This window comes from Miniopterus natalensis, chromosome X (assembly GCF_054644295.1).
Source record: "Miniopterus natalensis isolate mMinNat1 chromosome X, mMinNat1.hap1, whole genome shotgun sequence".
Taxonomy (NCBI): Eukaryota; Metazoa; Chordata; class Mammalia; order Chiroptera; family Miniopteridae; genus Miniopterus; species Miniopterus natalensis.
Window position 1 is genome coordinate 57,182,242 of NC_142103.1, and position 125,860 is coordinate 57,308,101.

A 125,860-nucleotide genomic window follows, 5' to 3' on the forward strand; every position below is an offset into this window, starting at 1 on the left:
ACTATGTAAGTTGCCATTCAGCCATTCATTGTCCCCTGTCCATTGCTGCTTTTGTGGGAAGCTGAGGAAATATGTCAGAGGCTGGAAGTCCTGGTGTTTCTGCATGAACAGGGATGGGGGCTCTACTTTGGGATATTACCAGCTCCTCAAAGCACTACTAGGAGGCAGGGTCAAGAAACCCATAGTCCTCTCTCTCTTCCCTTTACCAGGGTGATAGAGGGTGGAATTAGAACAGATGGCCCACCTCTGCCGTGGCCACATGAGCTCTTAGAAATCAATGTCCTTTCTTTGCCTTCCAATCCATCCGAAGGCCAACTCTTGGCTAGAGACAAGTGCTGACAGGTGCCAGACCTCCAAACAGGTCCTTCTTCCAGGCACATGGCAAGACTACACTTCCCGTCCCCAACGAAGTTAGGAGTGGCCGTGTGGCTTGCCTTGGCCAATGAAGCTTTAGGAGATAATGTGCAATTCATCTCGTTTTCATCCTACTGCTTCAGTGACCATGAGAGCATGAGCCAAGATAAGGCCACCAGCAGCCTGGGTCCTTGAGTGACTACTGTGAGCCAAGCTCTCGCTGACCATGTTGAACGGTCACTAATGTGAGTGGAAAATAAAGTTCTGTTTGGTTAACCCTCTGGAGCTGGGGGATTTTTTCATTATCACAGTATAGCCTTGTTTAGCCTACACTTACAAACTTGGGTCTTATCCGGAGCTCTCTCTCCTAATCAACCTCTTTATTCATGTGGCCACAAGCGGTGGAGCCTGAGCTTCCTCACTTCAGGCATGACCTTGCATAACTTGGACTCTGGCCCCAGCCTCATGCCCTTTGCCTCACTTGACTCCAACTGACCTCTGCTTTCCCATGGTCTACTCTGGGACACTGTATCAGTGAGGATGCTTTTGGCTGCTAGTAAAACAAGTAAGTGATAAGAATTTGTATTCTGTCACTTCATAAATCCAGAGTGGTCCCACAGCTTATTCAGGAGCACAAAGACTGCATCAAGGACCCCAGACTTTTTCTATCCTTCAAGTTTGCTAAGCATGTTCACATTTATTCTCAGGTTTGTCACATCATAGCTATAAGATGGCTGCTTCATACAACCGTGTTCAAAGACAAGAAGCTGAGGGGGTGGAGGGGACACTTCTCACCAAGTTCTCTTTTAAAGCAGGAAACCCTTTCCCTGAAGCCATCCAGCCAATTTCTGCTTATGCATCATGATCCAGAACTCAGCTATTGTACATGGCTACTCCTACCTGCAAAGGAAGCTGGAAAAGTGAGTACCTGATGTTTCCAAGCTCTGTTGTGGGAGAAAGGCTCTTCCAGTGGGAAAGAAGAGGGGGAGCATGGATGTTAGGCAGACAACCAACAGTCTTCCAGAACCACCATCTGGATATCCTGCTCCTTCCCACACCAAAAGTGATCCCTTGATTCACTCTGAGTTGTGGGTTTGCTTCTTCTGCTCCTTCCCACACTGCCAGTGAGATGACCACCTGGGGTATGGCACACTTGAAACACAAAATGGAGTGTGACTTGTAGCTTAAACACCAGTTGAAGGTTGAATGGAAGTCCTTAGAGAATTTTGATTCCTCTAACTTTTGTGATTGTTGGAGGGCCTGGCATTCCTTTGAGGCAGACAAGAAAGATAGGGTTACTTTTAGGAGGTTTCCCACACACTTAGATGCAAAAGAGTTTTCAAAAGTGTCATGCAAAGCTTTGGTGAAGTACTTGCTTCTTACATGCAGGGATGGAAGAAGTGAGGGTCATACCTCTTGTAAGAAACTTGCTTCTCAGACTTAGCTTGGACAGAAAATTCCAGGTAGGAACTTGCTTCCCTCTTTCTCCCTCCAGCTCCTCCTGAGGGCTGTAGTAGTAATGTTCAAGAATAAACATGTCCTATTGGAGACCAGGGTGTCAGGAAGCCTTAGGAGGCAGGATACAAGCGAGGAGAGGAGAGAGACCCCAATATCTTCCTTTTGGTCAGAAACAGGGATAAATGTCACCCAATCAGAGGAGCTCAGCCCTCTGGCTCCGGGGGCTTGTGCAAGATAAAGAGCAAGCTTTCTCCATGAGGGTCTTTGCTAGTGGGTCCAGTCCAAGCTCCCAAGGGCATGAATGGCCAGTTCGCAGGATAGCTAGGGCTATTGGAAGTGGAAGGGTGGAGAGCAGGGCAACTGTTTCTTTGGAGGCCACCTAGCCCAGCAAATGAGTAGGATTTGTGTCAAGCCAGCATTTGAATCCTGACCCTGCCACTGATTTGCTGTGTGATCCTTTCTGAACCTCATTTTCCTCTCCTGCAAAATAATAATCCCTGTTATAGCAGCATTATTAACAATAGCCAAAAGGTGGAAGCAACCCCCAATGTCCATTGAGGGATAAATAGATAAAGTGTAGTATAGGTATACAACGGAATATTATTCAGCCTTAAAAAGGAAGGAAATCCTATCACATGAAGAACTTTGAAGACATTATACTATTGAAGTAAACCAGTCACAAAAAGACAAATATTGTATGATTCCACTTATATGAGGTCCCTGAAGTAATAAAATGCATAGAAACAGAGAGTAGAATGGTGGTTTCCAAGGGTTGGGGGTGGGGTGGGAGTTAGTGTAGAATGGGTACAGAGGTTCAGTTGAGGAAGATGAACAAAGTTCTGGAGGTGGATGGTGGTGATGGTTGCACAAACTTGCGAATATACTTAATGCCACTGAACTGTACAGGTAAAAATGGTTAAGATGTGAAACTTTATGTGCATTTTGCCAGTTTTAAAAATTGTATGCCAGCTACCAGAGTAAAAGCACTTAGATTAAAATACTAAGTGTCTAAATTAAATAACTCAAAACAAAGGCTCTGACCCCGTGTTGACATACGGTTCTTACTCCACCTTATATTTGTGGGGGAGAAGGCTGAGAGTCAGACATAAAATGTAACAAACAGTGTTTCTTCCTGATATTTATAATTATTCTAAATAATCTAGCACTTTAAAGTTTACAAAAAGCAGCTTCAAAGACATATCCCATTTTATCTTTTCAGTATACAAAGAAAGTTGTTTCTTTCTGAAATTATTTGGGATTTTGAGGTTAATGTGATGTTCTATATGTGAAAACTACATTGCCTATCATAAACATGTACTTATGATTCCTTGTCCCAAAAAAATGGTTAAAATGGTAAGTTTATGTTAGGTATATTTGCCACAATTTTTAAAATGAAAAAACAAAACAAACAAACAAAACCCCAATAATGCCTGCCTGATTTATCTCCCCAGGGAGCTTGGGGGCTTCAGGAGACATGGGTAAGAAAGCCTTAGAAAAGACCCCATAGAGAAAGGAAGGAGGATTCCTTTTTGAAAGGTCCAACCTCAAAAAGGTTTAGTCCACCCTTTGTGAAGTCTCGAAAGAGTTAGCTTGAACCTCACATGTACATTTAATACTTTGGCACCAAAAGCATTGGCTCATCCTAAAGGCCAACTTCTCTGACTTCTCTGTCCATCAGAGAGTCAACAGGGCTGCCAAGACACCCCTCCCTCTGGCCACATTCTGGCCTTAGCAGTCATGGCAGGGTTGCTCCATCTTGCTGGGCCAGAAGAAAGTAGATGCCACTGACCAGTGGGTCAAGATCAAGGACTTTTCCCTTTTTTATTCAATAAACAACACCTTCTCCTTCTTCCTGACAACTCTTGGAAGCTCTCTGCTGGTTCCCTATGTTCCCCTAGCCCTGGCCCTATAGTCTTCGTCTGGGGCCTGAGGCTTTTGAACATCAGTGGCTCCAGAGATGCTTTCTGCTTTCTCTCTGCACCTCACACTTGCTGCATCCCCCCACCCCACCCCCGTAGGTAGCCAGAGTTGCTGACATTTCCACATTTGTTATTATCTCACTGAGATGGTCAAGAAGGTTAATTATTAATGTCAACATTACGAACTTTGTTACTACTCTGAAAGATAATGCTCATTAACAGCTGTATTTTGAAATTCTCACTGCTTCAACACTATTGTCTAGTGATTTTCCACTCTTGCTATGCATTACAATTACCTGGAGAGCTCTTGAAAACCATCCATATCCAGACACCCTCTGTGGCCTAATTAAATGAGAAGCATAGCACAGTCGTTACTCTCCATCAGACGTAATTACCTCTCCATGTCTTTGCACCAGTGGAGCCCAGTCCTTGACACACAAAAAGAATCAGCAGGAGAGTTTAGTCAATATTCATCCCGTCCTTCCCATCCTGAGGTGGGCTTGACAACTGTAGTACCTTTAAAATTTTCAAGAAGTTGTTTCTCCACCCTCATTCTTTCTAAAAGCTCATTTTTCTCAAATCATCATTTTTCAAAGTATGCCATGATAGTAGGGGTTGTATGGAAAATAAGGTAGTTAGTGACTGTGGTTGGCTGATAATGGCTCCCAGAGATCTATCCAGTCCTAAACCCTAGAGCCTGTAAATATTATCTTATTTGGAATATGGTCTTCACAAATATGATTAACTTAAAGATTTTGAGATGAGGAGACTATCCTGGATTATCTGGGGTGGGGGGGAGGGCTAAATGCCATCACAAGTGTCCTTATGAGAGAGAGGCGGAGGGAGAGTGGACACACAAAAGCAGGGCAGGGGGGTCATATGAAACTGGAGGCAGAAATTGGAGTGATATGGTCACAAGCAAGGCATGTCAGCCATCAATCACCAAAAGCTGGGAGAAGCAAAGAATGGATTCCCCTAAAGTTCTGGGGGGAGTGTGACCCAGCCAACACATTGATTTTGGACTTTGGGCCTTCAGAACTGTGAAAGAACAAATTTCTGTTGTTTAAACCACGCAGTATAGTAATTTGTTATGGCAGCCTTAGGAAGCTGACACAGTGACCAAATGAGTTTGGTAACTGTTATCTTTACAGCAGAACTTCCCAAAACCTTTTCTATGCTGACAGACATTGTTTCCCAAGCATAGGCCCTGGACAATTGCTCTCCAGACCCATCTGGTGCTAGGTCATATGCTAGTCAGAAGCTATGACCCAAATTCACAGCATTGAAAGTTGTATGCATACAAAACCTTTATGTATGAGAGTTACATATATATATGCCATGTATCTACTCCTTCAGAACCTACTACCAATTCCTTTATGAACTCATTCAGTAAATATTTATGAACACCTACTATGTATCAGAAATTATTCAAGGCATTGGGTATACAGTGATTTAAAAAACCAAAATCAGCCCAGCCAGGCATGGCTCAGGGGTTGAGCATCGACCTAGGATCCAGGCGATCGGGGTTTGATTCCTGGTCAGGGCACATGCCCGGGTTGTGGGCTGCAGCCGATCAATGACTCTCTCATCATTGATGTTTCTATCCCACTCTCTCCCCCGCCTTTCCTCTCTCTGAAGTCAATAAAGATATATTTTTTTAAAAAATAAAATAAAATAAAAAAATAAAAAACCAAAATCATATATCTTGTGAAAAGTATACTCTAACGGCGTATTCAATAAACAAATAAGCAAATAAAAAGCAGTTGATAAAGAATGCTCTGAAGAATATAAAACAAGCTGAAGGGATAGAAATGGATGGGCAGGGGTGGCTACGTTAAAGTGAGTGTCAGAGAAGGTCAAGCATTGCACCAGGTGATTTACCTAAATTAATCTCATGTAATCCTTCCAACAACAATTTCATTCTTATCATGAGGTAGGTATTACCTCCACTTGGCAGATGAGGAAACTGAGGCTCAGAGAATCAAAGTAATTTGCCCAAATTATACAGCTACTAAGTGGCTAACATAGGAATGAAACCCAGGCCTGTCAGTCACCAAACAAAGCCCATTTACTACAGCATGCTACACTGTTCCTGTACTCAGTTGGACTCCCATTGAGATCCTCCAGAGCCTGCCTTGGCCTTTCTATACTTGTTCAATGATTCCCAGTGGAATGAATGGTTCTGAGGGTAAGAAGGTTAGAGGCAGGAGATCATATGGCAAAAGATGCTTCTAGGCAGAAACTTGCCCTGCAGAATTACTTCAACCTATTTCTATGTTGGGAAGGTAGGCATAGGGTACTGAAACTTCCTGCTTCCTTCTCTGGGGCTTCTCACATCTCCTTTCTGTCCTGCCCCATCACCTGAGACCCTCAGAGCAGAGCCAGTCAGTGTTCAGCTAAAGGGACTTTTTTTTGTCTTCATAGCCCAGAGCTGCACCTCTGAATCCTGAAGGGTGTATAGGACTCAGAATAGCCAAGCAGTGGAAACTTGGGGTATGCTTGCAACAGCATGTGGCCCAATTTGGCTGGAATCAAAAATGTGCAAAACAGAGTGGAGAATCAGGCTAGGCAGGAAGCTGGGGCCAGACCTTGGAAGGTTTTGAAGGCAGGCCAGGAAAACAGCCTCCATCCTCTGGGCTGGTATTTGCCAAAATGTGTCCTGCAAACAACTCATATTTTGGAATAATAATAACAGTAACAGGAAGGCAGGTTGTGTGAAAAAGGCTCTTTGTCAATAAATTGGAGTTGAAAGAAGCTAAACAGATCCCTTTTATGCCAGACTTCCCAGACCTGACATGAGGGCAGAGGGAAACCCAAGAGGCCACAGTGGATGCCATCCTCAGATTGAAGATAGATGGAGACACACTAGAGGCAGAGTGGGCTGGGGGTAGCCCATCAGTGCTTTGAATTCCATCTCTAAATCACCTTCTCTCTCCCCTCCCTGCTATCCCAACCACCCCCATTTCAGCTAACCCTGCCCCTCCTTCTAACTTGTCTCCGTGCACCTACCTGGCCCCAAACTATCTGCCTTCTTCCAGCTCCTTCCTTCCATCCACCTCAACCATCCCATCCTGTGCCTCTCCATATACAAGCATTTCTCTAGATACACTACAAGTTGCATTAATTTATAAATACTTTGGATAGTTATATGAAAGATCACTATTCACTAGCAAATACACACACACACACACACACACACACACACACACACAAATTCATCCAAGTTTCACAGAGGGTTTGTCCTAAACCATCCTCCAAAAACTCTAGAATCTTTAAAAATATAATTTGGGTTTGTTGTTTTTTTAGGTACAGGCAGGCTCAGCTTTGAGCTTTACTACACTGTTGGTTTCCATGGTAACTATCCCTAGTTCCTGACTCCAGTCCTTCCCAACTGTGGAATGCCTAAAGAGCTCCCTTGTTGCAGGAAGGGGCCCTGCCCCTGCACTCGCTTTGTCCAGGCGTGGGGATTTGCATAATGAGCAGCACACCCAAGCGGGGGCAGCTTCAGGCTCCTTTGTGCCTCTTAAATTCACATGATGGCCTTTTCAAATCAAGACAGTAGAGCAGGGTGGTTAAGAGTGTGGACTTTAAACCAGACTGCTTGGTTTGAACCAGACTCTGTCACGTATTAACTGTTTAACTGTGGGCAAGTTACTTAACCTATTTGAGTCTGTCTCCTCATCTTTAAAGTAGGAATAAAAATAGAACCTATCTCAAAGACTTGTTAGGAGGATATGTATATGTAAAAGTGCTTCAAACAGCACCTGGCACATAGTGAGTGCTATGTAAACTTTACAGATTAAGATTATAATTGTTGTTGCCCATTCGTCAGATCATCAACAGACATTTTGGCTGAGTCAGCAATCAATGTGGTATTCTATGAATGAGAAACTTGTGGGTATCACAGGGGAAAGCATGTTTTTAGTTCAGAGTCTCCTCAAGCTCTTATTAAGTCCAGCTTCTAGACCCAGTCCCTTTTGCACCTGCATGCAGAGTGCATAGCCCACCCAGCTGAGCTTGGTCCCACCCCATTAGCCCTGATGACTTGTGCACAGGACTCAAACTGGCATTCAGGCCCCACAGCCAAAGGCGGCAGTGTTTTGACCAATTCTGCGACTCAGATAGGGCCCAGACTTAGGCTCTCCAGTTGAGGTGTGCTACCTCAGGGCAAGTGAAGCTGCCCCATGGGTGTGCCCAGTCTTGGGAGGGCCTCAGCAGCCACAGTGAGGAGGGTAGCTAACCATATAGAGCACTGACCACATGCCAGGCACTGTTCTAAGCGCCTTTACTTATACAGTGGATTGACTCTTTTCATCCCGAAAGAGAGAACAAAGCACAGAGTGATGACATCACCTGTGCACGATCACACAGCTAGTGACATTTCAGAGTCAGGAATGCTATCTGGACAGCCTGATACAGAGTCCACGTGCTTCTCTGCTCTGCCTCACTGCTTCTCATGCGTGGGCCAGCTCAGCTCTGGCCAGAGAAGCAACTGTGCCTGCACCTGTACAATTGACTTAATGCCTAGTTGGGGAAATGTGGATTCAACATGAACAGGAGGTAAGGCTTGGCCATCGCAGCCCAGCTCAGGACACATGGACAAAGCCCCCAAGGCCAACACCACATGATGGTAGGATTTTAGGAAATTCCTTTGGCTGGCTAAGAAATTTTCAAAGAGGCCAGAGAGTCCAGGAAGGTAGACTGGAGTCAGGCCCATCACCAAGGGGCCTCATGCAGAGTCCCAGGAAGGCAGCTTAAAGCACAACTGGGTACCTCCTAAGGTAAGGACCCATAGAGGGACACTTTGCAGCACATTTTTCTCAGTGGAATACCTTTGGGATGGGCACTGTGGTTTCCAGGGTATGCCTTTTCTTTTTCATGGGAACCCAGCAGCAGCCAAAGACCCCAGTGCAGATTGCCTGCCCCTCAGGGAGAGCGACCTCCTGGCAGGGGCCTCCCCTGCTCTGCAGGCCCACTTCTGCCTGGAAAAAAGAACTCCAGGAGCTTAGCTGGTGACACCCTCTGAAGGACACAAGCCCCAATCCCTTCTCTTAAGCCAGTCTAGGCCAAGGATGGGGTCTCCCTGAGAGACTTGGGCACAGCCTATATTATCTCAGAAGTCCTGGCAGCGCCTTTCTTCCAGGTTCAAAGTTTGCAGGGAGAGTCAGAAGGAATTCAAGGCTGAGAGGTTGGAGGTAGCTAGAGAGTGGGAAAAGGAAATCAGCCCAGGAGTCCAGAAGCAAAGTGAGTCCACTGGGAGGAGAGGTGGGGACTGAACTGTCCCCAGAGACCACAGACAGGGACCATTTATTCCCAGGCAGCCTTAACCCCAGCTTCTTCTCGCAAGGTCTCTGAGCTGGTCCTGGGAATAACATCTGACAACAAGCCTATTGTGCATGAGAGATATTCTTTCAGTAACTTTTATTTTGATATAATTTCAAATTTGCAGGAAAGTTGCAAAAATAGTACAAAGAACTCCATTATACCCTTCCCCATATCACAAACTATTAGCATGTTTCCCCATTTGCTTTATCCTTTCTACACTCTCTCACTGCAGGTTTTCCAAGTCACATGAAAGTAAGTTGTCAATGTGATAGCCCTTTACCCCTAAATACCTCAGTGTGTATTTCCTACTAAGAAACACATTACCTTACGTTGTCAAAATTAGCAAAGTAGCCTGGCCGGTGTTGCTTAGTGGTTGAGTGTCAACCCATGATCCAGGAGATCGAGGTTCAGTTTCTTGGGTCAGGGCACATGCCTGGGTTTCGGGCTCAATCCCCAGTAGGGGGCATGCAGGAGGCAGCCAATTGATGATTCTCTCTCATCATTGATGTTTCTCTCTCTCTCTCTCTCTCTCTCTCTCTCTCTCTCTCTCTCTCTTTCTCTCTTTCTGAAATCAATAAAAACATATTTTTTTTAAATTTTTTAATTAGTAAAGTAGCATAGATATAAGGTTTTTATCTAATCCTCAGGCTATATTCAAATTTAATCAATTGTCCCAGGTTTTTTTAAAAGATTTTTTATTGATTTTTAGAGCGGGGAAGAGAGAAGGAGAGAGAGAAACATTGACATGAGAACAAAACATCATTCAGCTGCCTCCTGCATGCCTCCCCCACCAGGGATCAACCCAGGCATGTGCCCTGACCAGGAATTGAACCAGTAACCGGTGCATGGGATGGACACACAACCAACTGAGCCACACAAGCCAGGGCTGTCCCAGTTTTTTAGCCTAATTTTAATTTCCTTTTTGATGGCTTTTTAATCACACAGCTAATACATAAATATAGTTTCCATGTAAAACATTACAGATAAGGGCAAAGTAGTCCTCTTTGAACACTATGCTCCATCCTGGTCCCTCTAACCTTAACAGGCATTACAGTGTACTGGGAAGAACATGAGATCTCTGCCACTTGCTGGCTGGGTGGCTTCTACCGAATTCCTTAAACCTTCTGTGTTTCTGTCATCTATAAAACAGGAATGAATGATAATAGTAACAAGTCATAGCCACTACATAGTTGTGGGTATTAAATGAATTCATCCCAGTAAAGCTCTTAGAATAGTGCCCAGCATGTAGTTATCAGTAAACGTCAGCTATTATCCTGTTTGGCTTCACTCTGTGGGGCAACCCAAGGGAATGCAAGAAGCAAACGTTGGGCCTGACAATGACTTCATTTTAGCTGAGCAGTACAGGGGGACAGCCTCCACCTGATCACTGTGGGAGCAACTGGAACTCAAGAATCCATCAAGGTCAGGCTTCCATAATCAGATTTTTGTGCACTGGCAATGTTGCCACCTGCAACTCTGGAGAGTCTGGACAAGCCTGAGCCAAGGTGGACTCTCAGGTACAGGATGGAATGGGAACAGATGTGTGCCCACCCCAGAGGTGGGGGAATTCCCCAGCCAGGCCTTCAGGAACCAGCGTGCAATGAGCTGGAGACTGCTGGGAGCATTACAGACTCTCCTGGGGGCATTGCAAAAGGGTTCTGGCGCTTGGCAGAATTTTGCTTGGTCCTCCAGGACCCTCGTTCTAGAGATTCTGACATTTTTTTCTCCCTGGTAAGCAGGGAAGAGCAGGGATAGAAGGAAGGGAATGCAGTGAGGTTTACCAAAGCTCTCCCTATGGCACAATGCTGGGTGAGCACCTGCCCTCACACAAGATGCCTAGTTGGGTCCTGTGGTGAGTCAGGCATGGCTCCTAAAAGAACCAGTCTTTGGGCCACAGTATTTTTGCAAGGAATGAGGCAGGTGTCTCCAACCCCAACAGTCAATATAGCACATTAGAAAGCAGCCTAGATAGGAATCTTCCCAGAAATCCTACTGGCTGACTAGCCTGGGAAAAGTCATTTCACCACTCTGAATCTCTATCTCCATTTTACAAAATGGATACAGTAACCTTTGCCTCCCCAGGTGGCTGGAGAGTTTAAAAGATACCATGTGTACGAAAGTTAAGGTTTGCTCAATGGAAGCTATTTTTTATTTAACAGTTTCCAGGCCCTTCTGAGGACAGAATGACAAGAAGGTCATAGTGCTTGGTGGCAGGGCTTGGGTCTTGAACTACTCTCCAATCCCCTCTACCCTCCTGCTCTCACATGTACCTTCTTTTCCAACAAGACTAGCTGCCCCTGCGATGACAAGCTGTTCCTTGCTTCCTTGCCTTGGCACCTGCTGGTCCCACAGCCTGAATTGCCTTGTCTCCCTTTGCCACCTAACAACATCTTCTTTCTCTGGTACCAAAAAGAATGAGTGCTTCATAGCTTGGGAACTCACCCTCATGGGCCTGGACTGGCTGGGCCCACCCCATGGCCCCAGCACTTAGAAAGGGCTTGTCTCCCAGTAGGGCTCAGAGCGGCAAGAAGAGGGGCAGAGGAGGGGGTGGTCCCCAGTCCCAGGGCCTTCCGTGACTTAAGCTCTCCTTCTCTTGGGAAATTCAGGGCAGGCAGAAGGAAGCTCAGAGTTCCATCACAGTCTGGGACAGACCCACCCTCCTTCTAGGGACTATGACTCTTGTTGATTTCATGAAAGAAAGGCTCTGCCTCAGCCTAGGCCACTGCCTGAGCCCCACGGAAGCTTAGGCCTCACTGAGCCTGCTTCTCTGACAGCCTGGAACTGATGGCTGAGTCCAAGTGTTTTTGGAGCAGGCTCCAAGAGGCATTCTGAGGTGCTACAAGAGAGGCTGTGAGGCAGCAGACACTGAGAGGGAGGAGGAGGAAATGGCCCCCTTCCCTGGCTGTTCTGGCAGACAGCTGTGGAGGCCCTCTTTCCTGTGAGGGACGGGGCCCAGGGCTCAGACCTCCTAGCCTCCCATCTCCCCAAACCACAGCCCAAAGGTGTGAACAAAAGAAAAAAAACAGGGGGAGGGGTTGCAGAGAAGAGACAGGTGCACATTTCACACCTTGACCACAGGTGGGGCCCGGAGCAGCTTCACTCTGACTAACTTCCTCCTCAAGCTTCCAGGCTGGCCGCTCCAGAGAAGAGAAGCAGGCAGCACCTCTACAGAACTCAGAGCGCAAGCCCCCAACTAGGGGTGTCTCCCCAAGGTCTGGGTCTGCCTTTGGCCTGGTCTGAGTGCTGCTTGGGACAGGAGAGGACCAAATTAGAGGGCCAGACAAGGGCTTGGCTCAGCACTGTGACACAGGCACCTTCCAAGGCACCTAGACTGTGAAAGACCACAGAAGCCCACCACACACCTGCCGTTTTGAGGCACGGGAGGGGAGGAAACTGCTGCTCACTGGGCACCTACCCTGTGCCAGACATGTTCCACCTGTATCACTTGCAGTCCACAGAGCAAGCCAATCACACACGTACTATCTCTTTCCCTTTTTTTTAGATGAGGAAACTGAGGCAAAGAGGTGAAATGATTTGCCTGAGATTACACAGCTGGGAAGCCAGAGCATTAGGCCAGGACTGGCCAAACACTCCCACCTAAGGGGCTGGGCAGCCTTTCTGGTGAAGTCACCCTCAGGTCAAACCCATGCCTGCCCGCCCCACAGAGTAGCACACTCCCTCCCAGGGATCCCCAACATGAAGGCTCCCAGTAACTCTAGGTCTATAGCCACTAGCCCTCCCACTCAGCATTCTCAACTGTGCACCTACGAAGTGCTGAGCCTTGTGCCAGGGGCCTTACTGCCTTGGTTATCTCAGTTTATCTTATAACAACCCTGCTGAGACCAGCTCAAAACAGTTATGTCATTTGTCCAAGGTCCCACAGCTCGAACAGGGTGGAGTCAGGGCTGGAGCCAGACAAGTTCAACCATCATGGCCACCCAAGGAACTGGGAGAGCAGCCCTCAGCACTCCCCAGGTTGGCCTATCAAGATGCGACATTGAAACTCAGAAAAGAAAGTTCTCTGCACCTTTGCAAAGTTCTTGCCTGATGTGCTCTGTTTCTCCTTCCCAGCAGTCTGGGAAGGTGGGGATCATTGTCCCCATGTGACAAATGTGGAGACTGGGGCACAGGAAGAAGACCAGTGGTCCCTAGACTGAAATTCCACATGGACCAGTAACATTCCAACATATATTTGGAGGACCCACAGTGGGTTGTCAACTTCTACCAACAGGAGATACTTCCAAAGCCATCAGTTATTTCCACCATAATCTCATAAAGAAAAAAATCATTTTAATACCAAAAAGGTGACGAAGGACAAACTTGAAGAATAGAAGACCTTCCATTAAGTTGAACAAATAGAGCATTTTGTTGGCCTCATTTCTCTCATGTGTAGAAGCCCAGTGAACGGAAACTTCCTGTACCAGCATCAGGAAACTATGATCCTAGCTCCCACCTCTCCTCCTCACCTTACAGGCAGTCATTTGCCAAGTCCATCCTAACTTCCGTGGCTTCTGGAATCCTCCCAATCCCCTCCACTTACATTGCTCCTGACCTCTTCCAGGCCCTCAGTTCCTTCTGGCCTGGATCCTGCAAGTGACAAGCTGCTTGGAGCAAGAATAGTCAAGTCTTCTGTCCACAGAAGGCAGGAAAAGGTCTTGGGGCTTCACAAGTGTGCATCTTGTCAATAACTGTGAACTGAATCCCAGGTCCTGGCTCTTGTGAAACGTTCTGCCTGAAAACTGGATCCTAAGACCATGGGCTAGCACTGACTCTGTCTCTCCTTTTCACCTGGGGGGAGAGAGAGAAAGAGGAAACTGCTTGGGAAAGGCAAGTTAAGGGCCACCTTTCCCCACTGTTCATGAGAACAGGGTGATAGGGAGGGGAGAGGAAGGCAGGGGAGAGCTGGGGGCAAAGTGGGGAGCAGAACCCCACACAGTGGGCAGCCAAAAAGGGACTGATTGATTCCACAAATGCTGTTTACAGCTTTTCCTTAAAATCGGGAGGTCCCCAGGCGCTCTTCCCCAACTCTATTTCCCTTCTTCTTGCCCCAGGAGCAACTGCTCTCATGAATTTGTGATATCTCCAGTCCCTCTTAAACTTTTAGAACAAATAGCTGTATCCAAAACAATACGGTATCTTTTTTTGTGTGTGGTTTTTAGAATTTACGTAAGTGATGGCAAACCATGCACACATTCTGTAACTTGCCTCTTCTACCACGTGGTCATTGGCTTTTCCAGATGCATCCATGTTAAAATATAGAGCTTTAGTTCACTTGCTTTTAACTGCATGAATACATCGTAGTTTCTCTATTTTTAAAAAAACAAAAAACTGAAGGCGGTGTGATTAGTGGTAAAAAGAAAGTCAGAGAGCCATAGGTCCAGTCTTAGCACCCACCCTTACTTGCTGTGTCTGCTGAAGACCTTTCTCCTTTCTGGATTAGTCATAAGGATAACCCCCACCTGAAGAGGGAGTTGTGTGGTTGGAATGAGGCAGTGACAGGGAAAGCACCTAAAGCAACATCTGGCACATAGCAAGTTCATACTAGTAATTCCCTTTCCTTGCCCCTGTTGATTAGCACGAACGTGCAATAGTAAAGGATTAGATTTAATGTAATGGATTTCTTTTAAGTATTTTGATTTTTTTAAAGAGGGTTAATCTTCTTTTATAGGCTCAAAACATTTAGCAATCCAGTCTACAATCAGGCAAAAATTGACTTCAACCCAGGCAAATGAGCACATGTTCTCATTTATTTGAACATTGACTACACCAGTGCAAGAGAAGCAGTTCTTTCCCTGGCAGCAGGCAGGGCTGTCCTGCACTTCCCACCTGCTCTGCTTCTCCTTTAGTCCTCTCCCCTCTGAGGACCTGCTTCTGCCCTTTCCTAGGACTCAGCCTTTCTGGCCCCAGGCTTGTGGTCAGCTCCTCCAGAGCAGCTTCCCTGGTCAGAAGAATGGTGTTGGGTCTAGGGAGTTCTGGTGTAGATAACCCCATGGAAGAGGAGGCGGTCGAGAACTGCATGAAACCCTCACTTCCTCTGTGTAGCACAGGCTTCCAACCACAAGCACCAAAGCAGAGGAGCAGGCAGCACGCGCCAAGCAGTCTGAGTACCAGCCAAGCCATGCTCCCTGAGGTAAGTGCTGCTGCCCAGCCAGGCCAGACTACTCTCAGTATGGAGAGCCCAGGACACTAGGGGACCAGCAGGGCTGGCCCATGAGCCAGTACCACCAGAGGGTTGGGTGAGTAGGTAGACAATGCAGGGGTTGTGTAGAAGGGGCACTGGATGGGGAATTCAGAACCCACCTTGGCCACTGACTTGTGAGAATGACCACTGGCGAGTCACGTTCTCTCTCTGGCTGATGCCTCATCTGTAAAATGCAGGAGGTAGAGGCTCGCTCCTGAGAGCCAGCGAGGCTCCCTTCAGCTCTGACTTGGAACTTTGACTCTTCTGTCTTGGACTGAATTGGCACTGGGGAGGCCTGCAACTCTGGGGTGGTTTGTAGGACAAGGGGGGAATGACTATGTCTGCTAAAGCTCGGTAGAGGAGCCCCTAGTGGGTGGCAGTCCTTGGTGTAAGGGCAGAAAAGAATGGCAAAAAGCATGCATATGGGGGCACAGTGATTTGTAGAGGGGCCCCATGGGAAGCAGGAAGTTGGGATCCCCAGACAAGGCTGAGGAGTGAAGAGGAGGGCCAGTGACTGGGAGAGGGTAGGGTGGGGTGGTGCCTGGGGAGGAAGGTGGTAGAATTAGGCGTGGCCGGGATACTGAGAACAGCAAGCCTTAAAGGAAGAGAAAGGAGAGAGAGGAGAGGCGCAAGGAGGGTTCTTGCCCTGGAGGAAAGCTTTCCGCCAGCCCACAACCCCTGGGCTAAAGGAATGGCCCCAAAAGGTGAGTGAGAATCAGCCTTTCAAAAGGAAAGTTACATTCCAGCGCCAAGGCTGGGCAGATGCAGTTCAGGAGGTGTGGCCTTGGAAGAAAGGTGGGGACAATTACAGGGTGTGGTCCAGGCCTCAAGGCCTGCCTTACAGTGGGGCTGCTCTGAGAGAGGCTCCTCAGACCAAATCTCGGAAGGAGTCTGTTTACAGGGTCTGTTCCTTCCTCCCCTCCCTCCCTCCACAGATCAGTGACTACCTAGAGCTCCTAGGCTCTGATTCTGCCTATCTCCTGGAAAACTATAACTCTTCCTTTGACTATGGAGGAGAAAATGAGAGCGACTTCTGCTATGACTCCCCACCCTGCCCACAAGACGTCAGCCTGAACTTTGACCGGGCCTTCATGCCAGCCCTCTATGGCCTCCTCTTTGTGCTGGGACTACTGGGCAATGGTGCTGTGGCAGCTGTGCTGCTCAGCCAGCGGGCAGCCCTGAATAGCACCGACACCTTCCTGCTCCACCTGGCCATAGCTGATGCCCTGCTGGTGCTAACCCTCCCCCTCTGGGCAGTAGACGCTGCAGTCCAGTGGGTTTTTGGCTCTGGTCTCTGCAAAGTGGCAGGTGCCCTCTTCAACATCAACTTTTATGCAGGGGCCCTCCTGCTGGCCTGCATCAGCTTTGATCGATACCTGAGCATAGTGCATGCCACCCAGCTCTACCGCCGGGGGCCCCCAGCCCGTGTGACCCTCACTTGCGTAGTTGTCTGGGGGCTCTGTCTACTCTTTGCCCTCCCTGACTTCATTTTCCTGTCAGCCCACCAAGATGCACGCCTCAATGCCACCCACTGCCAGTACAAGTTCCCACAGTTGGGCCGCACAGCTCTGCGCCTACTGCAGCTGGTGGCTGGTTTCCTGCTGCCCCTGATGGTCATGGCCTACTGCTATGCTCGCATCCTAGCTGTGCTGCTGGTCTCCAGGGGCCAGCGGCGGCTGCGAGCCATGCGACTGGTGGTGGTGGTAGTGGTGGCCTTTGCCCTCTGCTGGACCCCCTACCACCTGGTGGTGATGGTGGACACCCTCATGGACATGGGGGCTTTGGCCCGCAACTGTAGCCGAGAAAGCCATGTGGACGTGGCCAAGTCCGTCACCTCAGGCTTGGGCTATATGCACTGCTGCCTCAACCCGCTGCTCTATGCCTTCGTAGGGGTCAAGTTCCGAGAGCGGATGTGGACGCTACTTCTGCGACTGGGCTGCCCCGGCCAAAGTGGGCACCAGCTGCAGCTTCTGTCTTCCCGCAGGGATTCGTCCTGGTCTGAGACGACAGAGGCCTCCTACTCAGGCTTGTGAGGCTGGGCTGAGGACAGCCCTTTTGCCATGCAGCCTGACTCCCCCCACATTCCAGGCTCCTCCCTCCCTCTCTCCTGGGATGGCTCCCCAGATGTACACTCCTGGGATTTCCTGGCAGCCCCAGCACCACCATGTCTCCCACGGAACCACCCTCCTGGCTCTGGGGACTTTGCCATTGCTGCACCTTAGTTGCCAAACCCCATTCTGCCGATTCAGAGTTGGCTGCCTTCAGGCCCTTCTTCCCTTGGCTGTCCGGAGCCCCACTACACTCTTAATTCAGTAACTAGACCTTGGCCTTCCCCATCTACGAAGAGCATGAGGCAAACAGCATGGTGGAAGATGTCCCCCTGGGGCTTTAGCCCAGGCCTCCAGCCCAGCAGTGATTAGTTATGGTCCCCAACACCTCTGTATTTGCTCACTTTTATGTCTAAAATTCTGCTTAAAACCTTTCAATAAACAAGATAATGAGGACCAAGGTGTGGCAGTGGTGCATCATTCCAGCCAGCCCCACCCAGGCTCCAGGATGCACTTCCTGCTTCTCCTCGCCTGTCCGTGGGACTGAGCTAACTAATGCTGCCTGTTCATGTTTATGTCTGGCCTCCTCTCTGCCCTCCTGGGCACTCATGTCACTTGCAGGGAAGCACCTAGGTACATGGGTGCAGGATAACCAGTCAACTGGCTGGTTGGACATTGTATAGGTATACTTTGGAGAAGGGGCCGTCAGACATAAATAAGATGTAGTCTCTGTACTCCAGAAGCTTAGGCCAGCAGGGAAGATGTGGTGAGAGGTAACAATACCAAGCAGTCTAGGCCACGAGGCAAACGTGGCACACACAGTGAACCTGGGGCTCAGAGCACTATGGCTAGAGCCATTTGGGACGGCTTCCTGAAGACAGAAATGAGCAGACCCTAAAAGGCAAGTAGTATTTCCCAGGGCAAAGAGAAAGACAGTCTTTCCAGAAAGGGAGGGTAGAAGCAAAGATGAGAAGGCTGAAAATGGCAATGCTTAGTGGAGGAATTCTAACCGGTCCCAACTGGCTAGAGTTAAGGATTCAGGTAGGAGACAGGTTGAAAATAAGACTGAAAGTTAGTTTGGGGTCAGGTGATGGTATTCTAGAGACCAGTGAGAAGGCTGTCATGGTTAGTCAGGTGATACAGGCTTTTCATAATGAAATGGCAGTGGGATGGAAAACAAGGAACGAGATCAGATGATTAGCCAAGTCATTAGCACAAAGATCATCTAGAGGCAATGGGTGGGCTCTGAGGAGCTTTGTCCCATGGACATTGCTAGGGTGGAAGTGAGTGGAAGAAATGACCAGGGCTCCCCCAAAAGACAGGTGACAGGGTTACTGAGTTAAGGGAGAGGCCCGGACCCTCCCTTTGTAGGGGCAGAATCACTGCATTGTCAGCTCCCCCTAAGTCACCAGTGTGTCACGATCCAGTTTTATAGGCCAGCAGTGCCTTTAATGAGACCACAGATACAGCTGGAGGTGCAACTGGAGAGGAGGGATCCAAGGATACAGCTGGGGAAGCTCATGCCATGCTGTGTACACACCCAATCACATCTAAACTGGTGGCTAGGCTTCCATTTGTGGCCACTGAAAAAACACTAAGCACCTGCCAAATGAAGGAAGGATGGAAGGAGGGAAGATGACAGAACACATGCAGCTTCTAAACAACAGTAAGGCCAGACTAGTAAAGACGTGTGTGGCAGGCTGAATAATGAGTTCCCAGAAATGGCCATACGCTAATCCCCAGAATTTGGGAATATGTTACCTTATGTGGCACAGGTTGTTAATCAGTTGACCTTAAAATAAGCTTTGGTATTATCCAGGTGGGCCTACTATCATCAGAGGGGTCCCTGAAAGTGAAAGAGGGAGGCAAAAGGGGAGAGAGTCAGAAAAGCAGACGTTGCTGGCTTTGAAGATGGAGGAAGGGGCCACGCAGCCCAGACTGCAGCAGCCTTTAGAAGCTGGGAAAGGCAAGGAAATGGGTTCCCCCTGGGGCCTCCAGAAAGGACTGCAGGCCTGCCCACACCTGGATTGCAGCTGAGTGAGGTCTGTGCCACGCTTCCAACCTACAGAGTTGTAAGATACTTGTCACTAAGCTTGTGGTAACTTGTTATAGCAGCAATCGGGAATGAATACAACATTGGCTCTATCTACATCCCAGTTAGCTCCCAGAGGTGGGGAGGCTGCTGGCATACTTCTGAGCAATCACAACAATCAGAAAAATCCAGAACAGAGAATGCTCTCTCCGGGACATCCAGGAGAGCTTCAGATGTCTGGGGGGCCTGGACAAAGACCTGAGGGCTTGTTCGGCTCTCAGCACAGGTTGTCAATGAACAGACTGCTAACAAGTGAATTGCCAAAAACATTTTATTTTTTTATTTTATGAGCAATTACATTGGCTCAGCTAGCAAGAGACACTAAATTCATGAAACATGTTTTTTATTTCTAGGTAGGCGTTACAGGTTACATCTGCCAGCAGCCCTCATTTTGAAATACTGGCTTTAAAACGTGTTCCCTTTCCAGCACTACTCACATCCTCTCCACTAGCCACTCTTGAAACTGTATTTTGCTTTTGCATTTCCTTCTACACGTCACAACTCTGGAGTGTAAGACACAAGGTGGGCCCAAAGGGCTTCGGGGCACTGTAAAGGGCACAACATGCTGGACAATAGAACCCTTGGTTAAAGAACAATCATCAACAGTATAAAAAGGATTTAAATTCTAATATTCATAACTTCATAGAAACAAAGATATTTTTCTAAAACTTCTTCACCAGTAGATGACTCAGCTCACACAGCTACCCTCTCAGATAACCTTAATGGTTTTGCTTTTGTTTACAGATAAAATAATCCTTGCTGAGTGTTCTCATCACATCCCCGTGGGTTATGCCTGCAGTCTGCTGCCTAACTAATCCGTAATACTGCTTCACATACTTGGCAAAGGGTCCCACATGGGGCTTTATGGGGGACCCATCTTTCCGAGTTAATGGCAGCAGAACCAGAGGTCCCTTGCATTCGGCACAGACAAAGCGCTCGATGTTCAACGATCTGGTGTAGCGGCCAACCCTAAGGAGGAAAGGCATACCACACAATGAAGTCACTGTAACTCGGCCTCTTCTCTGTGCTGGCCTTGGGCCCAAAGCCAGGTCTTCTGGGGGTTCTCAGAGAGTGGGGCACCAAGCAGCGGCAGTGGTCAGGCCGGCTCAAAGTAGGGGAGATTGGAGAAAAGAGGACATGGAAAGGAGATGTTTTACTCCTCAAATCAGATAGCCATGTACTTACTAATTTAGTCACTAAAGAGCCACTTGGAGGCCATAGTAAAAACATAATTGGAAAAAGTCTGAGAAGGGTCTTACCTGGTTTTGCACCGAGAACACTCATAATAAATCTTGTAGTTAATCTTGTAGTTGTGGCAACGGGTGACCAAGGGCAGCTCTGGGTGCACCACATTACATTTTCTGGCATAATATCTCCATGCATCACCATGAGAATCACGGATGCCATCAAGCAGCCAGGAGGCTGCGTGGCATAGTTCATGGATCAAAGTATCCCGGATTCGGTCTTGGAAGAGGAATAAAAAGAAACCATGGGCACTTAAACCGAGTCTCTTCCAGTCACTACCCAATCAGCCCCACCACACAGAAAGCCATCTTATATAAGCATGTGCTGATGGGCGTGAGTGTGATCTTCCCCGGATTCTGAAAGTGAAATTTCTACCCACTTCAACCCAATGTGGCAAATGGCAGAGCCTTGAGTGAGTCTTTTCAGAGCAGCTTCAGCCTGCTCATCTTTTTGTGGGACTCTGCCAGAAATACATCTGGCCAAGACCTGGTTCCCGCCCTCTAGGAACATAAGTGGACAGAGTGGGGAGCAATCACCAAGACCTTACGATGAGGTCAGGAGAAGCACCATGGAGAAACTGCTATCTGAGCAGGGCCCTTAACAATTGACTGGATTTGCAAAATTATAAAAGCCATTCTAGGTGTGAAAAATGTACCAAAGGTTGAGGCTAGGAAAGTGTGTGGTCCATTCTGAAAGCCAGTGGGAAGCCAGCCTTGCTGGAGCACAGGCTAGTGGTGGAGCAGGGGGAGCCAAGCCTGGCAGAGAGGCACAGGGGCAGACTATGACAGTCTTGAAAGCTGGGCTCTGGTACTGGCAAGCCCCAGGTTTCTTGGCAGGAAAGCAATGCAGTGGTGTGCAGGAGACTGAATGCAGCAGGAAGAAGAGTGAGGTGACAAGGGCCCATACCTGGGCAGAGGCAAAGATGGAGAAGAAATGATAGGAGAGTCATTATGAAGATTTGGTGATTGGCTAGATATCGGGAACCTTGAACCTCAGTTACTGGGAGAATGAAGATGCTGCTGCTGGCAATAGGAAGCTGCAGAGAGAAAGTTAGGCCTACTGGAAAGATGGACATGTAGGACTCTCAGGGATAGTGAGACATCCAATAATAATGTCCTCTAAGCAACACACTGTAGGCTTGTGCAGGGCTGACACAGGCTGCCAGAGAATACCAGCACCTAAGAGTAACTTAACAGGCACCGTGTCAGAAGAAAAGAGCCCACTGGGAAAGCTGCCATGCTCCTGCCATCACCTGCAGAGTCGCAGACTTTCAGAGAAATCTCAATCTTAGTGTAACGCTGCTTTGGGTAATGAAATAGGCCAGAGCTACACAAGCCAGCAGTTCTCAGCATTTTATTATTCCAGCGGATATCCAGTCTCTCTGGCATCTGAGAAAGCAAGGAGACAGTGAATCACAAAGCAGTTCTAAACATACCAGAAAATATTAACTCTAGAGTTTTTGCAAATCAAAACATTCTAGGGAGAATAAAAGGCAAGTTGAAGCTCAGGAAAAGGTGATTAGCAGGCCATCAGGATGCAAGGGAGGGAGATTGCTGAGACCCTGGCAGTGCAGGGTCTGTGCTCCCACGCATGGAGACCAAGTCAGGGGCAGCCACAAGAGAAGGACAAATGAGCTGAGGTAGACATGACCTGTGTGTGAGAGGAGTGAGACACAATTGAAAATGCAACTCAAAACTTAAGGTTCTGCTAATCAGTCATCTGATGTGACATCAGGAAGGGCATCAAAAAATGGGGAACCTTTAGAATGACAGAACTTTCCCTGCAGACAATAAGGTCTGAAAAACCTAATGGACAATGGGTCTCTCTGCCCCGAGATTCTCTCCAATTTAGTCAGTACTCCTGCTTCTGACAGATTCGTTTCTTTCAGCAACCACTTCATATCACATCCCTGTGCAGTGATGCCTACTGATTTCAATTTAGGCCCCCCAACCTGATTCCCAAGGCCCTCCTTTATCTAGTGCTATGCTATCAAAAAAAAGCTACCATGTATTGCTGACTATGCCATAAGTCCTGCTCTAGGCACTTCAGGTGTATTAACTTACCTAAAAGCCAGACAATAATTCCATGAAGTAGGAGGTACAGTACTATGATTGCCCCCATTTTACAGATAAGGAAACAGAGGCAAAGAGGGCTCAAGTAACATGCCCAAGGTCACCTTATTCTACATTAACCTCCTCTTCCAGATAGTCAAGCCTCAACACATGCTCTCACCCATCACTGATTTTTTTTCTCCACTTAGCATCCTTCAAGAACCAGAACAAGTCTCACTTCCTCCAGGCAATCCTATTTCCTGACCACTCAGGTCTCAGTGATTTCTCCCTCTCCTGGTCTCCTGTGGTAGTAACAGTCTGGACTGTATATTATAACCCACAAACATTCTCTGTTTCTTTCACATAAGCATGTCTCATCTCCCCATCTAAGCTGGTACTTCTCAAGGACAGAAAATACACTATTAGCACATCTGCACACCTCACAGCACCCAAGAGTGCTGGGCACACAGCAGGTATACTCAATCAGTGCTTCTTCACTGATTTTACCTTGTTCTCAAAGACAGTGTTGTTAATCAGGGTGTACAATTTCTGAACCAGTTCATCCTTATTTTTCTTGAAATTCCTTCCAGAATACTGCTTTAACTTTTCAACATCACGCAAGAAACATCCAGGTATATTGCAATCAATGTTCCTGCAAAAACAATTCAACTGAGTCTTGTGTAGCTAAACAAATAAATAGAAGAAATGCATCTATACAGGTCAAGAGAGACTTGGAAAACTTGCTGGCCCTTCTCTTTCCAGCTCCTTATATGAGGACATTTCCCGAGGTTCTATTCATAGCCTTTTTCTCTTCTTGCATATACTCAACAGGAGTGATCCCACACCTATATCTTCTCAATCTCAATCTCTCTCCTGAGAGTCTCAATCTCTCTCCTGAAATCTAGTTCTGAGTTGACAATTAATTGTCCAATGCAAATATCCAACTGACTGACATGAGCATGTCTCCAGCTCAATGTGTTTAACTACCCAACTTCTGTTATAACAAGCTAAAAACCTCAAAGACATTTCTTGATTCATTTCTCCCTTACCCTATATTCAGTTAGGCACAAAGACAGACCGCTATCTCCTTCCCACCCTTTTCCATCCTTTCCACCTTACTGTCACCACCCTAGATCAAGTCCCTGTTCTCCCCTTTATGCATGGATATTATAGCATCCCTGTGTTCCTTGCCTCCAGGCTCTTTTTCTTAATGTAACTCACAAATATACCTCCAAAATAATTTTCCTATGCCATATTTCAATTATGCCCCACTGACTTCTTCGCCCAGGTCAAGCTAGTCCTGACTTCTATTTCTTTCTTTCTTGTTTTTTTAATCCTCACCAGATGATATTTTTTCCATTGCTTTTCAGAGAGAGTGGGGGGGGGGGGGACATCGATCAGCTGCCTCTTGCATGCCCCCTACCAGGGATCAAGCCTGCAACCTAGGCATATGCCCTGATCAGGAATCCAACTGGCAACCTTTTGGTGCATGAGATGGCGCTCAACTGAGCCACACCAGCCAGGGCTCCTGACTTCTAACTGCGATTCTCACTCTGGCCAAAGTGAGCAACTTAAGCATTCCCTGGATAGAAGCTGTGATTTCCCACAGTTCATTCATGCCTCAGTACAGCCTATTTGCCCAGGCCTAGAATGACCACATCTCCACTGAGAACAGCCTCCCGTGTAGCGCTTTATAATTTGCCAAGAACTTCCTTTTGCATTATCATAGCTAATCCTCACAACCACCCTCCAAAGAAACTATTACCAGTCTTGTGATCTCCACTTTGCAGAAAAGGAAACTGAAGCTCAAAGGTTGCGGCTTACCCAAAGTTCACAGAGACACTGAATCTTCTGACCCGAGTCACATGATCACTATTGCTGCCCCATCTTTCAAGGCCTAATTAAAATGCACAAAGAATAGTGCTGAACACATAAAGGACTCACACTTGTATTAATTACTTATTGAAACTAAAGCATTTTTATCTTGGCTGGAACAATCCACAAGTCCAGAGATGAGCCCACAGAGCTGGAAAGATAAAACAGGAGCAAACACAGGGAAGTGAGTTTCTGACTTCATAAGACAATCATTAACCCTTAAGTCACAAAATAAACCCTATGTAAGGTGACTGGGGTTAGGGAGAAGGAAAAAGTACCAGACCAGCCAAATGCAGCTAAAGTAAGGTTCTTTGCCCCAAAGCCTGATATGACTAGCATTTCTGCCTCAAATTACTTAGTTCTGAAAGCAAATTTGCATCAGAAAAGGTGGCAGATGAAGACCAGAACCATCTGCAGACCTCAGCGGAGAATGTGACTCCTGCATGTGTTTGTGCTCACAGCAAGCAGGCTTTGTGGCTTAGCATACCTTCACCTCAGTGCCTGTGCCATTCTACTGCAGGCTGTGTCTCCACATCAGAGGAGTTAACAAGATCGCAAATGGGAACCCAAATTAGATACCATGACCAGTAAGCAGCCTCCACAGGAACAATACTAAGCACAACAGGAAGCCTACAGACTGAAACAGGAAGTACCAAGGCAACGGTGAGGAGTCCAAACAGGCTAGCCTCCTATATATGAAGCAGAGGACAATGACAAAGCAGCAGCTTCTTTCTTCTTTTGTCACACTCTCCAGCAAAGCAACCTGGGAGTGACCAAAAACACCCATTTCTATAGGCAAAGCAGCTTAAATATGTATCTAGGAATCCAGAGAAGAAACTTTGCTGGAAGGGGAGCCTTTAAATAAAGAACAAGCCAGACTGTTGTCAGCTGCCTCACCCAGTGAGAAGTGTGGAAACAGAGTCTCTCTGCTCAGGCCCAAATTGCTGTGTTGCCCAGTGCCTGACACATCATTCCTCTTCTCCCCTTAAGATGCATTTACTGGCCCGGCCGGTGTGGCTCAGCAGTTGAGCACCGACCTATGATCCAGGAAACCGTGGTTTGACTCTTGGTCAGGGCACATGCCCGGGTTGTGGGCTGGATCCCTAGTAGGGGGTGTGCAGGAGGCATCCAATCAATGACTCATCATTGATGTTTCTGTCTCTTTCCCCCTCTTCCTTCCTCTCTCTGAAATCAATAAGAATATATATATATTTTTAAAGATGCATTTATTGCCCCAGAATACAGGTAAAAAAATAAACATACAATCCTTCAAATATATGCCTTCTACTGTAAGATAATTCAGATATAAGTGTGCATCACTCCTGAATGCAAGTAAAAAAACAAACGAAGAGAATTATGCTTACTGCATCATATTATTAAGGAAAAAAGTGAGAATTTAAATGAGAAAATATATTCATTCTTTGTTTCCTTTAAGTATTAACATGTCTTTGGTCTAAATGGCCTGTTGTTTTTAGTATCAATTATATATAGCTCAATAAGAATAAAGGAACTATAAGCAACCTATTTCACCCTAATGTTTAATAAAGCTTGAAAATTTTGCAAGAATATATATAAGTAGTAAGAGTAACTGAGTTCATGAAAAACCTGGAAGATAATCTTGCCTGCCCTCCCTCCAATTCTAGTGGACTGGAACATGTCAATTCTGCCTTCTCACCATTTCCACTGTGTTTGCTTTGGTTTAGTGTAAACTGGTGGCCATGAGGCTGAAAAAAAAAAAGAGTATCTTCTTTGGTTACACACCATTCTTTCGTCTGAGCTAAAGGGCAAAGGAAACCTCAGAGGCCTGAGCTGCTGCAGGGCAAAAGGGCTCCATTTGCCGGGGAAACTGCAGGGGTCTTTGCAGAGTGCCACCCCAGCTTTGTTGGGGGAAAGGGAGGAGGGGAGCAGCCACAGCCTTGGCCTCCTCCTCCTGCTTATGCCTTCCCAATTCAAGGATGGAAACTTTGCCCCTCTCCTCCACCAGACTCCTTCACCCTCTTTTATTCCCCCACATATGCCCAGTGAGCTGCTTAACATCTGACAATCATGCAATCAATTCCTGGTTGGTTGAACATGAGTGGTACGTACCTAATCTCACACTTCTTAGATCTCACTGATATGAGGTTCTTCTTTGAAGACTGAACCCGCTTTTGTCCTCTAACAACTGAAAAGATAATAGTTCATTTGTACCCCCAAAATTGGCACCATCAAGCAACTGGCAGAAACTCAGGAGGACCCCCCACAGCCAAGCCCAGAGCAACATCTATAAGCAACAACTGTCTGTCTGAAGCCTGCATACTGCTCTATCAGTCAGTATGAAATATTTTACAGATGTGACAGAGCTGCCTGCAGAATAAGCTGAGTAGGATTGTCACAGGTACTGAGACTTATAATGAGGTCACAGGAGCATGCGCTGAGGTTGAACTGTGAGGGCAACTGAGATGTGAGCAGTACAAGGAGTGGCATGGCATATCTCACATACTTGCTCTGAGGAAAGTGGTTTATATCCTTATGTGAAAGCCAAATCTTTCCACCATTGTCTAGCACCCATACTGCTAGTGGCTCTCACCAGAGACTTAGTATCAGGAGTGTCATTCATTTATTTAAAATATTTATTAAGCATCTGTTATGTGCCAAACACCAGACCCTGGGAGAGACTGAAAGATGAGTAACAGTCTTCCAATCAACAGGCTCAGTGTCTACTGGGGGAACAGATGCAGATGTGAGTGCTTTAATAGAGACAGGGTCTAAGAACCAGGAGGGAGGAGCAACTGACTTACAGCTTCCTATAAGTGACAACTGGGCTGGGTCCTAAGAAAACTGGGATATCTGCAGAACAAAAAGTTCAGGGAGAAAGCACTCCAGGCAGATAGAGTGGTAAATACTAAGACTTGGGCATTCCTCCCCCATTCCTAGAAAGATCCTCTTCATTGGGATGGTGGCCTCCCTTGACCACTAGGCAGCTGCTGAAATGGCACAGGGTTGGTAGGCAGGAAAGGCAGAACTGACAAGACACACATATCCAGGGGAAAGGGCAAGGCAGGCATGGCTGGCACACTGGGTGGGCTACTTGGGGGAACAGGGATACTTGGCTTGACTGGCTTACCAGGTGTCACACATATATTTTTGGTTTTACATTTCCTTTTCCTTGGTTGTTCCACCACAGGTACAAGCTCTCCATCAGTTGACATATTTATATCTGAAATCTCTACTTCAACCTCAGCATAATTTGGTAGTTGACAGAGATTTTCACCAGTATTATCAGATGAATTGCACTGGGAGAGCGCAAACTGCTCCATCTCCTTTTCAACTGAGACAATTTGGACCTCATCAGTTGCATCCTCTTCTATTATCACAGGGCCCTCCACATTACTATCATCGTCATCATCACTGATAATTATTGGAAACTCCTGGATCATAAACTGCTCGTCAGTATCAGATAACACTTCCAGAATCTCATCTGAAATTCAAGAGGCACATACACATATAGCAGACTTTCTCCATCCCATGCCCCCACCCTCCCAACCCCTGGGGACACTCAGTTTCAGAGTATTGAGCGGAAATTAAACAAGCAGGAAATCAACATTATGAATCACAGTTAAGAACTGGTTATTCTAGATTATTTTCCTTCTATTACTTTTTTTTTAAATCCTCACCCAATGTTATTTTTTCCATTGCTTTTCAGAGAGTGTAAGGGAGAGAGAGAAAGAGAGAAAGATCGATGTGAGAGAGACATATGGATTGGTGGCCCCCTGCACGTGCCCCAACCAGGGCCAGGGATCGAGCTTATAATCAAGGTACTTGCCCTTGTCTGAAATCGAACCCAGGACCCTTCAAGTAAGCGGGTGGGTGCTCTAACCACTGAGTCAAACTAGCCAGGGCTCCCTGTATTACTTTTTTACTTCACAAAGAGCAGTGACAGATAAAACAGCAATCCAAGTACAGTGGTAATTTTCAAATCACTTTCTCTAAACAGCACAATGTAGGTGATCAGAGGTTCCCAAACACAGGTCAGTAGACCTGTATATTTTCACTGGTCCACAGAAAAATAAGAGACAACAGAATAATACAATGTGTTTTTTCCCATCAAGTTCAATTTCTATAATTTAAAGGACTGTCCTTTATTTTGAGATTATGTCCTCACTAAACTTACAGCACTTTTTACTTTATGAAATCATGGTGATGATAGATAGTAGTTGGACTGTATTTCCATCATCAGACAAATTAAAAATTGGCAATTCTATGCTTGCTACCAAAATTTATTTTTCTAACTAGTGCGTAAGTGGAAAGCTCTCAGAACCACTGACGTAGGAGTGAGGAGTTAAATTCTGATGGTAGCACTGAGAGGCCTTGGGAACAGTCAGAATGTCACTGCCCTCAGTTGAAGGGCGCCTGCACCTGAAAATGAGGGGCAGCACGTCTAACAGCACATATGCTCTGGAGTCTGTTCAGAGCTCAGCTTCTAGGTTTCTATGATTCTGGATGTAAAAATGTAAACTAGAGCAGAGGAAAGATGTGAAAACATATTCATGGTGCAAAAACTCTTAATTGTCAAACTGCAGATTTGGGAGAATGTATATTGAGACATTCATCTATTATTTGAATTAATTACCAAACAATTTTATATATGCAATAAGGAAAGAGAAAGGAGTGTTCCTATGGTAAAAAGTCATGCTTCCTGCCCAGCCAGTGTGGCTCAGCGGTTGAGCATGGACCTATGATCCAGGAGATCACAGTTCAATTCCCAATCAGGGGGTGTGCAGGAGGCAGCAGATCAATGACTCTCATCACTGATATTTCTATCTATCTCTCCCTCTCCCTTCCTTTCTCTGAAATCAATAGAAAATATATTAATTTTTAAAAAATCATGCTTCCCAGAAAATTTAAAGGTTTTCCACCTGCAGGTGAAATTTTAAAAACAAAACAGTGGGGAAGCACTGCTCACAATCCATAAACATGAACCTGTCCATTGATAAAAGTTAGGAGTGAGGTTGGAAGTATGTGTTAAAGCTTCTCAGGCCTTTTTTTTTCTGTAAAATTACCAAAATTCATGTGGAAAACAGTAGAGACAAACAAAAACAGTCCTTTGGAACCTTTTCATCCCTCCATGATGAAAATGGATATCCACAGTTACAGTCCACTGGTCAGAGAGCTAAGGGCAGGCAGCCTGTGTTGGAAGTTCACCCTCAAAAGACTATGGATCTTCTGACTCAAGGAGTCAACAGCTGGTGGCCTATGGTGATAAACTGGTTTCTGGCTCTGTCACTCACACTCTACGGCTACCTCCAGGGATCCCTTTGCATTATAGCACCTGGACCCCTGTCCTACTCGGGCACATGCACTCGGAGCTGGAGAAAAGGAGGGAGAAAAGAAATTCAAGTAGATAGGTGATAAAATAGGAGACTAGGGTTCTAAGCCACCTCTCCTTTCCTGGCTCTCATATTCCAGGTTAGCTAGGAAACACTAGCCAACTGTAGCTTTTGGGTAGTTACCGAAGAAGTAACCAGTACTTTAAGTAGGCACCTATGCATTATGCCCTACACCTTGTACTAAGCAACAAAGATGAATAAAATACCATCCCTGATGCTTAAGAAGCTCCTAGTCTTCCTATGTTTCACACCCATTGAGCAGGTTCTGAGCTGGAAGTAAAGCTCCATGCCTACCGCAAGGTTCAAGGGCCTCTGAATCCAAAGACGCAAGAATCTGCTGTGGGATACAGTGAGAAAAACAGGAATCTCTAGAAAATATTAAGGGAATAGCAAAAGGCAAAGACAAACATCTAGATGAAGAAAGAACTTCCCCATGAAGTCACTGCCTACTGGCCCACGATCATCGTCCACCCAAGTCTCCATCAGGCAGAAAGAAGGAGCCCATGCCTCTCTCTCACTCCTCTTTGTCACTCCCAAACAGAGAGAAGAAAGAAGGGAAGAGGGGGAGGAGCAGAACAGCCTTCATTCTTCTCAGTCCCTGCTCTTCATTTGCTTCCCTCTGCTCCCTTGATGTAGTGCTACTAGGTGAGAACTCTACTGAGAGAAACACCAGGGTCTAAGGCAGCAGCAGGAGCAGTTGCTGCTGCATTAGGTAATCTACCAAGGGATGTAGGGAATCCAGGCATCTCCACATTAGGCGCATAGGAGGAAAGAAATGGTGGCACTCACTACTAAGTGAGGCAGAATACACCTTTGGCTGACTTATCCTGAAATGCCTGTGTGTGATGAGCCTGCAGAGCACAGCTGCTTCTCTAAGTTTGTGGTATACTTGCCTTCGCCACTCATTTCAGAGATCTTACTTCGATTTTCCTCAGGGAAGTGTTCATCATCAGACTCCGAGTCAATCACCACACAGCTGAGTGATGAGATAGGGAAACACCAAAGAGAAGTGTGAATGCAACATTCTTTCCATGACATTTTCTACAATGAACAGGATCACTGTGAAATGTTGTGTTGGTCTGTTTCCTGCAGTAACTCTGTACCCCTTCTTTGGAACTACTCAGTCATTATTCCTAACTTTCCACCTTTCTACTCAATCTTTCCATCTGTCTCAATCCTTTCAAAATGAGCTATCTGTCAAGTACTGAGAGTGAAATGGGCTGTCAGAGAGTAAGTATTCAAACAGTTTGGGACGGGGGATTGTTTAGGGAAATGTTCAGTTAATTGCCATTTTACTTTATCAACATTGAAATCCAGTTGCCTGAGAAGGGTAGAAGGCCAGATGGAGAGAGGTAGCCTTAGAGCAGGGAGGTTTCTCCACAGTGCCCAGAGCCAGTACCACTCTCCCTAACTGACAGGCTGCTCTAGCAGGAGTCAACATCAGCAGTACCCCTGTGCCACCTAAGATACTGGTGCTGAGCACCCATCTGGGGCTCTCATTCTCAACTGGCCCTGGTATTTGGGTCAGAGGTTCCAGAAGGTTGAAGTTCACTACCTCTCTGTATTTCCCAAATAGTGTACAATAAGCCTGATATACCTGTATGAGAACAGTTAGAGAACTTGTCTGTACCTGTTACAGATACAAATCCATTAACCCGTTTCTACCATATTCACCACTTTTAAGCTGCCAAGTTGCTGGGCCTTTGCTATCCCATTGACCATTCCATCCTTAAAATTCTCTCTTTTCTTGATTTCCAGAATATTGTTCTGTTTCAGTTCTCTTCTCACCTTTCCATCCACTCCTTCTCACTCACTTCTCTCCCTCATCATATTGCCAGAGTTTAGTCACAGCTCTTTCCTGCAAATCTAATCAATTCCTTGGGATTGGGTAAGCATTATCTATCTGCCCACCCAATCCATTCTATCCAGTCCAACTTTGCCTCTGACTTCTATCTCCTCAATTCCAACTTCCTCCCTAGATGTGCTGTGTGTACAGCTGATTTTTAGTCTGCATGCATAGGAATAGCCTTCCTAACTTTTGATTGATAGTATCTGTTCTGACCACTCAGGCAGCCATCCTGACTATCCCTGTCTGTATTCTATTGGTAGATAAACATTTTGAATATCAACCCTGCCTATTGGTCCCTTAATTTCAACATGCCCTAAACTGAACTCATCACTTTCCTCCCCAAATCCACCCTTCCTACAGTATCCCACAGAGAGAATCCACCTGGCACTGAACCAAGGTCTGTGGGCACTCCTGGAAGGCCCCTTAAAACAGATTTTCTTTACATATTTAGTCTAGTAGAGGCAAGAAGAAACCAATTTGAAAAATTGGTTACTTTTTAATTTATCAAATAAGGACTTTATTATGTATAATATTGCAAACCAGGCTACTTCTAAGGATCCATGATAAACCATTTAAAATGTAAATGACAGTGATAGCAATATTCTGCATCTTTGACCATAGTGATGGTTACATCACAGTATATGAGTTTTGTCAAAATTCATCAAACTGTACATCTAAAAAGTGAATTTTGCTGTACATAAATCAAACCTCAATAAACCTGACTTAAGTATAAATAATAAAACCAATCATTTCCAATAAATAGCTTTATATAATGCGTTATTTGGTTCCAAAATTTCAGCTGACTGCAACTGCTGACTTTAAATCACTTTTCACACACTGGTGTCAGGCTTTATGGCTTACATGTTGCAAAATAATCAACAGAAATAAATCAGAGCTAGCTAGAGAAAATGTTCCTGCTTGACAGCGCTATTTGGGTCGGTGGGGTGGGGGGGGCAGGAATGACCAATTCACATTTCTACAGAAATTTAAGGAGTTGATGTGCAAACCATACTCATCTAGCACTGTATTTCAGATTTATTCCAGTAATTGTTTTAGCATCTCCTATAGTTTGGCACCTGTGCAACACTGTTCATCTAGCTCTGGCTAGAGCAGAGGGCTCCTTAATAGAAATAGTAGAAGATAATGCTGAAAGATAGGAGAGGGTCAGACCACAGAGGACTTTAACTCTGGAGTAGACTTGATTTTCCTATGACAAGCAATTGAAATAGGGGATCAATATGGCCAAAGCAGTGCCTCTGGAGATGAATCTGGAAGTGGGATACAGACTAGATCAAGGAGGAAGAGATCAAGGGGAGGAGCCACTTAAAAAATACTCTTGCACTAACACAAGAGTGAAAACTGATCAGGGCCTGCATAGTTGAGACCGGAAGTTAAGAGATAATTCACAGAGACATTCTGAAGAAGAACATGACTAATTATATAATGGGCCGGAATTAAGTAATCTAATATTTTGAACTTGGTTGTGAGATCAAGCACTCATTATGACCCTGAATATGTTGTTCACAGAGGAAAAGTAGCATCTATTCTGAAATATTCTTACCCAGAACATTGTTCCTTAAAAAATGTCAAATTTGCCCTGGCTGGTGTGGCTCAGTTGGTTGGAGCGTCGTCCCGTGTACCAAAAGGTTTCGGGTTCGACCCCCAGTCAGGGCACATAGCTAGGTTATGGGTTTGATCCCCAGTTGGGGTGCATGCAGGAGGCACCCCAATTCATGTTCCCTTTCACATCGATATCTGTCTGTCTCTCTCTCCCCTCTTCTCTGAAATCAATAAGCATATCCTTGGGTGAGGATTTTAAAAAATGTCAAATTCCACTAATTCTCCTACTTACCCCATGTTCCCATTCTGCCTGCTCATTCCGGCCACACCTAGATTAGAGAAAGAAAGAGGGCATCAGAAAGCATTTGAATCATGACAAAATCTGGTGACCCATGTTTTTAACTCCCTAAAACTAAAGTTCATAAATTGGAGCTGGTTAAAATTTATGGTGGACTCATCATTTCCCATGAGAGATAGAGAGGAAATAAAAGCAAGGAAACATGGAATGAACAAGATAAAGGAAGCAAATTAGAAAAGGAGCACATAACAGCAAGGACATTAACTTTGTTTCCCCAATCTAGAGAGAGCCCTAGAAGAGATAAACGCAGGACCAGCTCAAACCCAATGTCCCAAATCACATTTCAGTCACCACTACAAAGACACTGTTAAAAACACTTTACAATGTAAATTACTGCTTTGAATTGACTGTACTTACAGCACTCAAATTCTTCATCACTGCTCGAGTCCACAATAAGAATGCTATCACAAAAATAAAATATATATTGTTTTAAAGGAAGGCTACCAATCAAATGTCAAAAATCTCCAAAGAAGAGAATTCCCCCCAATCATAGTTTCTGAAATGCAAATTGGTTCTAAAGGCTTATGAAATTAGGATCACAATAGGGGACTGAAGAAAAACTAGAAGCAACTCAGTCTTTACTGCAGAATCAAAGATAGGAGAAGAGTGTAGTTGAGTATCATTAGCTATCAGTGAGAAGCCTGTTTTCTGCCAAATGATTTCTTCCTATTCAAAGATATGAAAGTGAATTCTGAGAAAGGAGCCACAGGGGAAAGGACTTAAGGATGAAGAGAATACAGTTAAAAATGAAAAGGGCAAAATAGGACATCTCTTGGGGCTTTACTGCTTGAAGAGGGCCTGCTTATCAGGACTACCATCTAGGTAAACAGACAAATGCTGGAGTCCATTTCTTGGGGAGCAAACAATGGGTAATTTCTAAGCTGCAGCCATTCCCTGCCCTGAGCCATGATGGTAGGGCCTCTTGCTTCTCCGCCTCACAATTTGCCAGGGCCCTCATCATATCCATTCTTCCCTGCTTTGTTGCAGCATGAGGTGAGGCCACAGCACATTCTGGCTCGAGATCTCTCAGCTCACCAGATAGCAGCTGACTGGATATCCCATCCTCAGCCATGTACCATGTAGATCCCAAATCCAGCTTGGAGAAGTCATGCTGCAATAAGCATCACTTCAGCGCTACATCCTAGGACCTAATCATAGGTCATCTTACCATTAGTTATTGTGACAGAGCTCACAGAGGATACCAAAAGTGCTAAAGAAGGTGGACATAATAGCTATAAGGGTTTACATATATTTATATGGTTTAACATAATATTTATAAGGTTTTACATAATAGTTACACAGTTTTACATATAAAAAGGTAGCCTTAACCACTTCTTGAGGACTTTTATTTTAGCCTTGAGGTTAATTACTGGGAAGATACATGCTGGCTCACTCCCTTGATTAAATTTCCTATTCAATTATCCATCACTATACACTGGACTTGCTGAGTAGTAGGCTTCAAGTTGTTTTGTTTTGTTTTTTAAATCAAGAAAGAAAATTCTTGCTAGGTGTAAGGTTACCCAGGAATAGGTCAAAATGTGGCCTTGGCTATCTTGACACCTATTATAAATAAATATCACTGTATACAAACTAAACTATACTTCATCTACTTTCTTACATGTTTTTTCATTACACAGACATATACACATCTTTTTAGAAGTCAGGCAAAAGGAATAAGGGATTAGAAACATGACACAATTATACAACAGAGAGCACACTCTAATCCCTAAAGACAAAATACCAAATTCCAGGTTGGATAGTAACCAACAGAAAAGGATCCATGGTCCAAGGAATGAGCTTAAGAAGAAATAAGTGGTCAAAAAGGAGGCAGGTTTTGTTAGATACCTTTTCCAAGTAAAATGCACCACCAGGAGTACAATTCCATAGAAAATATTTCAAAGCTCCTGTCACTGTTATGAGAAAATCTATGCACCTAGGAAAGGCCAGTCGACTTAACCAGAACTCTATCATGAAAGGACTCATAAATCACATTAGAAGACTGAAAATACAACAAACCAAAACCCTCAAAAACTATAAAGTAAAGGATCCAAAGAATATCTCCCCTTTAAAGCTGAAGCCAAAATCCATAAACATTGTATTTGCTTTGATATGACTACAGAGAAAGATCTAGAAGAACCAACACCAAATTATTAATAATTATTATCTCAAACTCTGTGGTCTTGGTGTCTCTGGGCCCCACCAGGCCGCTCTAGGGAGGAGGAGGAGGCGAGAAGATGGCAGATGACCCCAGTGCTGCTGACAGGAATGTGAAGATCTGGAAGATCAAGAAGCTGATTAAGAGCTTGGAGGTGGTCTGTGGAAATGGCACAAGCATGATATCATTGATCATTCCTCCCAGCCCAGCCGGGCATGGCTCAGCGGTTGAGCATCAACCTAGGATCCAGGCGATTGGGGTTCGATTCCCGGTCAGGGCACATGCCCGGGTTGCGGGTTGCAGCCGATCAATGACTCTGTCATCATTGATGTTTCTATCTCTCTCTCCCTCTCCCTTCCTCTCTCTGAAATCAATAAAGATATATTTAAAAAAAAAAAAAAGAGATCATTCCTCCCAAAAACCAGATTTCACAAGTGGGCAAAAATATTAGCAGATGAGTTTGAAACTGCATCTAACATTAAGTCACTAATAAACCGCCTTTCAGTCCTGGGAGCCATTTCATCTGTACAACAAAGACTCAAACTTTATAACAAAGTACCTCCAAATGGCCTGGTTGTTTACTGTGGTACAATTGTAACAGAAGAAGGAAAGGAAAAGAAAGTCAACATTGACTTTGAACCTTTCAAACCAATTAATACATCATTGTATTTTGTGTGACAACAAATTTCATACAGAGGCTCTTACAGCACTACTTTCAGATGATAACAAATTTGGCTTCATTGTAACAGATGGTAGTGGTGCACTTTCTGGCGCACTCCAAGGAAACACAAGAGAAGTCCTGCACAAATTCATTGTGGATCTCCCAAAGAAACATGGTAGAGGAGGTCAGTCAGCCTTGCGCTTTGCTCGTTTAAGAATGGAAAAGTGACGTAACTCTGTTCGGAAAGTAGCTGAGACTGCTGTGCAGCTGTTTTTTTCTGGGGACAAAGTGAATGTGGCTGGTCTTGTTTTAGTTGGATCTGCTGACTTTAAAACTGAACTAAGTCAGTCTGATATGTTTGATCAGAGGTTGCAACCAGAAGTTTTAAAATTAGTTGATATATCCTATGGTGGTGAAAATGGATTCAATCAAGCTATTGAGTTATCTACTGAAGTCCTCTCCAACGTGAAATTCATTCCAGAGAAGAAATTAATAGGACGATACTTTGATGAAATCAGCCAGGACACGGGCAAGTACTGTTTTGGAGATGAAGATACACTAAAGGCTTTAGAAATGGGAGCAGTAGAAATTCTAATAGTCTATGAAAATCTGGATACAATGAGATACGTTCTTCATTGCCAAGGCACAGAAGAGGAGAAAATTCTCTATCTAACACCAGAACAAGAGAAGGATAAATCTCATTTCACAGACAAAGAGATAGGAAAAGAACATGAACTAATTGAGAGCATGCCCCTGCTGGAATGGTTTGCTAACAACTATAAAAAATTTGGAGCTACTTTGGAAATTGTCACAGATAAGTCACAAGAAGGATCCCAGTTTGTGAAAGGATTTCGTGGAATTGGAGGTAACTTGTGGTACCGAGTAGACTTCCAGGGAATGGAATACCAAGGAGTAGATGACGAATTTTTTGACCTTGATAACTACTAGGTAGTCGACATGGGTCTGGCAAAACGTGCCTCACCCTCCAGCATCCAACCCAAGGAACACACCCATGGTGGAATCCAACAGATCCCTGCCTTACAATTGGAACATTTCTAGAACTTAATCCATGAGCATTGCATATTGAAAAGAACACCGAAACAAAACCAGACCCAATCCTACACTTTGGTTTGTCATGGTGTCAGCGCAGCAACCTACAATTAAGTCCCTAAATGCCACTTTGGACTAATTTAAACAAGAATTCCAGTTTTTACCTTTACTTGACAGTAAACTGGTTGCTCTTGTATTTTATGAAGAAAAAATGATTTTTTTAACTTTCATACATAGAAGTAAAAATACTTTAACTGCTGTAAACCTCAAAAGTTAATAGAAATGAGATCATACTGATTTGTTTCTTATTTTGATGGAAAAAAATTAAATTGCTGCATTCTGCAGTGACCCATTTACATGGCATCCTTAGCTTACACTGCATAAGAAGAAATATATGTGGTGAAATGTTGGAAAAATAAAAAATAAAAAAAAAATTATTATTATCTCAAAAGAATGGGTGGGTGTGTATATATGAGGGCAGACTTTCACTTTTTACTTTAATGTTTCTGTATTTTTTATTTTTACTACAGGCCCGTATTCCTTTACCCACAACACTAATTCAAAAGAATATATGAACCCCTATGTTCATTGAAGCGTTACTTAGAATAGCCAAGATATGGAAGCAACCCAAAGGACCAGCGATAGACAATGTGGCACATAATATACAAAAAAGGTGTGGTACATATATACAGTGAAATATTACTCGGCCATAAAAAAGGAATAACGTCTTACCATTTGCGACAGCATAGATGGACCTAGAGGGTATTATGCTAAGTGAAGTAAGTCAGATAGAAAAAGACAAATACCATATGATTTCACTTATATGAGGAATCTAAAGAACACAATAAACAAACAAAGAGCCTGGCCGCTGTTGCTCAGTGGTTGAGCATTGACCCATACACCAAGAGGTCACTGGTTCAATTCCTGGTCAGGGCACATGCCCAGGTTGCGGGCTCAATCCTCAGTAGGGGGCTTGCAGGAGGCACCTAATCAATGATTCTCTCTCATCACTGTTTCTATCTCTCCATATCCCTTCCTCTCTCTAAAAAAAAAAAAAAAAATCAATAAAAACATATTTAAAAACCAAAATAGACACAGTCATAGACACAGAAAGCAAACTGATGGTTTCCAGAGGGAAGGTGGGTTGGGTTGGGTTGGGTTGAGTGAAAGAGATGAAGTGGTTAAGAACTACAGATTGGTAGTCACAAAATAGTCAAAGGGATGTAAGGTACAGCATAGGGAATATAGTCAATAATACTGTAATAACTCTGTGTGGTGCCAAGTGGGTACTGGAAATATCAAGGAGAACACTATGTAAAGTGTATGATTGTCTAACCACTATGCTATACACCTGAAACGAATATGAAATAATATTGAATGTAAACTGTAATTGAAAAATTAAATTTAAAGTTCTTTTTTTAAAAAAAAGTAAAGAATCTTGAGCTAAAAAAGAAAGTACTAATTAGGCTTTGATTGATCAATGACAACCAGTCACCCACCCTCTGCATTATGTATTTCAGTAGCACTTCTGCCTTCAAACTGCCAAACCTCCCTCACTCTGTTAATGACTTTGTCTTATAAGTCACTGCGAAAACAGAAGCAATCTGACAGGAATGCCCTCATATGCCCACCAACAAATCTACTGACTTATCTGTAACTGTACCCACCTCTCTGCCTTCTCTATTCTCAACAAGAGCATAGCGTCCCTACCACTATCTAAGGCCAATTGCTCCCTTGTACTTTCTATCTCATCCCCCTCTAGCCTTCTCAAAGATTTTATTCCTGCAATTTTCTGTGCTGAATTATTGTCCCCTCTCCCTGGATCATTTGTTCTACTATTCCTAAATCCCATGTTCCCCAATTTTATGTTTCTAGCCTTTAACTCTCCACTGAACTCAGCTATATGTGTAACATCTTGGCCATTACTAGTATTTAGAACATAACATGGCCAACGAAAAACTCCTGATTTCCTCCCTCAGTCCTGTTCCTATACCAGTCTTACCCATCTCAGTCAGTGGCACCACCGTTCATCCACCCAGTAACACAAACCAAAAACTTAGGAGTCATCTCTTTCTCTCACCTCCCACATCCAATCCATCAGCAAGACCTGTTGGCTCTACCTCTAGAGTAAATTTCATCTAATCTAAAACATTATTATATGGCCCGGCCAGGCGTCGCTCAGCAGTTGAGCATCGACCTAGGATCCAGGAGATCAGGGTTCGATTCCCAGTCAGGGCACATGCTCGGGTTGCGGGCTAGGCAGCCGATCAATGACTCTCTCATCATTGATGTTTCTATCTCTCTCTCTCTCCCCCTCCTTTCCTCTCTCTGAAATCAATAAAGATATATTTAAAAATAATAATAAAATAAAATAAAAAATAAAACATTATTATATGTACCTCTAAGAAAGAAAGAAAAAAAAAACTACCAAATGATGACATGCTGTCAGACATATAATGTATCCCAATTTCAGAAATGTTGAAATGTGAAAAATGTCTCAGGATTGATGTACTACAATATTCATCCAAATCTCTCCAATTCCACTATTACCACCCTACTCTAAGCTACTGTCACTTCTCACAAAACTTCTGCAAATCTAGTTCTTGGACCTCGACTGTAAGAGAACTATTTATCTCATAGGGCTATTGTGAAAATTAAACAAGATAATGTCTGCCCTCCTAAAGGATTGTGTACTTCTCCCCCATTACAGCCCTTATCGCACTATATTGTAATTACCTGTTTACATGTTTCTATCTTCCATCCCAGATGGTAAGCTATGCAAGGATTTGGTGGTATATCTGTTTCACACTGTTCAGTACAAAGTCAGTATTCAATAAATATTTGTTGAATAAGTGAATACATGAATCTGAAAAGGTGGTTCCAAGGACCCCTTTTAATATTTTCTACCCTCCACCTACTCCCTCATTGAACTTCGTTTTTCAAGGTTTTGCCTAACATATCTCACTAAGTAATAATTTTCTCTATTAAAAAAATAATTACGCATACATGCCCACTTATGCAAAGGTTTGAGGTGTAGAGTCAGTCTGAAGTAAAAACAAACAAATAAACAAAAGACTAACATATTGTTTGCATTAATGAAAATACAGTGCCCAGATGCTGAGATGTAATGGTCCCAAATTGCAGCTAAGGTAGGTGGAGAGACTAGCAGTAGTTGTCCAGCCTTAAGGGTGATATCCCACCAGAAGTCAAGGATCTGGTCTTCATCTGTAGCTTCAGGAACTCAGGTTTCTCAATTCTTCATCAAATGCTAGAGGAGTGGCTCACATTAATCAAATTTGCAAGGCGCTAACTAATAAACACTCAGAGTGCCTGTTTACTTCTTAAGAGAACATCCATCTGCCCTGGGCACTCCCTAAAATAGGCCAAATGACTGAGGGTCATACAGAGAGCTAGGATTTTACTTTGTGCATTTTTAAATCACACACACATTCATTTTTTAACTGAATGCTGCAACTAGAATCTTCGTGCGTTTAATTACTTTCATAAATTGAATTTTCCTAGGGTTGATTCCCAAAAGTCAAATTACTCAATCAAAAGTATGACCAATTTTATAGCTCTTGGTACATTTGCTTAATCGTTTCCAAAGCATATCGGTGTACAATGTCAGTAGCATTGATATAATAGGATTAAATATATTAAATTTGTACATTTAATAGGTAATTTTTTTTAAATGATTTTATTGATTTCAGAGAGAGGAAGCGAGGGGGAGAGATAGAAACATCAATGATGAATGTCAATGATCAGCTGCCTCCAGCACGCCCCCTACTGAGGATTGAGCCCACAACCTGGGCATGTGCCCTGACCGGGAATAGAACCTCCATCTCCTGGATCATAGGTTGATGCTCAACCTCTGAGCCACACCAACCAGGCAGGTAAATAATTTTTAAAGTAGCATTTCTTTTTATTACTTCCTTTGCTGCATTCTTTTGCTAATCTCTCCCTGTTTTAATGACTATTACACAATAATGTTTACCCAATAGTTTTGTGACTGACAAAGGAAGAACACTTTGTCCTTGTTCTTCCAACAGTCCTACTCCCCAGAGATAAAGTGTATTTTATTTATTTTTCTAGAAAGTTCTTGCCCGGCCGGCCGTGGCTCAGCAGTTGAGCATCAACCTAGGATCCAGGCGATTGGGGTTGGATTCCTGGTCAGGGCACATGCCCGGGTTGAGGGCTCCATCCCCAGTCAGGGGCGTGCAGAAGGCAGCCAATCAATGACTCTCTCATCATTGATGTTTCTATCTCTCTCTCCCTCTCCCTTCCTCTCTCTGAAATCAATAAAGATATATTTAAAAAAAAAAAAAAAAGAAAGAAAGTTCTTAAGCATATGCACATACCAGCACAAGTCAAGTGCATACAACTTTTTTTAAGAAAATAGTATTATGGATAGTAATATGGATTGTTCTGCAGTTTGCAGTTTTTCACTTTATATATCTTAGTAGTCTCTCTATTATCAGTGCATATACCTCTTATCACATTTTTGTTGTTGTTAATCCTCATCTGAGGATATTTCCTCCATTGATTTTTAGAGAGAGTGGAAGGGAAGGAGGAAGGGGGAGAGAGAGGAAGAGAGGGAGAGACACACATTGATGGGAGAGAAACACATCGATTGGTTGCCTCCCGCACACAACTCAAAGGGGACCAGGGATCAAACCTGCAACCCAGTTACATGACCTTGACCAGGAATCAAACTCTCAGCCCTTCAGTGCTTAGACCGATGTTCCAACCACTAAGCCATACCGGCCAGGTGTCTTATCACATTTTTCTGGATGAACCACAATTTATTCACCTCCACCCTTAGGACATTTAAGCTCCTTCCAAATTCATGCTATTACAAACAATGCTGCAGTGAACATCCTTGTATGTATTTCTCTGTGTACTAGTAATTAAGCCATATATCCTTCTTCCACAGAACTGAACAAGGACCAAAACAATCTATATATGTCTACAGATGATTAAATGAACATGAGTTACAGGGAGAAGGGACATCGGAAAGGGAGAAGAGAGTCTGGAGAAAATAAGAGTGAACCACAAAAAGAGCCTAGACGATATAACCACATTTACACACCTATGTGAGTATATGTATATAGAAATTAAATAAAATTGTTCTAAAAGTAAAAGAAAAAGTCCTGGTAGTAGAATTACTGGGTTAAGAAACATGGGCATTTAAAATTTTGATGTTGCCAGATTGCCCTCCAAAAAAGTTGTACCAATTTATAACCCCACCATGACTGTATGAAATTGCCTGTTTCCCTACAAATTTGCCAACTCTAGGTATGATCAAATTTTTAAAAATCTTTGCCAATCTGATATATGAAAAATCGTATCTCATTAAAAAGTTTTCATTTCTTTAAATACATAATTAAAAGTTGAATAAATTTTAATGTCTATGGGCCATTTGTACTTTTCCCTGAGAACTACCTTCTATATATTTTTACCCATTTTCTATTTGTTTTTTCACCTTTTTTAAAATTAATATGTAAAATGTTTTTGTAAATTAAGGAAAATAGGCTTTTATCATGGGTAATGCAACTGTTTTTATGTTATTTATCATTTTTATGTTTTTAATATCAATCTTAGAAAGACATTCTCCACTCCAACATTATTAGAAACAAAATCCACCTATGTTTTCTAATATTTTTAATGGTTTTGTTTTTATTTTTAAATATTTTATCCATGTGTAATTTGTTTTGGTATAAGAGTAGTGAGGTAAGAATCCAATTTTTATTTTTTTCTAAATGATCAGCCAATTATGTTCAAATTATTTGCTGATTAATCTAACTTTTCTCCACTGATTTGAAGTGTCATTTTTATCATGAACTAAATCTTTTTATGTATTTGGATCTATTTCCAGACTCCGCGTTCTATGGTTTCTACACTCTCCCATATCATACACTTACATGCTTGTCTGTGAAGGAGGAAAACAGAGCATTGTCCCAGGAGAAGACTTAGAGGAGATAAGACAACTACCTTAAAATACCTCCTTATCATGGAGAAGAAAAATACTACATCTGTTGTCTCTAGAGGGCAGCACTATAAATGGGGTGGAAGTTCATAAAGACAGGTTTGAAGTTCTTTAGAATGGAGAATGTTCTAGAAATCCCCTTGTACGCATATTCAACAATGCCATTGTTGTACATTCCTGGCCACTAACAGAGATGTTATATAAAGGATTAATGTATTGGGTAGGAGGCTGGAGTCCTATGATTCTAAGATCCCTTCTTATACTTCTCATTTTATAACTAAGTTTTACACTCTGCAGACTCTAAATAAAACAAATATGTACTTTTTGAGAAAGTTGTTTTGCCAACAAAGTAGGACTAAACTAAGAGAAAATAGAATTTTTCAAATCTCACCAATCATCATCATGAATCTTTGATTGGCCAGCCTTTTCTTTGGACATGTCCTCACCTGTAGTCAAGACAAATATACACTTTGTAAAGAAAACCAGAAGCCAGAACCAATAACATGTTTCTACATTGTGCATTTATCTTTCAGCAGCTTCTTTACCCTGATTTAAAGGCAAAACTTTGCTCTGTGAAATGAGAAGTATTTAAATTTACTTGTTGCAGGCTGCCTGGATGTAGAAAGCTATAGACAAGGAGTACCACACCCCTCTCCCACCTTGTCCTGGATCAATAAGCCCAAAGTACCTGATGTGAAATCACATCAACACCCATGCATTATGGAGATGTACAAGGAGATGTAAACATTCATTATGAGCCGCCAAATAACATTGTAAGGTTTTAGCATGCACTAGCCCCTACTCAGTCTCTGGACCAGTGCTCTCTTTCCTCCAAACAATTTCCTACCCTCCATACCAGCCCTCCACTCTCCCAATGCCTTCACTCCCCTTACTCCCGCCTCACCTCTAGGAAGCCTACCTATCAAGCTTCCAACCCTCTACTCTATCCTCCTCCACCCCTCCACCTCCCTACCCCTGCTCCCAGCCAGTCTTACACAGACTAGGCCACAACACACCCTACAGACCTCTATCCAACCACCACCCTCCCAATCCCCCTATCCCACCTCCTGCTGGTCTTATACCAATCAGCCATCCTCGCTCCACACCTCCATCTTCCAACTCCTGCCTTCTGCCCCAACCAGTCTTGCACTACTCAGGCCTTGACTCCTCCACTTGCCCCGCCCATGATCCCGCTTCTCTTCCTTGGGAGGTCTTACACTGGCAGGACTAGATTCCTCCCCACATTCCCGATTCCAGCCTCCAGGCAATCAGGCCTCAACTCCTCTACTCACTACCCCGCCATGCCAACCCTCCCACCTCTTCTCAAGAGATCTTACAGCCTCTTCTCCTCAGGTCTCACACCCACAGGCCTATACCCCTCCCTCACTCCCGCTTCCCGCCTAGAGCCAATCAGCTTCCATTCCTCCACTCACCCTCCCATCCCCCTTGCCCTCCCTCCCACCTCTTCACCTCAGGAGGTCTTACACAGACAGCCCTACGCCCATTCCTGCTTCCACCTCCAGCCAATCAGGCCTCCACTTCTCTACTCACACCCACCCTGCTCATACCCCTCACCTCTCCTCAGATCTTACAGCAGCTTCCCTTCGGGAGGTCTTACACTAGCAGGCGCAAAGCCCTCCTCCCACTTCCGCTTCCCACCTGCAGCCAATAAGGCCTCGACTCTTCCACTCAAACCCCCTCTCCTCCTCAGGTCTTACACCAGCAGGCCTAAACCCCTCCCCCCACTCTCGCTTCCACCTCCAGCCAATCAGGCTTCCACGCCTCCACTCATCTGGCCCCCCAGGCCCCACCCCCCCGCTGATTCCCCTCCCACCTCTTCTCCTCAGGTCTTATACAGGCAAGTCTAAAGCCTTCCCCCCACTCCCGCCTCCAGCCTCCAGCCAATCGGGCCTCGACTCCTCAACTCACCCGCGCCCCCCCCCCCACACACACACACACTGCTCCCTCTCCCACTTCTTCTCCTCAAGTCTTATACAGGCAAGTCTAAAGCCTTCCCCCCACTCCCGCCTCCAGCCTCCAGCCAATTGGGCCTCGACTCCTCAACTCACCCGCCGCCCCCCCACACACACACACTGCTCCCTCTCCCACCTCTTCTCCTCAGGTCTTATACAGGCAGGCCTACATCCCTCTCCCCCCTTCGGATTCCCACCTGCAGCCAATCAGGTCTTGACTCCTCCACTCACCCTCCCCTTATCCTTAGGATGTCTTCTTCCAGCAGGACTACACCTCGCCCACCACACCTGCCTCCAGCCAATCAAGCCTCGACTCCTCCACTCAACCCCCCCATACCCCCTGCCCCCACTCTCGCCTCTTCTCGTCAGGTCACACAGCCGAAGGCCTACACCCCTCCCCCCACTCCCACTCCCACCTCCAGCCAATCAGGCCTCAACTGCACCGCTCACCCCCATGCCCCTGCTGCCCCCCCTTCCACCCCTTCTCAGGATGTCTTCTTCCAGCAGGCCTACACCCCTCACCCCACTCCGGCTTTCCGCCTTCAGCGTCTTGCACCAGGCCTTGACTCCTCATTTCCCCCCTACACCCGCCTCTTACCCCCAAATGAAGCATCGATTCCCTCCCCACCTGCCCCCACTTTCGCCCCCTATTCCCACTTTAATCAGCCAGCCTTCCACAGATCAGGTATCACCCACCCACGCACTCTCTACCCTGCTTCCCAATCAACCTCATTCCCCATTCTTCCATCATTCAGCCCAAGACCTTCTCCACAACCTCAGGCCATCTCCCAGACCTTTACTCCCTCATGCTCCCACTGCAACCTCCATGCCTCTCCCTTTCCCATCTTTGATTTAGCAGAGTTAATATCACTAGCAACAAAAATCCTTTCTTCCTTTCTGAAAAGTGGCAAAATATTTTACCAGAATCTCAGTCCCAAGGTTCATGGACAATCAGTGTCCACGGCGTATGGCGTCCTGAATTAAGTCTGCTCAACTAGGATGAGCTTTCTAGACTGTGCCCTCTTCAATACTCACCTCAACCCCTTCAGTAGCCTACCTGCTTCTGCCACCTCGGGAGTGGCCAAATGCTACCCAGCTCCCACCTTGGTTTGAGGGTGAGATCCTGAGAAACTATGAGGTTCACCGGCAAGCACGAATCAGCTTTTATAGAGTCCCGGCTCAGCAGAAGGTAGGATAGGACATGTTCCCACCCTCCCTGGACCCACCTATCACAGCCCTCCTTGTACCCACCTATCACAGCCTGGTTGTGAGGCAGATTTAAACTTCGCGGCTATGAACTGAAATTTGGCGCCCGGCCTCGTAGTACTTCTGGAATCAAGCCTATCACTTCCAGGGGGTATTGCTTATCTGTCCTGAGCGCACCATTTCCTGCAGAGTTTGTGGTTTGGCAATCCCCAAATTAATTTTTTGGGTGACAGGAAAAAACTTAGTTGAATCCTCCCAAAGTTCCATCCTTGTGAAAACTTAAGTGAGCCCTGTTCCCTGTTCGTTCCTTGCTTGAAAAGCCCAAACTTCTAAAGCTGTTTCGCTGCCTTCCAAAGTACTCCAAGCTGCGGGGGAGGGCACCTAGACCCCTAGATAAGTCCAAAGCAGCAACCCAAAAGTGCTTGGCAACACTGATGTCTGCTTCCAAAACCCTTCGAGGGATTGGTTACTTGAAGCTTTTTGGCTTCAAGCACACCAAGGAAAACAAACGGGAAAAGCAAATGTTTTCTAGATTGTGCTTGTTTCCCTGGGAGACACCTGTACATTTCATAATTTAACCATTTGGCCAACAGAATACAAATAACACATCCCTGCATTTAAAAATATTAATAACGCTGAGTTTATTTCATGCTAGACACTATTCCAAGTGTTTTATGTAGATTTAATTCTTTACAACACTTTAAAAAGTAGGCAGTGTTGGCACTCTCACTTCACAGCCATCACTTACATGGCTAGAAAGTGGTAGAGCAGGGATTAAACTCCAGAAGCACTAGTTCCAAAATCTAAACTCTTAAGCACCAAACTGTCTACATACAGGGGTGGGCAAATTAGGTTTACAGTTGTTCATATGAAAAATACAATAATAAATAATAATACAAGAATAAACTGTTTCAAGTACTTACAACTGTAAACCTACTTTTGTCCACCTCTGTCTATAAAGGTACTTTGAGTTGATAGGGAATTGGATAAAAGACACTTATCATTATAATCTCTGCAACAAACTTAGAAGTTTACCTCTTTACAAGCCTCTTCTATAAAAATGGGGGTGTGGTTATAGAAGTGTGTGTCCCAGAGGTTTGGGCAAAGAACCTGAATGTTAGCTATACTTAATAAGAGCCATGTGCTTCAAGTTAACAAGTGGGTTAAGATTGGAATCAAATCTTAAGTTACACAAGTTTATTCAAGGTGCACATGCAATTCCTTTAATAACTGATGCAGATTCCTAACAAAGAAGAGAGTGGGAGTAAGAACTTTTATGAGTAGGCTACTGCACACCTTTCTTCTTCCCCCACTATCTTTTAGGAAACAAACTAATCTGCATTAGGGCTTTGAGGGTCACAATCCACAGAAGTTGTGAGGTAAATTACCTGAAATTTTATTGAAAAAGATTCTCCTCTCTGAGAAAACAGGCAGCTAGCAGCCTGTCCTGGTCCCTGATGCATTGTTTTGGTCCCTCTCTCATACCACATAGTCCACATAAAGAATGAGACCACAAGGGTAGTAAAGCCACAGCAGTCCTAAGCAAAACAGGAACAAGCATGAATGGGTGTGCTGGGTGATGCAGGGTCTGTCATCTTAAAGGATCATGTGCCAACCCCACCCCTCCATCACACTTGGCTGAGAAAACAAAATAATCTTAATATCATAGTTGCCCTATGGAAATCTGGTCGTTTGGAGCTGTTCAAATGTAGGCTTCATCATTAGATGACCAAATTATTCTGTCGAACACTCAATCTAACAGAACACAAACCACATCAGCCATATTAAGGGCAAATCATTCATTTATTATTTTAAAGATCACAAGACAACATCTGATTTCTGTAGCACAAATTAAATGTTTTACTTTTTTGATAAAGCAGAGCATAATAGAAAACAACAATTAGTTTCCAGTAATCTCTATATCTCTATTCATAATTAAGTCTTCCATAGACATGTTACCTGGAAACCAAAGCCTGTTACAATAAGCAAAGCTTTAACCAGAGCGGCTACTTTTCGTGCCAGGAAAAAGTTCATCCCTACAGGGGGAATGATGTGCTATGTAAAATGGCTGTAAGGTCACACAGCCTTGAGGGCACTAGAAGTATATCATCCTATTCCACATTAAGTAGTTTGGTGAATTTCAAACATCAGTTTATCTGCAACCATGCTGGCAACCTTTAATATTTCAATCAGGTAAAAAATAAATTAAGAAATCCCTAAACTGATGTTCCTTGATTTACAATGTTAAAAGATACACAGTTCATTCACATGTAATTCTGGCTAAAAATTATATTTGAGACTTCTTGCTCAGATTTTGGTTAACAGTAAGACTTTCAGAAATTCAAGTTCTTATTAATCAATAATTTGTCAGCTAGGATACATTCAGGCATCAGCTGCAACTACAGAATAGGAACACTGCCTTAGTGCTTTGGAAAGACACTATAATCTAGAACACTACTAGCAGACAAAAAAAATTATCTGTTACTGTTACTGGATAGCATAAGTGCAGTACAGCAAGACATAAACATATACTCATATGTTGGTTTGTTTAAGCCTCAAGTCCTCCATCATTTGCTGAAATTCAATAATTTTATTCCTATGGTTTTTTAATACCAAGAACTCAAGCTCCAGGTGGCCTAAAGTCTAATTTGTAACTCCAAACCAAATAGCAGTACAGTTTGCTACTACTACGGCTGAATCCACACAGACTTCAAGACCAAGTCCAGAAGACAGTTATTATATAATACCCTAGAAGGTCTGAAAAATAATTATTCATATACATAGCTGGTCCTTCAGAGCTTTTTACCTATAACATGTTTTTGATGAAAGTTATTTAATGTATTCACAATAACTTTAACTTAGTGATCAAATATTTGAATACTTATACTTACCTGGGATTCCATTTCTGCTGACAGAAATAGGAAGAACAGGACTCACTTAAAAAAAAAAAAAAAACTTAGAAAGGAAGGTAAAAATCTTATCACACACTATCACTTCAGGAAGCAGCATAGAGGGGCAGTCAAAGGTAAAACACTGGTGAAATAGATCAAACTAGGCCAAAAAAAAAATCAGTATTATCATCAATGATAGTATCACAACTGTGCCCTTCATAATTAATAATCATTCCTAAGAATTTTCATTTGGCACTAGATGATGTATTTTAGAGAAACACTCTGGGATGTTTTGAATCAGACTTGGTTTTGTTAGCTGAATTACAGGAGAAATTTTAAAGTAGGGGGAGAGAAAGGAAATGGACCAGAAAAAAATTCTGAATCATCATCTAAATCAAGAAAGCACTGATAGCTCCGACCATCAGATCAGACACTCAAAAATGACTGATATAGGCTCAAGTGGTTTATAAAACCTATAAAAAGACTACACCAGCAAAGTTCCCATTAATCTGTAGAGTTCGGAAACTAAAACAAGGAGCAACATTTTAGTTTAAAACCTTATCTCAAGAGAATCATATACACTTCACATGAATAAAATCACCTGAAACCAAACATTTTTAAAAGCTCCAATACCCAAAATATAAAGAAAAAATTAATTCAGAAGACTCAATCAAGCATTGGAGTCACAAAACAGCTGGACAACCTAGATCTCCCCTCTACACTAACCATCCCATGGAAGACCAAGGGAGAGCAGACCTTCCAGATCTATGCACCACCTGGTTGCCGCAAAATTCTACGGAGATTCCTTGTAGAACAGCAGTTTCCCATTTCTTGTGTCTCTTCCTATCATGCACAAAGCAACTCTGGCTGTGCTATTCTATTATCATTATGTCACCCATCTGCAATATGATACTATACAGATAAGTAAAAGTATATTATCTAGTTCCTTTTCCCCTGAAGGTTGAGGCTCAGGTAGAGAGAGGGGTAATTCTCCTGTGCAGTCTTTATTTAGGCTGACTCAGTGACTTCGGCAGGCTTAATCATGTGATCGGGTTTGTTGCCAGCTGCATAATGCTCCCACATCTGTAGATAGAGCCGCTCTAGTTCCATTGTGTACTGCTTGGTGTTGAACAGAGGGCTAGATATTCTCTGCTTCCAGACTTTGCCACGAATTTTCTTCAGGCTGAGTAATTTAAGAAGAGAGAGAGAGGGAGCCAAGTTTACAAACAGCAGAAACTCAGAACTAGCCTATCTAAATACCTATCCATCTTTGGTAAAATACAGGATGAAACTTCACCTTCCCTCAGTGCTGAAAAAGGGAAGGGTCACATCTAACATAATGCTAATACTTATAATCGAGTTCACATCCTCTGAAAAAATTTAGTTCTTTCTTAAACAAGTATATACAAGAGATACCATGCTTTCTCTATTACATCTCATTTTTACCTTTAAAATATGACACATGTCTACTCCTACATACCACTGGTTAGAATGTAAACTGCTCACCCTTTTGGTAAGCAATTTAGTAATGTGTATATTAAGAACTTTAAATGTTCATAACCCTCTGGCAATCAAAAACACTTTAAAATATATTCAAAAGAAATAATCAGAGATACAGACACACCTAGCCATGCAAAGATGTTCACTGAAGCACCATTTACAATAGCTAAGGCACATACATAATACTAAACGTAAACTGTAATTTAAAATTTTTTTAAGAACCAACAAAAACAAAATGAAAAAAATTAAAAATGGCTTTAATGTTCGTTGTGATGAAACTAGTGAAATGGCTGGTGCATATCTATCTCTGTTGGCCTCAACCCAACCATAACCATATTAATTTTTTTTTAAGTTCTGTATGTCAACAATGAGAATAAACTGTGGTACATCCATACAATGAATACTGACACAAGCCAACAACATGGATGAATCTCAAAACATTAGGCTGAGCCCTAGCCAGCTTGGATCAGTGGTTAGAGCATCGGCCCATGGACTGAAGGGTCCTGGGTTCGATTCCGGCAAAGGGCGTGCACCTCAGTTGCAGGCTTGATTCCCCAGTGCTGGTCGGGGTGCATGCAGGAGGCAACCAATTGATGTGCCTCTCTCACATCAGTGTCTCTCTCTCCCCCTTCCACTCTCTCTAAAAAGCAATGGAAAAAAAATATCCTTGGGTGAGGATTAAAATAAAAGATTAAAAAAAAATTAGGCTGAGTGAAAGAAGCCTTTAAGAATGGATACTGTATGGTTCCATTTGTAATAAGGTAAAATTAGTTTATGGTGGGGAAAAATTTCAGAGTAGTGGGTCATCTGAGGGGACTGAATGAGAAGAGGCATGAAAGAACTTTCTGGAGTGATGGTAGTTTTCTATATCTCATTAGAGGTATGGGTTATAAAGGTATTTCTCAAAACTAATTTAAGACTTGTGTATTCCACTGTATTTGTATATCCTGCCTCTAAAGAAAAAATAAGAAACATTAAACACGAAACTCTAATGACATATTCTGAAGTACTTAGGGAGAAGAGTACTGATATCTGCAATTTACTTCAAAATGTATCAAATAAGATGGACTGCTGTATGGATAGAGGAATAAATAGATGGAAAGATAGCAAGCATAGTAAATTTAGTGGTAGAATCTTGACAGCAGGTATATAAGTGTTTATTATAAAACTAATAGTTTTCATTACAAAATACTGAGGAAAAATATTGTATGAAATAAACTAAGTTCCAAAAAGTAAAAAAAAAAAAGGACACTAAATTTGCTGTAGTTATATCTGGGATGATGGACATGAGTCTTAGGCTTTTTTAATGCCAGAGCTCAAAATTTTCACTCATTTTCCTGAGATATATATGATGTTCAATGGAGAAAATTATGAAAATACTTAACCTCTGTTGAATGCTTACTACATACTAAGAACTGCTGTGTTTTACATGGAACACCTTTTTTAATCATCACAACATCTCTGCAAGGTAGGTACTATCAGTCATCCCTGTTTTGCAGATGGAAAAACCAAGGCACACAGAAACTAATTTGCCCGAAGTCACAAGCTTGTAAGTGGGAGAGCCTGGATTCAAAACCAGGCAACCTGACTCAAAGAGGGTGCTTCTTTAAACTTCTATATAACATGCTGCTTCTCAAGAAAACACAAAGAAAAAAATAACCCATAATACACAAAGAAAAACCTCAGTTAATAAACACTTTTACATTGTATGGATAAAGAACCATTTAAGCATCACCCCTCTATTTCCTGCCCATTTGGGGCATTTAAGGTATGCTTTTTTTCCTTCTTATGCTATAGTGAAGATGTGGCATTATTAGGGTCAAAGCTCTGGCTTTTTTTTTTTTAAGGATCTTATAACTTTGAGGAAGGGTTGTACCAATTTACTCACCAATGTATGAAAAGGCCAGCACACCTCAATGCTACCTCATCATGGGTGTCATATTAAAAATCTCTCATTTTATAGGCAAATAATGGGTATGCCTCAATGTTATTTTAATTTACATTTCTACTTCAGAGTTTGAAACTTTGCCTTATTAACCATTTTATTTCTACTTCAGTGAGTTGTCTGGTCATTTCCTTGTTTATGTTCCTATTAAGGGATTTAAAATGTAAATGTGCTTCAGTCTTTATTATAGCCAGGCTATTAATATTTGACATAAAAAACAAAGATTTTTCCCTCTTATCTGCCTTTTAATTTTTTGACTTATTTTCATTCAGCCATTTAATCTTTACCTAGTAAAACCTATCGATCACTTCATTTATGAGTTTAGAAAGTTCTTCTCCCATCCAGAGACCACACAACTAATTCATCTATTTCATATTACTCTTATTTTATTATTTCATTTTATAGCACCTATATTCTCTCTAAACTTTCCTGATTCCCTTCACTTTATCATATTATTTGTTCATGGAAAAGTTTACTTACTATTCTAGATCAGTTCCCAGTTTCACAGCTATGTCTTCATATTCTTGTCTATTTTTAGCAATAAGCTCAAGACAACCTAAACAAGTGAGCTGGGAAGCAGCAACTCGAGAAGCAAGAGTCTCTCCTGTAATAAGAAATTTAGAAATTACTCATGAGAATGCAAACAGCACATGGCTATTAATGTTATTTATGTTAGGTATCCACACAACGCAGATGAGGGCAATGGAGCCAAGTGCTCAGAACAAGTCTTAATTTTTTTTTATCATCCTCTCCTAAATGTTGCTTGCAGTATATACAATTTCACCTGGAATTATCTCCCATAAAAGGGATTCTAAAAAGAACAAGGAAGAGCTCAATGATTTATCAGCAGCTTACCTGGCATAGTCACCATGGGTGTTCCAGCCCACAGGACATCCATTCCTGTGGTGTGCCCATTACAGAGTGGAGTGTCCAGGCAGACATCAGCCAGCTGGCCTCTCCTGACATGTTCCTCTTTAGGAGCAACAGGTGAAAAAATTATACGGTTCTGGGGAAGGCCCATGTTTTGTGCATACTGTTGAATATTAGGCTCTCCTACTGCTGGAAAACGCAACAGCCACAGCACACTATTGGGAACACGCTTCAGAATCTAAAATAGGGAAAATAGTAATTAGTAACAGCAGCTCTGCCCTTCTTAAGAAAGGTTCCTATAGATCTCTGATAATTCAACCACATTCTACTCTTTTCACCCAGATAGCAGCAGCCTACTGTGAACTTTAGTCTTTCCTTCACATAGATGAATTAGATCAACTGAATTGTAGGTTCCTGTTCTGCTAAGCTGTCCCCAAAGAGAGTTAAAAGAAAGAGAAGACTGATGTAAGAAGATACAAAACAAGATGCTAATTGGCAAAATCTGAGATAGTGATTTTGTAGAGGACAGCAATTTTTCACTTCAAATTTTAAATCTCCCACCATGACGTAACACTAGCTCACACTTGCCTAACTCTATTTGCCTAATCTAGATCAGGTGTCAGCAGACTTTTTGTAAAGGTCCAGAGACCAAAAATTTTTGGCTTTGCAACCACATGGACTCTGTCCTAACTTTAGGTTCAACTCTCCCTTGTCACTAGAAAGAAACCATAGACAATATATAAACAAGTAGGTATAGTTGTGTGTCAATAAAATTTTATTTACAAAAGCAGAAAGTGGGCTGAATTTGACCCACAGGCCACTGTTTACCAATCCCGGATTTAAATCCGCATCTACCCAATGTACCACACCAGTTCACCATCCCTTCTCTGAAAGCCATAGGAAGAGATGTGTTTCAGAATTCAGAGTATTTCAGATTTTTAAAAAGTTGTACAATGCATGTGTATTACATTACACCCTCAGCAGCAACTCCCTGTAAATAAACACATTAGTATCTCTGCATCGAGATGTCACAATATTCACACTAAATGGGATAAATAAAAGACCATAACTAGAGTAGTTCAGGAAATTGTGCTGCCAAATAAATTTGCCACAAATGAACAACAAAACTTTTTATCCGATTTTTTTGAATATTGGGAAGTGAAGATTAAGGAATAGTAAACCTGAACTCATCTGCTTCCTCTTCTCCTCCACCCTCCCCTCTCCAAAGAAGCAAAAACAACAAACCCAAACAAATATTAACCAGAAAAGAAAAATCAACCAAGAATCATCTCCATTTTAGCTCTAAGGAATAAGAACAAATTATGGAGGGTCCTGGCTGAGTAGCTCAGTTGATTAGAGTGTTGTCCAATACACCAAGGTTGTGGGTTCAATCCCCAGTCAGGGCACATACAAGAACCAGCTAATGAATGCACAAATAAGTGGTGCAACAAATCAATCTCTCTCTAAAAATTAATTTTAAAGAAAGAACAAATTATGGATACCAAAGGTTAGAACCTTCAGAGGTACTCCTTACGTAAGCAAACTGGTCTGATGAGCTGACTGAAAGGTAATGGAATAAAATGAGTCCTTCCTGGCTATACGTCTACAACACTGCAAGAATGTTAAGCACAGGTGAATAAGCAAGACAACGTGCTGTTAGTTTAGACCATGGGTTGGCAACTACAGTCTGTGAGCCAAATCTTGCATGTTACCTGTTTTTTGTCAATCAAATTTTATTGGAACACACCTACAGTCATCCATTTAGGTAACATCTATGGTGTTTTCCTGCTACAATGGCAAAGCTGAATAGATGGGACAGAGAGTATGGATTGTAAAACTGAAAATTATAACCATCTGGCCCTTCAAGAAAAAGCTTGCTCATCCCTGGTTTTGAATATATAAATTTAAAAGGATCATAAGGTGTTATTTAGGCACTGGAAGGAGAAATAAAAAATGGCTGAAATAGTTACAACTCTTTTGAAGATTCAAAATGAGCACAACAGACTTCTAGTCAAGATAGCAGAGTAGGTAAATTCTGAGATTCCTTCCTCCTACAACCATCATTGAGAACTACATGAAGACTAGCTGAACAGAATTCCTATAACTAAGGATGTTAAGAAGCTACATCATGACTGGTAGAAGGGACAGAGACGTAGACCAGACAGACCCTACACCGATGGTGTACCAATTAAGAAATAGGAGGGATATCTTGGCTGTGGAGGTCCCCAATGAGGAGCTAAGGGTCCAGGCCCACACTGGGCTCCCCAGCCCAGGACACCAGGGATAAGAACTCCAAATAACAACTCGCTGTGAAAACCAGAGGGATTGTGTCCAGATAGATAGGGCTACGGGAGGCTCAGACAGGCTGCTCTTAAAGGGTTGGCACAGAAACTTGCTCACTCTAAGCTCCAGGGCAAGGGTAGCAGTTCAAAAAGCACCAGGGACATATGAGGAGGAGCTAAATTGACAATCTTCAGGGTGTGGGCTGGAGGGGCAGTGGTCGGGGCAACTCTCCCTGGGGATGGAAGAGCTAGCAGGTACCACTGTTCCTTTGTTGATCTCCTCCCACCCAGCCAGCCCAATGGAGGCAGGTGCCAAATCTGTGCTCTCCTTTAACCTGGCTAACACTGTTCATCCTGCCTTGGTGGTTGCCTGAGAACCTGCCCCAGCCAAGTCTTTTAACCAGGTCCAAGCTTCTTCCAGTGGTTCCTCCATAGGCCTGCCTCAGCTCATACTGCAGACTCACTCAAAGGTCCACAAAACCCACACAAGTGGTGGCTGTGCTAGACTCCCACAACAGACTCTCTCCAAGGTACACAAACCCCATACAAGCAGCAGCTGGCTTTGGCATAAATTGTAGCACCTGCCAAGCAGCCTGAAACCCTGCACAATGGTGGCTGTCCTTGGCCTGCACCAGAGCCCCTTCTAAGAGGCTCCAGTAACCAACATACCCAGTGTCCTGCTTCAGAGTGCATTAAAACCCCACCCAACCAGATCCAGAACAAAACATCCAAGGGGTGGACTCAGCTAGAATAAGAGTCCTGCAAAAGCAACTCATACTCCATGGGGTGAGCCCCCACACAGCAGCTCGTCAACAGTAGACACGGCCAGCCCTCACAGCCAGTCAGCCTGAGGGTCAGCTCCACCTATTGACATGCCAGCACCAATCGAGGTATAACTACAAGAGGGGACACACAACCCACAAAGGAAACACCCCTGGAGAACCCAGCTCAAGTGACCAGAAAGACTGTGAAAGACTGTGAGACTGAGCCCCACAAGACACTTTCTATATAAAGCCATTCTTTCAATAACAGGAGACAGAACAGATCTACCTCATACATAGAAACAAACACAAGGGAGGTGGCCAAAATTGAGGGTTAAAGATAAAGAGAGAATCTTAAAAGTAACAAGAGAAAATAAATTAATTACCTACAAGGGAGCTCCCATAAGACTGTTAACTGATTTCTCAAAAGAAACTTTGCAGTCCAGAAGATATTGGCATGAAATATTCAAAGTGATGAAAAGAGAGCTGTCCAGGATGTCCGAGGAGAAGGTAAATGTTACACTTACCTCCTCCCAGAACCAAACTGGAATTATAACTAAAATACAGATCAACCTGAATAACCAACTGGAAACTAGCTGAACAGAAGTCTTATAACCAAGGATTTATAGAAGTAGCAGCCACAGTGAGACTGATAGGAAGGGCAGAGACACAAAAAGGGCTGGCCCTGCTTCCACAGGCAACAGCTGAGATTCAGGATGGATATCTCAGCTGAAAAGGTTTCCTCTGAGGAGCGTGGGGTCTCTGGAAATATATATGACGAAACCCAAAACACTGATTTGAAAGAATATATGAAGCCCTATGTTCACTGCAGCATTATTTACAATAGCCAAGATCTGGAAGCAGCCCAAGTGTCCATCAGTAGACAAGTGAATAAAAAAGCTGTGGCACGTTTACACAATGAAAAAATACTATTGAGACATTAAAAAAAAAGGAAATCTTACCTTTCGTGACAGCATGGAGGGACCTGAAGAGTGTTATGTAAGTGAAATAAACCAGTCAGAGAAAGATAAGTACCATATGATTTCACTCATATGTGGAATCTAATGAAAAATAACAAACAAAATAGAAACAGACTCATAGATACAGAGAACAGACTAATGGCTGTTGAGAGGGGGCCTGGGTAAAATAGATAAAGGAATTAAGCAAAAAAAAAAAAAAAAAAAAATTACTCACAGACACAGACATCAGTGTGGTGATTACCAGAGGAAAAGAGGGGTGGAGAAATGTAGGAGAGTGTAAAGGGGGCATAAATAGTGATGGAAGGAGACTCAACTTTGGGTGGTGAACACACAAATACAATATACAGATGATGTATTATAGAACTGTACACTTGAAACCTATATATTCATTAACCAATGTCACCCCAATATATTCAAAAACAATTTTTAAAAATAGAAAGTAAAATACATGATAAAAACTAAAAAAAAAAAAAAAAAATTTTTTTAAAAGAAAAGACCTACAACCAAGTCGACTCTACCCAGCAAGGCTATCATTTAGAATCAAAGGAGAGAGAGAAGTGTTTCCCAGACAAGAAAAAGCTAAAGGAATTCACCACTAAACGTGTATTACCAAAAAAGTTAAAGGGACTTCTTTAAGTAGGAAATAAGAGATCAAATATAAATAAGAAAAAACAGAAAAGAAAAAAATCTCACTGACAAAGGCAAGCACTTAATAAAAGCAGTGCATCAACCAATTACCAAGCTAGTACCAAGGTTAAAAGGCAAAAGAAGGAAGATCATGTGTAGCTACAGCAATAAATTAAGAGATACACATAAACACACACATACAAAAGAAGTAAAAAATAATGACGAAAGCATAAAAGGTGAAGGGGTGAGTAAAAATTGCAGTGAATTTAGAATGTGTTGGAAATTACCCAACCATCAACTTAATATAGACTGCTAGCCCGGCCAACATGGCTCAGAGGTTGAGCACTGACCTATAATCTGGGAGATCGTGGATAGATTCCCGGTCGGGGCACATGCCCAAGTTGTGGGCTCGATCCCTAGTTGGGGGAGTGCAAGAGGCAGCCGATCAATGATTCTCTCTCATCTTTGATGTTTCTATCTCTCTCTCCCCCTCTCCCTTCCTCTCTCTGAAATCAATAAAAACATATATTTTTTAAAAATTTAAATACATTAAAAAAACAGACTGCTTTAAACACAGCTTGCTATACATCAGGCACATGATAACAACAAACCAAAAATCTCTAAGATATATACAAAAAATAGAGAAAGGAATCCAAACATACACTATATAGTCATCAACATCAAAGAGAGCAGGAGAATAAGGAACAGAAAACTATAAAAACAATTCAAAAACAATTAATATACCATTTGCAACAGCATGGATGGACCTAGAGCACATTATACTAAGTGAAATAAGTCAGTCAGAGAAAGACCAATACTTTATGATTTCACTTATATGTGGAATCTAAAGAACAAAATAAAAACAGGCACAGATACAGAGAACAGAAGGGAGGGACTAGGGGGCTGGGTGAAAAAGGTGAAGGCATTAAGTACAAATTGGTAGTTACAGAAGTCACAAAGATGTAAATTACAGCATCGGGAATACAGTCCATAATATTGTAATAATTATGTATAGGGCCAGGTGGGTACTTGAAATATCACTTTGTAAAGTACATGATTGCCTAATATAATACTGAATGTAAACTGCAACTGAAATATGAAAACAATTAATTAAATGGCAACAACTATTACATACCTATCAATAATTACTTTAAATGTAAACAGATAAATGATCTAATAAAAAAACATAGGGTGGCAGAATGAGTTAAAAAAAAAAAAAGACAGACTCATATATATGCTCTAAACAAGAGACCCACTTCAGACTGAAAGACACACACAGATTAAAAGTAAAGAGGTGGCCATGGCCCGTGTGGCTCAGTTGGTTGGGTGCCATCCCATGCACCAAAAGGTTGTTGGTTCAATTCCTGGTCAGGGCACATGCCTAGGTTGTGGGCTCAATCCCCAGTAGAGGGTATGTAGGAGGCAGCCAAACTATGTTTCACTTTCACATCAATATTTCTCTCTCTCTCTCCCTTTCCTGTCCTCTCACTCTAAAAATCAATTAAAGCATGTCCTCGAGTGACAATTTAAAAAAAAGTAGAGTTCCAGTCAAGATGGCAGCGTAGGTAAACGCAGTGCTTCCTGCCAATCACAACCACATCAAAATTACAACTAAAATACAGAACAACCATCATTCAGAACCACCTGAAATCTAGCTGAACGGAAGTCCTATAACTAGGGAATTAAAGAAGCACAAGAGACTGGTAGGAGGGGGGAGGGGGGACAGCACGGAATTGCAGAACTGGCTGGTCCCACACACACGTGGCACTTTAAAACCAGGAGGGATATCTTGGCTGTGGAGGTTTCCCCGAGGAGTGAGGGGTCACAGCCCCACACCAGGCTACCCAGCCAAGGGTTTCAGTGCTGGGAAAAGAAGTCCCCAGAACTTGATATAAAAACCAGCAGGGACTGTGGTTGAGTGAGGCTACTGGTCCCAGGCAGTTCCTCCTCAGCATGGACTCACTCCCTCTGAGCTCTAGTGCTGGAGCAGCACCTTGAAAGGAACCTGGGACATTCAGAGAGGAACTGACTTATCTGAAATCAGGGCTAGAGCTGGAGGGGCAGCTTACTCCTAGACAGAAGTGCGGGCAGAGGTCACTGTTCCTTTGACGAGCCATCCCCACACAGAGCCGCAGGCAGGGTACTATATCTGAATCTCCATCAACCTGGCTCATACCTTTCGCCCTGCCCTGGTGATTCCCTCAGACCCTGCCCCTCCCTACCTGCAAGCTCATCCAAGCCATTTCCAGTGGCTTTTCTATGCACTTGTGGCCTCTCCTGCCTCATGCTTCAGACTTTCCTAAACTCTCAAAAAAGCAGCAGCTGGCACCAACGTGTCCCATACCTCTCAATAAGTGGCCTCAGGCCTGGCACTAGCAGCAGCCTGCATTGATTCATAGCTTGGCCTCTCCTGGGCACCTTCAAGCCCAACACAAGTAGCAGCCATCTGGAGATTGATTTGTAACTCATGCTGGGTGGCCACAGGCAGTGGCTGACTTTGCACCTCCAGGGAGGATCCAGAGCCAGTGCACCCAGTGGTCAGCTTCGACCACACCTGATTACATCCCTACCACCTCCACGAGTGGCACACTCAAAGGGAAGACTCAGTGAGCACTAAAGCCCCAATGAAGCAAGTCCTACTCCACAGGGTCAGCTCCTGCACAGCAGCCAATCCTCCCAACAGATTGGCCTGGGGGGTCAATCTCTCCAAGTGATGCCAACATCAACCAAGGCTCAACTACAACAGGACAGTGCACACAGCTCAGAGAGGGGAAAACCTGGAATGCCCAGCTCAGGTGACTGGGGAAGCTGAGCCACTGGGCCCCACAGGACACCTACTACACAAGGCCACTATACCAAGTCCGGGAGACATAGCAGATCAGCATAATACATAGAAAGAAACACAGGGAAAAAGCCAAAATGTGGAGACAAAGAAACATGTCAAAAATGAAAGAACAGAGAAAATCTCCAGAAAAAGAACTAAATGAAAGAGAAGCAAGAAAACTACCGGATACAGAGATCAAAACAATGGTTACAGGAGGCTCAAGGAACTTAGTGAGAACTTTAAAAAACTTAGTGAGAACATCAACAAAATAAAAAAGGTCCAGTCAGCAATGAAGGATACACTAACTGAAATAAATAATTTACAGAGAATCAACAGAGAATAGAGGACACAGAGAGTCAAGTCAAGAATTTGGAATATAAGGAGATTGCAAGATGGCAGCAGATTGAGTGGAGCTAAACTAATACTCTCCCAGGACCAAACTGGAATTACAACTAAAATATAGAAAAAACATTCTGAATAATCAACTGCAACTGAAGAAGAGCGGGAGAGCACCCTCATAACCAAGGACGAAAAATGGAGATGGCATAGAGACTACTAGGAAGTGCAGAGGCACAAGAGGGCTGACTGGGCTCCCACAGGCAGCAGGTGAAGATCCAGGGGGATAGCTCAGCAGTGGGGGATTCTCACTGAGAACTCTGCAGTCTAAACCCCAGCTGAGATTCCCAGCTCAGAGCATCAAAACTGAGAAAGGTGTCCACATAACATATGGCTGTGAAAAGCAGCAGGGTTTCTGTCTGCCAGGGAGAGAAGGCTGGAAAGGGAGGCACCCTCTTAAAGGGTCAATGAACAAAGTTTCATGTGCAACCGCTCACCTAGGGTTCTGCCAGACAGAGGGCAAAGTGGAATAGAGCTGTGTGAGGAGAGTCCAGGATTGCTGGCTCTGGGGTGTAGAGCTCAGAGGGCAGCCATCTGGATTCCTGTGCTAAGTCATTCCCCCACACTGCACAGGACATTGTTCTCAGGCAGACATTTCCCCTCCAAGCAGGTTTTGCCTGGGGGGAAAACAATGGCCCCACACTGCTAGAAAACCTCTCGCCTCACCCTGTGGAGTTCTCCAGCCTGAGGCTCATTAAGAGACTGAATAACAATCAGCCTCTGGGTGCTTTGAGTCTTTGCCTGATTTGCTTCTAGACCCAGGGCTTGTAAAGGCAGACCTTGGTGCATATCTTGGTCCTGTCCAAACACACCCAGCCCCAACAGAGGAAATTCACAAGCTGTGGAGTGTGGAAAGCTTCAAACAGGGTACTCAAGGCCAGTCACAAACAGCGTCTGACATTGGCCTGCACCAGAGACCATCCAAAAGACTGGGAATCTTAACAGATCTAACTAATACATAGAAACAAACCCAAACAGGCAGTCAAAATGGGGAGACAAAAAAAACTATCCTCAAATGAAAGAACAAAAGAATTCTCCAGAAGAACTAAATGAAATGAAGATAAGCAGTCTATCAGATATAGAATTCAGAATACAGATCATAAGGTTGCTCAACAGCATGAGAAAAGAAAGAGAAACTATGAAAGAAATTAAGAATCACATAGAAATTTTTTTTTAAATGAAAGAAATAAACATCAAATTAGGGAAGCTGCAGACTGGATCAACAAATTAGAAGACAGGATAGAAAAAAAAAATCAGAGAAAAAGAAAAAACAATTTAAAAATGGGAGAGTTTGAAAGAGCTGTGGGACAACATGAAAGCAACAATAGTCACATCACGGGAATCCCAGAATATCTAGAAAGTAAGCAAGGGTTAGGGAACCGGTTTGAAGAAATAATGGCAGAAAACTTCCCTAACCCAGTGAAGAAAAAAGTCACACAAGTTCAGGAGGCACAGAGAGTCCCAAGCAAGAAGAACCCAAAGAAGCCCATGCCCAGACACATCATAATTAAAATGCCAAGAATTCAGGACAAAGAGAGAATATTAAAGGTGGCAAGAGAAAAGCAATCTGTTACCTACACAAAGGAACTCCCAAAGGCTGTCAGCTGATTTCTCATTAGAAATTCTGTAGGCCAGAAGGGAATGGTATGAAGTATCTAAGGTAATGAAAAGCAAGAACCTGAAACCAAGACTACTCTATCCAACAAGGCTATCATTCAAAATAAATGGTGAAATAAACACCTTCCCAGACAAAAAAAGGCTAAAGGAGTTTATCACCACACAACCAGCATTGCAAGAAATGTTAAAGAGACTGCTGTAATAAGAAATTAAAACAGAAGAACCACAAGCATAAAGAAATAAAATTGCAATAGTTAAATACCTATCAATAACCACCTTAAATGTAAATGGGTTAAATGCTCCAATCAAAGGACATAGGGTAGCTGAATGGATAAGAAAACATGACCCAAATATATGCTATCTACAAGAGACCCACCTCAGAACAAAAGACTCACACAGGCTGAAAAAAAAAGAAAAAGAAAAAAAAACTTCTGGAGGACTTTAAAGGAGAGATTGAGAGCCATAGTTATAGTAGGGGACTTTCACACCCCACTGACACAATAAAGGTTACTACATGATACTAGGGTTACTACATGATACAGGGGGTCAATCTAACAAGAGGATATGATCCTGGTAAACATAAATGCACCCAATATGAAAGCACTTAAATATATAAAAAAATTATGAAGGACTTTAAGGGAGAGATTGATAGCAATACAGTCACAGTAGCGACTTCAACACCCCAGTGACTTCACTGGATACATCTTCCAGACAAAAAAGTCAACAAGGAAACAGTGACTCTAAATGACACACGAGATCAGATGGATTTAATTGACATTTACAGAACATTTCACCCCAAAGCTGCAGAATATGCATTCTCCTCAAGTGCACATGGCATATTCTCAAAGATAGACCACATGTCTCTACAAGTTCAAGAAGATTGAAATCATATAAAGCATCTTCTCAGACATTTACACCATGGAATATGGTGCATCAGTAAAAAAGAAGGATCCCTTACCCTTTGAGACAGCATGGTGAGTCCTGGAAAGTATTATGCTAAGCGAAATAAGCCAGGCAGAGAAAGACAAGTATCACATGATCTTACTCATATGTGGTATCTAATGAACAAAATAAACTGATGAACAAAACAGATCCAGAGGCACAGAAGCATGGAACAGACTGACGAATCTCAGAGGGAAAGCAGGGGAGAGGGTGGAGAGAGATTAACCTAAAAACTTACATGCATATATGCATAACCCATGGACACAGACAATAGTGTGGTGAAGGCCTGGGAAGAGGGGTACAGGGTGGAGGGTATCAATGGGGGGAAAAGGGGGACATCTGTAATCCTTTCAACAACAAAAATAAATTTTAAAAAAGAATCTGGAATATAAGGAAGCAAAAACAACCAATCAGAACAGTAAAAAGAAAAAATAATCCAAAAATATGAACATAGTATAAGGAGCCTCTGGGACAACTTCAAGCATATCAACATTCACATCAGGAATGCCAGAGAAGAGAGGGAGCAAAAAACTGAAACTGTATTTGAAAAAATGACAGAAAACTTCCCTTATATGATTAAGGAAATTGATACACAAGTCCAAGAAGCACAGAGTGCCCCAAACAAGATGAGCCCAAAGAGGCCAGCACCAAGACACATCATAATTAAAATGCCAAAGGTTAAAGACAAAGAGAGAATCTTAAAAGCAGCAAGAGAAAAGCAATTAGTTACCTACAAGGGAGATTTCTCAAGGGAAACTTTGCAGGCCAGAGGGATTGGCAAGAAATATTCAAAGTGATGAAAAGCAACGAACTACAACCAAGATTACTCTACCCAGCAAAGCTATCATTTCGAATTGAAGGTCAGATAAAGAGCTTCCCAGACAAGAAAAAGCTAGAGTTCATCACCACCAAACCAGTATTACATGAAATGTTAAAGGGAATTCTTTAAGAAAACGAAGAAAAAATATATAAAAAATATCAACAATGAAATCTAAAAATCAAAATAAACGAACAAGCAGAACAGAAACAGACTCATAGATAGAGAACATTTTGACAGTTGCTAGATGGGAGGGGCACTGGGGGAATGGGTTAAAAAGGTGAAGGGATCTACAAGTACAAATTAAGCATACCCCATGGACACAGACAATAGCCAGGTGAAAGCCTGGGATAGGCAGGAAATGGGTGGAGGGGGGCATAGAGAGGAAAATGAGGCAAATCTGTAATAGTCTCAACAATAAAATAAACTTTTAAAAAAGGGACCCCCCCCACAAATCATAAATAAAAAAGATGTAATAAAATTATTCATGCAAATTGAAATGAATAAAAAAAACTGGGATAACAAAACTTATAACAGACAAAGTAGACTTTAAAACAAGGTCTGTAACAAGACACAAAAATGCCATTTCATAATGACAAACAGATCAATCCAACAACAGGAAAGAACTCATAAACATCTATGCACCCAACAAAGAAGGGCCTATATATATATAAAGCAAACATTGATGAAAATAAAGGGAAAGATTGGCAGTAATACAGTATTAGTAGGAGACTTTAACACCCCATTGACATCAATGGATAGATCATGCAGACAGAAAATGACACATTAGACCAAATGAACATAATTGTTATTTTCAGGACACTTCACCCCAAAGCAACAGAATATATAGGGTATCCCCCTAAAAATGTATGCACACACTGTGAGTAAATATAAAGGCATTGTTTATGAAAACACATTTTCAAAATTGAGCTATCAGATGTTAAAGTGTGTATACATTTTTGGGGGATACCCTGTAAATTTTTTTCAAGTGAATATGAAACATTTTCCAGGATAAACGATGTTAGGCCATAAAAAACATCTCAATACATTTAAGAAGATTAAAATCATATCAAGCATCTTCTGTGATCACAATGGTATGAAACTCAAAATCACAAGAAAAGTGAAAAACACAAACATGTCAAGGCTAAATAACACGCTACTCAAACAATGAATGGGTTAACAATGAGATCAAGGCAAAAATCAGAAGATACCGCAAATCAAATGAAAATGAAAACACAAGAAACCCCCAAAAATCTATGGGACACAGCCAAAGCAATTCTATGAGGGAAATTCATACCAATACAGGCCTCCTTCAAGAAACAAGAAAAACCTCAAACAATCTAACCTTATACTTAAAGAAACCAGAAAAAGAACAAAGGCCAAAGTGAGTAATGGAAAGAAATAAAGATCAGAGTGGAAATAAACAAAATAGCCTAAAAACATAAAAACAATACAAAAGATCAATAAAACCAAGAGCTGGTTTTTTGGGGTGTTTTTTTAAATCTTCACCGGAGGATATTTTTTCCATTACTTTTCAGGGAGAGTGGAAGGGGGAGGGAGAGAAATATTGATGTGAGAGACACATCAATTGGTTGCCTCCCTGCATGCTCTCCAACTGGCCCAGGGATTAAGCCTACAACTGAGGTACGTGTCCTTGGCCGCAATTGAACCTAGGATCATTCAGTCCGCGGGCTGACGCTCTAACCACTGGGTTCTTTGAAAAGATGAACAATATTGATGTACCTTTGAACAGACTCATCATGAAAAAGAGAAGAACCAAATAAATGGGCAAGATGTATAAGTGAGGTAAACTATAAAGAAACTAGTAAAAGTGATTATATAAAAGACAGGCTAAATGGTTACTTTTGGGGGGGACTTGGGGGACTTAGGGGACTATGATTGGGAAGAGGCACATGGAAAGACTTATGGGCTGGCTGGCAGAGTTTTAGTTGTTGACCTGGGTGGTGACTACAAGGATGTTTACCTCATAATAATTCAGCAGTCTATATATTTATGTTTTGTGTTTTTCTGTACCTGTGTTTTATTTTACAATAAAAAAGCATGACAAGTATTCCTTTACCTGGAATAAACAGGGTTTTTTTTAAAAGGAATAAAAGAGAAGTAACCAACACCACAGAACTACAAGGGGATTATAAGAAAATATTACAACCAATTATATGCCAACAAATTGGATAACCTGGAAGAAATGGATAAATTCCTAGAAACATATAATCTTCCAAGACTGAATTCAGAAGAAACAGAAAATCTGAATGTACCAATAACTACTAACAAAATCAAGTCAGTAATCAAAAAACTCCCAACAAAAAAAACCCTGGACTAGGTGACTTCAGATGTGAATTTTATTAAACATTTTCAACACCTATGCTTCTCAAACTATTCCAGAGGAGGGATGGCGCCTCCCAAATTTTATAAGGCCAGCATTACCCTAATAGAAAAAACAGACAAAGACACTACAAAAAAAATAAAAATATAAAAATTATGGGCCACGATCCCTGATGAACACAGATGCAAAAATCCTTGACAGAATATTAGCAACTGAATTCAAAAATCCGTTAAAAAGATAAGAGCCCATGATCAAGTTGGATTTATTCCCAGGACACAAAGTTGGTTGAATACCACAAATCAATTAATGTGATACACCGCTTAAAAAAAAGATAAAAATCATATGATCACATCAATAGATGCAAAGTGGGAATAAAGTGAACATACTTCAACATAACAAATGCCATATATGACAAAACCAGAGATAACATCATACTCAATGATGAAAAGCTGCAAGCTTTTTCTTTAAGATCAAGAACAAGACAAGGATGCCCAGTTTCACCACTTTTATTCAATATAGTATTGGAAGTCCTAGCCATAGCAATCAGAAAAGAAAGTAAATAAATAAAGGCATCTGAATTGAAAAGGAAGAAGTAAAACTGTCAGTTTTCAGATGACATGATCCTATATAGACAGATCCCTAAAGAGTCCACCAAAAAACTATTAAAATTGATAAATGAATTCAGTAAAGTTGCAGGATACAAAATTAATATTCAGAAATCAGTTGCATTTTCATGCACCAATAACAAACTACCAGTAGGAGAAATTAAGAAGACAATCCCATTTACAATTGCATCAAAAACAATAAATACCTAGGAATAAATTTAACCTAGGAGGTAAAGAACCTATTCTCATAAAACTGTGTCATTGAAGAAAGGTACTGAAGAATATACAAATAAATTGAAGCATATACCATATTTGTGGATAGGAACAATTAACATTATTAAAATGCCCATACTTCCCAAAGCATCCTACAGAGTCAATGCAATCCTTATGAAAATACCAATGGCATGTTTCACAGAAACAGAACAAATAATTTAAAATAAACCCATGCCTATATGGTCAAGTAATCTTTAACAAAGGAGGCAAGAATAGAGTAAAGAAAGTCTCTTTAAAATATGGTTTTGGGGGAACTGAACAGATACATACAGAAAAATGAAACTAGACCACTTTCTCATACAAAATACAAGAATAAACTCAAAATGGATTAAAGACTTAAATGTTAAGTTCCAAAACAATAAAATTCCTAAAGAAAAACATATGCAGTAAACCCTTTGACATTGCTCTTGGCAATATTTTTGGGAATACAGCTCCTCAAGCGAGGGAAACAAAGGAAAAAAATAAACAAATGGGACCATATCAAACCAAAAGTTTTTACATAGAGAAGAAAACCATCAACAAACAAAAAGACAACCTAATGAATGAGAGAAGATATTTGCCAATGATACACCCAATAATAAATTAATACCTAAAATATGTAAGGAACTCATACAACTTAACACCTCAAAAAGGAAGCAATCCAATTGAAAAACAGGCAGAGGACCTGAACAGGTATTTCTCCAAAGAGAAAATACAGATGACCAACAAACATAAAAAGATGCTAAACATCACTAATCACTAGGGAAATGCAAATTAAAACCACAATGAGATATCACCTCACACCTGTAAGAATGGTTATCATCAATAAATCAACAAACAAGTATTGGCAAGGATGTGGAGAAAATGGGAACCCCCATGCACTGTTGGTGGGATTACAAATTGGTGCACAGCTCAGCTGGGCGTGGCTCAGCGGTTGAGCATCGACCTAGGATCCAGGCGATCGGGGTTTGATTCTCGGTCAGGGCACATGCCCAGGTTGTGGGCTTGATCCCCAGTCAGGGGCGTGCAGGAGGCAGCCGATCAATGACTCTCTCATCATTGATGTTTCTCTCTCTCTCTCTCTCCTTTTCTCTCTCTGAGATCAATAAAGATATTTTAAAAAAAAATTGGTGCACAGCCGTTAGAAAAACAGTATGGAGGTTCCTCAAAAACTTTTAAATAGAACTACCATATTACTCAGCAATTCCACTTCTGGGTATTTTTCAGAAGAAATACAAAAAACTAACTTGTTAATATATATGTACCCCTATGTTCACTGCAGCACTATTTACAATAGCCAAGACATGGAAGCAACCTAAGTGTCCATCAATAGACGATTGGATAAAGATGTGGTATAGATCCAAAATGGAATAGTACTCAGCCATTAAAAAAGAATGAAATCTTACCATTTGTGACAACATTGCTGGACCTAGAGGGTATTATGCTAAGTGAAATCAGTATGACAGAGAAAGACAAGTAGCATATGATCTCACTTATTTGTGTAATCTAAAAAACAAAATAAATGAACAAAACAGAAACAAACTCATAGACACAGAGAACAAATTGATGGTCACCAGATCAGAGGAGGCTGGGGGAATGGGTGAAAAATTTGTGAAAGGGGTTGAGTAGTACAAATTGCCAGTTACAAAAACAGCCATGGAGGTGTAAAGCACAGCACAGGGAATATAGTCAAAATTGTAATAACTACTTGGGATGTCAGGTAAGTACTAAACTTATAGGGGTGATCACTTTGTAAGGTATATAAACATCTAATTACTATGTTGTACATCAGAAATAATAATATTGCATGTCAACTGTAACTGGAAAATAAATTATTTTTATAAAAAAAGAAGAGCTCTGGCCAGTATGGCTCATTGATTAGAGTGTTGGCCCATGCATCGAAGGGTCACAAGGTTCGATTCCTGGTCAAGGGCACATACCTGGGTTGCGGGTTCACTCCCTGCCCCCTGGTAGGGGCATGTGCAGGAGGCAATCAGTCAATGTATCTCTCACATTGATGTTGTTATTTTTCTCTCTCTCCCTACCCTCCCTTCCACTCTCTCTGAAAAAGCAATGGAAAAAAATATCCTCCGGTGAGGATTAACAACAAAAAAGAAATGAACACAGCCGATCATGAATGAGAGTGGGAGGCAGCCTCAGGCAATACAACCTGTACACAAAATCTTTACCAGCTTCTAGATATTAATAATGAATCTATATATACTCACATTTGCCCACATCTGCAAAGTAGAAGGATCAATTTTATATAACTGATTAAAGTTACAATACACAATGGCATCTTCTGGTAAACCATACTGAGAACGTGTGGTTACAATAATGGTTCGGGGAACCTCCTCTCCAGTGGCAGCCTTATTGTTGATCTAGAACAAGAAAAAGAATACGATGATTATATTTAAAGTCAACATAGTCTGATTCTTTTTTTAATCAGTGAAGAATCCTTACATGCAAAATGGTATAGCCATTAAGAGTCACATCACTAAACTATAAGAGAAAATATTCATGACATATTAAGTTAAAAAGTTACAGCATTATCGTAATTAATTTGGGGGGGGTGCACTATAAAACTTCTCACTCTGGGCAAGAAGTTATCTTCAAAACCCTATTAATCACCCAGCCGGTGTGGCCCAGTGGTTGAGCATCAAACCACGAACCAAGAGATCACTGTTCCATTCCTGGTGAGGGCACATGCCGGACTTACAGGCTCAGTCCCCATTAGAGGGCGTGTAGGAGGCAGTCGATCGATGATTCTCTCTCACCATTGAGGTTTCTCTCTCTTTCCCTCTCTCCCTTCCTCTCTCTGAAATCAATAAAAACATATTTTTTTAAAAAGCCCTATTAATCCAACAGCCATGTTTTGCTCACTCTTTTCTTCCTGAAACGTCCTCTTCTAAATCAAACACACCCTCCCTTCAAGGCTAAACTTAAATTATTCCTGCACACATTCTCTATTAAGACTGCCTCGCCCGGCCGGGTGTGGCTCAATGGTTGAGCATCGACCTAAGATCCAGGTGATCGGGGTTCGATTCCCGGTCAGGGCACATGTCCGGGTTGCGGGCTCGATCCCCAGATCAATGACTCTCTCATCACTGATGTTTCTATCTCTCTCTCCCTCTCCTTTCCTCTCTCTGAAATCAGTAAAGATATACTTTAAAAAAAAAAAAAAAAAGACTGCCTCTCCTCACATTGATAATTACTGAGCACCTATGTACCAAATTATAGACTTATCTTGCAATTCCCACACATGTAAGTACTGCCTTACATTGTTATGTAACTTATTTCTTGTGTGTAAGGCCATTTCATACATATGGGCATTGTGTTCTACACTCAAAATTCTGTCACTGCGCATTTCAAGAACTATACTTTAGTGTGGTGATTGTAAGGAGGGGGGTGGAGATGGAAGAGGGCATAAAGGGGTTAAATGATGATGGGGGGGGGGGGGAGAACTAGCCCTGGATGATGTGGCTCAGTTGGTTGAGCATAGCCCCATGCACCTGAAGGTCGCTAGTTAGATTCCAGGTTAGGGCACATTCCAGGTTGCAGGTTCAATCCCAGGTTGGGGTGCGTACAGGAGGCTACCAATCGATGTTTCTCTCTCTCTTCCTCTTTCTCTAAATCAATAAAAGTATTTTTAAAATAAAATAAATGTATTAAAAAAGAACAAAAACCACTATACTTTAGGTCAAACATGTTTGCTCTATTGTTTCCAATACCGGGTAACCAGGGGGAAAAGAGCACAACAGTCGTTTTAGCCCAATACACAATGAGCAATTATTATTAATTCCTTTACCTCCTATTAAGGAGCTGGCCTGTGAGCAGAGTTCATTTTAAGCACCCTCGGTATAAAATGTACAAGTAAAAATTTTAACTCCTAAGTGGTCAGAGATCTTTGCCTTATGATCTTGTGACAGAGCTACATATTCACTTATTCAAGTATGCATTATATATTTATTGAGCATATACTGCATTACTGTCACTAAGGCACAGGTCTCCAATTCAGTGGAGAATACAAAACCAAGAAATTATGTGTTGCGCCTGGATGTAAAGATATATCCCAAATGTTACAGAAGTTACAGTATACAATGGGATCAGAGAAATCCAAATTAAAACCACAATGAGATATCACCTCACACCTGTTAAAATGACTATTATCAATAAGTCAACAAACAAGTGTTGGTGAGGATGTAGTGGAAAAGGAACTCTCATGCACTATTGGTGGGATTGTAAATTTGTGCACCCACTGTGAAAAACAGTAAGGAGGTTCCTCAAAAAATTAAAAATAGGACTACCACATGACCTAGCAATCCCACTTCTGGATATTTATTCAAAAAAAATCTGAGGATAAAAAGATTCTTGGAGGAGCTCTCTGAACTGAAAGTCTTAAAGATGAGTAAGAATTAACTAGGGAAAGAATGAGTTACTCACAGGACCAAGTTCATCACTGTTAAGAGTAAAGCCACAGCAGGAAATAAAAAGATATAAACACAGTAGACTCTCACTAGTGTAACCTTCTGGCTGCATCCAGATTTTAAAATCAGACAAACCTATATAAGATGCCAATTTCCACTAAACTCATTTCCTCATCTACAAAACAGGGATAATTATGCTTACCTGCTAGAGTTACTATGAGATTTCAAGGAGCTGAATGTATACTTGGTGGCATTTACTATGCTCTATTATTCTGTTCTCACCTGGGTAGTTGCCAGTCCATTGCTAATACTGAATCCATTAATTGTTATCTGAATTTGTCCTCTGTTAATCATTTCAATAACTGCTTCTGCAATAGTATTCATAGGAATAACTGGCATATTAAGAGCTGTATTACTGCTGTCTGCATTGTCTCCTCCATCAGGACATTTCATCTTTAAAAAATAGCACAAAATGCATCATTAGAGAAAAAATCCCAAATGCAGATAACTTTATTTCAATGACAATATTGACAGGTTCTGACCTTAACAATTTTCACATCTGGTAAACTATCAAGAAATGCTTTGAGGTCGATGCCATTCAGAACAATCCGATTGTCATAAATGTGCCCATTGGACTTAAAATCAATGACTGCCTTTTTCTAATGGGGAAAAAAAAAATTCAGACATGTCTTTTAGGATGCATAGGGACAATAGCAAGAAAATAAATGATTACAGTTCTTTGCAATTCCCTCATAGCACTGTTTTTCTACCTACCTTCAGATGAGGAAACATATTAGCATGATCACCAATAAAGAAAGTATGGGGCATATAAGCCAGTTTCTCAGAATACTGCTCAGCAACTTCAGCTGGTGAAGTTTCCTGATCCGTGATGATATAATCCATGAAAAGCGCCCCACTAGTTCCAGGGTATCCCAGCCACATTGCCTAAGCGGAAAAAAAACCCAAAAAACTGACTAAGAACCTTCATCCAAAGGGTCCAAAATTAAATAAGTAAACAAACAGGGAGGATTGACTGTGTTAGCCAAGAGCAATCAAATAGTATTTTAGACTAGCATTAAGTGCTAAAATGTCTTTCCAATCAACAAGACAAGACAGAACTATTTATACCCAACTATGAAATGCACGTCTTTGTATACATGTACTCTGGGCATTGTGTCCTACACTCAAAATTCTCTATCCCTGTGTCTTTTAAGAATTATACTTTTTTCCCTTAAGTGAGGTGTGTCTGATCTATTGTTTCCAATGCCAGATAACCAGAGGGGGGGGGGGAAACACATTACTGTTTTTTTAGCCCAATAAACATTGTGAGCAATTATTAATTCCTTTACCTGAATAGGAGCTGGCCTGAGAGCAAACAGTTCATTTCGAGCACCCTTGGTATAGCCATTCATATTTACAAGGATATGTATACCATCCTGATGAATGCGATCAGCTGCTTTTCCATTGCATGGAATCTATGGAATAAAAAACTAAGAACTCATTATATATAATCTCAGACTCATTCAGCTACTTTTATTGGCATTAATCAGAATTCAGATTCCCAGATGCAAAAGTGGTAAGAACACAAATTATATTAATGCAGGGTAAAAATACGGTTAAGTGCCATTAAAATGGGCCCAAAGCATTACAGAAACAGAATATATTTGACCCTTGAACAATATGGGTTTGAACAGTGCCAGTTTTTTCCAGTAAGTATACTGGAAAACATTTTGGAAATTTGTGAATTTGAAAAAACTCACAAACGAATCACATAGCCTAGAACTATTGAAAAAAATTACAAAAAAGTTATGCCACAAATGCCTAAAATGCAGATACTGACTAGTCTATTTTATCATTTACTATCATAAAATGTACAAAAATCTATTATAAAAGTTAAAATTGATCAAAACTTACACACTTACAGACCGTACATGACCCCATCTGCAGTTGAGAGAAATGTAAATAAACATAGATGTGGTATTGTATCTTAACTGCATAAAATTAACTGTAGTACATACTGTACTACTGTAATAATTTCATAGCCACCTCCTGTTGCTACTGCAGTGAGCTCAACTCTTGTATCTGCTCAAAACACAGTGTGATGCTAATCATCTCTGCGTGAGTTCATCTCTCCAGTAAATTGTGTATGGCAGTCAAAAGCGATCTTCCATGGTTCTCATGTACTTTTCATGGTGTTTAGTGCAACACCGTAAACCTTGAATAACACGGGACCCAGAGAAAGTGCACTAGTGATACTGAAGGTGCTCCAAAAGTCAGAGAAAAGCCATAACGCTACAAGGAAAAGTTGAATTGCTTGGTATGTACCGCTGTAGATAACGTCTACAGCTGTAGCTGCCTGTCACTTCAAGATAAATGAATACAGCATAGGTACCATTATAAAAAAAAGAAAAGGAAATTTGTGAAGTGTCTCAAAACACAGGAGAAGTAGCTTCTGTCAACTAATAGGTAGCAGACGAGTTCCCAGACGACATTAAAATCATTGAGGAGAAAGGATATCTGCCAGAACAGGTTTATAATGCAGATCAAAGTACCCTATTCTGGCGAGGGGGGGGGATGCCACAAAGGACATTTATTAGAAAGAGAAGCAAGCAGCAGGATTTAAGGCAGAAAGGGATAGGCTAACTGTTTTATGCAAATGCAGTTGTGTATATGATCAAGACTGCCCTTCCTTATCTCTAAAGCTGCTAACACCCCCACGCCCCCACTCATACTCTTCCCACCAGCCCTGAAGGGAAAAGATAAGCACAAGCTGCCAGTCTTTTGGTTTTACAAGACATGGATAACAAGAATCCTAAGTACCTTGCCAGTATGGGACTGTCTTTTAGGTTCTTTTGATATGGACAATGCCCCTGGCCACCCAGACCCCATGAGTTCAACACCGAAGGCATCAAAATGGACTATTTGTCCCCAAACAAAATGTCTCTCATTCAGCCTCTAAATAAGGAAATCATAAGGACCTTTAAGGCTCATTAAACATGGTACTCTATGGAAAAATTTGTCAACTCTATGGAAGAGAGGTCCAATTGAGAGAGCATTGTGAAAGTCTGGAAGAATTACACCACTGACAATGCCATTGTTACAGAAAAAGTCGTAAAAGCCATCAAGCCTGAAATAATAAATTCCTGCTGGAGAAAACTGTGTCCAGATGTTGTGTGTGATTTCACAGGATTCACAATAAAGCCAATCAAGGAAATCACGAAAGAAATTATGGATATGGCAAAAAAAAAATGGGGGAGGTTTGAAAGGTTTCGAGATATGGTTCTTAGAGAAACTGAACAACTAATAGGCACCAAACCAGAGGAATTAACAAAAGATGACTTCATGAAGAAGAGTGCTTCTGAGCCAGTACCAGACAATGAGAAAGATGTAGAAGCAGTGCCAAAAAACAAATTGACATCAGGCAATCTGGGTTCAAATTATTCAAAACTGCTTTTCACTTCTTTTACACGAACCCTTTTATGATACGGGCACTAAAACTAAAGCAGAGTAGGAAAAAGGTTGGGTACCACATAAAACACTTTTAGAGAAATGAAAAGGCAAAAACTGCAGACAGAAATTACAAATGTATTTCTGAAAAATTACAAGTATGCCTGCCTCTCCTACCACTCCTTCCAACTCTACCACTGGAGACAGCAATACCAACCCATCCTATTCCTGTTCCTCCTCCTCCTCTGGCACCGCCTACTCAACTTGCATATGAACATGAAGGCCTTTATGATGATCCACTTCCACTTAATGAATAGTAAATTATCTTGCTGTACAGTTAATAATGACAAGCACTGTGTAAGATATTTTTGTGTCATCATTATCTCCTACATATTCATCAACATAGAATATGGTGTACAAGACCTGTATGGAAGTGGATAGCCTATAAATAAATAGGTATAAAATGAGGGCTATTTAATATTAAATTAAGAAAGTTTTCTTACTGTTTTATAACTTCGCTTTCAAAGGATTACATTATCAATTCTGGAAGACAGCAGTGGATTCAGTAGAAACTACACTGACACTCTTTCAGGACCAAACTGGAATTACAACTAAAATATTTTTTTTAAAAAAATTTGAATAATCAACTGGAGAGAACCCTCATAACCAAGGACATAAAGTGGAGACCACATAGAGACTGGTAGGAAGTGCGAGGCACAAGGGGGCTGGCTGCGTTCCCACAAGCAGCAGCTGAAGTTCCACAGAGAAATCTCAGCTGTGGGGGATTCCCAATGAGAACTCTGGGATTTAAACCCCAAAATGGGCTTCCCAGCCCAGAGCACCAGAACTGAGAAAGGTGCCCACATAATATCTGGCTATGAAAGTACCAGGGTTTCTGTCTGCCAGGGAAAGAAGGCTGGTAATGCAGGCACACTTTTTTTTTTTTTTTTTTTTTAAATCCTCAACAGAGGATATTTTTTCCATTGCTTTTCAGAGAAAACGGAAAGGAGAGATAGAAACATCAATGTGAGAGAGACATATCGATTGGCTGCCTCCAGCACTCCCCCCAACAGGGGCGAGCCTGCAACTGAGATACATGCCCTTGGCCAGAATCAAACCAGAGACCCTTCAGTCTGCAGGCTAGCGCTCTAACCACTGAGCAACACCAGCTAAGGCTACAGGCACACTCTTAAAGGACCAACCCACAAAATTTTGTGTGCAGCCACTCACCTTGGGCTACAGGCAGAGAGAGGGCAGAGTGGAACACAGCTGTGTTAGGGAAATCCAGGGGTACTGGCTCTGAGGACAGAGCTCAGAGGGTAGCCATTTGGAATTCTGTGCTGAGTCATTTTCCCATATGCAGAGGACATATTTCTCAGGAAGACCTTTACCAGGCAGATTTTGCCTGGGGGAGAAGCAATTGCCCCACCTGTTGGAAAACCTCTCACCCCACTCTGTGGAGAATACACCTTGCTGTGGGTCTACAGCCTGAGGCTCATTAAGAGACAGAGAATAACAATCAGCCTTCAGGCAGAGGTGGATCTCTGCGTGCTCTGAGTCTGCCTGATCTGCTTCTGGACCCAGGGCTTGGAAAAGTAGACCTAGGTGTGCATCCTGGTCCTTTCCAAATGCATCTAGTCCCAGGTGAGGAAACCACATGCTGTGGATCACTGATCGCTAAAAACAGGGTACTCAAGGCCAGTCACAAACAGCATCTGACACTGGCCGGCACCAGAGACCATCCAAAAACACTGGAACTCCTAGCAGATCTACCTAATATGTAGAAATAAACCTAAACAGGCAGCCAAAATGAGGAGACAAAAAAAAAAAAAAAAAAAAAAAAAGCCCCAAATGAAAAAACAAGAGAATTCTCCAGAAGAAGAGATAAATGAAATGGAGATAAGTAATCTATCAGATATAGAGTTCAGAATACTGATCATAAGGATGTCAACAATATGAGAAAATATATGGAAAGTATAAAGGAAATTAAGAGTGATATAGCCGAAATAAAAAACACATTGGAAGGAATAAACAGCAGATTGGAGGAAGCTGAGGATTGGATCAGTGAATTAGAAGACAGGGTAGAAAAAAGTCACTCAATCAGAGATCCAAAAAGAAAAAACAATTAAAAAACAGGATGTCAGTCTAAAGGAGCTGTGGGACAACATGAATGTGACAATACTCGCGTCATAGGAATGCCAGAAGGTGAAGAAAGTAACCAATGGATAGAGAACCTGTTTGAAGAAATAATGGCAGAAAACTTCCCTAACCTAGTCAAGAAAAAAGTCACACAAGATCAGGAGGCACAGAGTCCCAAGCAAGAAGAACCCAAAGAACCCCATACCCAAACACATCATAATTAAATGACAACAATTCAAGACAGAGAATATTGAAGGCAGGAAGAGAAAAGCAATCTGTTATCTACAAAGGAGCTCCCTAAGGCTGTCAGCTAATTTCTCATCACAAACTCTAAAGGCCAGAAGGGAACAGCATGAAGCACTCAAGGTAATGCAAAGCAAGGATCTGAAACCAAGACTACTCTATTCAGCAAGGCTAGCATTCAAACAGATGGTGAAATAAAGAGCTTACCAGACAAAAATAAAAAGTTAAAGGAGTTTTATCACCACCAAACCAGCACTTCAAGAAATTTTAGAGGGACTGATGTAATAGGAAGTAGAAATAGAGAAACAGAGGCATAAAGAACTAAAATGGCAATAGATAGGTACCTATCAATAACCACCATAAATGTAAATGGATTAAATGTTCCAATCAAAGGACATAGGGTAGCTGAATAGACAAGAACACATGACCCAAAAATATGCTGTCTACAAGTGAAGGGATGGAAAAAAATCTTCCATGCAAATGGAAATGGGGGAAAAAAAAAAAAAAAAACACACGCAGGTGTACCAATACTCATATCTGACAAAATAGACTTCGAAATGAAGGCCATAACAAAAAACAATAAAGGTCGCTACATAATACTAAAAGGATCAATCCAACAAGAGGATATAACCCTGGTAAACATGTATGCACCCAATGCAGAAGCACCTAAATATATTTTAAAAACTTCTAGAGGACTTTAATGGAGAGATCAACAGCAATACAGTCAAAGTAGGGCACTTTAACACCCCACTGACTTCACTGGATAGATCTTCCAGACAAAAAAGTCAACAAGGAAACAGTGACTCTAAATAACACACTAGATCAGATGGATTTAATTGACATTTACAGAATATTTCACCCCAAAGTTGCAGATTATACATTCTTCTAAAGTGTACAGGGGACATTCTCAAAGACAGACCACATGTTAGGACATAAAACAAGTCTCTACAAGTTCAAGATAGAAATCATATCAAGCACCTTCTCGAACAGTTATACCATCAAATACTATGCAGCTGTGAAAAAGAAGGATCTCTTACCCTTTGAGACAGCATGGATGGACCTGGAGAGTGTTATGCTAAGCAAAATGAGCTAGACTGAGAAAGACAAGTATCACATGATCTCACTCATATGTGGTATCTAATGAACAAAATCGATGGTCAAAATAGATCCACAGACACAGAAACATGGAACAGACTGACAAATTTCAGAGGGGAGGCAGGGGTGAGGGGGGAGGAATTCACCTAAGAACTTATGTGCATATATGCATAACCCATGGACACAGACAATAGTGTAGTGAAGGCCTGGGGGGAGGGGTGCAGGAGGGAAAGGATCAATGGGAAAAATAAGGGAACTTCAGTAATACTTTCAACAATAAAGATAAATTAAAATATAAAAAATAATAAAAATAAAAATAAACAAAAGAATTACATTACCATACAGTATACCTATCAGCCTATAATCATAGGTAAGTGGTTTTTAAAAACTGTAACAATGTTTCCAATACTATGTTATGAATACCACTGTAATACTGCATGCCACACAAAAATTTTATAACGATTCCTTCATGAGTATATAGGCTAGGCTAACATGAAGCAATCATATCAATTACAATAGGCTACCATAAAGTAATCATACTGCTGTTTCTTCATTATCAATGTATGAATCGTTATACCTGAAAATAAATGCATATTTATTTTTCACATTATCTTTTCATTTTGGATGTCTAGTGTTATTAATACGTATAACAGTGTTTTGCATCACATAAGACAATACTGATGTAGGTTCTGACAGATGATTCATTTTATAAACAGGCAATGTTATGGTGTTAGTACGTACAGTACTATAAATGCATTTTCTCTCCATTATGATTTTCTTAACATTCTAACTTACTTCAATGAAAGAATACAGTATATAATACATATGACATACGAAATACGTTAATTGACTGTTTATGTTATCAGTAAGGCTTCCAGTCAACAACAGGCTAATAGTAATTGTTTTCAGGGAGTCAAAAGTTACACATTGGTTACTGACTACATGAGGATCAGCATCCCTAACCCCTGCACTGTTTAAGGGTTAACTGTACAGAGGAAAAAGAGTTTACTTCTAGATTGAATGTATGAATAACAAGGCTTCATACAGGAGTTGGTATTTGAAATGGGCCTTCAAAGACAGAAAGGAGTTTGACAGAGTTGGCCAGAATACAAACTTGATAGAGAACAGTAGGAATAAAGAACCTGAGTCAAGCGTATGGTAGGTTTAAAAAATGGTAAGTGCCCTAGCCGGTTTTGCTCAGTGGTTAGAGCATCGGCCCATGGATTGAAGGGTCCCAGGTTTGACTCTGGCCAAGGGCACATACCTTGGTTGCACGCTCAATCCCCACTAGGGACACAGGAGGCAACCAACTGATGTGTCTCTCTCTCATCGTTCCTCCCTCCCTCCCTCTCTCTCTCTCTCTTCCATTCTCTCTGAAAAGAAATGGAAAAAATATCCTTTGGTGAAGATTTAAAAAAACTTTTAAAAAAAAATGGTGAGATCAGTTCCACTTGGCATAGGGTGTACATGAGGGTGAATGGCGGGTGAAAAGTATTGGCAAACAAGGTTGTGAAGGCCATGCTTAAGAGTTTAGACTTCAGTCAATAAGCAGTGAGTGTCTGAAGATCTGAGGTGGAGGGCAGTATGATTCTCAGTGTCCAACCCTACATCCAAAATGGTCAGGTATATTTCTGAAGCAACAGCTATCTTGCAGAAGATGTTGGTACATATTATTTATTAAATGACAAGTCTCACAATCCTCCTGCTAAGACTTCAAAGACTCCTATACAAATTACTATACTATATATTGCATATCACTATTAGTCACCAAAGTGGCCAATAAAATCTGCAAAAAATAACTCCTGTCTACATCCTCAGTAAATTAATTCTGTCACAGGTTTCAATCTTTTTTTTGTTTGTTAATCCTCACCTGAGGATATTTTTTCCATTGATTTTTAGAGAGAGTGGAAGGGGAGGGGGAGCGAGAGAGAGAGAGAGAGAAGAAATATCGATGAGAGAGAGATAAATCAATTGGTTGCCTCCCACACACACCCAGACTGGGGGTGGGGATCAAACCTGCAACCCTTCAGCACACAGGCCGATGCTCTAACCATTGAGACATGCCGGCCAGGGCTCCATCTTAATTTATCATAAAACTTAGGCTTCTAGAGGAAATAGCAATAGAGCGAGTATAGAAATAAAGATAACCAAAGGTCAAGACCTATGAAAATAGATGAAGCTTATTTTGGTTAATCCGCACCAGAAGATATTTTTTCCACCTTTTTTTTTTTTTTAAGTGAGAATGGGGGGGAGGGGGAGAATAGAAACTTTGATATGAGAGAGACCGATCAATTGGTTGCCTGCAGCACGCACCCAGACTAGGACTGGGGATCGAACCTGCAACCCAGGTACATGCCCTTGACCAGTAATCAAACCTGCGACCCTTCAGTGTGTGAGCCAACGCTCTAATCACTGAGCCACACTGGCCAGGGATAGTGGAATCATTTTTTAAATGACATATTTATTCTTCTCCCAAGCCACCATTTCATTCAATTTATTCAGTTAATATTAAGTATCTTCTGTCACAAATGCTGGCTCAATCCTCAGAAAAGTTTTATGTACAATTCATTTGCAAGCTCAGCAAAACCCATGCCAATTATAAATGTCAACAATCAAGGAAATAAGATCAAAGCAATTGCCCACAGGTAGTAGCTGAGGTTAAATACTTGTCATAAAAAATATAAGCCATATGCCAATAGTTTTATTCACTATTTGCTCAAAACAAAAAGTTGGAAGTGTGTTTCACCTACCTGAGAAAGATCAATGAAATGATTGGCTTCTGCCATCACTTTCACTCGGAAGTTTGTGCCATCATCTGGGCTCAGGGCATAACAGAATACCTGAAAGACAGCACACAGTATATTTAATAACCTTGTCTCAAATCTTTCCAAAAGACACTGGGCTTAACACCTAATGGTGACAATAAAGCCACCACTGTGGGTTTATTTGTTTTGTTTTATAAACAAATAGTGACTCTAGGGAAACACTAATCTTACCTCGAATTTATCAGGATTGTGCATGCCTGGAATAGACTGCATAAGGTGAGAAGTAGGATGATTCCCAAAGTCAGAACTCACATATCCTACACGCAGTCGACCATCACTAAGCTTCAAATCCTTTGGATGTTCATATGGTGGTTTATGAAGGACATTAATCTACCAATGGAATCCAATGCTTGTTAGAAATTTTCATCTAGAAAAAAATTACTAAAAACACAACACCAAACCTGCACCTCACTCCTGCTGGGAATGGTTTACCCACAATACTTCATTTAATTCACATAGCCAGTTCAATGCAACCTTAGCAGTTTACATAATATGCTTCATACTTTCACCTGTTCCCTGAGAAATAGCCAGGGCAAATCTAAAACTTGTAAGAAGGAGACAGTATAGACAGAGCATGACAACTCCTACATTTTAGGAAATTCTGTAGAGAAGCATTTATTATTATTATTTAATCCTCCCCCAAGGATATTTTTTTTTCATTGCTTTTCAGAGAAAGTTGAAGGGGGAGAGAGAGACATATCGATTGGTTGCCTCCCCCACATGCCCCGACCAGGGCCAGGGATTGAGCCTGCAACCAAGGTACGTGCTCTTGGCCGGGATTGACCCGGGACCCTTCAGTCCGCGGGTCGATGCTCTAACCACTGAGACAAACAGGCTGGGGTTGTAAGGAAGCATTAAAAAAAAAAAAAGGGCAAAATTATACTTAGCAGTCCAATATATTCTGCCAAGTAAATTCCTACCTTTGATCAAGTATGTAGTGCTCTAATTCTCAAGGGTATAAAATATCAGCACTTTATTAAACATTTTGGCTTTCTTTTTCTTTTAATTCTGCCTTATTTGGATGACATTGTTTAATAAAATTATATAAATTTCAGGTGTACAATTCTATAATATATCATGTGTATATTGTTTTGTGTTTACCATCCAAAGTCAAGTCTTCCATCACCATTTATCCCTTTACCCTCTTCTACCTCCCCTCACCCCCCCTTCCCCTCTGGTAATCACCATACTATAGCCTGTGTCTATGAGTTTGGGGTTTTTTTTGTTGTTTTTTTGCTTAATCCCTTCACCCATTTCATCCAGCCTCCCAACCCCCTCCCCTCTGACAGCTGTCAGTGTGTTCTCAGTATCTATGAATCTGTTTCTATTTTGCTTATTTATTTTGTTCATTGGATGGACCTGGAGAGTATTATGCTAAGTGAAATAAACCAGTCAGAAAAAGACAAATACCATATGATTTCACTTATATGTGGAATCTAATGAACATTATGGTTTTCAAATGAAAGGAAAACATCATCAGTCTATTGTTAGTATTTCATTTAAGAATTCTACCTTGCCCAGCCGGGCGTGGCTCAGCAGTTGAGCATCAACCTAGGATCCAAGAGATCGGGGTTTGATTCCCGGTCAGGGCACATGCCCGGGTTGCGGGATAGGCAGCCGACCAATGACTCTCTCATCATTGATGTTTCTCTCTCTCCCTCCCCCTCCTTTCCTCTCTCTGAAATCAATAAAGATATGTTTTTAAAAAAGAATTCTACCTTGTGAGACGGACTGGGTTCTAACTGAAACAGGAGACAATGGAAGGGACTTCTGGAGTGGTTAACAAAGTTCCATTTCTCAACTTGGGTGGTGTTCACCTTACAGTAATTCACCAAGCAACACGTGTGATTGATGTAGTTTCTGTATGTGTTTCACTTTACAACAAAAAGGTTAAAACAAAAGACTCGCACCTTATCCAAGCACAGGTTCCCATGCCTCTCAGCAATGGCCTTCCTAAAGCCATGAGAAAGAGGATACAGCATACTATGATGAGGATGCACAGAAGGCAACCTATTCTTCTCTAACTGGTCAGCCACAATGCTGACCAACTTCTTCATTCGCTCATCATAGTCTGTCCAATCACAGACAATCTAGAAGAGGCAAAAAAAGAAGTTATGTAGAAAACTGTATTCCAAGATTTAATATTTTATATGTCTTTGGCCTAAAGTAATGTCAGATAACCTATTTAAAAAAACACTGTCTCCAGGCAGGCTTTGATTAATGTGGCACATAACAATACAAAAGTCATTACGTTCTGGAAAGCCAATTACTGGCCTGTTATTTTTTACCTGCAGGCAATGAGCCAAGTTGCAATAAGCATCAGGAAAATCAGGTTTAAGTTTCAGAGCAGTACGGTAAGAAGCTATTGCTTCTGGAATATTTCCCGAATCCTGGAAATAAATAGAGTGGAATGGCTAATTTTTTTCCTAAAATCAAACATTAGGTGCTAAGATACACATATTACAATAAACAGGAGTACCTTGTGAATGGAAGCCAGATTGCTGTGTGCATCTGCAAATGCAGGGTTAATCTGAATGGCACGAGTGTAACACTGCAAGGCTCCCTGGACATCCTGCATCTCCTTCAGCGTGTTTCCCATGTTAGAGTAGGCATCAGCAAAGGTAGGACTGATTCTAAAGGACAGGATATGGGTTTTATTTATCAGGTACAAAAATTTTAAGCCCCTGTAATGTGAATTTAGTCTGTTGTTGTCAAAAGCCATTTCTGCACATGCCAAATGCCAAACATTTAAAAAGAAAGAGAAAAAAAGAAGGCTGTGAGTCTCTTACCGAATAGCCTCCTTATAATGCATCAGAGCTTCCTGCAGTTTTCCCTGCTGCTGCAGTACACTTGCTAAATTTGAATGGGCCGCAGCAAACTCTGGGAAGACCTATAAAGAGTCAAGAAAATTGAGGTTTGTAAAAAACTGCTAAGCCCAGCATGGCTCAGCAATTGAGCATCGACCTATGATCCAGGAGATCAAGGTTCGATTCCTGGTCAGGGCACATGCCCGGGTTGCGGGCTCGATCCCAAGCAGGGGGAGTGCAGGGGGCAGGTGACCACTGACTCTCTCATCATTGATGTTTCAACTCTCTCTTCCTCTCCCTTCCTCTCTCTGAAATCAATAAAGACATACTAAAAAATAAAAAAAAAAAACCTGCTAAAACAGCAGTGATGACTTACCACAAGAAGTTTGTTCAAGTACCTTTATATCCCTGCACTTCTCTCCAGCTTCTCCAAGCCCAGTCATTCTCCAAAGCCAAGTAGCTCAACTTCTACGTCTTCCTTTATTTTATACCTCTCCTTGTTTTGAAACATGAGATAGACCTTTCTTCATCTTAGTTTATGCTGATCACTCCAGCATCTCTCTTCTAAAATCTCTCACTTCCAAACTCCTACCACACCTACTAACCACTATTACAGCCATTAGGCACTGAAATTATATACTTATTGGTAACTTCTCTTGAAGTGTAGCTTACTGTTCAATTTTTCTGTGCAGATCTCATCTACTCATAAATTAACAAACTCAATGTAGGGATTTTTTTTTAATATCTTTATTGATTTCAGAGAGAGGAAAGGAGGGAAAGAGAGATTAAAAACATCAATGATGAGAGAGTCATTGATCGGCTGCCTAGCCCGCAACCCAGGCATGTGCCCTGACTGGGAATTGAACCCCGATCTCCTGGGATCCTAGGTCGATGCTCAACCACTGAGCCATGCCTGGCCGGGCTGTAGGGATTTTCTTAAATGTCACAAAGGACCTCATTTATACCTTAGGTATTCAATTACTGGTTCAATGAATGATGTTCAACCACTACTTTTACAAAAGAGGTGGTTAACATGGCAATCTTACCTGGCCTCCCTCTACTATTACACAGACAAAAATACCCAGCCACACCACCCTCAACATACTTCTAATGCTTTACGATACAAGCGAACTGCTTCTTCGATGTTTCCCTGTTCTCGTTTGATATTGGCTAAGTTATTCAGAGAGTCTGCATGGGTGGGACACAGCCGGAGAGCTGTATTATAACAATCTTCTGCTTCAGCAACCTAGAAAACAAAGCAAAGTATTCAAAACCTATAGAGGAATCACAGAACCACTGATATTACTCTAACAATTGCTTAGTTAAGCCTAATGGCTGGTAAGATCCCAGAAAATAAGTATTTTTGCTATTCTTTCTCTCAACCAAAACTTTGAAGGAAAACAAGTTATCACCGCAATACTTAATACAATATGTACAAAAAAAAGACTTTTTTAATCATACAAGGTAACAAGAAATAGACTGAATAAAAATCCTTACACTGCCCTTCTCTTTGAGAGCATTGGCTAGGTTGCAGTAAGCATCAGGGAAATGTGGTTGCAGTTCAATAGCTCGCCTGTAGGTGTCTATTGCCAGATCTATTAGGCCTTGCTCATAGTATACACAAGCCAGGTTGCCGTGCACCACTGCATGATTTGGACTCAAGCTTAGAGCACGAAGGTAAGCTGCCACAGCTCTGTAAATAAAAACACACACACACAAAATGCGACTAACTTTTAATGGATGCTTTGTTACAATTAATTCATGCTATACTATACCTAAGTATATCAATTAATTGTAATTAGTTACAATTAATTCATGCTATACTATAGTTAACCTCAAATCAAAATTGCACCTTTATAAAATATATTTTTACACTGGAAAGTTTTCTACTGCCACATAAGAAATAGGCTTTCCTTTGACAACAACCAAAAAAGTTAAAAGTCAGGATTTACTTAGCTTTCTGAATCAGATCAAAGGAATAAGTTAGTCTAAAGGATAACCATTTCAATATTTGTACAATAAATAAAATTTCAACTAAACTCCAATTTCAACTAAACTAAAATTTCAACTATAGTGACGATAATGGCTTTGTGGAAAGCCAACAATGAAGTCAGGCAACAATACCTATAAACGAAAGGTAACAAGCACACCTGATCAGGGAAAAGCAACATATTAGAAAAGGAAAACGTATTTCAATGGACCATTGTCATAATTTCAATCTAAGCTCTCAAGTGTCAATACAACAAAGACTCAAGAAAATGATCAAACAGAACATTCTCTCACCTGTCAAAAATCCGTGCCTCTTTCAAGACATTTCCTAAATTGATATAAGCATCCAGAAAATTGGGATCAAGGGTGACAGCCTGAAAGTTACAAGACAGTTACTTAGAGCAAGTTAGGATTTCAGATTAGCTTCCCAATTAAAAGTTCTTATTGAGGTCATTTTAGACCTCCAATTACATTTTCTAGTATATTAAATCTTCTTTTATTTTTAAAACCCAGTTATTTTAGTGCCTACTCGTTATTCACTATTCACAAATCTCAATGTTATCAAACTAACTTCTCATGTAATATAAGAGCAAAATATATGCTGAAGGGAAAATTTTTTAATTGGGTCTACTCCAATTTCATTGAGCTGAATACTTCTAATGGTTTGCCTTATTTTATTAATGATTAATCAGCCTAATTCTTCTAAAAAATGGCAGGAAGAAGCAGCAAACTCTAACTGAAAAAGAATATATGTATCTCAGTAACTACAATTGTTAAGACCTCAGTAAGACCTTAGCAAGCTATGTAATTAAGAGTTGTATACATTACTTCAAGAGGAAACTAACCATTAAATAGTTTCATCCAGATAGTTCTGAAGTTGTCTTAAAATATGCCAGATATATCTAGAGCAGTGATTCTCAACCCTGGCAGTATATTAAGAATTCACCTCCTAAAAGGTGCCTGGGCTTCATCACAGGCCAGTTAAATCAGACCCTCTGAAGATGGGGCCAGGACATCCATATCTTTTATAAGCTCCTCGTGTGCAACCAAGGTAGGCAATCACTGAGCAAGAGAGGTGTAATAACTGCAAACCTTAACTGAAACACTGAAAAGGTAAAGGTAGTAAGTAACTGTGAATACATTAAAGATTCATTAAGAACACTTCCTTTTCACTTAGATGCCAACTATATAGTAAAGACAGCTTGATACACTTAACTTAGATTGTCTATAGTGATAGATGTCCACCCCCAAAACTTTTAACTTTTTATTACGAAAAGTTTCAAACATATACAAAAGCAGAGGAATATAACAAACCCCCAGGTCTCCATTATCCAGCTTCAATAATTAACCATGTCCAGTCTTTTTTTTAATTGAGGGAGGGAGGGAGGGAGGGAGGGAGGGAGGGAGGCAGGACTATTTGTTGTTCCACTTATTTATGCATTCATTGGTTGCTTCTTGCATGTGCCCAGACCAGGGATTGAACCCACAATCTTGGTGTATCAGGACGATGCTCTAGCCAACTGAGCTACCCGACCAGAGCTAATCATGTTCAATCTTATTTAGTCTATATTCCAACCTACCTCCCCCTCTTCCCAGATCACTTTGAAGCTAATCCCAGACATATCAGTCCATCTGAAAATATTTCAAAATGTATCTCAGGGACTAGACAGAATACTTTTTCCTCCCAACATAACCATAATACCAAAATCACACCTACAAAACTGACAGCAATTCCTTAATATCAAATATCCATTCAGTGGTACTATTCCCTATCAACTTGGATTCAGGATCCAAATAAGACCCATCCAATTTGTCAACATGACTTCATCAGTTTCTTTTAATCTTTTATATTAAAGGTTTCACTTAAATCTCTATTTTTATTCCTGTAATTGGTTGAAGAAATCAGATCGCTGTCCTATACAGCTTCCCATGGATTGGATTTTGATGACTGCATCCCTACAGTATCCTTTAACATGTTTCCCTGTACCATGTATTTCCTGTAAATTGGTGGTTATAACTACAAGCTTAATCAGATTTGGGGGTTTTTCTCTTTTAGCAAGGCTACTTCCCTAGTGTAATTGTTTACTGCTATCACAAGACACACAATCTGATTGTCTCTTTTTTGCCACTGATAAATTCCTAAATCTATTAATGGTGATACTCTGATTCCATCATTCCTTCTTCATTTATTAGCTAGAATACTTCTATAAAGAGAAACCTCCCCCTATCAACTACTGGGTTACCCTGAGGTTCAGTTCACACAAGGGAGGGAGAACATACGCTTTATTCTTCCCTTTTCAACCAGTTTCCAAAACGAGTTGCCCCTTATCTTTCAAAAGTGACCAATGAATTTCTTCTGAGTATAATTATGAATTCATGGATTTAAACATATTTGACAAATTTCAATATATTTCAGTTATTTTTCCCACTGATGCTCAAGTCTCATCTTTAGCCAGTGGAAGCCTCTTCCAGTTGCCTCTTGAGTCTTTTTTGACACAAAGTAACATATCAAAGCTTCCTTGCTTTCTGGTAATGACAAGGCACTCCAGATTAATTTTGTACATTCCCTGCCCTAGTTCTGGAATCAGCCTTTTCACCAAGAAGCCATGCTTCTTTACAGTAAAGCTGCCCATATTTTTTTAAAAAGGAATTTTTTTATTACTAAAATATATTTTCAATGTAAAACTGGAAACTACCATATCATATACCACCTAGCAAATGCTATAATACTGTCAGGGAACAAAGATATGTGACTCTTTAAGTAAAGGCATATTATTTAGTTCTAGTAAAAACATCTTACACACATGAGCACTTCATAAATACCAATTATTAATTTAATGACTAACCTTTTCAAAGTGATGAATTGCAAGCCAAATTTCCCCTTGTGCATTGAAAACACAGCCAAGGTTACTCCAAGCTACTGCAAAGTTCGGTTGCGTCTCAATTGCTTTCAAATAACATGCCTTAGGAGGGGTTAATGAAAGAAGATGGGAGGGGAAGGAGGTAAAGGGAAAGGGGAAAATTTGTAAAGGGAAAAAAAAAGATTGGGGGAGGGGAAGAAAGTGATATCATTATTCCTTCTCTGACCAGCCAAAAGTGACCCTGCAGCATAGGCTCGCTTGCGCCAAAACTAATGCGCTGCCACAGCTGGCTGCTCCTGCGCCTGCGCCACCAGAACCCAAGTGCAAACCACCATGTTCAGTTCTGCCAACCAATGACCAACCCTTACACTAGGACTTATTCAGTTACCTTAAGACTCTATGCTAGACTTCTCTTAGCTGAACACCTAAGGGCTCGTTACCTTTTCAAGTGATTATCTAAAGGGTGCCCTTTAATTAAGGCCAAGCCCCCCCCACCCCCACAGTTTCCCAAAGTGTGTTCCTGAGGTATTAATAGGTATCAATGGAAAAAAGGATTTCATGATCAAACCACTTAGAAAAACAGGTTTCTTCACTACAAGGTTTCCCTAAGCCTTTAATAGTATGTATGGGGTTCCCTGATCTCAGTTGATCATGGACCTCTTCTTTCACTGGGCATTTTATTAGAATACTATAAAACACATTTTGGGAAATGCTGCTCTAAACAATAATGTTCCTCACTAATATCAAAACTATGCTGAGGAGAAAAATGTTTTTCTGCCAAGTCAGATATAAATCCACGGTATAAGTTACATCCTTGCAATGTCCCTATCTTCCAAGGGGGACTAAAGCCGAAACCTCATATGACAGGATTGCACCTAGGTTGAGGTCCCTGTAATGCGAGCGCAAACATCGCTTGCGCAACCTAACAGCATCGCACTGCGCAATCGCTGCGAACTGCTGCGCTACATAGAACACCCCTAGACGCAGCAAACGGCCAACCAGATCCATTAATCTACTAGACAGGCCCATAGAGAATATTTGTTTAATTAGATTAGTTGGACTTGAGGTATGTTAAAACCCAATTTTATCCAAAAAGGCTACAGAATAGGACTGAGGGAGCCAGTCAATCAGATTACTCATCTAGTCAACCGTTCACAGGGGCTCATTTGCACGCACTGCGCATTAACGCTGCGCAGCCTTTGCGCTACTGCAGGGTCACAGCGCATCATCAGAAGAGCAGAATGCTGCAATCCAAACAAAGAAGAAAAAAGGAAAAAATGAACAACAAGAAGAGTTAGAAGCTTTTACTAGTAAATTATCTAATAATTTTTAATATCAATTAACTTTTACTTATCTTTGACAGAATTGTGGCTATAGTTTAAAACATTCTCTTACATAACTTGCTTGTAAATAAAATTATTTTAAGCTGTTTCTGAAGCCACAAGACAGAAGATTCAGGCATGGAGGCAAATTGTTTTGCTGTGGCAGTTACAAACCCGTTACCATATTTCTCATCATGTGACTTTTCGGTGCGTTCCTTGCTGGAAGAGGAGGAGGTGTGTGTCTGCCCTAGATCCAGGCCTCGAGCTCCCTTCAGCGAGGCACCTTACGCATGGAATAGGAGGTTTCACCCACCTGAAACCTTCTAAATACAATATCAATGGTGAAAAACCAAAAACAAGAGAGAAAATAAAAACAAGATCATTAGTAAAAGTTCAACAAAGCAATTGAAATTCTTTGGATGTCTATTACATATGGGAATGAGGACAGTCTCAAGTCTGTAACATGGGAAACATGCAGAAGGGAGAGGGTTAATCAGGGCTATTGCATACAGCAGGGATTTTTGCTGGAAGAAAGGCTCTTCATCTTCTATAAAGACAACTTAAATTTGCTTTATCTACTAGGAATATGCTGGCTTGAATTTTCAAATGCACTGATTACAAAAGAAATACATTGCATTTCACTCAAGAGTATTTTCTTGTTCACTAGTTCTCACAAAAACAGAATAACATTTTTCAAACTAGGTGTCTCCAGAGCTCTGAAATAAAGAAGTCAGCAACCTAAGGCAGGCGCAATGTCTCAGCCTAAACCGATCTCTAAAGCTGCAGTGAAGTGCAATTCATGTTAGCTGTCCGCTTGGTGGGGTGACAATTAATAGGAGCTTATCAAATATTTGTTCTATAAATTACCAATTGGATTTATCAGCTAAGATTGGAATCAATTATAATTCATTAGCTGGAAACCTACATAAGGTTAATCCAAAGTGTCAGCAGAATTTATGAGCTATGCACTTAAAACTAGTGCCTTTGAACATGAGATGGTGCTAAAAAGCCTTCTCCCTCCCTGGATAAAGCAGTCAAACAGACAGCTACGCTGCGCATACACTCCACGCATTAGCATGCGCGTGGGGCTCAGAGCAACAGGTGGGAGTTTCAGAAGCATTCTGGTTTCTCCCCACTCCTCACCCCTGCAGCGCGGTTGCGTAAGGTGGCTTGTAACAAGACAATCTCATTTATAAATTTAATTTAAAATTATACCAAATGCTTTAAATAACCCAACCTGGTGTTCAAATTCATTATTTGGAAACACAGAATGCTAAAAGCCACCTTTCCACTTTGGCAAGTTTTCTTTCGATCAGTCCATTTCCCAAACAAACCAGCTTTGTCCTTTTTTTTTTTTTTTAAGGAGGTAGGGTGGGGAGGAATAAAAGAAGGAAGTAAAGAAGAAAAGAAGGTAGGCAACTAGGATTGGAAAAGAGGAAAAAGGAACTTGGAGGAAGGAGTGGGGACAAGGGGCAGGATGGTCCAATTATTAATTTGCAATCATTTTAACAGCCTTTCTTCCACTGTAAAAAGGGTGAGGAAGATGAAGGGAGGAAGGTTAAATAAGAATTTAATGCCAGTATTACAGGGTAACATTTGGATGAAGTTCTTCTCCACTTACAAGCCACAAAGGACTTAGAAGAGCAGCACTTTCAATGGCACCTGCATCATAAGGAGTCTTGAGCCAAATCACAGGCGCTCTGCTTGTCACCAGCAGGCAAGCCTCAGATTTGAAGGAATGTTATTTATTCCCACAAAAGATCATGTCGGAGCCCATTGTTATAAAGATGATCTAGCTCAGCAGAAAGGCTCCAAGATGTTCAGGTTCTTGCTTTACCCCCAGATTTAGAACAGATATGCCAAAGCCTGGCCCTGCTCTAGTCTGAGGCGATTCATGCCGTCAGTTTTCCTCAGTTTCTTAGGACTGTTTTGTGAAGACAGCTCAATGAAGAGTTGAAGACTTGGCAAAAAGTACAAGTTTTCATAACACTGATGTTTAAATGTGTTCTATCAAACACCTACCTTGGCTTCTTCCAAGCGACCCAGGGCTTTGAGCAGGTTCCCCAGGTCACTGCGAACACAGTACAAATCCTAGAAACCCAGAGATACTGTCATTAATTATACTCTTTCCCAACCAAAAATAACTTGAAATAACTTTTATGCATCTAGCTTCCTGTCAATTTATTCCATCAACTAAAACTACTGCTTGACAAATATAAGTACAGAACCACAATCCCTCATCCTCAATTTCAAATTCCAAAAAGTTCTGAAAACTCATTTGATGATTAAACCTGACTTGAACTGGCACAAAGTTATTTATAAAATTTACTGATCCCGTTTAGTGTGAATACTCATACCTTTTGCTTCAGAAACATGTGTTTTACTAGGAGGTGCTGTTCCAGACCCACCTAGGAGTTTTATATATGGTATTATCTTTCTAAAATCCTAAAAATTCTTAATTTTGAAATGCATTTGATCCCAACAGTTTCATACAAAAGACTATGGGCCTTACTATAGCTTCTCCTCTCCCCAAATGTCAGTCATATTTAAAAAGAAAATCAAATGTTTGCTCAACTATTTTGTTTATGGTTATAATGAATCACTCCTATATGAAGGGCCAAAAATTTTCCATAGTAACTAACAAAAAGTATTTAGCCATGATTAGCTATCAGCAAACCTATCTCTAGGCTGTCAGGCAGATTTAGAAATCCTGACTTCATTTCACTGTTAGAAGGATTACCATTCAACCAAAGCGTCAATCCTGGCACCTGCCACTAGATTACTCATTAGTATTAAGTGCCATTAGAGTTGAGTGGGTGAATAAATGAAAAGCAGTTGAATCTGCTTTTTATTAGCAGCACAACTGTGTTGCTAATCATCTGACTCACCAGTCCATTCATCAGTATGAAAAGACACATTGTCAGAACAGTGAGTTTAAATTTTTATACATCCTTGTTTGCCTTTGTCAGTCAAATCTATCAGTCAACAAGCAAAGACAATGGCAATAGGGAGTAGGCTCATCATTCCAAACTGTTCCATGGATGGAAGAGCCTTAAATTAAGTCCTAGAGAGTGAAATTTTGTCAACTGTGCCAAAGTATCATCACATATACTATTCTATGTGCAACTGTATTAGAATCAAGTGATTAATTTTCCTGATAAACAGCTTTTGTGATTAATATCCTACATCAAGTGAATCAAAAGCCAGCCAGCAAAGAATAGCTTGCTACACAACACCCTTATGGTTGGCCATACTGGGTCAATTCCATGATCTACCCTATCTGTCTGTCCATGAAGCAATGAGTGGTATTTTAGGAGAGAATGGTTGTCTCCAATAACCTCAGGCACAAAAGGCTGATGCTGATTCTCAAAACATTATAGATATCATTGATCTTATTACAGATTTATCCTTCTCTAATGAGTCTAAGTACTTTTCTTAATCCACAACCAAGGATATGTTTTTATTGATTTGAGAGAGAGGAAGGGGGGAGGGAGAGAGAGATGAGAAACATCGATCAGTTGCCTTCCATATGTGCCCTGACCAAGGATGGAACCTGCAACCTAGTATGTGCCCTGACCAGGAATCAATCCCACAACCTTTTTTTGGTGTACAGGAACAACCTTTTTTTGGTGTACAGGACAATGCTCCAACCAACTGCCCTTAGGCCAGGGCAGTCTAAGCATTTTTTTAACCCTATTTATACTCTCACAAGTAACAAATTCTATAACTCCCTATCTACTTTGTATGATTTTTTCCCCCCTAAACTTTAAGGGCTACCCTTCTGATATCTAATCTGTGCATACAAGCTCCTACTACACCTGATTATTGTGGTTATACATAGCTTTGGTCTTTTACCAATTCCTACGTCTTTTCTGAGTCATAATAATCAGAAGTCTTGCAATAATTCTCCAACAATGACCCTAATGGGCTATACATCGCAGCCAACTGTTGCATAATTTTACCCTCTAATTTCTATAAACTCTTGGATAACTGCCATTTAAGTCTTGACTATGTATCTATTATATTTAGTTATATCATCTAGATCTATTACAGCATACTAAATCAAGTTAGCCCAATGACCGTAGTTAAAAATAGATTATCTTCAAGATCACTATAAGATAATCAATAAGGCAGTTTTAGAAAAAGGTAAAACATATATTAAATGTAACAGTGAAATCTGATTCTCCCACTTTGAGGATCCAAACCTTCTGCATGAAAAGTTAATTTTCAGAAAAGTCAAGGATACCACTCTTCTCCCCCAAAGTTCAAAACCTAAAACATCAATTCTGCCTCATTTACCAAATCAAAACAGTGTCTGCTAAGAGAATACACTTCTAAAACCCAGCCAATTTTATCCATTCCCAGGTTATTACCTTTTATGCAAACCTTTATTCAATTCAGTAATATGCCTGGAACTGTAGGGAAAAGAAATTAATAGAATCCTTACCCTAGAAGGGATTGCAATCTTTGTGGAAAGACAAGGCACATATATATTAAATGCCTACACAGCGGTAAAAAAATTTTAGATAAATGAACTCAAAAAAGAAATTTAAGCTGGGCCTTAAAGGATGAGTCGGACTTTAATGGACAAAGGAGGAAGGCATTGTAGACAAGGGAAAATAGTATAATGTTAAGGAGATGGAAATGAGTAAGAATTTCCTGCATATCCACCCCTCCTAAGATAGCATCTATTTCCTGCATTTCCTCCTAGGACCCTCCCACCCCACCCCACCTCCACCATCTATATACACACATGAAGTAAAATCAGGTTGAGAAAAACCTACAGTTCTCAACTGCCTCTCAAATTAAATTCAAACTCCTCAGCTTCTCTACTCTTTCTAAATCTTCCAATTGACTCTCCTCTACTACACTCACTTCTTATTACTACTTGACTCACCACTTCAGCCAAGGAAGTCTACTTGCTATTTACCTTCCTAAAGAATGCTTAGGTTATAAGCACCCACTCAAGAAAATCTTGATTAATACTCTCTAAAGATAATCATCCAAGGAGCTTACATTTTTTATCTTTTATGGGTCAGATCCTGTCTCATATTATAATCCACAACTTTTCCTTCCAACACATCTCCCCAAATCCTAACAAAGCATTGTACACACAATAAGCACTCAAATATTTATTTTACTTTTTATTAAATTTATTGAAGTGACACTGATTAATAGGATCATATAAATTTCAGGTGTGGATTTCTACGTTACAAGATCTGTATGTTGTACTGTGTGCCCATCACCCAAAGTCAAATCATTTTCCTTCACCATGTATTAGGCCCCTCCTCCCCCCTCCCACCCTCTGGCAGCCACCACGCTGCTGTTTAAATGTGAAGCTTGCATGGCAAATTTAAACAGAAAAGAGAGGAATAGAAATATATAGTTTCCTATAGTGTAGCTAGCGACAGTAATAATAGTAACAATTAACATGATAGTAACACACGATGGTCATGACGCCTGTAGCTCTCAGTGCTGTGCATTCACAATCAAATCAGAAGCAGTGGTTCAACCACCAATGACTCAGAAACAGAGCTCCTTAGAGCAACTCAGGATTATAGATAGCCATGTTACAGAGGACAATTTTATACATAATTCATAACAGGGATGACCAGGTATGGGCAGCTCTAGTGAGCCATCATGTGAAAATTACCAGCTACAATAGCACCTTCAAATACGATGGACTAAAATTTTAGTGAAATTATTAAATTATCCAACATTGCAAGAAACAATTCAAAATGTAAAAATATTAAAACAGCTCTCTTAAAAGTAATTTCTATAATCAAGTCACAGAATAACTTCTAAATTGACATACCATTAACTTAAAAAGATAAACACTGCCCTGGCAGATGTTGTTCAGTGGTTAGTGTCGGCCCAAGAACCAAAGTGTTTTGGGTTCAACTCCCAGTCAAGGGCACGTACCTGGGTCCAATCCCCGGCCCGGTCAGGGCACATGCAAGAAGCCACCAATCAATCTGTCTCTTTCACATCCATGTCTGTTTCTGTCTCTCTCTCCTTCCCTTCCTCCCTCCTTCCCACTCTCTCTAAAAAAAAAAGCAATGGAAAAAATATCCTCGGGCAAGGACTAACAAAAGAAAAAAAGATAAATACTACTGAAAACAGGTTACCGAGAATACTTAACATTTTACTTTTTCACTGCTGCAAAACCAAAATAACCTGAGTTTCTTCAAATATTTTTCATAGAATGCCAAATACATCTATGATTCTGGCCAACAATGCACTGCCAACAAGAGCACAATTTAGGAACAGACTCAAGATTCTGTCAGTACTGAACTGACAAAGGCATTTGATAGCAAATCTAGTTAAGACCAGATATCCTGAAATACATTAAAACATGATCACTATGGTATATTTAGGTGAAATCAAGGCAGTCTGTACTAATCCCTTTTTCATTCTTACTGGTAAAGATAGAGAAATAAAGCAGCACTTTCCACTACTAGAAGCAGACCCAGATGGGAATGCATAGCTGTTCAATGCCTTCCTCCCTCAATGCCTTCAATGGGTTGTCCCATGATTTATTTTAGTACTATCTTACTTCTTTGGAAGGGCATAATGATAAACTTCCTATTAACAAGTTAGATATTGAAAAGCATGGTTCTGTCTCCCACTTCAGTTTTCCCTCTTCATCATACCCCTCCGGTTTGGTATACTTTGAGCAGCAATGACTGTTCTGCTCCCCATGTAACTGGAAACCTGAGTCAAGGGGATCAAAGTTCAAGATGTTTGGAGCCACAGCTGTGTAAGAGGGCACAAGTGAGCTTACACTCAATAAACAAGTAAAGGGTGAAACCAACCCTGACTAATAAAGGGAAAGAACTTAACTGTGACAACTAGGTGCACAAGTGAGTCCTGAGCCTTGGCAAGAACAGGGTCTAAGCCCCAGTGGCAGCACATACAACAGGGTTCTCCAAAACTTTTTGTGGGTAACTAGCTGGATACTACCGAAATAAATATTACAAAATGCGGGGGGGTGAGGGGGGCTGAGAGTTTTTGTACATGACAAAGGCAGATACAAATAAAATGTGAATTGTCCTTTAAAAAATTACAAAATGCACTCAAATTTACATATATATGCATTGAGTATTTCTGGAAGAATACATAAGAAATTGGTTTCATTGGCTACCTCCAAGAAGGGTAGGCTGGGAGACTTTTCACTGTATTCATACAAAAGCAATGAATTAAAAAATTTTTAATTTTACTCTCAAAATTAACTGAAAAAATAATTGTTAATAGATGTCATAAGAAAAAGTGATTTCAGACCTTTGCGCAAACTACTCAATCATGCTTGTTTCCTGACCTGCAAAATAGGGATTAAGGGAGAGCAGGATATGGTCCATGGTTTTCAAACTGTGCTCAACTGGGGCTGCCTTGAGGGATGCATGCCCTCTGGGCACATCATCCCCTTTTTTATCTTTTCTTTCTTTTCTGTTGAATATTTGCTTTCAAGATATTCAGGCTTGGGTTTTAATATCCCCTTCACTATTACTGGCTGTGTGATCTCCCCCAAAATTACATAACCCAAATCTGTTTTTTTAAATTGGTAAAATTTACAATAACACCACCTATTTTTAAAAAATGTTTTTATTGATTTCAGAGAGAGGAAGGGAGAGGGAGAGATAGAAACATCAATGATGAGAGAGTAATTGACCAGCTGCCTCCTGCACACCCCCTATTGGGGGATCTAGTCCACAACCGGGGCATGTACCCTTGACCAGGAATCAAACCGTGACCTCCTGGTTCATAGGTCGATGCTCAACCACTGAGTCACGTTGGCCAGGCAATACCACCTATTTTGAAAGCTCATTGTGAGCATTAAGGCCAATGTCTGAGGGCTGAAGCAACTGGCAGTGTCTTGAGCACAGAGTAGACTTTCAATAAATGGTAGCTATAATAGTTCATTATAAACCACTTCCAGGGCTGCTGCAAAAGTAAATGTTGACAACGTAGCCTGGAAATATATATATATATTTTTTAATCCTCACTGAAGGATATTTTTTCCATTGCTTTTTCAGAGACAGTGGGGGGGGGGGGCATCAACTGGTTGCCTCCCACATGTGCCCCGACTGGGGCCGGGAATCAAGCCTGCAACCAAGGCATGTGCCCTTGGCTGGAATTGAACCCAGGACCCTTCAGTCCATGGGCCAATGCTCTAACCACTGAGCAAAACTGGCTAGGGCTAGAAATATATTCTTAAAATTTTCTGGATTCCTTCCTTCCCGCTCTTTACCACTTACCTCTTAAGTTTCTATGTTCTATCCCTAACCACATCAAAAGTTCTGAGAGCAAGTCTTACTCTTGGGTATCTTTCAGAGACCCTAACATAATGTGAACTTAATGTCTGCCAGCTGGGTCCGACCTGTTCCCCAGAAAATATCTGCAATTTTTACCAAAAAAATTTTTAAGAACTATTCAAAAGCCTGGTGTGGATACTATCACCTCAACTCTACCACTTCTAATTATGTTTAAAGAAAAGAGAATAGGATATTGAGGAACAAATTTTGCAGCCCAGTTTTCATGTCACTGATCCATATATTGGCATCTTGTTGTAACTATTTTATATTACAGATTAAGGCCCTCCATCCACTATTCCTTGAAAACCAATTAACCATTGTAAACACCTATTAGAGTTTATCCAAATTTAATCAAAACAGCCCCAAAAATGTCATGTGTTCTATACTGTTACAGGCATTATAAAAATAGACATCATTTCTTGCAATAAGGTTTAATTTTATGCTTTTTAATGTAATTTCTTAGATAAAACAGATTTTAAAAAACATGATGCAGGCCTGATCAAAGCAATTTCACCATTTTAAGTAGACAAACGTTTCTAAATCTTTGACTTTATTCCATGCAAAAACCTATTTTAGTGTCTGAAGTATCAAACTATGTTCCTTTCTGGGCCTTTGTGAAGGGAAAATAATAACCATTAAAATTGTACTCACGGGATTGTACTGAAGAGCAGAGACGTAAGCTTGTACTGCCCCTTCCATGTCACCTGCTGCTACCAATGCAGCTGCCAGGTTAATATAACCATCGATGAAATCTGGCTTGAGACGCAATGCATGCCGATAATGCTCAATTGCTTCCTGCAACTGTCCTCTTTCCTTGTACACATTCCCCAAATTTGAATAGGCTTCTGCCAGAAGGGGGTTCTGTTTAATTGCCAGAGTGCTAAAGTGAGCAGATCTGGAAAAGTGTTGACGCAGGGGTATGCATGTTAGAGAAAGAAGGTATGGCCTATGCACAACTGAAAACAGTTTTTGAAGACCCTGCGCTACTGCTAACAATAACATTTTAAACTAGTGCACAGGAAAAACTTTGGAAATCAACGTTTTTCAAAAGTGGAGGTATTCCAGACTTCAAATTGGAATGGTGTTTTTCCTTATGAGATAAAATTCTCACTAGAGTCTTATTATCAAACTGCCGCATTGTAAACCATGATCATTAAGATCAAGAATGAAAATGCTATGTGCATGAGTCTCACTTTCCATTTGATGATAAGCCTTAATGATGCACATCTTTAAATGTCTTAATAAACCAGAATGACAATTTAATAAAAGGATAAGAACACAGATTCTTCCCTTTTAATTCAACTGATTAGCTAAAGTAACATATCATAACTTAATGATGGTCTTTACAACTAGAATCACATATGCACCTCCTGCCACAGCATATACACCATCATTTCTGAGTATTCTATCCCTCAAATGGCACATCTTACAAAGGTGAGACTGGATGGTCAGATGTATACTAAGAATATTTATTACCTGAACAGTTAAGAAAACAGCAGACTTACGTGGTAAAATCTAGAAAAGGTCTCTAATCATGCTGATAATATAACCACCACCACAAAAAGGAGGGAGAAAAACTGGCAGCTGGGCATGTCACAAGTGGACAAGACAGCAGATGTGCATTGGTGGTTGTTGAAACCCAGTATTGGAAACATTTCAAGTTCAAATACTTAAGTATCATTTTTTAAGCTCAGCACCCAGAGGCAGCAATCACCAGAAGGTACCCCCACATCTCCTACCTGTCCAGCCTTCGACACTGGAAGTGTATAGACGAAAGTAATAAAAGCACACCAGTATTGTCTGGCTCTTGTCTCCAGAGCTGCATGCAGTGTCTCTCAGCTGCCTCAAAATCTCCTGCCTGATATTCTCGATGTGCCAACTCAGCTAACCCTTGGAAGGAAAGCATACGTTTCGTTGGTTCTGGAGAATCATCAAAACATTTGAGGGAAGGAGGGGGGAAAACAAAAAGTTAGAAATGCAAACAAAAAAATGTAAAAATATGGTCTATTAAACTTAAAGATGAAAATGCTTGAAACTATGTAAAGCACTAGAGTGTTCTGCACATTATTTATACCCCCGAGTTAACATCAGGTGCAGAATTGGCATTTTAGAATTGATCCATTAACTCTTTCCCAGACTACATAGAAATATTTGCTTCCAAATAAGATTACATTTTATGACTACAAATACTTTGTATTTTTAATTTACAAATCAGAGCTAGCATCTAAAGATTCACTAAACATTCTTTATAGTTAACATATAGGAACAAAATATAAAATGTGATTTGCAAGGTCACAAAGGTTTAATAATATCATAATAACCTCCTGGGAAACTTAATACTTTCTCCCATGTTTTAGGTTGGATTGGGAGGGGGTAGTACTGGTAACAATCTATCTCTTAAAGTGCGTGGGGACACAAAATGTGTTTTTAAGTCAAAATTATATTCATATTTTTGTATACTTCACAACTTAATTTGTTTAAATTAAGGGCAATACCAGAAACAAGCATAAGGGGGAAAAACTAAAAGTCAAGGTGCTATTTTTAAAACAGCTGATAAACAAGATGAACTCATCTGTCAAGAGCCAAAATATTTAAAGGGGTCATCAAACATTTTAAATAAAGACCCAAGATTATATTTCTCCTCTACCCATCCCAAACTCACAATGAAACCAAATTAGCTAAATCCCACCCACACTGGTTTAACACTGGCATTTTCAAAAAGCTCTGACACTGACTAAAGGATTAAGACATTGCAAACAACCCTATATAAATCAAGCAGTTACCTACCACTGCAATGATTTTTTTAAAGAATGGGAAAACAAAATATAAAATAATCTGATAAAGTGCAACAGAATGAATAATAAATGAAAGCACTTTGCTGTGTCTACTAAGTGACTTAACTCAGATACATAAAGATAAAGGATACAGCTAAAACCCACAGAAGGTTAAAAAAAAAAAACAGCAAAAAAACACGCCCAAGTCTCAACTTAATACTTTAACTTAAGTAGTGATACATTGCTGGAATTTCACTAGATGGTTACAATGGGAAACCACGTACAAATTACTTAAATTCTACCAAGGTCACAGTAACAGCTCAAATTTGAGCCAAGCTCCCCAATCATTAGAGTTGGCAAGTGATCTGTATGCTCAGGTAAGCAAAGTAAATTTCCTGAACAAAACACACAGCTGACCACTAACACAAAGCAAAAAGACTTGCATCCAAATCTGGGAGAGGTTATATCTCTAACAGAAACTAGAAAATTACGTTTTAGACAAGTCTCTGTAAGCTCTTAGCTCCTTATATTAACACATTACTTTATCAACTTTTCAAAGCCACTTATCTGTTCTAACACTTGAAATGACAACTCCCTCAAATAAAATAGCACACATTAAAAAGGGCAAGCTAGTACAAACCTTTACTCTTAAAAATCCCTGGAAGGGAGGAGAACACTAGTTATCAATCCCACTACCTACAATCATAGATAAAATACGATTGAAGATTCACCTATTACTTACTGCGCAATGTCCAAAAACAACAACTAAAACCCTGGACAGATCTCAGTTGAGTAACAACAACAAAAAAAGAACCTCATGGGAAAGCTTAGAACTGCAGCCCAATCCCCACCCCCCACCCCCCACCCCCCCGCCCGCCCCAAACAGCCTCAATAGGGAAAGGCAGCTGAAGGGCATTCCTATAATTTTGGTTGTTTTCTTATTTTTAGTACCAAATGCTCTCGGCGGCTGAATTGTCTAAAAGGGCAACCGCCTTGCACTTGTGCAGCCAACACTCCAGTTGCTTTACAAACTCTTCAAGCAGGGATGAAAACTTAAAAAAACAAAATAAAGCAAAACCACAACCTATGAATAAAGAGATACCGAGCTCAAGAATGGGGATGGAAGACCCAGAGGCGGCGGCGGAGGAATACAGGGAGAAAGTAACACAAAGCAAGACTTCGGCCCGCAGGGTGGTCAACAAGAAGCACGAGCACCAGGGTGGTTTCTCCCCAAGGGTAGGAAGTAGACGTTGGGCTGGCAATGTCGCGAAGGAAAGGGTGTGGTTCCCCGCGGGAGGGGAGGGAGGGCCGGGTGGGAAATCCAAGCTGGAGCAGCTGGTGGAATTGGGCGCTGGCAAAAGGAACCCCTGGAAATTTCCAATCTAAACTGGGGACGCTCAACCAAAAGAACACCGGCAAGGCGCTCCCCAGCGGGGCGCTGCTCAATATCCCCTCTTGTTAAGGTGACGTGTAGCACACCGAGAAGCTTTTGCTCATCCTTGGGTGATGCAAAGTGAGGATATGAATACATCGGAAAGGCACCCCCGCCCTAGACTGACAGAGGACCAAATCGGGCTAAGGAGAAAGGACAGGAGGGGGATGAAGAGGGATATGCAAAGGGGGAAGAGGAAGGACCCTGAGCTGAATTTGGGAAGAAAACGGTAGCGAAGGAGCGTGAAAGGACAGGGATTCCAACGCAGTCCATTCCGAGATATTCTAAGCATGCACGGGTGACAGAAGCGTCCCGAGAGAGTGGAAAGCTAGGACATTTGTGAGACTGAAAAGCAAGAAAGGAAGCAAACAGCAAGGGAAGCAAAAAAGAAATGTTTGCGGAGCAAACCACAGCGGAAAACCTGATCAGATGCCGGTAGACGACAGTAAGCCCAGCAATGCCACTGATGTCATGGGGATGGCTCGAGGGAAGGTAGGGGATGATGAGAGGCAGAGAACGGCGCGAGACCCCAACGGGGCGTCTACCAAAGTAGAAGGGACACCGGTACCTGTGCTGTCGGCCACGTTGCCCACGGAAGACGCCATCTGGAGCTTCTTGAGAGCGAGAAGGGTGTGATTGAGTCCCGATGTGCCACCACTGCTTGCAAGAACGTTGCTAGAGGTAGGAATGAGAGGGCAGCAGCAGTACCAGTGCTTTGGGAGGCTTGAGCGGCGGCAGCACTTACAGTCTTCGAACCTTAGGAACTCTGGTTAGCCATCTACTCTCACGGTCTTGAAATGGCGGCGACGGCTCCTCCACCGAAACAACACGGACCGGAACTACTTTCTGTTACAATCAAGTACCAGCGCGGAAGGAGCAGAGCTACAGCGCACCTACAAAATGACTAGGAGCTCTAGGGTAACCTTCCGCGCAGGGCCCTTTGCGACAAACAGGATTGTGTCGAGGGCGCAATGGAGTAACCATGTCATCTCTGCCCAGGGTTATGGCACTGTCTAGGGCAGGAGTGTCCAAGTTTTGGTTTTTTTAACAGTGAGGCGGAAGGTTAAAAAGAAACACACGTGACCAATACATCTTTGCCAAAGTCGTATAATCTTATTACCTAGCCAAGAATGTACACGTTAACATAAATGCCAAAGGCGTCTACAAAAGTTTAATTAACTTTAGTCCTACAAAAATGGACAGTTACAAGCCCGATAGGTAAATTCTGAGCAAGTAAATGTAAAATATTTCAAAGACTAAGCTGTTCGAAACGATGGGGGGAAATGTTCCAATTTGAGCAAGTCTTAATTCTGACTTCAGCTATTGATTTAAGCACTTTGATGAAAAAGACTGGTCCTTTAACAGGGTCAAACGAACCCAAACATCTCAGATTTTGGCCATTCAGCCCGAAATTTCAAAATTGTTTTGGTATTTAGATAGTTCTGCCCACAGTATTAGGGCAAACGCTTCCTAACTCACGGACGTGCTGAGAATTTGCACTCTAAAGGCAGCCATAAAAATGTTAAGGGTGATTCATATTCGTCAAAATCCATGACTTTTTTCTGAGTCGTGACTTCATTTCCATCAAATAGTTTTGCAAATCCTCACAATCCGATATTTCATTTAGCTCAAGGCAGTGCAACAGTGATAAATTGAGTTCACTTGCCTGTCTACCTAAACCACGCCTCCAGAGTGAATCGGAATTGCCTCCACTTCCTTGAACAAATTAGCTCTTATGACCTCCTGCAGTTTCAAGTTCACGGTGTAGACATTTTGTCAGATTAGTATTTATACTTCATCTCTTGTTCCAGAAAGGTTTAAGGTAGCTTGGCAGATCAGCAAGAAATTATTATAAACCAAGGGAGGCAACAAGTTGAATCTCTCAGAATCTTTTTATTTCAAAAAGTCCTTGATCTAGAAAACCAGGTCAGTAACTTTATTCAAAACGTTTATACTACCTAGCCGTGTGACTACATTAAAAAAAAACAAACAAAACAAAACAAAAAACACCCAAGTCCTTAAGTTCTGCTTCAATTTCTTTGAGACAGTTCACAAACTTAATAATGAATGTGAGCACAGGGAAAATATCTAATATTTATAATTTTGTTTCATCAACATACACTACACAAACTCTCCTGGAAACTGGGCACCAACCTCTTAATTTTATTTCACTGGTAAAGCACCTCCCCCCCCCCCCCCCCCCACACACACACAAATGCCCCATCTGTGGCGAATAAACTCAGCTTTTCTTTTAGAACAGACTTCTCAGATTCCACTGGCAGATGTTTAGGCCATACTGATTAGTGGATGCTAGCTAATTAAGTTAAACTGTTGTTAAATGCCAGGTCCTGTTCCCAGTCAGGCAGGCTATTTGGGCTATTCACATTTGTCGTACTTATCCCAAGAGAAGAGTCCGAGAATGTTATGACGCATTTTGCTGCCGCGGAAATATGCATGGTGGGGCTCGCAGTGGTTTAATAAGGAGAAGCCCCTGCTCGAGTCTCAAGAACCACCTCCAGTTTCCTTTCAGGAACAGCTCCTGGAGCCTTACACCTCCTTTGGCCAATCAAGTTACATCTACGTCTGTATGTGCAAGGCACTGTGGAGGTCACAAAAATCAACGAGACTTGTCCTCCAGAAACTTGAAGCCCAATTAGGTACAAAAGGCCACTAGAGCATAAAACAGATGAGTATCATTTAGGTGATAAAATACATTACCGTCTATTAATATCTGGGGAGGGAAGAGTCCCTTCAGGCTGGAGGACGGTGACGAAGAATGCCTGACCTGAGCATTGAAAGAGATGCTTTTGTGTGTTTAACGCCGATTCTGTCCCCCTCCCTTTTATGTGCAGCAATTCTAAATTCAGAATCATCTGAAATAAATCAGCTGCTTCTTCAACCCCAGTCCCAAAGTTTGCCACCATCATAACACCACTAGTGGTGTATTCATTTTCTGTCACTGTGTAACAAGTTACCGCAAATGTAGCGGCTTAAAACAACCCACATTCCTTAGAGTCGGGCCTCCGCTGGACCAGCGAGCAAGAGGGGACAAGCTCTGGCCGCCGCCGCCGCCGCGGGCGCCGGAAAATGGCTCCGAAGGTTAAATGAAGCTGGAAAAATACATGCATGTAGCACCGCAGTCTCTCCAGATGTTTGGGGACAATATTCCAGAGATTTATGCCTCCGGATTAGATAACTAGGCTTAACAAAGAAAATTAGTCTTCAAACCTTCCAGAAATCTTTGAGCGTGGGTAAAAGTAAAGAAGAAACAGATTTCATGGTAGTACAACCATCACTAGCTGGTGAATTTGGGGAGAATGATTCCTTATTTGGTAGCTGCTATGGTGAAGATGTGACCAGCTGTGGCATCCACAGTGAAGATGAAAAAGGTGGAAAATAGCCCGGCCAGGCGTGGCTCAGTGGTTGAGCATCGACCTAGGATCCAGGCGATCAGGGTTCGATTCCCGGTCAGGGCACAAGCCCGGGTTGCGGGCTGCAGCTGATCAATGACTCTCACCATTGATGTTTCTATCTCTCTCCCTCTCCTTTCCTCTCTCTGAAATCAATAAAGATATATTTTTAAAAAAGAAAAAGGTGGAAAATAAGATGAGAGAGTGAAAGCCTAATGGGTAGTATTTAAAAGGCAGCTTTCTGCAGAACAAAAGCAAAAAGGCAAAAGGAGCGCCCCCTCTGGGAGCGCTGCCCGATGGAGACAGCCTTCCCCTCCCGGCACCAATAATCTTTCAAGATGCAAGAGCTCAAAGCTCAATAAAGTCCATTTCCATGGCGGTCATCACTAGCGTCCTACCCCTTGGCCTCTTGACCTACAAACTCTGAAGAGGCCATATCAAAAGGGAGAAGGTAAGAGTCAAAGCTTTGCTTTATTCTTCCAATCCAAGTCCAACACGGAATGATGTTTGAAAAGATTGTCACCATCTTCAGCCTGAAACTGTGCTCCAAAAACAAAATAATTCATTAAGGAGTCAAGACTCTCAGAATGGAGTCTTGAATCTTCACCTCAATGAAGGAGTGCTGGGGTTCTCAGACTTTCGCCTGGAGACTGCGTTTGGTGTTCTGCGGGGGCACATGAAGGGATGTATCCTCTGGAAGGATCACCCAGCTATTTCCGGTCGGTTGCTCTCATGGAAGTTTCTGCAGTACCTTCTCAAGTTGGAGAGCTCTTTCTCTGAAACAATAATCTGTTAGACCAAGACTTAGTTGTTGCCCCAGAGATCTGTGTGGATCACTCAGTAGCTTGTTCATTGGCACCACAGGTGTCACATTACAGAACCCAAGAGCCAGTCATGGTTATGTCCCTCCATGCTGGCCATTGCTACCTCCAATGCAGAACAATGAAATCCAAAGGAACCTCAGTGGGCTCACCAGCACAGATGTCCATGTGGCTCTTGGGATTGCAAACAGTTTATGACTCAATGGAAAGTAGTGGTCTTGGGGTTGTGACAGGCCTTACAGGGGAGCTGAAAAAACTTGCAAAATAAGGATGGTACTGGAAACCAATCACATGCTGGGAGGTGGAAGGGTAGCTAGTAAATGTACCGGATGGTTCTTTTCTTCTTCAGAATAGTTCTAATGACTGTTATCTTTTTTTCTTTAATATATCTTTATTGATTTCAGAAAGAGGAAGGGAAAGAGAGAGAGAGAGAGAGAGACATAGAAACATCAATGATGAGAGAGTCATTGATCAGCTGCCTCCTGCACACCCCCGACTGGGGATAGAGCCGGCAACCCTGCCTGTGCCCTGACCAGGAATCGAACCACAATCTCCTGGATCCTAGGTCGATGCTTAACCGCTGAGCCACGCCCCACGGGCATGACTGTTTTCTTTATAAGCTCAAGCTTTCGCTCCCATGGTAAAACACTTCACACTAGAATTGAGGACTCAAATGGTAGGTTTCACTTTTATGAACAACCAGATGTAGATGGAAAATTCACTGATCTAATTAAACATTCAACCAGGGACTCTGAAAATGGATCTTTTTGTTATTCAGTGTCTCGGTCACCTGAATCTGCAATTTACCAATCAAGTACCACCACCATTCATGCACGTGTGATCTTTGCAGTACATGCGTCATTTTACTGTATGTCAGTATACCAGAATAGACATTTCCAAAATGGCCTTTGCCAAACAAAATGAACCATTACTGGCAGGAGAAGCATTACTGAAAGATTAGGAGAACCCTGCGTCTTGCACTCTGGGTTCAAGATAAAGATATTGAAATATAGTTTACATACTTCCTTTTTTTTATAGGTTTTTATTGATTTCAGAGAGAAGAAGGGAGGGGGAGAGAGAGTTAGAAGCATCAATGATGAGAGTCATTGATTGGCTGCCTCCTGCACGCCCCCTACTGAGGATCAGGCCCCAAACCGGGGCATGTGCCCTGACTGGGAATCGAACCATGACCTCCTGATTCATACATCAACACTCAACCACTGAGCAACACTGGCCGGCTGATTCTTTTTTTTTTTTACCAAGAGTGGAAGAGGGAGAGAGAAAGAGGAGGGGGAGAAGGGGGGCAGAAACAGGTAGAGAAAAACTGATCTGTTATTCCACATATTTATGCATTCATTGGTTGATTCTTGTATGTGCCTTGACTGGAGATCAACCCACAACCTTGGGGTATCAGGATGACACTCCAGCCAACTGAGCTACCTGGTCAGGGTCTAAATTATTTTTAAGATTGTGCTGATATTTTGTAACAAGTTGAATTTTTCTGTTGCCTTCATTTTCATCTAGTGGTTTCTGTGTGTGTGTGTGTGTGTGTGTGCGTGTGTATTTTTTTTTTTAATGAGATGGAAATGATGCATTTCACAGCTTAATCTTCAGAAAATTTTATTTAGCTATTGTATAAAATCACTGAGTAAAATCACATGTGAGCTAAGAACTATTAAATATTATATTGCAAAACAGCTCTGTTGGCATATTTAATGTATATATTTGTAAATATGTGACATTAAAAAATCTTAAATAAATGTATACCACCAACTTAGAAATTGTTGCCTTTAAGTCATTAAACTCTGATACAAATTGGCATAACATATAAAGGCCTATGGAACTAGAACTATTATTAGAGGAATATTACACTATCTTAGATTCCTATGATAGCAATTTTTGTGTTGTCTATACTTTCTTTGGCAAATATTTTTCTCAACTTCTTCACCTTAGTCAACATTTTCTTGGGTAGAACGTGATTGCACAACTAATTTTCACAAATGGGTTAGATTCTCTTGAAACATAAAGTTTTAGATTGATTTAGATAAAAAGAAAATATTGTAAAAGCATGGTACACAGAGGTTTTTGGACTGTCCTGAACCTCATTTTATCATGTATACATAGCTTGTTCCCCACGTTTTCCTCATATGTTACCATGTGTATAAGATCTAGCTATTTAGTGCCAGGTTAAGATTATTCTGAATTTCATCTAAATATATTTTTAAAATTTATTTTGCAACCCAAGCCATTATGCTCAATTAATATTTGACAAAGGAGGAAAGAGCATACAATGGCGTAAAGGCAGTCTCTTCAATAAATGGTGTTGGAAAAATTGGACAGGTACTTGCAAAAATGTGAAACTAGACCACCAACTTTCACCATACACAAAATTTAACTCAAAATGGATAAAAGACTTAAATGTAAGTAGTGAAACCATAAAAATCCTAGAGGGAAACATAGGCAGCAAATTCTCAGACATCTCTCGTAGCAATATGTTTGCCGATACATCTCCTAGGGCAAGAGAAACTATGGAAAAAATAAACAAATGGGACTGCATCAAAATGAAAAGCTTCTGCACAGCAAAAGAAACCATCAACAAAATGAAAAGGGAGCCCACTGTATGGGAGAACATATTTGCCAATGACACATCTGATAAGGGGTTAATATCCAAAACATATAAGGAACTCATACAATTTAACAAAAGGAAGACAAACAATCCAATTAAAAAATGGGCAAAGGACCTAAATAGACACTTCTCCAAAAAGGACATACAGATGGGCATGAGATATGAAAAAATGCTCAAAGTCACTAATCATCTGATAGATGCAAATTAAAATGGCAATGAGATATCACCTCACACCTGTCAGAATGGCTGCCATCAACAAATCAACAAACAAGTGCTGGTGAGGGTGTGGAGAAAGGGGAACCCTACTACACTGCTGGTGGGAATGCAGACTGGGGCAGCCACTATGGAAAACAGTATGGAGGTTCCTCAGAAAATTAAATATGGAGCTGCCGTTCGACCCAGTGATCCCACTTCTACGAGTATATCCTAAGAAACCCAAAACACCAATCAGAAGGAACTTATGCACCCCTATGTTCTGCACCCCTATGTTGTGTAATAGCCGCACAATTTACAATAGCTAAGACCTGGAAACAGCCCAAGTGCCCATCAGTAGATGAGTGGATAAAAAAGCTGTGGGACATTTACACCATGGAATACTACGCAGCTGTAAAAAAGAAGGATCTCTTGCCCTTCGGGACAGCATGGATGGACCTGGAGAGTATTATGTTAAGTGAAATAAGCCAGAGAAAGATAAATATCACATGATCTCACTCATATGTGGAATTTAATGAACAAACTAAACTGATGAACAAAATAGATCCAGAGATACAGAAGCATAGAACAGACTGAGGGATCCCATAGGGAAGGTGGGTGGTGGGTGGGGGGTTGAGGAGAGATTAATCAAAGAACTTATATGCATGTATGCATAACCCATGGACACAGACAATAGTATGGGGAAGGCCTGGGGGTGGGGTGGATGTGGGCTGGAGGGGATCAATGGGGGAGTTAAAAAAGGATGTCTGTAATACTTTCAACAGTAAAGATAAATTTAAAAAAATAAAAGTTAAAAATTTTTTGTTGTGTTGTTTTGGAGGGCAAATGTTATATTGTTCTATTCAGAAAACCAATTTTTGATGCACCTTGGTATATCCATAATATAAAATACCTTAAAGAAATATACCCTGATATAATGCAATCTGGAATTGTTAGGTTCCGATAGTGTACGATAAAAATAAAGCATTTGTCAAGAAATTAATTAAAGCCCTGGCCAAGTAGCTCAGTGAGTTAGAGGATCATCCCAATACACCAAGGTTGTGGGTCAGGGCACATACAAGAAGCAACCAATGAATGCATAAATAAGTGGAACAACAAATTGATAGGTTTTTTTCTCTCTCGAATCAATAAAAAAGAAATTAATTAAATTTGTAAACAGAAAGAAAAGGGTATTGCAATATTTTCTGCCTTTGTACAGAGAGATAGGCATATGATGTGAGTAGCAAATATAATGTGAAAGGTTAACTTTATTTGATACTTAAACAGTCTGGTTGAAAATGGAAGGGGGGGAAAAAGGAAAAATAAAACTTCATTCCTCTAGTTTGGTCTAAGTATATTTTGTTTATATTTTTGGATTCTATAGACAGTTTTGTTAAATAGTCTAATATGAAACAATTGCCACTCCCATAAACAACTTCAAATTTCTAAAATAAAGTGTTGGTACAATAGTAATCACAAATTTAGTTTCTTTTAGTACTTTTTTTTAATCTTTATTGTAGAAAGTATTACAGATATCCCCACTTTTCCCCCCATTGATCCCCTCCACCCTGCATCCCCCACCCACCACTCCAGGCCTTCACCATGCTATTGTCTGTGTCCGCGGGTTATGCATATAAATACTTTGGTTAATCTCTCCCCACCCACTCCCCCGCCCCCCCCTTCCCACTGAGATTCATCAGTCTGTTCCATGCTTCTATGTCTCTGGATCTATTTTGTTCCTCAGTCTATTTTGTTTATTAGATTCCACATATGAGTGAGATCATGTAAAGCTGAATCAGGAAGAATCAGAAAACCTGAATAGGCTAATAACAACTGATGAAATTGAAGCAGCAATAAAAAAAACTCCCAGCAAACAAAAGCCCTGGTCCAGGTAGCTTCACAGGGGAGCTTTCTAATTCTTTAAGTTGTAGGGTTAGACAGTTTACTAAAAATTCTTCTTGCTTTTTGAGGTAGGCCTGCAGTGCTATGAACTTTCCTCTTAGGACTGCTTTCACTGTGCCCCATAGATTTGGGGTTGTTGTGTATTCATTTTCAATTGTTTCCAGGAAGCTTTTGATTTCTTTCTTGATCTTATTGGTAACCCATTCATTGTTTAATAACATTCTATTTAGCCTCCATATATTTGAATGTTTTTGAGTGTTTTTACTGTAGTTGATTTCTAATTTCATGCCCTTGTGATCTGAGATGCTTGGTATGATTTCAGTCTTCTTGAACTTGTAGAGACTTGTTTTGTGCCCTAACATGTGGTCTGTCTTTGAGCATGACCCATGTGCACTTGAGAGAAATGTATATTCTGCAGCTTTGGGGTGAAATGTTTTATAAATATCAATTAAATCCATCTGATGTAGTGTGCCATTTAGAGTCACTGTTTCTGTGTTGTCTTTTTGTCTGGAAGCTCTATCCAGTGAAGCCAGTGGGGTGTTAAAGTCCACAACTATAACTGTATTGCTGTTGATCTCACCCTTAAAGTCCTAAGGTTATTATTGATAGGTCCTTATTTATTGCTTTCTTAATTCTTTATGCCTATGTTTCTCTCTCTATTTCTCCTTATTATTACAGCAGTCCTTTAACATTTCCTGCAGTGCTGGTTTAGTGGTGATAAACTCCTTTAGCCTTCGTTTTATCTGGGAAGCTCTTTATTTCACCATCTATTTTGAATGATATCCTTGGTGGATAGAGTAATCTTGGTTTCAGATCCTTGTTTTGCATTACCTTGAATACTTCATGCCATTCCCTTCTGGCCTGTAGAGTTTCTGATGAGAAGTCAGCTGACAGCCTTATGTAGCTCCTTTGTAGGTAACAAATTGCCTTTCTCTTGCTGCCTTTAATATTCTCTCTTTCTCTTGAGTTTTTGGCATTTTAATTATGATGTGTCTGGGTATGGGCCTCTTTGGATTCTTCTTGCTTGAGACTCTCTGTGCCTCCTGAACTTGTGTGACTTTTTCCTTGACTAGGTTAGGGAAGTTTTCTGCCATTAGTTCTTCAAATATGTTCTCTAACCCTTGCTTACTTTTGACCTCCTCTGGGACTCCTATGATGTGAATATGGTTATGTTTCATGTTGGCCCACAGTTCCCTTAGATTGTCCTGTTTTTAATTGTTTTTTCTTTTTGGATCTCTGATTGAGTGATTTTTTTTCTACTCTTTTGGACTGTCTTCTAATTCACTGATCGATATTCAGCTCCCTCTAATCTGCTGTTTTTTTCTTCCAATGTATTCCTTATTTCTGCTGTGTCATTCTTACTTTCCTTCATAGTTTCCATATCTTTTTTCATGCTGTTGAGCATCCTTACAATCAATTTCTGAACTCTATATCTGATAGATTGCTTACCTCCATTTCATTTAGCTCTTTTTCTGGAGACTTCTCTTGTTCTTTCATTTGGGGCTTGTTTTTTGTCTCCCCATTTTGACTGCCTATTTGGGTTTGTTTCTATGTATTAAGTAAGCCTGCTAGGACTCTCAGTCTTTTTGGATGGTCTCTGTCACAGGCCAACGTCAGACACTGAGACTGGCCTTGAGTACCCTGTTTGGAGCTATCAACAACCATGGCTTGAGGTCCCCTCTGTTGGGGCTGGTGTGTTTGGACAGGACCAAGATGCACACCAAAGTCTGCTTTTCCAAGGCCTGGGTCCAAAGCAGATCAGGCAAAGACTCAAAGCACTCTGAGATCTGCTGCCTGCAGGCTGATTAATCTGATTCTCTTAATGAGCCTCAGGCTATAGAAACTCCTCTGGGTAGGGTGAGAGGTTTACCAGCATGGTGGAGCAATTGTTTCTCCCTCAAGCAAAAGTTGCTTGGAAGGTAAATGACTGCTTGTAGACTATGTCCTCTGCATTATGAGGGAGTGACTCAGCACAGGAATCTAGAGGGGTGCCCTTTAAACTCTGTCTCCAGAGCCCACAACCTTAGCTCACACAGCTCCAGTCCACTCCGCCCTCCCTCTGCTGGAGCCCAAGGTGAGTGGCTACACACACAACTTTGTGTGTTGGCCCTTTAAGAGGGTGCCTGCACATCCAGCCGTTTCTCCCTGGCAGACAGAAACCTGGCTGCTTTTCACAGCCAGATGCTATGTGGGCACCTTTCTCAGTTCTGGTGCTCTTGGCTGGGAAGCCCAGCCTGGGGTTTAGGCCCTAGAGTCCTCAGTGGGAACCCCACACAGCTGAGATAACCCTCCAGACCTTCAGCCGCTGCCTGTGGGAGCCCAGCCAGCCCTCTCCCACCTCCATACTTCCTACCCATCTCTATGTGGTCTCCACTTTTCTTCCTTGGTTATGAGGGTGCTCTCCAATTTGTCTTTTGTTGCAGTTGATTATTCAGGATGGTTTTTCTATATTTTAGTTGTAATTCCAGTTTGGTCCCGGGAGAGTGTTAGTGTAACTTCTACGCAGTCTGCTGCCATCTTTAATCTCTCCTCTTTTAGTACTTTTTAATCCTATAAAGAGGTTTTTTTGGTAAACATCCTTTTTATTAATCAACCATGACAAGGCACAATGTGCAGTTGCTATTTCTAAAAAGTGTTATAAACTGCATCTAGAGATGATGACAAATTCTTAAAGAATTTTGTAATAAGTATACATGTTGGGTTAAGGACGTTTTATAGTCATGTGGAAGTGTCATGAAATTAATCCTTGCAATTCAGATTACTGTAGTTTATATTTTTTCTGTATGTTTCAAATCAGGTGTGTACCATTTGTAGTGAGAACCCCATAGAATGAATCATCAGAAGCCCATTGATTGTAATATGTCATTTGATTTATAAACAAATAATAGTAACTTTGTGCACATTTCTGGAAATAGATTGTATAATAAGTTATGTATCTGCTTCTAGATTCAGTGTATAAATAAAAGTTTCATTAAAACATACACAGGCAGGGCTGGTGTAGCTAAGTGGTTGAGTGTCGACCTATGAACCTGGAGGTCTCAGTTGATTCCGGGTTAGGGCACATGCCCAGGTTTCAGGCTCGATCCCCAGTAGGTGGTGTATAGGAGGCAGCCATTCAATGACTCTCTTTCATCATTGATGTTTCTTCTCTCTCTCCCTCTCCCTTCTTCTCTCTGAAATCAATAAACATTTTAAAAAAACAGACACACACACACATGCACAAAACACACACATTTATTTTCTCACAGTTTCCATGCATTAGGAATCCAGGCACAGGTTAACTGGGTTCTCTGCTCAAGGTCTCATAAGCTAAAATGAAGGTGTCAGCTAGGCAACAAACTCATTTGAGGCTTAGAGACTTCTTCCAAACTCATGTGGTTGTGGTAGGATTTACTTCCTTGAGGTCAAAGTACTGAGGTTCCTATATCCTTCATGGCAGTGAACTGGAGGCCACTCTCAGCTCTTAGAGGCACGTAGCCCTCTCCATCTTCAAAGTCAGCAATGGAGAACTTTCCTCATGTCAAACTCCTCTCATACTTTGAATCTCACCATAAAGAGCCCAGTCCCTCCTAGTTTTTTTAAAATTGTAATTAAAAACAGCACATGTAACACAAAATTCGCCATCTTAACTATTTTAAGTGTACCTTTCAGTAGTGTTAAGTACATTCATATTGTTGTGCAACAGATCTCCAGAACTTTTCATCTTGCAAAACTGAAACTCTATATTCATTACACAACAACTCCCCATTTCCCCCTTCCCCAGGCCCTGGTAACCACCATTCTACTTTCTGTTTCTATGAATTTGACTACTTTAGATATCTCCTATCAATGGAATCATACAGTATTTGTCCTTTTGTAAATGAAGACCCCAATCCCTTTTATGAGTTCACCTGATTAGGTCAGCTCACTTAGGATAATCACTATTAAAGTTAATTGATTTGGGGCCTTAATTATACCTGCACAATCCTCTCACAGCAGTGCCTAGATTAGTTTTTGACTAACTGGGAGAAAGCGTGTGCTCATGGGGTGAGGGGCAGGAATCTTGGGAGCCATGTTAGAGTTGCCTATCACAAATAGTGAAGTAATGCTAAAAAGGAGTTTGTTAACTGGGGCCTGTCAGTTTCACATGCAAAGTTCAACTTTCATATACTGTATTAGCCCTTTCAATTAAAATAGCTCTGGGCCCAGCCAGCTTGGCTCAGTGGTCGAGCATAGACTTATAGACCAGGAGGTCATGGCTCAATTACCGGTCAGGGCACATGCCTAAGTTGTGGCTCAGTCCCCAGTGGGGGGCATGCAGGAGGCAACTGATCAATGACTCTCTCATCATTTATGTTTCTATCTCTCTCTCTCTCCCTCTTCCTTCCGCTCTCTCTGAAATCAATAAAAATATATTTTTAAAAAAATAGCTCTGGGATTCATCATTTACCTCCACAGTCAGTGTCACTCCCCTGGTACTGGCCTGGGCAATTACAACAGCCCTCTAACTGGTCTCTAGCCCTACCCGACTCTAATTTTCCACACTTCAGATTAGAAGATCTAAAATGCAAATCAGAATTAAGTAAATACTGTAAAAGTCCTCAGTGGCTGTGCATTATTTGTCAGCTCCACCTGCTAATGCAGCCTCATTCCTGTACTCACACTCATACTGATTTCAGTTCTCTGGAGAGATCAGGCTATTTTGCCCATCCAACCATACCTTTTCCCAATCTTTTCTCTCATCTACAATGGTCATTTCCTCCATCCCAGTCTGCCTAGAAAATTCTTATATATCCTCCACTCTCCCCTGCTTAAGTAGATATTGTCACCCAGCCCACGATCTCCCTCTCCACCCTAATTCCTGGAGCTCATACTAGGGTATCTCATTGTCCATGGAGATGACACAACAACTTCTCCATCCCTTGATTCTCAATTACCTTTTCCATTTCACTTCAGCCACCCACACCCAGAACACCACATCTTGAACTTTATTGTGGCCCAGAATTGCTCACCTCTACCATTTATCCCTCCAGTATTCCATTTTGGCCGCAATTTCCTCTCTTGCTTGATCCTTCAGGCCCTCACCCACTTGGTACTTTTTTTTCTTTACTTCATAGAGACCCGTTTAGTTCTCTGAGCCTTCAATTTTCTCTCAGTCTGTCAGCCTCTCCTGGCCTCTTTTCATTTTCCTTCCCAACCTTTCTTAATCCCATACCTCATAACCTAAACTTCTCTCTCACTAGCGCCCTTAATGCCCCCCCTTTTTATTTTAAGTTTTATTATTGTTTAAAATATTACAGATGTCCCTTTTTCTCCCCAATGACCCATTCCACCCCGTTCCTTCCCCCTCCCCAGTCCCTCTCCCCACCATTGTCCCTGTCCTTGGGTTGTGTGTATATGCACATAAATTCTTTGGTTACTCTCTCCTCCTCCACCCAACCGCCCTCCTTAATGCCCTTTTCATTCCTGTCTGCCAAAGGAGTCACAGAAACCTCTCACCTTGGGTTGGTACTACAAACCACTCTTCTCTCCTCCTTCACCTGGGTGTTTGTCCCTGCTAGAGAAAAATCCACAAAACCATAAAAATTAGCACCACTATAAATCCATGGTCTGAAGTCTCAGCTGAATCTCTTCTACAAATAACATTCACACACACCCTTATGTCCATTCCATCTTCCTGTTCAACGTCCATCATTCACCTGTGCCCTAAGTGCCAGCTTTTTCAACCACTTTCAGAACCTTGTTCCATCAGTTATCCCTTTTCTCTCTGATTTCAATCTGTGGTGCTTTTTCCTCAGCCTTACACATGCCTAGGTCTCTCCCGTTTAAAAAAACAAAACAGAACTTGATCCTAAGTCTCCATCAGGTGCCAATTTCTCTTCTTACCTTCTCAGCTTAAACTTCTCCAAATAGTAGTATTCTACATTTGCTGTCTCTACTTCCTCAAATTCATTCATGCCTCATACTAAAAAAGGTTTCCACTGAAATTTCTTTTGGCAGAAGTCACCAACGGCGTCCAAACTGCCAAAGCCAATAGCTACTTTTCAGTCTAGATGTAATTGACTTCTCTATGCATTTGACACTGCTGATAAATACTTCCCTCTTAAATTATTCTTGTTCCTAGGTTTCCATAACATTGAATTAATTGTTTCCTGGTTATTCTGTACTTCTCTGGCCATTCTTTTTTATTTATTCTATTATTTTTAAAAATATATCTCTATTGATTTCAGAGAGAGGAAGGGAGAGGGAGAAAGAGAGAAACATCAACGATGAAAAAGTCATTGATCAGCTGCCTCCTGCACACCCCCTTCCAGGGATCGAGCCCACAACCCCGGCATGTGCCCTGACCGGGAATCAAGCAGAGATCTCCTGGATCATATGTGGATGCTCAACCACTAAGCCATGCCAGCAAGGCATTATTCTCTTTTTTAATCTCTTCCCCCTTATAGCACTTAAATGTTAATGTTCCCCAATATTTTGTCAAGAACAGTGAAGGGTCTGAGATGTTACCCCACTTACACTTTAAGTATATGTACTTTATACTTATAAATACTAAAGAAACACAAGGAACCTGGATCAGAGACAGGAGGATTTTTTTTATTAATACAACCAGGTCAACAATCAGAGTAACACTGCCATGTCAGCCCCCCATATGCAGACCCACAGGTGACAGGATGAAAACTGATGGAAACTTTCTATGTGAGTGGCAGGTTTCAACTAATAGAAGAGGGATGGAGAACAATGGATTTTCTCCATTTACATATGGGACGGAGACAGCAAGCCTACTCTCTCCTGAAAGGACAGAGAAATCCCTATGCTCCCTGGAGACAGAATGAAAAGGATCTTGGTTCTTATACTAACCTTTGTAATGTTAACATAACTTTCCAATGACCAGATAAGCTGTGTCTCCAGCTTTTACAGCCCAGAGAGATGTTTCCAAGGTTTGAGTTTCATCCTTTTTTAAGCGTTAACTCTTAGGGATATAGTGCTGCAGTCTTCCTGGTTCCATTTGGATCTCTCGGAAAGATAAGTTTTAGTATTCCTTTGGATCAGAGCAGTTAACCAGACAAATGGCTAGAGACAGCATCCTCATGGTATGTGAAAAGTGAAATGCATCTAGGGGAAGTGAAAGCAAGCATTCTCTGTCTTTATATTGTATACATTCTTGTGTCTCAGGTGGCTAGGGCTTTTTACAGGCCACTGAGAAATTCAGGGAAGTTTTCTTTCCCACACCAGGCTTCTCTCTTTTGTCTTCTCATATCGCTCTACATGCTCTCCTTGGACCTCTCCACCCACTCTTGCTTTAAATGCTACCTGTATGCTAAGAATTTCAAACATTCCACTACCTGTTAGACATCTATAACTGAATGTTCTACAAACGCCTCAAACTCCACGTGCTCCAAATGGAACTCTTCATCCTTGCCCCAAACTCTTGTATCCTCTACATTAGTTGATAGCAGCACCGTCTGTGTCATACTTGTGGCTGCCCTCATTATTTGAACAGCCTTTCTATATATGGAAGAACTTCCACATTATGAGCTCTGCCTCCCTTGTGTAAGAGTCCGAACTATTTGCCAGCCTCCTTTGTAACCAGGACACAGTCAGGGGACTTAGATTCCTTCAATCATAAATACCTGCATGAGACTCAGATTCAGAACTGAGCAACAATGAGGAAACCGGCTCTATGCGGAGCTTCCGTTTTTTTCCTATCAGAGAATTCCCAGTGTTTTCAAGGTTGACTTCTTGTAGCAGAAGCAGTAACAGTTTCCTCTTGTGCTCTGGGCGGGGGCATTTGTATCATCTGGCCACTTCTGCAATGGTTTGGGGTACTGTTCCTGGAAACTTAGCCTCCAATCTTGTTCTCCAGCCCTCATGGTTGTGGGAGCTCCTCAATATCCTTTTTAAAAAATGCCTTTTCAGCTCAGTCAACTAGAGTCAGCCTCTGTTGCTATCAACTAGTATCTCTGACAAATACACACCCCATCACACAAAACAAGAACCTGGAGTCATCCTTGACTCTCTCTCACCACCAACATCCAATCAATCCTCCAGTCCTGTTAATTTTATCTCTAAGCATTCTTTTAAATTTTTTAAAAAATTTTATTGACTTTTTTTTTTTTTTTTGAGAAAGAGGGGAAGTGAGAGAGGGAGAGAGAGAGAGATACGTTGCTGCAAGAGCAAACCGCTGCCTCCTGCCAGGAATCAAACCGGCAACTTTCGGTGCATGAGATGATGCCCAATCAACTGAGCCATGCCAGCCAAAGCTCCTAAGCATTTCTTGATTCTGACCCTTCCACTTTATCCCAGTTATGACTTCCCTGTTTCAGGCCCTGATAACTTTTTCATCTGGACTGCTGCAACAGTCTCTTAATTAGTCTCCCTGCCTCCAGTCTTGTCCCCTTCCAATTGTGGCCTGTATACTGGTAAGAGAGGGACCTATCTATGAAATAAGCCTGAGTGTCATCCACTTGCTTTAAACCTCATTACTTGCCACTTCCTATGTTGAAAATGTTTGCTGAGACCTCTCATAATTACTCCCTGTGCGTGAGTGAGTGCGTGCGTGTGCATGCACACATGCTTCTGTCCCTTGGCTCTGTGCCTTTGCTTGTGCTGTTCTGACTAAAATGACCATCCTTCCCCCTCTTCACTATGCCAGTTCCTGCATACTTTTTTCAAACATCCAGAGGCTGTGATGGGTGACTCTTCTCCGTATCTCCTTATTTCCATAATACCTTATACATACATCTATCACAAGGCACTGTAATTGCCCACCTATATTGTGAGCTTTCTGAGGGGGGACAAATGAAATCTGAGTATATATAAGGTAGGCATCTCCTCAATGCCTTAGTGCATGATATTAGTATGCACACAATAAATGTTTGATAACTGATTCACAAATGGATTGACTCAACTCAATTCAAACATCACTGCTATGAAAATTTCTTTAAACCTTCCCATCTTGCCATCTTCTGGACCTCTCCTAAAGCAGTTAGTGGTTCCTTCCTCTACACACTTTGTACATTCCTCTTTTTTAAATTGAGGTAAAATTCACATAACAGAAAATTAACCATTTTAAAATATACAATTCAGTGGCATGTAGTATATTCATTCATTTTGTGTAACCATCACCTCTAACTGGTTCCAAAACATTTCCATCATCCCAATGGGAAACCACATATACATTAAGCATTCAATTCCCATTCCTCCCCTCCCCCAGTCCCTGGCAACCACTAATCTGCTTTCTGTGCCTATGGGTTTATTTATTTTGGAAATTCAATAAGAAAGAAATCATATGTGACCTTTTGTGTCTTTTTTTCACATAGCATAATGTTTTCAAAGGTTCATTCTTTGAATGCTATACCATGTATTAGTACTTAATTCCTTTTCATGTTTGAGTAAAATTTCATTGTATACACATACCACATTTTATTTATCCATTCATCCATTGATGAGCATTTGGGTTGTTTCCACTTTTTGGCTATTGTGAACAGTGCTGCTGTGAACATTTGTGTACAAGTTTTGGAATGAATACCTGTTTTCATTTCTTTTTGGGTATATACTGAGGAGTAGAATTGCTGGATCATATAGTAATTCCATTTTTTAAAAACATTTGTGGAACAGTCAAACTTTCTTCCATAATGGCTGCTCCATTTTACATTCCCATCAGCAATGCACGAGGGTTCCAATTTCCCCACATCCTCACCAACACTTATTTTCCTTTTTTTCTTCTTTTTTTAGATACAGCCGTCCTAGTGGGTGTAAAGTTGTATCTCATTGTGGATTTTATTTGCATTTCCTTAATGACTAGTGATGCTGAGCATCCTTTCAGGTGTTTGTTGGCCATTTGTGTATCATCTTTGGAGAAATGTCCATTCAAGTCCTTTGCTCATTGATTTTAGTAGATTTCTTTTTTCTTTTTTAGTAGTTTAAGACTACAGAATAATCAAGAAGGTATTACATAAAATTCTGTATACCCAACCCAACCTCTCCACCTCCACCAACTTTCACCTCCACATGCAGTTTCCCCAATTATGAACATCTTGTAATAGTGTGGTACATTGTTACAATTAATGAACCAATATTAAAACACTGTTACAATCTAATAAGTATACAGTTTACATTAGGGTTCACTCTTTGTGCTGCACATTCTATGGACCTTGACAATGACATTTATCCACGATTACCGTATTATACAGTATAGTTTCACTGCCCTAAAAAATCCCCTGTGCTCCACCTATTCAACCTTCCCCTACTTTCCCCTGAACCTCTGGAAACCACTGATCTTTTTATTGTGTCCATAAGTAAACTTTCTTTTTAGAGCAGTTTGATATTTACAGAAAACTAAGAAGATAGTACAAAGAGTTCCCATATACCCAATACCCAGTTTCCCTATTATTAACATCTTACACTGTATGATACTCATTTGTTATAATTAACGAACCAATATTGATGCATTATTATTAACCAAAGTCCATACTTTACTCAGACTTCTTTAGTTTTTACCTAAAGTATTTTTTCTGTTCCAGAATCCCATCCAGGACACCACATTACAGTTAGTCATCATGTTTCCTTAAGCTTCTCTTGGTTCTGATGGTTTCTCAGATTTTCCCTGTTTTTGATGACCTTTATAGTTCCAAGGAGTGCTGGTCAGGCATTCTGTAGAATGTCCCTTAATTGGGATTTTTCTGCATTTTCCTCATGATTAGACGGGAATTATAGGTTTTAGGACAGAAGACCACAGAAGTACAATGCCATTTTCATTGCATTCTAGCTATGATATATGTTACCAACATGACTTTTTACTGTTGATGTTGCTCTTGATCACCTGACTGAGGTAGTGTTTGTCAGATTTCTCCACTATAAAGTTATTCTTTTTTCCCCCTTTCCGAACTGCAGTCTTTGGAAGGAAGTCACTGTGCACACCCAACTCGAAGATGGCTGAAGGGGCATGGACTCACTCTTCTACATTCCTAAGTTGGCTCAGCCTACTGTCCAGTAACAAATCCTTCTAGGCTCACCACCTGTTCTGAGCCTCAGGGCTATTCTAGGGCAGACTGGGCCTCTTCTAGAGCTTACCTTACCATGGGCTAACCTTCACCCCTGGGGCCCATTACTGGACTCCATGTACTCCTAAAACACATTAAATGAGCTCCCTTCTTTCTTACTTAAAAAAATAAAAAAAGAAAAAGAGGGAAGAATAGCTAAATTATTTGGAATTTTTCTGCATGAGAGATTTGCCTCTTCCATTTATTTATCTATTTATTCTACGAATCACTTTATTATATCAGTATGGATTCATAGACATTTATTTTACACTTTACCCACTCTATTTATTTATTTATTTATTTATTTATTTATTTATTTATTTATTTATTTATTAAATGTATCTTTATTGATTTCAGAGAGAGGAAAGGAGAGAGAGAGAGATAGAAACATCAATGATGAGAAAGTCACTGATCAGCTGCAGCCCACAACCCGGGCATGTGCCATGACCGGGAATCGAACCCCTATCTCCTGGATCCTAGGTCGATGCTCAACCGCTGAGCCACGCCTGGCTGGGCCCCACTCTCATTTTTAAGCTCAATCATTTTTACTTTTTTAATGCAATTAACAGCAGTCTGACATCATCCAACCAACCAATAATAGTATGGTTCACAAACACATTGTTCTTGACACTGGGGAATCTTTCTTGGGACCTGAAAAATGTTTTCCTTCCTATCAGAGGAAATGATGACTCTGTAAGTACTTACTGAAGTTGATCTTCCCCCTTGAAGTACAGAAAAAGGGTTTCAGGAGTGCCTCTATATATTTGTCAATGAAATGAGGATTTCCCATACTGGATAGAGAAAAGACTTTGAGTTCAACCAAAGAAACATAACCAGTAGAAGATACATATTAAGGAATTTATTGTAGGAACCTTCTTACACCATATACAAGAATAAAATAAAAATGGATTAAAGACATAAATGTAAGACTCAAAACCATAAAACTCCTCAAAGAAAACATGGCTGTAAAATCTCGGACATTTCCCTTAGCAATATTTTTTCTGATATATCTCTTGAGACAAGGGAAACAAAAGAAAAAAATAACAAATGGGACTACATCAAACTAAAAACTTTTTGTATAGCAAAGGAAACCATCAACAAAGTGAACATAAAATCTACTGAATGGGAGAACATAATCAATAATACATCCAATAAGGAGTTAATACTCAAAATTTATAAACAATTCATACTATTCAACACCAAAACAAACAATCCAATTGAAAAATGGGCAGAGGGCCCGGCCAGTGTGGCTCAGTGGTTGAGCGTGAACCTATGAACCAGGAGGTCACAAATTGATTCCGTGTCAGGGCACATGCCCGGGTTGCAGGCTCCATTCCCAGTAGGGGGAGTGCCAGAGGTAGCCAATCAATGACTCTCTCATCAATGATGTTTCTATCTCTCTCCCTCTCCCTTCCCTTCCTCTCTTTGAAATTAATAAAAACATATTTTTAAAAAATGGGCACCTAGCCATTTTGGCTCAGTGGTTAGAGTGTCACCCCAGGACTGAAGGGTCCCAGGTTCAATTCCAGTCAAGGGCAGGCTTGATCCCCAGCCCCAGTTGGGGTGCATGCAGGAGGCAACCAATCAATGTGTCTCTCTCATGTTGATGTTTCTCTCTCCCCCCCCCCCTCCCTTCTGCTCTCTGAAAAGCAACAGAAAAAATGTCTTTGGGTGAGGATTAAAAAAAAAAAAAGGGAAGAGGGCCTGAATGGACACTTCTCCAAAGAGCACATACAGATGGCCAGTAGACATATGAAAAGATGCTCAATGTCACTAATTGTCAGAGAGATGCAAATTAAAACCACAATGAGATATCACATCAGAAGGACTGGAAGATGGTGGAG

General features: G+C 41.5%; 3 protein-coding genes and 2 pseudogenes across 4 annotated transcripts; 3 read left to right on the forward strand and 2 right to left on the reverse strand.

The window, feature by feature from the left end:
* The first annotated feature begins 7,154 nt into the window (after positions 1-7,154).
* CXCR3 (C-X-C motif chemokine receptor 3) lies at positions 7,155-17,270 on the forward strand. Of its 2 annotated transcripts, XM_087829460.1 has the most exons (3): positions 7,155-7,189; positions 15,027-15,186; positions 16,173-17,270. In XM_087829460.1, the coding sequence occupies exons 2-3, from the start codon at positions 15,046-15,048 to the stop codon at positions 17,268-17,270; spliced, it is 1,239 nt and encodes a 412-aa protein (XP_087685586.1). In that variant the 5' UTR covers positions 7,155-7,189; positions 15,027-15,045. The 2 variants fall into 2 exon arrangements, with proteins under 2 accessions (XP_087685586.1, XP_016062868.2); XM_016207382.2 differs by lacking the exon at positions 7,155-7,189 and having other exon boundaries at positions 15,007-15,186.
* A 2,536-nt stretch (positions 17,271-19,806) lies between these two features.
* On the reverse strand, positions 19,807-34,756 carry GCNA (germ cell nuclear acidic peptidase). Its single transcript, XM_087813372.1, has 10 exons — positions 34,611-34,756; positions 34,042-34,085; positions 33,619-33,655; positions 30,838-30,893; positions 27,655-28,008; positions 26,637-26,712; positions 23,181-23,325; positions 21,875-22,010; positions 20,637-20,841; positions 19,807-20,346 (listed from the first exon to the last, which is right to left on the reverse strand). Exons 1-10 carry the CDS (start codon positions 34,754-34,756, stop codon positions 20,097-20,099), a joined length of 1,449 nt encoding a protein of 482 aa, XP_087669498.1. The 3' UTR covers positions 19,807-20,096.
* Positions 34,757-35,918: 1,162 nt separating this feature from the next.
* LOC107532868 (eukaryotic peptide chain release factor subunit 1 pseudogene) lies at positions 35,919-37,463 on the forward strand (annotated as a pseudogene).
* An 11,036-nt stretch (positions 37,464-48,499) lies between these two features.
* OGT (O-linked N-acetylglucosamine (GlcNAc) transferase) lies at positions 48,500-104,834 on the reverse strand. Its single transcript, XM_016207393.2, has 22 exons — positions 104,610-104,834; positions 101,575-101,755; positions 100,487-100,730; positions 93,546-93,614; positions 90,187-90,303; positions 87,635-87,714; positions 86,849-87,044; positions 86,457-86,597; positions 85,334-85,434; positions 85,024-85,177; positions 84,833-84,934; positions 84,455-84,634; positions 82,716-82,874; positions 82,470-82,559; positions 74,145-74,270; positions 73,570-73,740; positions 73,338-73,454; positions 73,078-73,248; positions 70,597-70,749; positions 53,907-54,159; positions 53,532-53,655; positions 48,500-50,789 (listed from the first exon to the last, which is right to left on the reverse strand). The coding sequence occupies exons 1-22, from the start codon at positions 104,644-104,646 to the stop codon at positions 50,615-50,617; spliced, it is 3,141 nt and encodes a 1,046-aa protein (XP_016062879.1). The 5' UTR covers positions 104,647-104,834; the 3' UTR covers positions 48,500-50,614.
* A 402-nt stretch (positions 104,835-105,236) lies between these two features.
* Positions 105,237-109,225, forward strand: LOC107532860 (suppressor of cytokine signaling 6-like; annotated as a pseudogene).
* The last annotated feature ends 16,635 nt before the right edge of the window (positions 109,226-125,860 follow it).

Bases quoted from the DNA above. Each gene is read 5' to 3' on its own strand.
- CXCR3 (XM_016207382.2), top strand. From the start codon at position 15,007: ATGGTGTTGGGTCTAGGGAGTTCTGGTGTAGATAACCCCATGGAAGAG. The intron at 15,187-16,172 runs GTAAGTGCTGCT...CTCCCTCCACAG, and splicing joins GCCAAGCCATGCTCCCTGAG to ATCAGTGACTACCTAGAGCT.
- GCNA (XM_087813372.1), bottom strand. From the start codon at position 34,756: ATGGCTGAGGATGGGATATCCAGTCAGCTGCTATCTGGTGAGCTGAGA. The intron at 23,326-26,636 runs GTACGTACCACT...TTGTTTTTGCAG, and splicing joins TCTAAGAAGTGTGAGATTAG to GAACATTGATTGCAATATAC. The intron at 22,011-23,180 runs GTAAAATCAGTG...TTGCTTTCTCAG, and splicing joins ACACTGTCTTTGAGAACAAG to ATGCCAGAGAGACTGGATAT.
- OGT (XM_016207393.2), bottom strand. From the start codon at position 104,646: ATGGCGTCTTCCGTGGGCAACGTGGCCGACAGCACAG. The intron at 84,935-85,023 runs GTACTCCTGTTT...ATTTATTTCCAG, and splicing joins ATCTGGCTTCCATTCACAAG to GATTCGGGAAATATTCCAGA. The intron at 53,656-53,906 runs GTAAGCTGCTGA...TTCTTATTACAG, and splicing joins ACCCATGGTGACTATGCCAG to GAGAGACTCTTGCTTCTCGA.